Source organism: Schistosoma haematobium, chromosome ZW (assembly GCF_000699445.3).
Source record: "Schistosoma haematobium chromosome ZW, whole genome shotgun sequence".
In the NCBI taxonomy this organism is placed as follows: domain Eukaryota; kingdom Metazoa; phylum Platyhelminthes; class Trematoda; order Strigeidida; family Schistosomatidae; genus Schistosoma; species Schistosoma haematobium.
In genome coordinates, this window is record NC_067195.1 from 22736432 (window position 1) to 22880610 (window position 144179).

The window sequence follows — 144179 nt, forward strand, 5'->3', positions numbered from 1 at the left end:
CCGAACACGTTACATGTAGTATTATTAATCATCCTGATTTTCAGTTCTATAAGTTGTTTGGATACATGATTTTCTAATACTTTCGTTTTCACCTCATCTGAATTTCCTGCTATGAGTTTGCTCAGATCTATAATCCTCACAGTTTTTCACAGATGTTCAGATCTGTTCGTCGGCAAAACCCCGAGGCTTTATCTAGTTTAATTGGTGTTTTATTATACTTTTTTTCTCAGATTAAGATATTGTAATAGACTTCCGTCACAAATTTACATAGAAGCGATGATGCAGTGTAGACTTAATTAGTTGTAATCACAGTGAAGTGAGTTGAAATCATATGCCTCTTCTCTGGCAAAAAGTTTTAACATTGTCATCATATCACTTGATAAAATGATCTTAAGTATTTTAGAATAGCCACCCTAAGCAACAATAAAAACATTGTAGAAGCCTAAATCCTTAACTCCTTTCACATTCCAAACTACTTGTTCGTTATTAATTGATAATTCATTTTTCTATATTACGCTAATAATGTGAATATTTAAAGTTGTGGGCTACTGTTTAGTCTGAGTGAAGAGAACGAACTACAGCAAAATTCAATATTGATTTAATAAATGCTGTCCGTTTGCTTAATAATTTTATCAATTAATTTAAACTACTTTATAATTTGTGAGTAATACATTTATTTTAATTGTAATCTTCAGGACTACACATACAAAATTATTTGTGGTCGATGAATTAATAAATTATCATGATAATCATTTACAATTATTTGGATGAAAGGTAAAATAAAACATGATCAGAATATTTGTGATGAAGTCCTAAAGTAAAAGACTTTGCTACAACTTCAAACTGGTATGGTGCAATTAGATTATATGAATCTTACCATGGTTTATTTCTGCTATACGATCACATTACTTTGAGACATGAATTAGATGACTAGTGCATTACTAAATAGTCATTTGATAGCATGGTTGAATTATCCGAAATTTTTTATCGTCATTAGTATTGGATAATCTAGGGACTATCATTGTGACCCTCTAGTCGTTGTTAAAAAGCCTGTTTTACTTAGCTTATTAGTTAGACATCAGTATATGAGTCAAGTTACTCTCTCAACAGTCAAAAAGGTTTTATATTTAAAACTAAACACCTACCTAAAAACATTATCCAGTTTTTATTTAAACTAATTCAAGAATTGAAGATATTGTTAAACTGACTAAATTAAAACAGGGTTCCAATTTAGTCAAATTAAAATTATGAATACAAGTTTTTATTAGATCTTGAGATTTGTTAAGTATGGTTCACGGTGACTGTTAACTATGGACGCTCGAGATCATTCTTACATGAACGGAATCTAATGTGAACTTGCTTAGTCGACAAATGACCCGCACAACTCTCCAAAAACAATGCCGGAAGATGGAACTCAACAAGAAGGTAGCATTGCAGAAGGAGAATCAATATCTGACAAATAAAAATCGAAATAGGACAACTCTATTTATATATTAAGTAGATGTGACCTTGGGACGCATGGAAAAATTAACGAAACTAAAAGTGATAACAGCCAGTCAGAAATACGAAACATAAAAATTGTACTCGGGGTTATCACTACAAGAAAGAGCTAACATTTACAAAAAACGAGATAACTTGGAATCTTCTCAGTAGTCATAACAGGGGAATTTCGTTTCTAGTAATAAATTAATCAATGGCTGAAAGATATTCGATCAAACAAGTTTTGGAAACCCGATCGCAATAATATAGATCGGAATTTTAGTCTCTTTTAAGCTTTACTTAAACTGTCATACTTCCCAACTATTTATTAAGATCTAGGTCATAAGCTACAAGTGATTTTTAAACCAGAATATAAGGTTAATGAGTTTTACTTTTTTCTAATTTAAGAGTTATCGTTCTATCTCCTATAGCAATTTGAGTGAACGATTCGGGATTAAATATGCTTGTTAATAAGAGTTCGACTTATCTGGAGTGAGTTTTAATCAGTTCTCGTTGTTATATGTGTATCAGAGACTGACGCCTTAATATGACCATTTTAACAGGCGTGTCTAGCAGTGAAAACCAAAAGGCAGGTATATTCAAAAGATGAGTCCAGGATGGGACAAAACGCCAGCACTGTATTTCACTGAGAGTAACAATCCATTTATTCTAAGAAATTATGAATTCCGTTCAAAAATGTTTGTAACAGATAGGAAGCCATAAGAAGTCAATAAATCCATTTTGTTTTGTAGAAAGTTTTATATTCACAATTTGTTCAAAAATGATTGTTTGACCTTAAAATAAATCCCTTTGAAAATTAATCGGGAATGATCATTCGCGATTCATTTACATGCTGAGAAAAGATAATTTGATAAGGATTGCAAATATCCTTATATACTGACAAAGTGAATAAATTATACATTATATCACACTGCTATGTACTCTGGTTTTATTGAAATACATCCTTTCTCTGCTGGTAGATACTGAGAACAGATTAAGTTAAGGAAAGTCTGTCCGATAATATACCAATATCTGAATGATTCACAATATAGCACAAGAATACACCACCTTTATAAGATGGAAGTCACCTGGATAACATAAGAGAAAGTAGAGTTGTATTCAGAAGAAATACACTTAGCCTTATTGTTTACCCTGGGCAGCTACAGAATCATCTCACTTCTGATCTAACTGTCAGTCTAATTGTTAGTTATACATTATAAAATATTATTCCCAACCTCTTTGTATGCACACATTTATTCTGATATATTCTACGAAACATTTCTAATAAAGCAATCATCTTTCTTAATCTACAGTTATTATTATTATTATTACTTATAAAATTTACACTTTATGAATCCCACTAACATGGCTTTTCTCTTTTGGTGATAATTCACAATTTTACCCACTTATAAAACATGTTAAAGTTATCAATGTTGTATTTTCTAGGCATTTAAGATGTGACCAACGTAAAGTCCACCATTCTCAGTGTATATAACTATTTGAATCATTTTTTATATCTATTCCCCGATATTACGAGACCTCATTTATGGATTTCATTTGGCAACAGCTCAAAAGGATATCCAAGGACAGAGTAGGTTGAAGAATCCTGGTCGGCGGTCCATGCTTCACGAAGGGTAACAGGCATAAATAAATAAATAAGTAAATAACATTTATGAAATAATACTACAACCTGAAGATAAAGTTATTAATTGGGAATGAAACTGAGCAGTTACAATATGATTACACTATGGACACTGATAACTGACAAATAATAAGGCATAGATCATACAATTACTATTCTATCACAAATTTTGTTTCATCTAAATTGACATATATAAACAACGGAATAATTTTCAAATAAGGACAATTTAAGCAACCCTATAATTAACTTGATGTTCATGAAAATCTCACACTTTCACATTTTATAAGAAAAAAGAATAACAAGTGCAACCAATTTTAATTATATTTTATGACAAATTGTACACAAGATTACACTGTTATAATTAGTTTTCATGCATAGCCTCATTGACTATAATAAACAATAGAATAAAAAGGACAGTAAGCCTTACAAAGCGGTAAATTACAAATATGCAATATTCTAATGATTATTATTTATAGTTTCTTTTCATTGTAACAAAATATATTGAAAAATGAACTAGATAATAATGGTGATAGTGTGTTACTATAATAATAATAACACTAGTAATTATTAAGAAAAAAGAAGACTGAAAAGGTAAGAATATTGCATAAGAAAATATTCACCAAAAGTTTCAGTATTTCTATGAAAATGCAACCATTAAAACATCAGGCGCATATTATGAGAACACAGACTTAATGAAATCATATCCATGAAAGTATTTAGTTCTGATACACAGACAATGTGAATACCACTAATTTTTATTCATATTGGAAATTGATCAAAATTTTCTGGAATTGATGAAGGAATGGAAGCACTGAATTCTTGCCTTCAAGTATGAAGATTGGTCAGTTTAAGCTTGATCGTAATTGTATTGTTACTTCAATCCAAATATTTGGTCTTTCGCACATAGCCAACCAGGCTGATTTTTCAGCATTCATTGCATCCAACCATGGTTGATTATCTGAATATGACGGACAACGAAAAAAGCGTTATTATGAATGGCAACAGTACGAATGGTACATCACAGTTATTTATACAAAAAATACTAAAGATTTTAAATTCTGAGATCTACGTAATGACTCGGTAGTTATGATCAACTCGTGACGTGGACCATATTACAAAATTGTGCTTATCTTCTTAATCAAACAATAAAATAATTAATCATTTGACCAGTATTTTCATTGATGACACTTTGACTTGTCATATTACTCAAAATATTTATCATTTTCGTACCAATTTAATTGTTAATCTATGAATTCATTCATTATTTAGCTTACCATCAAAATATGGTGCTGACTGGTATTTAACTCAAGAGCAAGTTGTGTTCACTGAGTCTCTGAAGAATTTCGACAAATTAGAATCTTGTCGTTATGTGGCTGGATGATCATCACTCTTCATAAACGAACACTTGAAATTATTTTATTTCGTGATGTGTATACACACAAACTACTTACAAGTAGTTGAATGACGAACTAAAGTTTTAAGGTGTTTTTTGAAATTGGTTGTGAAAGGACCACAAAACATGTTTTTTATTAGCAGAAATTATTTATGGACTTTTAATGAGGTTAGTAAATATATGATAGTCAAAAAACATACGTGATCCACAGTTGATTCTACATCCTCCAAGAAAATCATTTGATGAGAACCGATCGTAATCCCAAACAGAAATTTCTATTCCAATTTCATTTAAAGAATTAAGGATAATGTCTCTGTATATAATAGCTTGGTTCCATTCTGGATTATTATTCTTTCTGACAACCTTTGTCTTCTGTTTCGAATGCTTTTCTTTACCGGGCAACATATATCTGGAAATCCGATATGACACGATCGTGTGTTAGAAGCAAAATTTCATAAGAAGTGTATTGTCGATTGGGCACATAAAACCAAAAGTTATTATTATGTATGAACTGAATGAACCAATTTAACATGAAATACGTAATTTAGTCGGTTATTCAATCGTCATAAAACTTAAAAAGAGAGTGTATTACTAACAGGAACCAACTTGTTTGAATGTCAACATTCTAAAATGATGGTTGACTTTGTAATTCAGATTTTAATTTATCCTCTTACAAGGTCTAAATAATTCCTTTGTTGAGCTAGTTAGCTTAAACCACTAAGTAATTTTTCCATTATAATTACAGATGTTGTTAACTAATATACTTGTTAGTAGATAATACTAGAATACTGGAAGGAGGTAAGTCTGTTTTAAATTCGTGCGTTTCTGTTAAGTACTGCTGTTTTCATCACATCACTCTATTCAAACATATTATATGTCCGAACCGAAAATACTAATAAACACAGAATTATTAATGGTCGAACAGATAACACAAATCTCTATAAATTGAATTCATATTCTGTCACTACTAAATATCAACCGAAAATATAAAAAAAACTTATTTTCCTTTAAGTCACCTTGAGTAGTGGATAAGGTGAAGCTTGATAAATGAAGTTCGATCCACTTTGAGGACTTGACGAAAATGGCATTGGTTACTATTCAGTGATGAATCACCTTACGATCATGAGGTACAAGTTAGAGCTTGAGAAACACAGTAGTAGCATCGTTGATATTAATACCGAGTGGGACAGGTTAGGATCCCATGAAGAGTACAGGCTACATTGATAATTGAGACACATCTTATTTTGTGATGCCAAATAACACAAAGCTTAGACTTAAGGCTTTCTGGTGATTCGCTCCAAACAACCAGCACCCATACCTCTACAGTATATAATACAAGATTGAACTGTAACTTGGAACCACTAAAAACAGGCTCTAAGATGTGCACACAAAATCCAGAAGTCAGAAGTAGAAGATGGAATGGCTTAGATCAGCTAGAATTAATTTGAATGTAATCAGGGGTGATATCGATAAAACATGTGTATACCCAATCATTTGGGAATGTTTATTTACCATCTTTTTTATTTATAATAATGTTACTATATTCCCTTTGTTTTCTCTATCACCATGTCGTTTGAGAGCATGCCAATGTGTTCAGATGTACTATGCAATCCCGAACATTGATCTTTTCTATGTGTATATCGCTATATTTGTTTGTACACTAGAAATAAGTTAGCTTTAGAAAAGTGATTATTATTAGGTCAGTAAATTGTATTATTCTTGTTAGTTCTCTGAATGACAAAACACTAAATATAAAAAACTACTCCAGAAAATTTCTTACGTGAACATACATTTTTACATAGGGATCAACATTATCCTTCTTTAGAGCCATCCCGTCAGTAGACGCACTGAGACCTCTGGCAGATTTGATCCATACATGAATTTCACCCCGATTACTACCTGTTTCACCTGGTACGAGTTTTATGGCTAAAACTATTTCACCTCGACTGATTTGTAAGTGTGATACTGTTGGAAGGAAGCGCTATAGGATTAAATTTTTTTTAGAAATAGTTGTATTAAACTGTCCGTAGGCAAAATTCTAAAAAAAAATACTAAGTTGAAATCAAATTGCAATGGAAAAATGCCTCTAACGTAAAATTTTCAAGTTGTTACTTTCATGACGGATTTTACAAAAAGAAGTTTATAACGGGGCTTTAAACATTTTTATTAATAACAATAATCGTAATTTATATAATCTAATTTCGTCTGTTAATAAAGAATGCCAACAATTTAGAATGTTATCATGAAATTTTCTTAAAAGATAATCCATGTGTTTTTTGTCTTAACTATGGTCGAAAACTTAATAATACCGTATAGAGATTATCGATTAGGACATTTTGTTGGTTGGTTATCGAACTGGAAGTCAATATCTGCTATTCTTTTAATAAGAATATTCAGTACTATTAGGTAGAGTATATTTCAAAAACCAATTTGAACAATGTTCGTTATAAAGTAAATATACCCAGAATGATGATGGTGATTGGATTTTACTGAGACTAGCCATTTTCATGATATACTTTGTTTTAAATAGTTTTTCCGCAGAGTATCATCGCTTTGCTTCACTTCACTTATATGACAGTTGTGACGAATTACAATCACTTAAGGAAAAATAACTATCTAAAATTTTTCTAAACTTTGAACGTATAAAGTAATTGTGGTATGACCGAAATTCAAAAGTCCTAGTTAAATTATCTTCATGATAACAATTTGGTAACACTATATGGTTTCAAGACATCATCAATATTGTTTCAGTAACAGGGATAAATGTGGTGGTGTAGTTATGTTGATTAAAATGAGCTGGTGTCAATCTAACCATTTTTATTTTAGGTTTTTAAACGACTTTATCGACTGTTTAATATCAGAATGCCATCTAAAACACTTGAAAAACTATAGTAATATTTATTCTACTAATATTTATATGACCCCAGACTATACTTCATCTTCCCTATTACTTTTTACTGATTCACAAGAAAACATCTCCGAACTGAAAAAGATATTTTAAATAGGAAGGGATTTGTGAATCGACATAGTTCATAGTATCACTACCTTAATTTTGCATTGAGGTTTTTTGTCCCAACGAAATAATTTTTCTAAGATTCATTTAGCATACCTGCCAACAACTGAAGAGATAGAAGACTATGCAAGGAAAAGGATTATATTAGCGTTTAAAGGCTTGATTGTCTAGTAAGTCGAAAGATCAAACTCCTAAATATATTGTATACTCAAAAGCTCTTATCTTTTAAAAAAATCTTTAAATATGTGAAGACCATTTAACGTTCTTATGGTTGTGAAATGGATTAATGGCGATACCCACCTCAATGTTTGTAGCTTAAATAAGTCTTCCATATACTAAGGACCTGATGTTATATTTCTCATTTCTTCAAGTTTGATAGAGGGCTGTGTTTTAATATTTAATGATACTAAGGTTTCAACATGTCTGAATTCGCTTGATTCATTAAAATGTTTACGGATTGACAACATTCTGAACCTGCTTCTTAAGAAATGCCCTGATCTTATGTGTCATCCATTAGTGAGCATCGTGACCAAATAGTGACCAATGAACTTTATTTTGAAGATTTGGAAGGAAACGAAGGTAATGCCAATACGGATGAATGTGTCTGGTGATAAGAATGTCAAGTTTTGGACTACTGCAATGACTTTTTTGTCAAAACGATAAGGAAAAGTTGAGACATACACTGCAGCTTATATTAAAGGAGTGTATTGATCTATACAAGGTTTCTTTCAAATCTAAAAGAAGCACCTGTAGTTGCCCAGTATCATAATATAATTTTCAGTTTGGAGAACAGTTATAAGACTGGAATTCTTCCTTTGGTTCTGTTCTAAAAGTACTACCGCTAACTTCAAATGCATAGGTAATAAATAAACATTTTCAGTGAAAAGACTTCGTTATCAATCGTCTTAGGAGGGACACCTTAGTAATATGAAGCTTTTAGTACTTTTTAAGTGCATCACAAGACAGATTTTTTTAAAGGTTATCGGAAAAGGATTTAAGACTGGGGAATTTCTTATAGTTTATGTCCCAAAGAATCATCATAATTAATCCATATCTTGTTGATGAATCGATCAATGAAACCTAAAATAAAATGAACTAAATAACTTACGTGTTCACCAAGTGTATACCAATGGGAGGCTTGGTCAAACTGATGGAAAGTCAGCGGTAAAAAAATCTCACCCAGAAATAAATTCAAACCCAATGCATTATGATGCCAAACAGATACTTGGAGTGTACGCAATGTTAGATCCTGTTTTAGTATATGATATTTAAATTCTTCATCATAAACTGGATTACATGTTGCTTTTTTGTACGATGTTTTTCGCTTGCTACCCTTAGTTCGATCTGGTAATAAGTAGCATTTCACATAGCTATTGTTTTGCATAATAATAAGAAGGAAGGAAGAGAGCAAATATGTAACAATAAAATTGAGTGCATATACTCCAGAAGATGATGCAAAATTTATTAAAAGAACTTTCTCGGTTTTCACGACATGATATTATAAAGGAAAGTATATGAACTATTCGAACAGAGTAATTTCGCCAAATCCATACTATTCGAACCAATTGTGCAATTCATAATCCCATGGATCTTGGGATAGATGACTTTAAGCAGATCTGAGAGGTTGACTTATCTTTATTCGTACAAAGGTGAAGGACACCGTGACGCATTATGCATTCGATAAACCTGCATGCTCAATATTGCTAATTAGAATAAGTGTACATACAGTTCTATAGCTAGGTTTCATGCTGTTTAGTACCTGTCACGAAGGCTAATCTACGATCTTGATAAAACTCAAGATCCCAGTGTGTTTCCTAACCGCGTCAGCCAGAGTTAGGTACTGACTCTACTACTGAGCTATTTCAGTCATCGATACACAGTGCATGTAATGGTAAGTCATGTGGACTAGTGATCAAAGTGCAACTTGGTTGATAGAATTCGACTTGCACTACAAATTGGACACACAGAACAAAAGTCTCTACTTAGTGATCAATCGGTTTCAAATTAATGTGCTGAATAAACACAAATATTAGGGAAATATAGCATGAAAAATTCCCGGTCATCAATTACTGTGAGAAAATTTAGACTTACGGATTGGTTATGTTGCGTTTTCTATCTGCTATCGCTAGGTTACGTGCTTGCTTGATACTGATTCTTAGTGTATTATATGCATCATCGTAAATCACAGCCATAAGCATTTCTCCAGATATCTGAATGCCATGCCCGTAACTTGATTCGCGTTCGCTGTATATACTTAGGGTGGATGCATGGCTGGCCTTATTTTAAGAAACAATATATTAAAGTCTTAGCAACATAGAAAATAAATATTATGAAATCTTTGAATAATAGCTTATCCATTTTCTCATTATTGGGATGAATGAGAATTAATTGGTTAAAGCCATATAATAAAAAATATCACCAAATAGTACAATGTAGAAATGTAAATTAATTCCAGAAGTCTGATGAGAGTAGTTTTTATGCTGAATATTAAAGGAAATTCAAGTTTTCTCTTTACAATAACTAATAACTTGAAGGATCACATCACGTGCTCGAATTGAACATGAAATATCATGAGATGGTTTTCGGTGATAAAGTCTAAAGATAGAGTAATTTAACCTTGTCAGGCAATTAAATGAAACAACGCTGGAGATTTGTTCACTCACTTTTAAATGTTTAGTTAAATGAATTAAGTTGTTATACCAGTTGGATCAGAGTTAACATTACATCTACTTACTGGTTAGTAGTAAAAACCAAACCACTAAACTCTTATCACCCAGTTAACAATAAGAAATTCACTTTACTAAAAAATGTACTTACTAACCACTTAATAATTTGAATGGAGTATGTGAAAACTGTACATTTATCTACATACAGAGAATAAATGCTATCTACTGATTTTCGTGCAACTAGATAAATCTATTTTATTCATGCTTAATTCAAAATGTTTATTTTCCTTTCTGTCGTTTTTTAAGAATTGATTTACATTGTTTCTTTCACAATAAGATATTATAGAAATATGAAATATATTTCAGAGTTAACGTCTAGATCTAACGATTTTGATATGTTCTTATCTGCAGAATAACAATATCTAAAACCAAATTCAACTACCGACTTAGTTGCATTTATCTTGTTAATGCTGAAGGCAGGAAGTGGAAAACCACAGTCGCTTTATTATAACTTTTCATTAAAAAAAATATTGTTTATACTTTACGGAAGATGTTGAATATTCAATATTTATCCGCCTCGTTTAGACATGAATAGCAGTGATCTACTAGAGTCTTTCCAACTTAAAAGTATCCAAGGGTAAAACTTGTGATAGAATACGTGTCCGTGAATCTGTAGTGCATCAGTTCTTCAATATCGATATATGTGGGATATCAAGCATAATCAGGCATTTTTCCGTTCAGTTAGTAGTTGAGTGCTGCATATAACATCATAATTTTCTCAGAGAATTCTATTTTAAGGTCTAAATCCCACGTTATTTGCTTTTTAATCTAGCAAGTTGAGATATGCTACAGTGACGTGTTCATAGAAGACATACAGATAACTTTAGATGGTTGAAATGAAATCCCCAGCGAACATCATGCTCTTATGTGTTTCACTCAACCACTAAATGAACAAAAAAAATGCTTGAAAATGGTGGATATTGCACTCTTATTGAATGTTGAAAACAGTATGAATAATCACACACTCGAAACTTTAGCGTAACAATAGAGAACACTTAACCGATTTAAACTGTAATTAGTCTACAAGTACTGGTCTCTTAGAAATACTTATTTAAAAAATCATTTTATTCAAATAAATAATAATATTGCTTCAGAGTTTAAGAAATAATTCAACTATAATAAAAACTAGATAATACACACAAATTAAGTACCATCATAAGAGTAAACTTCTTTGAAAATTTTTTTTACAGTACAACATATAAGAGCTACAGACTATCTATCACACAGCAATGATACATATTACAGTTACACACACACACATCAAAACCAGTAGCTCATTATCACTAATGCTGAATCCCATCACACAATACTTATGGTCCGAGGGGCTTATTTTCATTAAATTTTAAATTCCATTTGTAAAACTGAAATACATCTATAAAACAAAGAAAAGTGTTCATAACAACGGAAAAAAAATTAACATACAGTTTTATGAACAAACTAACGTCAAACACAGAAACATTTCAGACATATTGCAAAATAACTAATACAAACTACTGGTGAAAATATCTACCAAAAAAAAATCAGAACGAATAAAATCCTAGCAATTTGATTAGTTTTTATAATATAAAATGTGTTTATCATGTGCTCTTATAAAATTATAATTATCAATGCACAGCAATTTTCCCCAGGCATCACATCACGGAGCATGGTAATTAAAAATAAATTTTCCATAGAACCATGAATAATCAATTTGTACTAAGGTTTTTCCAGCATTAAATTAATGAAAAAAATATCTATGAGTGCTTTCTACACGCTTAGTGAATGACTATGATTAGCTATGCACCGTGGATACATTGAACATGAAAATAGTTTATCCAGTCTACACGCAAAACTTATAAGGTCTACTTTCGAAATTTTCGTAAAATTTAGTAGTGAGATCAATAAATATGATTGATCAGTCTTAATTTTTTTGAGCGTTCTCTAGAGAGGTCAGTCAGAAAGAGAAAACTATAGGTAAAAGAAATTCCAGAGATGACTTATCAAGACAACGTACATATCAAATCTCGTTCTATTAAAGAAAAGCTATGACTTCAACAAACAACAGTAATTTTTAAAGCATAAACAACCGTGCAACAAACAACAAGCAAGAATCGAACAAATCTCCACTGAAAAAAATTGCAAAGACAAACTGTTTGAAAATCCACCAAGTTTAAAAGTCGTACCGAAAAAAGCACACATGAATACAACGAAAACGTATTACACACACGGTATACAGTACAGGCGTATATATATATATATACCAATTTAGTTTACACAAACCACTTGTGTGACAAGGCAGACATGAAAATGGGTCATAAAATAATATTCTTGTTTACATGATTTTTATCTAGCCCGATGTGAAACAGCGACCTAAAACTCTGTGCTGGATTAAGACCCTTTTCACGAGCCTTATCGGCATCGGTTTCGTTTATCTTTGATAAAGGTGTAGCTTCATAATCATACATACGAATAATATCGAATTCATTCAGAGAACTGCTTTTTCGTCGGTCTTGAACATTTAAAACTTTAACTGAGTTAAATTTTGTGGGATTTTGTATGCTATCAGGATATACCTAAAACATACAGATTAAAGAAAGTCATAAAATAAAGGTTAGAATACGATCGTAACACATTGAAAATGAAAATAGATTAAAAGACATGAGGTTCAAGTGCATCATTTTGTGAAAAGATGAATCTTATGTCTTTGTAAACTTAGGTAGAGGGATAATTTCAATTTATTGGCCTGAATTCATTGAAATAAATTCACTAATTAGATAGAAAATTCAGGCATAAAAGAAGCGCATGACAAGGTGAGTTAAACAAATAAAAGGTCGATAAAATGCTCAAAATAATAAACCAGAAGTTATGTCAACAAGATGCAAACAATCTTTGCACTTTACTGATACAACGGAAAATGAAAACCTTTTTTAGATGAAGTTCCTCTAATTATCTATATTATTGTATCCTTTGAGAGAGTTTGGAAGCAGTACAACTTAAATTGGATCTAGACCGTGAAACCTATCTAAACTTATGAAATATAAGCATTTTTTTATTTGTTCATTTAATTTAAATTAAATACAGATCAACCAAGAAAATTATGGGACATATATGATAAGATTTCAAAATTACCTATTTAGGAAAATTACTAAGTACTGACAATTACACTAACATTCACATTTATATTAATCACTTTCTACGCCATTTATAAGTTTAAAAACTCCCAAAACTCATGTTATAAGTATGAGCAACTCATCATGAAACTATTAAAGATCTTACCAAAAATATAACTGGTAAATATTTGTTTAGCTAGATGATTGTATATGAAAACTAATTGTACTTCGTATAATTTTATTTCCAAATTATTTTAAAGACCCATCACTCAGCCATTTGATAACCGAATGAAACAGTAAAACATCCTACCAATTAGCTCAGTCATTCTGCACTTTTGTGTTTTAAATAGTGATGCTTAATTTAAATTTTTACGGCCTTAGTCTTTACCTGATATCTTTACAGAAACTTTTAATAGCCTGAGACCTCCTCTTTAGACCATAAATTACTAAGTTTTTTGAGCTTTCTAACTTTTGAGAAAAATTCTTCATCCCATTAAATCTTTCTAGTTCATTGTGATGTTCCATTTCAGAAAGGACTTTTATTAAGGCTGAGATACAAAGGGCACAGATAATGAATAAAAACAATTGGTACTATTGTGGTGTGTGCTACTTATGTCGACATAAGTAGTATATAACGCTAATCAGAAATTGAATGTCTAGCAGCAGAAGGTTGAGAAGATCGAGGAGGAAAGGACGGAGACAGAAAGCATTTGGTATGGAAATGCAGGGACAATGAAATCTGAGACAATCAATTAGCATTTTGAAAATGAAGTACTGGAGTATAGTTTTTCTATTTTATCAAGTAACCCTGGTAGTAACGGTTTCAGTAATGGTTATTGTTGTGATAGAAAGGATTAGGGATAGAAGAAAGAAGGGAAGTAAGATTTTGCGGTTTGGGGTCTAAGGAAGGACAAAGAATGAATGGATCTGCGTTATTCCGGAAGATTCTTAGTCATTTCACTCAGTCTTCAACTACTGGTTACGACAATAGCACAGACCCAAACGAGATAGTCTGTATCTACCTATACTCCTAGTCTTACAATCAGTGGTTTCATGGACAGATGCCACATCTTGGTTAATCTTCCTGTCATATCCATCTAGGGTTCGACCGTCATTAGTTCTGGTTAAGGGTCGAATAGTTATCGAAGCTAATGTTTTAAACTCTATAACAGTCAGTGAATTCTCCTGTGGTAGTCACAAGAGAACTTTTCTTCTTTTTTATAAACTGGGAAGATCAATGATCAAGACCAATGAAATAGAATTATGTTTAGTTCCCAAAGTTTAACTAAGATCTTGGTCAATCCAGCTGCTAAAATTGGACTATCATACTTAAAGATCTATGGATTTGTCCGGCTGGCCGCACACAGTCTTCTCAGAATGGTTTCGAATGGCATAACTCCGTACTTTTAAGGCCTTAGAGATGGAGATGGTAACCTGTTTAGCAAGGGGAAGTGTGACACATTTAGATTCAACCTTTCCTTATCTCCTTCTTTGGTTGTGTGATTACAGTATCCCTGCAGATGATGGTTGTTTGAAGGAGACACCTTCTTGCCATCATAATTCAGCAGTACGATTCGTCATTGAACCATTAAAAGGACTTTATTCATGCGGCTGGTTTATTTTAATAAACGAACATCATATCGATTCAACTACTGTTTTGTACTTGATGGACATGTAAAACCAGTAATTTTTTAAGCAAAACTATGTATATGTAGGTGAGTTTCCAACATGAGTATAGTTCAATGGTTGATTGGTCCTTTCCCTTCGCCTGTATATATTGGTATGTAGTCTACTAATTTAAGTGGCCTGATTTTAAGTGGTATTTCTTAGCTGTATGAGTAGTAAGTCTAAAAGGGTTAGAAGAATTCAACAATTTCCACCTGTCAGCTATACGCATTTGAGTTTTCTAATTCCGAGAAATCCCTGGTGTAGACTATCTAGTTGGGATACGTGTGATTATAGTAACCAAATGGTTAGAGATTTTGAATGACACAGAGTAAGTGCTTCGACTCTTTGTCTTCTAAGTTCTTTAATCCTTTTTAGTTCCTCGATTTATATCTCCTTTCGTTATATCTTCAGTGCTTGGTCTTTTTTATTACACTTAATACTGTTACTATCACTGCTTCTCTGGGATTTGGCTTAACAATTTCATCTCCATGTATTAATGGGCTATGGAAACTTGAAGAGATGTACTCAAGTATCAGATTCTATGTTGCGTTCAACTGACTGACTGACTGATGGTTCCTCAAACATATTCTCAATTTCAGGGAATTCACAGGAATATTCGGTCAAATCTCCAAGTCTCTCTTGACATAAACAAGAGGACATATTTATTTTTGGGAGCATCGGGAAACATTTCGGAAGAAGTGAATTCGTTCTTCGAAGGTAACAGAATAGAAACGAGACAACTGTAAATAGGGATAAACTTTTTAAGAACAACTTGAGTCGAGTTTTTAGCGAAAAACCTAAGCGAAATCAACATTTTTGTGGGATTAAACTATACGTGAAAGATAGAGTTAATGTATTTGCTATCATGGTAAGAAGAATAAAATGGGATTATGATGATTTGTTTGTACGTTTTATATATACGGACATACGGATTTCCCATTTAACTGTATTTTTCCATGCTTTTCTCTTTATTTATTACTCGTTAAATTAGATTCTTAACCTATAAAATTGTCGAAAAGCTCAAAAGCTTTTTCAAAACTTTTCTAGATCACTAAGTTGAATAAACAAATAGATTTACCAAATTACAAAGATAAAAAAGAAACATATTGGATGAGAAAAAAAAGCAAATGTTAGAAGATTCTGTCATAGAAAACATGCTTACTCATTGTATCAAGTCAAAACAAGTTTTAAGAATAAAGAAGTATATATTTTCTATATCAGATTGTGTTCAAATGAAAATACAAGTTGGAGAGACAAATATTTATATGCATATGAGTATAGCAGTTTACAATATTAAATAACATGTATCATGAATTTGACAAAAAGGTTCGTGATTTACACAAAGTTTACATGAAATTATGAGAAACGTTCAAACACAAGACTCATATTTATTCAGTATTTCATATTTCTCTGGGACTTTTGATGATTTAACTTCAACGATCAAACAACTACTTTGCATAGTGAAGTGTTTTGAAGTGAACTTATCAAATCGAATTCCACAAAGTGGAGAGGTGTGAGAATATACTAGCTTTTTGTGATACGTTAAATATTTTTAGTTCAAGGTGTGAATAGTCTTGTAGTTATATTGCTCTTTGATTTTAGACTTTTTAAGAGGAGAGATTTGAATAGATTCTCTTATGGATCAAAAACATAATGTGATGAATGAGATAGATATATTCAAGCATTCCTATTTAAGTTTAAATAGGTAGGTTGATTAAAAAGCGAAAATGACTAACTACCTAAATGAATGAATCACTTAAAAAGCGAAAACGTACATACTATAGTGCAGTCTACCTGTTATAACTTTAAAGTTTAAAAAGCGATATACATCTAACTAAAATCTATATGGATATAACAGTCAAAACTGTCTACTAATAAAGCCCTGTTCCAAATACCTTGATTACAGACAAAAAACCGGTAGCATTCAGTAATATGGCTCTCTAACTGAAAATCAATGATGATAAAGTGAAGACATGTAGAACAAAAGAGGAAATGAATACTATGTTCAAAATATGGGAATTACGGAGTGTTCAATGTAAACTACTTAGTTTTGTACATATCATTTTACATTTTCGTTTACCTAGTAAGTGAGAGTAGAATGAAGGCTTAAGATGAATCCGGATATGATTATACCAGCTATCCAACTTAATTGTTTCCAAATTAAGTAACAAAAGACTAGAAAACCATAACTTTGAATATTGATGATAATAATAATAGCCGTAATAATGTCACATCATCCTAGAATAGATGAATATATAAAACACAAACCAAATGATGATGGTAACTCAAACAAACCGTTTAGACCGTTTTTAAATTAGATTTAAATAATTAAAGGCCTATGAGCTTGAAAAAGATCATAATTAAAGGAATGGAATATTTTATGCTCATCAATATTTTGGATGAAATGAAATAAATTGATAAATGTCAAGTGAAAAAGAACTCATTTCAGTCCTTGATGAAAATTATTTTCATATCTAATAAAATCTTTATAAACTGTCTAAAGAAACATGTACGTTTATTCTGATTGAATTGTATTGTATAAACATTCTTTATTATTGTGAAAAAATAAACTCAAAATACTAAACTGTCATATATATAAAGTGTGTTTATTTTGACATTATGCGTAATACCTCCTTTATTGAGGTAGGATACAGCTGATGGGAAAGTGGTGGAATGAAATTATTTTATTTAATTCCATAGACCCTGTTCTAATTGGGTTGTTTGAGTTGATTAACGAAACAAAGCGTATCCTACATAATTGTTGGATTTGATCTAAACTTATCTAACGTTTAACTTTGTATATATTAAGATACTAATATTATAATTTATAAGCGTGTATTTTATAACGATAGTAAAAAATTCATCTTGCAAAGTCCAAGCTACTTTATCCCTTGATCTCGGTGTTTTACAATCAGGCGTTTTTTACGATAATTATCTGTTTCTAAACGTTCAATAAGCATAACAAGCTTAAATCTAAAGCCTATGTAGTACATTTTTTAACGGCACCTGCTATGAGGAAAATCTAATTACCTCAACAAAAATATATGTATTTATCAATAAAATATTCCAAATGTCAAGTTATTTGACTGAGATGAAGATAAGCGATAATAAATTACGCATTTTCAGACTATACATTCGTAATATACGTTGTAAATTAAATGTCCAGATCATCTGTACAATTCCTGAATGAAATAGAATATCTTTTAACAACTGTAAATAGTGTATTTGGTATTTCCGTTTGAATCCCAATCTACTCTGCAGAGCATTTGACTGTTCTTCACTTCGACAAATCATAAATAAATAAAAGGTTTGGTATTGTCAATCTTTTCAAATATAGGATGGATCTATCAATCATTCTGTTGAGACGGCTTCGAAAAGCACAATGGAGCCTCCAGCGGCTCTTAAGGAGCCAAAGTGACCCCATCCAATCAGAACCTGATAGGGCCTCCTATAATGCTAATGGTGCATGCTACGATTGTACGGTGACATAACTTGCCTCTTTGAGGATTGACTGGATAACGATAATGTCATCGCCAATAACTATAAATACCCATGTTTTTCTGGACATTTTTGATTCTTATCCAATAATCTCGTTCGAGTGCCATAGTTGTACATCCTATTCTGCCGTAATCAAGTAGAGGACGTAACACTGGCGACAAGATGTACCAATGATAATGCCAGTCACTCTTGAAGAAGTAGAATCTTTACTTGAACGTTAGGAAAAACGGCATGAATAGTTCCAAGTTCGTATCCTGGAAATCTTAACGCAACGAATTAATCTGAATCACAGAGGACTTACTGATGTTTCATGTGACTCACATACCAATTTCATCATAAATTCTATTCATGAATTTCATTACGATGGTTTGGGTAGTATCACATCCGAATCCTGATTCAAAAAATGTGAAAATTTGTCCAAGGTAGGCCAACAGACTTGGTGACACTTTCAAGGTCAGAATACTCCTAGGAAAATTTGGCACGGTTGAACACGAACGTGATTTCATCCTTCCAAATGACTTAAGAGATTCTTCTTCCGATGCAACAATTGACACCCTATCTCAAATCTTTGCTGAACAGTCATCTTTGTTTATTATCCGTTTTATGTGTCTCAAGATAACAAGAGTCGATGATGACGACTGGGTGAAACACGTAGATTTAGCGAACCGAAAATGAGAGCGGTTTAAACTACCAGCAATGACGGAAGATCAGTTTAAATATTTGTGTTTTGTATGATGTCTCCAATCTCCTGAGGACGCTGATATCAGAACCAGGATTTTGAGTAAAAGTGAACAATGCCCGAACTTAACGCCATAAGAAATAACCACAGAATGCCAGAGATTGGTAGACTTGAAACGCGATACTTTCATGGTTGAAAACAATGGCCGGCCACCACACGTCCATACTGTAAGCATGGAGTTATCATTCCGCCAAATCGCCAAACCGTCACTTTGAAGGAGAACTTTTGCAGAGCTTTCGTCGACGTGACTCACTGATGGTTGTCAACTCACGCGTTATGTTTTGTGATCGAATTGTTATTCCAGAATTACTGAGTCACAAGGTTTTCGAGCAATTTCACTCCGAGATCAATGAGATGAAATCATAGGCTCGAAGTTAAGCTTGTTGATTCTCAATGGACAGAAATATCGAAAACAAGTTCCGTAACTGTTCGTTATGTCTGCAAGTTGCTGAAAACCCTTCTAAATGAGAACCACAGCAGCGGCCTTAGCCTACTAGTCCCTGGGAGAGAATCCACGCAGATTTCACTGGTCTAGTACAAGGAAAATGCTTCTAAAAACGTTTTGTTATGATCAGTATTAACTAAGCCTCTCTCCACAGCTATAAACGGGGAATATTCATCAAATGTCTTTTTTATACTAAATCATGTAAGAAAGAATCAAGACATATGGTTTACTGGAAATCAGAATATAGTTTCGATGGTCGGATAAAAATTTGGGTCATACGAAACTGCTAACGGAGAAAGAATTAGCTATTAGCTTCGACTGCTATGGTACAAGAATATAAAAGATAACCACTAGACGAGAGGTACAAATTTGCTTGTAAAGTGAATTTCAACAGACGTTATAGGTCCATAGCTTTAATTATTTCCTACAGAAAACCGATAGCTGATTCAACATGAAACTCGACCTAATAACCTTCACTACTTAGTAAAAACGTGTGAGAGAGGTTGATCGAACTTCTTGACTAGTTTATTATTTCAGTTTTATTGTTCTTCGTACCAAACCTTTTTGCCGAAACTGGTTGAGTTAAGGCATTATTACCTTCAATTTTTCTGAGGTCATACGTATCGTAAACCAACGGATATCAATGAAATTCAGTGAATATAAGAATAATAGTTCAACTACCAAATAAACATCACTCTTCTTCAAATAGCGTGAATACTGATGGTAATTCATAATTTCTTTTCGGTCGAAAAACCGACTAAAATTTTTAATACTTCTAATATATTAAATATTATTGGTCAAATTTGAACTGTTTACTTACCCCACTGGCTACACTTAGATTTGTGCGGCTTTCAGCTTCAGAATCCAAATTTTTTTGGTGTGTTATAGGTATTTTACCAGGTGTCAAATCTGTATATGAGGAGTTGAGTTTTTTCTCCATTAACGATGCAGTGTCACTACCTAAAGATGGACTGTAGCATTCTGATGAACTGAATCCAGGATTCTGCTTATGAAGATTAGCTTCTTTAGACATATTTATTTGATTCAACTGTGGAGTAGATGACTGTAAGAAGAACACGGTTCTTAATTATTGTTAATATGCCAAAGTTCATTATATCATATAAATATAAACATAAAATGCAGAAAAAGTAAAAACTGTTACCGTCTGTCATGAAATAATATTTTTGTCTTTGCTTCTAAGCTGAAACACCTTTATATTCTATTGCTAAGTAATTACTTATATCTAGGAAAATAAGAGTTAGCAGATTGACGTTCACCTGTTCTGGAACTATAAAATCAGTTTAATTAGCAATTGATTTTTGTCACTATTTATGCATGCCTTGATCATCAATTTAATTGGTTTTTTATACTAACATAATGGGTGAAAATGAGTGAATAAATTAATTATAGATTATCTTCGTAACTTAGACTAGGGATTTTTGGAGTAACTGTCGGTCTCAGTCTTAGGTAAAGGAGGAGGGTTGAGCGTTGCGTTAGCAACTTCACTTCGTAAAAAATAACTAAAATACGCCAATCAGAATGAACCAGTTAATTCATTTGAACACCGCTCCGAGAGTTGAAGGATTTCTATATAGAAGAGCTATGATACCTCATGATGAAATCCGATATTCTTGGGAACCCACGAGGTCGATGTTCCTTCTGACGCTCAGAGCGAAAATTCATATAGGAACCTAGCAATGATGTAAGTGAATATTAAAAAGACCAGTTTTATAAGAGGTTGTGGTCTATCCTAGAGAAGTGCCCAGGAAGATATCTAACCATTCTTATACGAGATCTAAACACCAAGGTTGGAATGACTAACACTGGGTGTGAAGACATCATGTAGCGATATGGACTGGGAGAAAGGAATAAGAATAGCGAGAAACTGGCAAATCTATTTGCTTTACACAACATGGTTATATGTGGTGTCATTTTCCGATACAAGTACATACACGAAGCTTTATGGGTCTTACCGGAACAAACTACGGAGAACTAGATTTATCACATCTGTTTCAGTAAGTATTCAGGAGCTTCATGAAAAGCCTAAGAACAGGAAAAGGAGCTGATATCGCTTTAGATAGTCAACCATCGGGGGGTTGAAAATGTAACTACCAAAGCTTTGAACAATTGGACAACAGATACTACAAAACTTTGATGCAGCATCCCTTCGAAACGTTGACAAAATTAGCGGATGTAACATAACTCTCATCAACAAATTTCAAACCTTATTATGTCTAACAGGTGAAGACGAAACCACTATGGGAAGCAACTGGAAAGGGGTCAAAGAAATAAAAACTTTAAAATCCAAGGAGGCGCTCTGACAAGTACTAGCACAAAGAACATATCTCTATCGACAATGAGGATAGGGTTCAAGAAAGAAAAAACGAGAAGACGGCAGTCAACAATAACTGAGCATGAGCAGAGAAAGCCACGTCATGGGCCTAATTTACAGAGGCAAATAAACGGGTAAAATAAAAATCATTAGATCTGACGAGCGGAAATCTGTAAAACATCTGAAAACTACAGAACTAAAGGCTACAAGAAAAGGAAATAGCAATAATCAAGGAGCTTTCAGGAAAATAAAGTGAACCATAGCAACCAGTCAGGAACGAACAATTTAAACTAATCACTGAGGTTCAAGAGCAACGGAGAAGATGGGTAAGATACTTTAAAGAGCTTTTGAATAAACCAGCCCCACTAAAACCAATGGATATGAAAGCAGCACATACAGATCTACCCATTCATCATACCTCACCAAAAATAAATGAAAACAGCATAGCAATCTGGCGAATTAAGGGTGATAAACCAGAAAGCATACCAGCTGAAGTGCCGACTTCAGATACAGAAGTAGTTGCAAAGATATTACACGTTCTCTTTAGAAAGATCAAGGAGAAGGAATGAGTACTAACGAACTGAATAGAAGGATAACTAATCAGCGTACCAAAGAAGGGAGACTTCAGTAATTACGGTAAGTACAAAGGAATCATACTACTATCAGTATGAGGCAGTTTTCAACAGAGTATTAATAAACCGAATGAAGGATTCCGCAGATGTCCAACTTTGATATCAACAATCTGCATTTCGTAAGGACATATAATGTGCCGACCGAATCGCCACACTGTGGATTATTTCGAAACAGCCAATTGAATGGAACTCGCCACTGTAAATAATTTTGCGTATCTGTGTTTGATAAAAAATTCTTTAACCGATTCAATGTATTGGAATTCTACGGATATTTTTTAAAGTTGTGCTGCGTGGAAAACTCATATAAACCTTAAGAGGAACAACCACTATATTGTAGTTGGGATAGGGTCGTTTAGTTGATATCACTTGCGATGAAAATTGTCTTTAAATAGTTATTAACATCATTAGCAGTGTAGTGAACGTGAACATACAAGTGGGGACAATCAAATGTATTTGAACACAAAATTACAGAATCTCTTAGTAAAATCTGAGAACCATACAGTAAATACTTTGTTTACAAAATGTCAATTAATTATCTCAGACTTGATTGTTTCTTCGTCTCCACACAAATCATTCTCTATCCTCGATCTCTTTACTTCGATCTTCTTAACCTTGTGCTGCCAGGCATTTCACTTTCGATTAATGATACATACTACTTATATCTGTCGGCATCAGTAACACACACCACAGAAGGAGTAAGATTAGTGGGGAGATACTTAAGTTTTCTATTACTTGATAAAAAACAAAGCTACATACTGAATAGTGGACGGGATTTCTGGAGCATTCAGTCGGGTTTGATTGGTTACTTTTAACAATAACCAATATTTTAACTGAATATTATTCAGGAAATAAGAAATCAGTTAACAATGACTTATTACGACAAAATAACATGCAAAATCAGATCGACATATCTAAATGATTTCATACGTCTACAAAAGTATTCAATAAAAATAACACACATACGTGATGTCTATCAACCGTTGGATCAGTTTCATCGTCAATCCATGAATGAGTTCTTTGTGGAACATAACCACTATCAACCAGTGACTGGGAATTCTTCAAGTTTGAATGTTATAATACAAAAAGAGTGTATGGTCAGTTAGTCAAGTTACACTCATGTAATTATATTGGGAGTGATATGAGCAACAACTGCCAATCTAACCAGCTAAACATGAGTTACTAAAAGGAGAGTGTAATTTAATATCTAAATTAACTGAAAATATTTTTACCAGAATTTTTGAATCCACCCTTATTGTTTCGTTTTTACTATCATACTACTTAAATGTTTCACTTCTCTCTAAACTTTTAAATAATGTATTTATTTGTCTTCGATTATTTTTAGTAGTAGATTTTGCGCTATTTTGTGATGACTATCAAACTTGAACTACGCAAAAGTTATGAGGACAATTAAGATCGTATAGCGAATCTATCTAAAGACACTTAAGAATCGGAAGATGCATATGTTAACTTTTAAAAAAAAACGTAAATCCATCAACATGGTTTCTTATATCATTTGAAAAAGTGACTTATTGTGACAGCTAAATTTGAGTTCAGATGCAAAACATGTGTTTATGGAATACCATGCCATAGAAATTCACAAAATATTCTCTACAATTTAATCAAGAAAAAAAATCCTATACGATTATTCCATATTTTAAAGTTCAATATTCTTTTTTTAACCTAACAAATATATTCTATAAATTCTACCCAATATATTCTTTAATGATCCCCAACAAAATATCCAGTTTTATGATCGGAGCTGATGAACAGTAATTCTGAGGAATATCCTCAATAAAGATTGTTTGAATCCATTCAAAATTTAGTCGTTCTAAAGAACCACTAAACATTTACATCTAACGTGCATTCTGGGTACAGCTTCTAGTTTTACCGAATTTTCATTGTAAATTCTCATTGGAACCTGCTTATTTTAGGAATAGTTACTAAAGGAATACAAAATTCAAGATCACCAAAAGGTCACGTAAGTTCAACAGTACAGTTTGCTCAATAAAAGGTTATTTGATAAATTCCTCAATCTATTGTTAGTAGCCTTAAAAAGCGATTTCCAACACACAAGGAAGACTTTCTACCAAAGCTCCTTATATTTACTCATATTCCAATGCTATCCATACACTTTTGTTTTGAAGTGTAAACTTGATTTGAATGGGGTTTATTTACCTACGAATTCGTTCAACTCTTATAATCAATCGTTTGTATGACAAAGAGAGGTTTAAAGTTCTTAAAGGAACTAACCAATAAGATAACTCTTTTTATTATTAACTTATCACTGTGACCTTAAACGCAAAAATAAGTACAATAAGTAACGACATATATATAATTTAGAAAGTCTATCAATAACCTTAAGAAAATTATGACTTATTACTGTGTTATTAATTTAATTCGCTGATATAAAAGAATTATAACTATAGACCTATCTAGAACAAGTGACTAAACTTACATGAAGAGATTTCGATTGTTTGTCTAATGAATGAAAATAAAACACGATAAATAAACAATGTTATCAAAATTAATCCCAAAATTTCATTTATTCTAATTCCAGCATGAACGAAATAATAAAAATAAGCTTAAATTTTTAGTGTAAAACGCTAATCCATCCACCAAAAATATTTAAATTATCTAATATTGAATAGATTAAAAACAACAATTTGAGTTAAATAACATGAATTCGTCTTAGTTCTTTGCGCTCTCATCAGTCGTTAACAACCTGTAATATTTAAACAGGGACCTTAATCACTAATTGGGTTGAAATTACTTACAGAAATGGGTTTAGTTGAAAGACATTTTGAACATACATCAGTGCAACACATCAAGGATGGCGACAAAGTTAAGATACTAAATAAAACATTGCTAATGTATATCTCATGTGAAAAAAAAAATTTAATAGCAAAAGACCAAAGAGTTAGAAACGAGTGATTTTTTGGTGAATAGACGCTAACAATAAGTAAGCATAAAATAAGTAAAACTCATTTAGTTGAAATAAGATTACTAATCTAAAAGGTAGTCGAAATAAAAATGCATGACACAGTAATCAAGTTGAAGGAAGAAGTGAACAAGATTTTGTGATGTGATAAAAAAGTGTTTGCGTCAACAAGGCAAAGATTACCAACTACCTCCTTTTTAACACATAAATCAAGTTCCTGACGCCTGATAACTATAGCTTCAGCAAACTTCGAAAGATTGTAGCTTGGTTATTTGTTAATCACCTTGGCAGATTTTAAGGCATTGACCTGATGAACTGTGTCCAAGAGAAGTTTAGTAGTTGTTCTGTTCAAAGTAATTATTCCTCTTGTTCGAAGATGTTTTGAAAAATACTCAAAAAATCTAAGATATGACCTCCTTCACGTTTAGTGATTGTGGCTACTTTTGGAAATACGCGTAAATTCCCAGATATAGTTGTCAGTAACGTGAAAGGGTTGGCTGTCGACTTTTGACAGAATTATTGAAGATGTTTTATACAGGATTAATAATTCGACTGCACGGTGGATTCCAATTAATACGTTGTTAAGCCTCCTGTTCGTTTCCTCAGTGAAGCCATCACCTTTGAATTAAAGATGGACAAATATTGATTTTTTTACTGACTCTAGCAACATTTGACTTGTTATCTTTAGCTACTTTACATTTAACATAGAATTCCTGGGCGTAGCAGCAATCTCTTAAGTAGTTTGACAGTTCATCAAATGTTAATCCAGTTGATCAGTATTACCTATCCTTACCTGTCAGTAGTTATTTTCAGGATATGAAACTTAAAAGAAGACTGTAGTTACTACATCCATGTCTTTACATTGATTAGTGTGTAAATGTAAGATGTCAGTGTGAAATAGTCAAAATAACCGAATCCATTACTTGTAACCTGCAAACAAATAACAAACATCTTAGTTTCTGTGAGATCGGTTAAAGATATTTCACGTACTATGAGCAAATTAGGTAAATCCACAAATTACTGAGTGAATTAATTGAGTCCACTAGTTTGTCATTACATTCCAACTCAGTTATTAACATTACTTTAAGATTAGAGTATAATGGTATCACAACACCACATTTCAAGTAAAATAACACATAAAGGTGTAAAAAGCACAACATGATATGTTTTACTAGCGCGTATGTGTATTCCGTATTATTCACAAATACTAACCTATGACTGGATAAATAACAGCAAAAATAACCTATCTAACTTTATTATTAATACAGAACCAAATCAAACTCAGATATCGTTGGGCAGACAAAATGACGTGTAAAAAGTATAAATTCGACGCTAACCTGGTTTCGAACTAGACTGACGTTTTTCCTCTGTTGTGGTAGCTAAAATTAAACAGAAAGTAAATTTCGGTAAAATCTACATATTTGAATGATATAGAACACATAGGAATGATGATCAACATCTCAGGCAACACCCAACATCGAATAACTAACTGGATATTAGTGATATACTAAAACAAAGTCAAACATGTAGAAGGCTTTTAAGGCACCAAACACCACAAGCATTTAAAATTATGTCCTACATCCAACATGTTGATCCTGATGATTGACTTCAAGTTGCTCATCCACAGCATCTTCTGTAGCGTTGTTCTTCGAACAGTTGTCAAAAATTGAATAATCTCTATCACGATTGAGAAATTGGTTATCTTCAGATACTTTATTTGGCTCTTCATTAACTTCATCTTTAGGGTAAAATAGAGTCATAGATCTCGACTTATCATTTTTCCCAAAGTTATTTGTTTCGTTTGTATTCCCGAAAGAAAAAGTACCGGATAATCTACGATGCTGTTGAACTGGAGAGCAAGATAAATCATAACTGTATGTTTCATTTAAATAAAAGTGGAAAAAATTCATTCATTTTCTCACATTTCACTCTCTATGAACTTTGAAAAAAGTTTGAATCTGTTTCATGGTTCGTAATCTCGCTATATGTCCTATCATTCTTTTCATGGTAGTTCACCCTTGTATTACTGTCATCGTTACCATCTCAACTCAAAAAATCATTATATGAAACTGATAACAAGTGAAATTTAAACTATATATATATATATATATATATATATATATATATATATATATATATATATAATGCCTAGATGTTGCCCGAAGAGACTGATCAGTTGCAGTCCTTAATAACAGTAACGGGAAGATTTAAACCCTAAAGAAAAAATTTCTGTTGTACAAGTTAATGGCTATCTGAACTCAGTAATTCAGTAGATAACATATTGAGTGATTGAAGCGAAAAATCCTGGGTTAGAGTTTCAATATGAACACTAACGCTGGGATGCAAGTATACTCAACTAATGAATCCAAAATTGGACGAAATGCGCCTTTTGGATCCCACTCCTAGCCATTATTCAACTTGACTTCATTTATCACCGATTTAATTTTAAAAGAACCTAAGTGGACGGCTTATAAAAGATTATCTACCGAATACCTACTAATCATCTAGTTCTTATGTTGCTCTAGGTAATCCTTAGAGTCTCATGCCGATGTCTGATCACTAAGTCTAGCTGTTCGATTGTAACTTCATCAATAGAATTCATTTGTATACAAGGGCTAAACAACATGACACTGGTTAATACTCACCGACACATTAGTGGAATGGTTTTGAAATTCGGGCCTTAACTGTCCACAACAATCATTCCTTTGAAATCCAATTCCTGGGTAATATTTTTTTCAAAAACCTGGATTGTAAATGCCATTTACAGATTTCATAAAAACCACTTTTAGTAATTACAGTTATCATCAGTGATCAAATAAAAAGGCGATATTTTGATTTCAGTTTCAAGTTAACTATATGATCAGTGCCGAAATAGCCAGACAGTATTGAAAATTTGTGGTTTGAATCGATCAAACACTTAAAAATTTCACAACAATAGAAAATTATTCTGGTAGGTCGCATAATACTAGATGGCTTATAGTTACAAAATGAACAAACAATCGATTCTAGAAAACACTAAGTAATTTGTATTATCAATGTACTTTTCAATATATATGCAACTATTATTGATATGATTTCTGTTCGACAATACGGAGAAATGAAAAATACCCTATAAAAGAAATTTAATACTCTCAAACTGAAATTTTCAGATTTGTAGTAATTTAAATGTGATGCTCCGTTTGATGAACAAAAAATAGTGGGTCAACATAGCTTATGGGGCCTGGAAATCTATCTTATCTGCTTTTTTTCATGTGAAATGATGACAAATATTCGTAGCTCATGAGGAGGATTTCGGAGGTATTTAGTTCTCTGAGATCGATGGTTTAGTTTTGGAGCTTTCGTTGTCTTTCTAGAACACACAATTAGTACATGATTCAGAAAGTGACCTATTAGGATTTTTATAAACTTCACTAACAAATTGTATTGGTGATCTGGAATATGATTAGGTGTTGACTAGAAATGCGTTGTAGCAGCAAGTATTTAGCTGATAGGACACAACACCTAAATCTTTGCATCCACTAGTCATTTTCTGAAATGGGCAACCACATGCTATTACTCGTGAAGCTAGAAATTAGTCTCAGATATGTTTCAAGTAAAACTTCGATGAGAGTCTTACTTTATTAATTAAATCGATTCATTTATTCTTCTTATTCCTTATTTGCTTTTTCACCAACTTTTGTTCATACTTAACTCATAATTGACGAACGAAAGTTGTCATTTTATATAATTAAATCCTAATGGTAATCTTCCTCAGTGTTTCAATTAATTTCTATGATCAAATGAAGTAATAAGCAGACCATTTCTCTTTCGTCTATCACATATTTGATCCAATTAAGATAAATACCATATTTATGAATCACATAGGAGTAGTTAAATATACCCGATTCTTTTTCTAGAGGTTTTTGATGTGACTCATCGAACAACTGTCATTCCGCAAAATATCATTATTATTTTTTGTTATTATTAATAATTATCATTCATAATTACTTACGTAAATAATATAATTCTGTACTCAAATAACATAAATCTTAATTAATTTTTGCTATTTTATTCCCTAACTCATTTGACAGAGGATATTGATTATGATTGTTGTATACCTACTTAGATCTTAATTGAGCATAGCTTATTTTAATGATTAATCATAACACTAGATGCATATTCTAAAGGATTTACTTGTGCGTGAGACTGATTGTTTATTTGTACATATGCTATTAACTCGATACGTGCCAATACATATGATGGCTTTATAAATTATAATACATTTATTTTATGTTGTTCTGAATGAAAGAATGAGTGTGTTTACAAGCTGATAACTGTAACTATCAGTGTATAGACTGACATCATTTTGAAACAATAATGAGTAGTCAACATTGTTTAGAAGGCCAAATGAACAGGACATAGCAATTCCAGGTGAAAATTTGGCTTAATAATTTCTCAGAACTAATGTGAAGATATTTTTCGTTTTGAACTTTTCTCAGTCGAAAAAGAATACAGAAATGATGCGATTCATGTCTTGTTGTGGAATCGTACATCTTATTAGGAGGAATTCAATTTCACAATGGTAATTACTCGTCATAATAAATCTGGTTGTAAAGAATCGAAGCCGTAAACCTGAGACAAATAAGCTTTTGCTTCTTTTTAATTTATAATAATTATGTAAATGATGTCAGCTCCTGGTGGAACACATGTCTAAACTAACCAGATTACTGTAGTAAAAAAATACGACTAATTATCCATCTTCGGGTTTCGAAATTACTGATTGACCTTATAAAATCACTAGAAACCAGGATGAACTGAACAACAGTTTTGTTATACAACAGGTCTGCTCGTTATTGAGTGTCCATGACCTCACTGAAGATTAAATCTAAGACCTTCAAGCTTGTCAGAGAGTGCTTAACCTTAAGACCACTGAGTTAACATTAAATGGGTTCTAATTCTAACTTTAGTCAATTCTCTGTTGAGGAGTTTCATACTAAGACCAAACAGCTTCTCAGTGCTTCCTGGTTTGTAGTAGCTGTCGGAATAAGGTCAGTGCGTGATGCAGAACTACAAAGTTCGGGGATCTTCACGATTCCCTAAACTAAGAAGTTTACACCTTTTAGTCGGATGGTTTTTTCAGTTTATAGTATGAATTCATGAAATTCTATCTCGATCAGTTCAGAAAATAGAATTATTTCTGTCCAACAATCATGTATGTAGAATCAGGCAACTCTGTATTGTCGAGTTACCTGGAAAATTAATGAATCCTTCATCTTTTTTAATTTTCAGTGGTTTATTAACATGAATAATTTTTACGTCCTAGTACTAAATGTATCTAATCTAAAAACAGATCCAAGCTTGTTTTCGTTTTGCAGAGAATTAGAATACTAGGGTTAATTTTGGTGCAGGTTATTAACAGATGGACATTAGAACATTCTGTTATGTACGAGGATTCCTTACTACTAATAATCAATAAAGCCTAGAGAGGATCAACAATTAAAGTAATGACTTAACCAACAAAGTATCCATTTCTCTTGATCAAAAATAAAAGGTAAACTGGGTTATACTAGAAATAAGCTAAACATATTACCATGAAATTAGACAATATAGGATCTCATCTCAAATAAGTTTGTCGGTTAGAAAAAGCTTTCCAGTACTAATCAGTTTTGGTTTGTTGTTTAAGTTTTATTTAAATATGTGAAAAATATTACTTTCAAATAAACCAGATTTCTCTATTATTTTCATTTCGATACAAAAAATAAGTGGAACATTATTTTACTGAAAGATTATTCCATCCCAAACAGAATACTTTCTCTTGGGATAGCACTTTTATATTTCTATTGTTTCTTTCAGACAACTTTGAAGAAATAAAAATCACACTAATTTTTTCCAGATTATCATGTGCTGTTTTTACCAAATCATCAATCATCATTTTGAACTGAAACTGAAAATTCATTTGTTTTTATTTAGACAAACGCCAAATATTTTTTCGGCTTACACAAAGAACCATAAATAGTAGTAAAATAAAAATGTAAAATTAATTTTTAAAAAAAGCTTAATTGGCAGTCATGGAATTCTTTTAAACCTTTGAAACTTTATTATTGAAAGCTAGTAGTATAAAAATTTAAGCATTCGAATAGAAAAATGAGTTATAAATTTTATGTGGTAACAGACAGACAGAGAAAGAGAGAGGGAACACCACAGCTCTTGGGCGCCGTTCATTTTTCACTTAGAGACAGTTATCATTCTTTAAATATAAACTCAATACTACATGCATGAGAAATGACACGAAAAATCGTAAAACTTCAATGTGCAATCGTGAATTCTGATATATATGAATAAGCGTTTAGGACCAAAAATATCGTTGAAGTCTAACTAAATAATAGTGTTTATTGTAATTATTTCTACAGGTCACTAAACCTATGCAACTCCCTTTTATGTTAACGAAAAAAGAGTACTAATATTTGACGTACTGACTCACATGATGTGACAGTGCAAATCTAGAAAAGCTCTAGAGCAAGAGGATTTTAAAGTTTTGAGGCTGCTAGCATTGATCATTCTCATTTTAAAAACAGATGAGGTGTTCTGGTATTTTAAGAATACTACTAAATCCATTTTGTTCAGCTTCTACAAAATTAGTCATAGTTTTAGAAACTGATCTTTCTGTGTAGAAAAAAGTCCTGCCTCTGAACATACAAATAAGTCACTTAGCACAACGAATTGCAGGAAGTTAGTTTAGTGCAACTGAATGAACATCTTTTTTTAAATTTAGATCTTTCCCATGACCCTAATAATTAGTTTATGCAAGTATTTCACTATATCTGTCTATGAATGTTGTAAGTTAATTTTAAAATAGGATCTATACACGATAAATAAAGGTTGATAAATATAGACGTACTGTGTAAAATTTTTGATGTTTCTTGGCTGATAGATTTCAGCAGTTTATTGCAGGCTTCCGAACTACAAATGAATGGCAGCCTTAGCAATCCTAAAATACAACCGCTGAAATAATCATTTCTGATTTTTGAGTCTAAACATTCAGGCTATTTGACACTGTAATACAAAAAGATGTTTTCTATGCTAACTAGTCACTTATTTAGTCACATGTTCTACCTTACAACTAACGATACAGAAACATTAACACTCCATCTAAGTTCTCATCTTCTCTGGTTAATAGATTTTTCAACTGAGAATTGCGAAGACTAACTTCTAGAAGATGTTACTATATAATGTCGTAGTTCTAAAATTACCATCTAACAACAGATAATACAAACCCATTATTAATTATTTTATCAGACATCAACCCGATTCATATAAAATACCAAAATAATTTAAGATAGCGAACTTACTGTGAGTACAGTTTAAATTATTTCTAAAAGTTTGAATTCCCTAGCTTACTTTCAGAGAGGGAAATACATGACCACTTATAACCCAAGCAAGAACTATAAAAAAGTGATTTCCTTTAGATTCTCTGTCAACCATCATCATGGAAATAAACATGTAATAATCCGTTTGAAAACTCACTCAATTCTTGCACATTTGCTCCTCGACTACGAGGTGTGTTAGATCTCGCTTCACCTAAAAGAAGGTTAATTAGAATTCAAGCACCTGATATTGTGGCGAAACAAATATTAAAACCTTTAAAACTTACTAGGAAATAGTTTTGTAAAAACAGTTAGATAAGTAGAATCTTATTAAAGAGCTTAACAGTAAATTCTCCTGTACAGTAACTTGTGACAAACATATAGTGCTAGTTTATCGTATGTATGAACGTAATATCAGAAACATTTTAGGTATCTACATAACCGTTTTTGCATTTCGTATTTAGGATTTAGAATTTTGTAGCTTGAATATATTGTGTTACAAAATATGGGGCTTGAGACCTAGATTTTGCTAAGCATACAACTTCTATCTTGGCGATATTCGACCATATGTGTTGTAGCATTGTTCGAAGTAGATTACATTAGCATCAATACTGACTGCATACGATAAAATGGATAACTATATGCTTATAGTAACCAGGCTTATCTGATTTTCGCCATATAGGTTTTAATAAACGCCTCCTTCCAGTAGCAGATTTCTAGGAACACATCAAAATATCTTATTTTTGTAGACAGTAGAATAGATTTGTATCTAGTGCCAAAATAACTTGCTTATATGCAAAATATGAAATCTACAAGTAAACATGATTAGAACTCATTTAAAATTTAAACATTTGGAAGACTCCGATTTCACAGGCCAATCAAAGTGTGACAAAACTAAGATTAGGCTGTCAGGCTTATTTCTTGTTCATCCTATCATAGTTTGTATAATATTCACAAGACTTGGAGAATAAACTACTTTATCATGTGAATATTAAAAATGTTGAGATTTCTAGCTGAGATGCGCATAAATTGTGTTTTACGTTCATAAATTACAATGGAAAATCAGATTTTATCGTAAGTAAATCATTTATTCATTTGAATAGGCTAATAGCTTGATGTTGACTGGCCAACATCCATATGAAGTGGGTTTATTCTTTTTAGAAAACTCGCAGTCTACAGTATTTGTTATGCGATTGCGGTACTGAATTGATTATAGTCAACGTTTAATAACGTCAAATGTTAAAATAATTAACGCAAAGTGCTTGTTATCAGATGGAGACATTTGGACAATATATCCGTTTTACAAACAGTATTAGGATACAAAGAGTAAATGCTTAATTTAGAAATCAGAAATTTAAATAAAAATAACTTTTATCTCATATGGTAAACTTTAAAATGTTTGCGCTTACGTTGAATTCGTTGGATAGATGAACGTAGAGCTTCTGGACCACTAACACCTCGTACACGACCAGATGCTCGAGCTTGTTTCAGTTGTTCCGTGAACCATACTCCAAGTTTACATTTGTGCAGACTGTAAACAAAACGTTGAAAGTAATTATGTTTGATCTTGTTGAGTTGTAAATTCTCAAGCTTTTACAATATTTATCAGAGCTGATTGCAAAAGTAGTTTTATTTTTGGTAACCTGGACTGATGTAATATTATTACTGTTAAATAAACAAACTACAGTAGTTAACATTATTCTCCAGTGTTTTACGCAAATCCAGGAATATTTGTACAACAATATCATATTAATCGTCTTTAACTTAAAGGGGAAGCCATTTTAAACTCCTGGAGTTCTAGTGAGACGTGACCAGTGGAGTCCAATCCAAGTCGGGCGTGAGACAGTTATCCACCTCAAACAATGGGTGAAGGACTGTTCATGATCATGGATCGATTAGAGTTAGTTATTAATACCATTGGACTCCGGCCCAGTGGTCTACAGGTTAAGCGTTCGCGCGCAAGACAGAAGGTCCTGAGTGGGAATCCCGCGTGCATGACCGTGGATGCGCACTGCTGGGGAGTCCCACATTAGGACAAAACGGTCATCTAGTGCTTCCAGGTTTCTAATGGTGGTCTAGCTAGGATTGACTCGTGATTTCAACTGTGGAAAATAGGGTTCCGAAGAATTTTACTCATAAATTCTATTAGCAGAAAGAAAATATTTTAAATTTCATAAACAGTAGTACAATAGACTATTATTACAGAAAAACACCTTGACAGTAACGCACTTGGTAAACGCTGTTAAAACGATACAGCAGGACACTATTGGGACACTTTGTAACGAAAATGCAAAAAGGGATAAAGACATCAGAGACGAAGGAATACCTCTGAGAAATATTTTAGTGAAGCCGAACAGTTAGCATGTTCGAAACAAGCGTGAATAATGCCTGCGTTCGGAAAAAACATTAAAAACTGAAACAAGTTGTATTAGTTACTCGAAAATCTAATTTTTTGTTTTCTACCTTTCGTGAGTTTCTACTTATCTTTCATTAATGGCGACAACTACGCCATCCCCCATATAAAACAAAAATGGTGTTGAATGGAGTGTTTATATGACTGAGAGTTCTTAATTCCGAGTACGCATGTGAACATATGGGCGATAATCCCTCAGTCATGACTAAGTCAGTAATTATTACTATAGTTATTGAAAAGAATTCATTGTTATTGTTAACTAACCATTCTACATAAAATAATATTATAGTTTCGTTTGGGAAAATAAATAGGGGTAAACACCTGTTGGTTTAATCCATATTAGAATATCAACTTCAACTAATCCACAAAATTGGGCGACACATCCACCATCGTCTTCAGTGAGTTACTATCTCACAACAGACCTAGTTGAACTCCACTGGTCACTACTTCTCACTAGAACTCCAGGAAATACCTCTTGAAGCCAGTCACTAGTGAGCATATGTTGATTAATATCAGATGGGTTTTGTGGATATTATAGTAATTTCGATGGTTAAGATCATGAGTGAATCGAAGCTAGACCACCATGGAAAATTTGGCTCATGATCTCAACCATTAAAATTACTATAATATCCATAAAACCCCTTCTGACACTAATCAACATATGCTCACTAGTGACTGGCTTCGAGAGGTATTTCCTGGAGTTTATAGTGAGAAGCGGTGACCAGTGGAGTTCAACCAGGTCTGTTGTGAGATAGTAACTTACTGAAGACAATGGTGGATTAGTTGAAGTTAGACATTAACACCATTGGATCCCGGCCCAGTGATCTAGTGGTTCGCGCGCGAAACCAGTAGGTCCTGGGTTCGAATCTCGCAGGGAGCGAGTTCGTGGATGCGCACTGCTGAGGAGTCCCACAATAGGACGAAATGGCCGTCCAGTGCTTCCAGGTTTTCCATAGTGGTCTAGCTTCAACTGACTCATGATCTTAACCATTGAAATTACTATAATATCCACAAAACCCATCTATATTAGAATAGTCAAAAACATACGGAATAAATTCATATAATAATATTAACAATATAATTTTGTGGCGTTCTAATTTTCATAATAATTTTGAATACAAAACCCCAAAATTATTCAAATATGATCATATTTTTCAGTACTAAACTTTCATTTTGTTCAATATAAACCAAACATTATACATCAGTTAGATTTCACAAGTACATACATTTTAGGGAATACGTTAACAATCAAAAGGAGTACTAGACTACTATTCTGTCTTTGCTTGAGATTTTTTAAGTGAACATCCATGCTTTCAACATGGATTAAATCCGGGAAGCCGAAACATATAAACTATTTAAGTACTCTAGTGATTTAGAATTCCAAATTCAGTCGATCTGCATTTAATAACACCAGTGATTCCTATCACAGTTAATATCTAATTAGCTTCACTGATCGTGGTTTCGCTCTGCAACTTTTGATATACTCATCTTTAGGCCAGCGACTGGTGGGTGTATAACGAATAATCTGAATATAGGATTATTTGATTTAAATTGATTTAACAAATAGTGCTGTATAGTTACCAATATTAGCAATTCATTTGAATGTAGTTATATGCCTCAACAGACCACAAAAAGTGAAAGATTTCATTTATTATGATAGTGACTGGGAACTTAGATTTGGCATTACATTTAGTGTATATTAATCACCGGACTACGATACTTGGATCAATGTAATGCTAAGTGAAAGAGATTCATGATCAAACTGAAAAGTTACCTAGAAAGAAAATAAATCATAATGATCATATTTAAGTGACAGATAATGATTGGAAACCAAAAAAACATTAGAACAAACGAGAAAACCAATGTTCTCTTTTTATCTGATGTTTGGGGGTGGGGGTAATAGTTCAATATAATTCCATTGAATTTTTGGTTTCAGTTTAACTAATCTTATGATCATGGATCCAGTCACATGGAAGAGTCTTTTGGTTCATTTTTCGTTATTTTTAATCTCTATTAGGGCCGTTTCTTGTTTGAAGAGGTTAAATTTTATTCAAAACTTGAAATTCAAACCATTCTTTAATATCTTTAGAGAAGGAGACCAGATAGTATCATTTTTATCAATAAACAGTGTTAATGTCGGGACCGAATTCAAGAAACCGATCTCGGTTACTCAATGGCGTCGACTCACTACAAGTTTTGACTTAACATTTTGTGTTGAGATCAGATGGTTGGAAGCAAGAAGCTGTAAATCAAACATTTAGGTCTTAATCTAGCTTAAACTTATCAGGACGGTATATATGCAATCATGAATCTCACAAAGAACATCCCCTATGTAGAGACACTTTAGCTGGCACCTGTTAAGGTTTAATTGCGAAGCTTTTGTTTTCTTGGCAATATCATTAAAGCCTTATTAAGGTAAAGAAAACGCTATATTTCGTGATGCTTCATATCTGAGAATAATTATTTTAACAGATGCTTTCTAAATACCCATAAAATTTCATTCATTCTTACAGTTCAGAACAAACTGTATGTATTACCGTGCAACCCAGGAGTTATTTCTTTCTGTCCACTGAAACGATGTCAATTTTGATTGCTCACTAATTAGATCAGCGAAACACGAGTAAAGCATACCTTGCATGTACTAATTGAGTTTGTCTTACAAAACTTAGAAGTACCTTTAATAGTATAATTTATTAAACAATTATACCAATGTCCTGGTAACAAAACGAGACGAAGATGAGTTTGACAAAATGGAAAAACGAAGTGTCTTTCCTTTTTCATGTCTTTTGTGAGGTTAAAACGTGATTGCAGATTCATGGTAGTTGTTATTCTAGTTTAGTTCATAATTACACTTGTTTCAATAAGCATGAATTCACCTGGTTTATCGAGTTTTACAATTTAAAGATCATTATGAACTGGCATTAGCTAGAGGATTATTGTTTTAAAACTATCTTTTATTAAGATAAATTCTAGTAAACTATTCATCCGAAAAAAAACGTTTACATAATATTTTAGTGTTTTTCATAACTTAGTAATGCTTTCAATTCAAAATGCTTTAATGAATCTCCGTATCCATAAAAGCAGTCTACTAAAGTCAACTTATTTCTTGGAATTTCAAGGCCAAGTGACTTAATTAAGTTGACAGTACGGATGAAAATCAACGTAAACTGCATAAAAATATTAAAGTAATTGACTTGCTGAGTATATTTCATGTGACTAAGGCCTACTAGAAAATACTATCATTTGTTTTACCTTGAATTCCTTACTGGAATTTTTAAAAACACCCTTTTGTAAATGTAGAACCTATCATTTATTGTAGTCTGCATGACATATTTCTTTTTTTTCAATGATTTCATAAATTCCATTTCATCAGAATAGTCAAGAATGGTTTTTCAAACTTTTCTGTTGCATCAAGAGATCCCCAGAGAAGCTGAACTGAAACTGACACCCAAACTGATATTGAAAGTACTGGTGTGGTGTGCACTACTTATGCAGGGAGATATGAGTAGTATGTAGCAGGAATTGGAAGTAGATTGCTTAGCCGCAGAAGAGTGAAATAAAGAGAAGAAGGGAAACGAAGAGTAATCAAAATAACGACATGATCGGAATAATGATGATGCATGTAAAGGACAACTGAAGGAAGATATCTGAATGGTATATTCAATGTACGGTTTTCATAGTTTATAAAGATACTGTTTAACAGTGCTTAAATAAAAAGTTGTTTTCACCCACCAAGTTTTCGTTCACTACACTGGCTTTAACATATGGAATTTCGGAAGACATTCAAATAACCGATGAATATTGTAACGTCCAAAGACTTGGTAAGCTTCGACATAATCTTAAACAAAAATTAAAGTTATGACAGAAACTTTAGAGATATTTCCATCAGTAACTGAAAATTAAGGCTGGTTTTGTTTTCAAGTGGAACTTCATCAACCATATTCAACAAGCTATAAGGTTAACTAAGTAGGTTGTACCTGGTTCACTATGCAAGTGTATATACTTGAAGGCAAGTATGCAGATACTGTAGATTTATAAAAAATCTTGTGACAATTTATGGACAAGAATATGAACAGTCGCATTCCAGCTGACACATTACGACGGTAATAGACTGTCTCTATTAATATTATAGTCTTTTCAAACTGTCCTACATCGAAAAGTTACGAATATCGAAAGAGTCTGATCATAGTTTGGATCACAAGATAATGCAACCTAGATACCTACCGGAAATCTGGAAACAGTAAATCATCGGTGTTTACTGAGCTAAAACATTTCGAATCCGCATAGAAATAAAAACATCCAGGGACAAGTATTTTCAAAACAAATCAAATACCAATTATCAACAATTTTAAACTCAATCACCATACTAGTATATCTATAAGCAATCAGATCAACAAGACAGCATTTGATATCATGACATTTGCAACTAAAGATGAAGAGAATCACACGGTTTATAAGGGCCGATTTAAAAATTGATTTATTGCCAAGTGGTGACTAATGTTCTGTTTGTCTACTCATGTAGTACTGAACTAATTTTATCCAACAACTTGTAATGTAGTCACGAGTCTATCTTACTAGAAATAGGCTGTACTATACTTTGATGATAGGTGATGGAGGAAATCGACGGGAAACCCTAAAACTAGGTCTCATGACATCTGGAAATCATCAACAGAGTGCATCTTTAGTCTCAAAGGAGCTGAGGCTCTTAGCGGGATTCTAAAGTATTCGATCAGAACTAAAAGATTGGGCAAACATGAGAATGGTCATTAATCAGTGGCAAATCAGTTGTAAATATCTCAGTCCTACAGGAGGCCAATCGCAGCCCGAACATATCAGTCATAATGCCTCAGAGTGCGAAGCTGGATGACCCGAGCTTGAATCCCATAGGAACCATCAGCCCCCCAAGACTGCAGATACCCCTTGCTGACAGATGTCAGGTTGCACAAAACCTAGGTGCAGAGTCTCTTGCCAACTACTTCCAATCATTTAATATGAGTGATTTAAAATTTAACTAAATCAGTTTACTGAGAGGCTAATTTATCAACCATCATCTATAATAATCCATGATCAAATTTATTCTTTACCACTCATTGTCAAGTTAAAACACGCCATAATATACACACATTGTTTTGTCGTCAGGGTGTATTATACTTCATATTAAATGACTGTAAATTTATGTAGGTTACGAACATGCTAATTACTAATGTTTATTCTAGTTTTAAGAATTACTGTTCATTTATTCAGTTAATGTTAAGTGTAATTTCTATGAGCCATACTTCGCCGAAATAGCTTATTACTACAAACATATATAGTGACTTTATTTATGTATATATTTAAAATTATATTAGTTAAAATGAGTCAGAAGAGTGACGTTGGTTTGAGCGAATCAATAAATATTCAGTCCTGATTAACCAATAATTTAAATCGGAGTTAGAAACTGAATTCATAAGCTAATGTTGTCAGAGGTGTGGATAACTTGGTACTGACACAAAGTCCTATGCAATTGACGTTGTGTGAAAACCATCTATTTCAGAGAACTAAACTTTGTTAAACGTTTGTTAGCTCGTATCTGTTCTATAAAAGTCATTTCAGTGGATTCTATTCCCACATTGTTTGCTGACACTCGAACTGGGTGGAAAAACCGAGCATAAGATCTCGATCCGGCCTCGTGAACTGAAAGGAAGCTGTACAAGACTGCCAGCAGTAGATCCATCACCGCCTTTCGGGTGGGGTCGACAAGTGGCTTGAGACAGTATCATGGGTGTTCCAGAGTAGGGTTTAGTGACGATTCTGTTGTAGTTTGCTATTACATTATATTCTTCCAAAAAGTAAGTTAAAAATTCTTGACTACAATCTACCTTAATTGAACTGTACTATTTTTGCTCATTTATTATTGATTGTACAACATTTTTTCTTCTACTGGTTCAGAAGATTATGATTATACATTATATAGCGCAGTATACCAAAAACTTGTATGCTATAAGTAAACAAAAACAACAGAGTTTCTGCAATCATGGAAACTTTTTCAAGTGAGGAAACAACTCACTGAAACAAATGAATCAAGAGGGAATTGTTGGGAGCAATGACTGAATTATTAAGGTGTCGAATATTAGTTTTTGTTTATAATCATAAAAATGGCTATAAGTGAATTTAAGCAGCAAATTGCTATGATATTGTCCAAAGAAATGGTCATAATGGAAGTTTATTAACTGCATTTTCAAGACCCAATAAACTTAGCCCATACAATCTTTTGATTTATCCAGTAGACATAAAAGCAACCTTTTAATGCGTAAATTTCAGCATTCTGCCTTCCCTAAAATAAAATAATCACTTAATGTCACTGTTATACTAAAGCGATAAATACTAGCGAACATCTGTTTCATTGTAGCAATATTATTGGTTAGACAGTAATCGGATTTTCAATTTTATCAAACTGACTTAAGCCAACAGAACTAACTGATGATTATCACCTTATGGATGACGTTCAAATCATTTTAACTAGATTAGAATACGAGAAAAACCAGTTAAACCAATGGTTTTCAATTAGGATGACTCACTAAAATCTGATAACATAATCATCGTCATTTTGTAAAATATAGATAAATGGGAGCTAATCTAAACAACAAATCATTTATTGATTACTTATTTGTCGTAGGGGGAATCCGGTAACACGTGAATCCAACGAAAATACAGTTAAGAAAACATACTCATTTAGGATAATGAATGGAAAAAAGCACCTAAATATATGATCAAGTGAATAGACCCAGGGTGGATGATTAGTATAAAAAGCTTGTTTATTAAAGTGATTTTCCCTAATACATCAGCTCGTAACAATGCGGAAGGCGGCAGATATAACCCTTTTGAGTACAATCTAACGAAAATTCTTGATTAAACTTTGAATTATATTTCTATAACTTTTCCAACTACAGTTCCTGCTATTTTCTTTTAATAAAATCCTTAATCGATAAGGTTTTAAAGCTGCATGTTGTCTTTCATAACCTCTCGCAATTTAAAAAAAATGATGCTTTCTACCGATCTTATCGATCAGTTTCTATATTTTTTCTTGCTGTTATCACGAAAAATAGTACAACTGTGTGTAGATAACTAAAGGTTATTTTCAAGTTGGTATATGCAGAGGACAAGACTTTTAATTAATTATCATTTTAATTACGTACAATAAAAAGCGCAAGACTAGTATCAATCCGTCCTCACTGTAGGCATAAATAGATAAATGCATAATACTTGTAAAAAATACTATCCCTTATGAGTAACATATGGTACACTGAGTCAGTTTTTATCAAGACTGATTTACAACAAAATCAACTGATTACTAAGATAACTAAAAACATTGAAAGTAATAGTTTTAGTCAATAATTCGAGTGCTACTCTGCTGTTTCTTTTTCACATTAACCAGATTTTACTTATTGTGGATAAATTAATCAATCAACTAAGTTCACTGAGTTGAGTTCACAATTACTCCGTAGTTGTGTGTTTGAAAAAAAGGGTCAATGAACAATAAAATATGCATAAACAATACAATATACAACGATTATTGCATAATTAGGTGATGATGGTTTGATCAAAATATCTTATTAATTATCAATCACTTTTAAATTGAATGTTCACTAGATTTGTTAAATTATTGGTGTTCAACAAAATTATTTATATTCTTGGTGCAAGACCATAACTAGGGTTTTAAGTATGACTATGAAATTTTATGTTATGTATGAAAAAAAGAGAATGCATCCATCAACAATTCTCTACGCAAGATACTCAGTGTCTGTTGGCCGGGTGCTGTCACCAACAACCTTCTATGGTAGAGAACGAACCAACTCCCGCCTGAAGAGGAAATTAATAAAAGACGCTGGAAGTGGATAGGAAACGTATTGCGGAAGACATCAGACTGCATCACGTGTCAAGCCTTACCTTGGAATCTTGACGGCAACAGAAAAAGAGGCAGAGTGAGGAACACATTGCGTCGGGAATTCATAGGAGACATCAAAATAACGAATAACAATAGGAAACAACTGGAAAGGAAAACCCAGGACAGAGTTTGTTAGAGAATCCTGATGGGCGGCCTATGGTTGTCCACGAAAGTTAACAGGCAGGAGATGAAAAATGAACTTCCCTATCAAATACAAAGTTGATTTGTTCCACCCCACTAATATTAGAAGCAAACCAGTAGAGCTATTCAAAGAGCAATTAAATAAATAGCTATGACAAAATATTACGAACATACAGTTAGAATTTTAGTTTTAGTTTATTGAAATAGTTCTGTCTTTGGGGCAGGCTAGCTTATATGTAAGAACAACTACTTAGTATGAATTAACTAAACTCCTCTAAAAAATCATATGGTTATCTTGATGTCAAAATATGTTCTGACTAAAGCTTGAATCTTGAGGATAACCTAAAGTGCGAATTCATTCAGTGAACAACAAGCGACTGACATAATATTCACTTCAATGACGTAATGACAGCAAGTTATATGGTCTTAATAGAACTTTCAATATAAACCAAGGTAGGCTAAATATAAACAAGTTACACCTATATGATCCTCGCTAGTATATTTCTGATCCACTGAAGTTAGTAAAACGTTTTACGAAAATTGGATTATACCAGTCACTATGTGAATTAATTCCAGAAATCAAAAGTTAATCACTAGAAGTTAGTGTTTGAAGCGAAAGTATTGATATCAATCATTTAAAACCGGAAGAAACAATCTCGATAGCATATGTTCAGAAAGAACCTTAGGACAAATAATTTAATACATAATTAAGTTTTAGACAGAATATGTACTAATTATAAAGTAAGTTTAAGTAAGCTACAGAAGTGAGAAGGAGATTTCTACTAACCAACTAAATACGACGTTGATAGGCATGTCAGGAAATCATAGACACTAATGACTGACGGATTCACTTTCTGCGTAAAAGTTGCAAAAGTTCAGAATCAACGCGGAATTGAAAACTAGGTGATATTGAGAAGTTTATGACTCGCATTATGTTATCAAGTGTAGATGGTGGTAAAAACCAGAGGGAATTGTAAGGTAAAACTACAGATAACCACTATTACGATATTTGATGTTCAAGTAATATCACTGAAGAGGAAACAATTAAATAAGGCAAATAAAACAAAAGCGTGATTTTAAAGGATATTAACATGCTGAATTAGCAAAACCGTAGTCCAATTCTTCTCGCAAAATAGATCATCTATGATTTTAACATCACTTTCTTTGGAAATAAATCTTTATTAATTACTCACATTTTCATTTTGTAGTCAGTAATTGTAACCCATTTTCTTCTTTTCTTTTCTCAGCACTACTACTACGGCTACTAATAATAACCATAACAATAATGATAATGTATTTATTCAGTATTATATATTTAGTACAAAATTAAATTTTCCGCATATTCAACTCCATCCAAAGATGGAGTTAGAAAAATGAGACAGTATGCGTTGTACTTAAGATTCCTTTAGGAATCTATAGTAAAAGGTAAAAGATTTATCCCCAGGTGAAGCGATACTAGAGTGCGACCTACAGCAACATGATGTTATGCCAACTCAGAATATGATATTTATAGAATTAGTTGACATAAACACTTCTAGAAATTATATGAATTGAAAACTTCCCTGATTGAAAAAAAAAACAATCTCATTTAGCCAATCACATTATCTATCAATAAAACAAATAAATTTTGAAATTTAATGCTTTATCTATCTAAACTAACTTGGAGTAATCTAGCTGGTAATGATAATCGTGTTTAATTCATAATTATGATAGATTTCTGATGATGGATAGATGTTTGAATAAGATCATTCATCAAGTGAATTATTCAATCTTTTAGATTACAATTAATGAGTTATTAAACTCTTATTATTCTATACGTAAATTGTGTGGATTTATATTTTTCAGTGATATTGTGTTCACCTATATAACTTTTGCTGTCACTTAAGACATTATGATCTACATAAAAATCCATATGATACTATTAGTGTTGTTAACAATAAAAAAGAAGACTTGGCAATGGAATTCATTTTGTAGCAAGGAATATTGATTCTAAATTACGGTGTGAAACAAGTATTTGACAGTGAATTGTGTTTATTCAAATGTCATCATTCTTATATACAGATTGATAAAAGTCATTTGGCTAATCAATAAGAAAGAATAAATGTAAAGTATTAGATGAAAATAACTTTCTCTTGAAAATGAGATATGTTAACAAATTCATTTGCACTTAGTATGATTTGCACAATCTATGAGACAAACAGTTATACCGTAACCATGAATGGTAAAAGATGATAGACAGAAAATTCGCAATTTAAGCGTAGTGGATCAGTCGGATAAAGTTGACTGGAGCATTAGATGATATGAGATTAGATTTTACAAGAAGTATAATTTTTCACATGGTGACAAACCCGCCTGTTCGATGACAGTAACATGATCTTTCAAAAAATCAGAAGAATGTTTATTCACTGTAAAACATAAAATAACTCCACCTGGAGTCCCTCCGGGGGCTACTGCCGGTCCCAAGCCCGGATAAAGGAGGAGGGTTGGGCATGGGGTTAGTGTCCCCATCCTGTAGAAAACTAACTCGCTAAAAAACGCTAACCAGAAAAAATAATTCAAGCCTTTCAAACTCTGCCCTGGGAGTCAGAAGGTCTTCATTTAGAAGACAACATCAAATACCATACACCTTTTTTAGTCTAGTAACCACTATGTTACTTAGGCATTGCATAGAAAATCGTAGCAGGAATTCAACTACTGTCATTTTGATTGTTTCATCGTAACTCCTTAATTCTTTTGTGTTAACTGGAAATTTAGCACTAAGTAGAACTAAAACAATTCCTCCATACGTACTTATTCAAAAGTTATTACGGTGTAAATGCAGTAACTTAATTTCAATTGTTATTAAACAGAAAACTGAGTGATATTACACAAGTGTAACCATCTACAACAAGCAGAACATAAATATAAGACAAGGTCCAATAAAAAACAATCGTTCATCGGATTTAATTTCAGTCAACTAATATAAAATAATGAGAAGTTGGTAGCTTACGTTTCGAATCGACAAAATTTACACATCACGACATTTGTATTAGGTAGTTTTTCTGTGCACATACGACAGAAATCCCCATGACAATTGACACATCGAATAGCCGGTTGTAAAAGTGGTACAAATAGAGTATTACAATTGTTACATCGACCTTCACCGATAGATTCTGAATTTTTTATACGAGCTTTTTGTTTATCAATCATTTCTTGGCGTAACTGTCTAAAATTAGAAAAGAAAAAATAGAGAAATGGTACATTCTGCAAAAATAATTTCAAAACATTTGGATAAATTCTTTACTAGGATGTAAAGTTTTTTCATCTATCTTAACTGTATAAGATTTCGGGAGCATATAACAAACATTTTATTCTGGTTTTTGATAGCCTATACATAAATGTAAATAATCACGAAGCATACATTCAGGAAAGCTGATTAAGTCCAACTCTTCAGTTGAAGCTCCCTAAATGAATCCCTAAATTATATAACTGATCAATGTTTTTACTACTCTTATAATTTCCCCTAATTGAAAAAAAAAATTCATTGTCTAAAAATTTTTTAGATTTACTTAATGTGCGGTAAAATGAGACTACTTCGACCAAAACGGAATACAGTGTGAATGTTGTCGACGACCGATTCTTTCAGAGAATGAAAATAACCAAAGATTCCAGGGTTTTTTATTTATTTGATATTATAGATTGCATTGGAATGATAGTACCCAGCAAATAAATTAATACTAATTATTGATCAATTTAAGTACCCTGAGCGTGAATGTTATCAATATAAATGATCATATAAATCATCCATATTAACTAGCTTTAAAAAAATAACCACAAAATATAACTATAAATTTCTCTCGAATGGTTTTTTGGTCGGTCCTAATTATTCGAGTTTTAATCGTAGGTGGATAAAACGTTTTGATCCAATAATTAGATAAGCTGAATACGTCATTTAAAACTTTGAACGTTCGTAACATACTCGATAGGGTTGTGGCCCCCTAAGAAAACCACCTGCTTCGGTTTAGGCACCCGGGCAGTATACCAGCCCTCACACATATCGAATGAGATTTGTGTGGCGCATATGTATCTGGTGCCCCCTTGTACCAATATCTATGTGTTAAAATAAATAAATATAATAAATAAATAACATACTCGATATCGAGAAAGAATAAATGATAATCAAATGTCTAATGTGTTTAATGTACACCAATCTTCAACTGTCTAATTGAATAACACTTTAATAAGATATTCTAACACATTAGAATGAGAGTCTTTAAATTAAACTTTAACTATTTCAAGAAGTATGCCAGTATATCGTTTGTGCTACACACTTATTTAATAAATAGTCTCACCTGTTTAAAGAATGAGATAACTACGTATAACTTACTAAATTAGTTACAATTTAATGAACTGAAGTATCTACGTTGGATTAAACAATGACCACAACACAACACAAGTCGATACAAACTGTGAGTACACTTTAATTGCAATTAAGTAGTATGATTCCATACCGGTTAGTGAGAGTGATATCTTTCAAAACACTGAATGACTAAAGTAATAAACTACTGGTATCGAAAGAACTAGATTTACCAGACGACTAGTATAGCATACAAGTCTAATTACCCAATAGTTTACCATTAAATAATAATATCTCGTTTTATAAAATATATCATCAACTATGGAGCTTTTGTCCTTTCAGAAAAACCCACTATTTTAAAATACATGATTCATATAGAATTCACTGTGTACACTACCGAGACTTTTAGTTTTTAGCATGAAAAAATGCCTGGTCTGCTTTTGCATAACTACAACTTGCGTGGGGTGTTCTAAAAGAAGTCATTTAATGTTGAAGAATGTTAACTATGATATTCAGTTACCTAAATATATAGTAGCGTTTAAACGTGATCGACTGGGTCCGAACATATCTAAGGACTGGATAATATTACAATAATTGCTTCACAGTAGTCATTAGTTTTAAATTAATTTGAGAATCATTGTGAACAGGCACAAAACTCTAATTCACAGCGTTTTCTAACCACCTGTAAAACCAATAGTGATTTTACGCAAACCAAATTATGACTTCAAGTTCGGTCTAGCTTATATGTGTCATTAAAAAAACAAATTAACAGTATCAAGTAATCCTCAACTCATTTTATTTATCAGAATGAGGGTTTATGGAAATTGTGATAATTTTTATAATAGTTGAATTCATGAGTCGATTTAAGCTAGACCACCCTGCATAACCTGGAAGCACTGGACGGCCGTTTTGTCCTAGTAGGGGACTCCTCAGCAGTGTGCATCCGCGATCCCGCACGAGGAATTCGAACCCAAGACCTTCGGTCTCGTGCGTGGACACTTAACACCTAGACCACTGAGCCGGCACCCAACGGTGTTAATGTCTAACTTCAACCAATCCACGACATTGCGCGACCGTTCACCATTGTCTTCAGTGAGTAAGTGCATCACAACAGATACGGTTGAACTCCACTAGTTATAGCTATTCACTAGCATTTGAGCACGAGACCGAAGGTCCTGTGTTTGAATCCCGTGTGCGGGATCAGGAATGCACACTGCCAAGGAGTCCCATGTTTAGACGAATCGGCCATTGAGTGCTTCCAGGTTATTTAGCGTGGTCTATCTGAAACCGACTCATGAATTCATATTATTTACTTTACAAAAAATGATGGTTGTGGCTGTAAGCGACTTATTCTGTATTTCTTATTTTTCTCCGTTAACAATCTTTGCTAGAAATAAGGTAGTGATTGTCTGTCGTCAATAGTGATTATTCTATGTACTATTTTATTTATTTATTTATTTACAGTTTACTAAATGACAGCATCTCCAATGTATACCTAGAGTGATATATATATATATATATATATATATATATATATATATATATATATATATATATAAACATGAAAACAATGTAAAAATCAATGTGCTGTAGTCATATGACTTTATAGATTATCTTGCCAAAAGCAGATGGTTGATCTATACAGAATTCACACTCATCCAAATACACAGAAATATACAATAGATAGAAATGACACTGTATTCTGTAATCACAATAGCTTTATTCTCATAACAAAAAAATATTGTTCGCTAAGGCTGAGTGGATAATATGATATAGAAAATTTGACTATAATATAAATTCTACTAACTCAAACGTATAATAAGCGATCATGTCAAAGATTACGAAGAACCTATGATTTAAACTACCCTAAGGTTAAGATTAGTTGAGTATCACATACCATTAAGTTGAACTCAATAAAAATAATATATTCGTAATATCCCAATTAGTAGAAAAATTAAGTTTTCAGATTTTCTGACGTCTTTTGACTCAGTAAAAGCCAATTCTTCAGAGAATAGTTAAACAAATTAAATTACCCAAGTTTAAAAAGCAATAATATTTGGTACCATCGACCAAAAATAAGTATGACCAAGTTAATGTCAATGCAGTCAAGGTGATTTATGTAAAGCATGTCTGTATATTTATATGTGTATGTATGTATGATAAAACTCCGCCTGGAGTCACTCCGGGGGCTACTGCCGGTCCCAAGCCCGGATAAAGGAGGAGGGTTGAGCATGGGGTTAGCGTCCCCATCCCGTAGAAAAATAACTTGCTAAAAAACGCTAACCAGAAAAAATTATTCAAACCTTTTAAACTCTGCCCTGGGAGTCAGAAGGTCTTCTTTTAGAAGAACTATGACGCCTCATAATGAAACCCGAATTCCTTCGGAAGTTACGAGGCCGATACCCCTTCTCACAACCAGAACAACCATTTATTCAGGTACATGGAATGTTCGTACAATGTGGGACATCGGGAGAGCCTTCCAAATTGCTGCAGAAATGAGAAGATACAACCTAGAGGGGCTTGGGATCAGTGAAACACATTGGACGCAAGTTGGACAACAACGACTAACTTCAGGAGAGCTCCAGATATACTCCGGCCATGAAGAAGAAAACGCCCCACATACACAAGGAGTTGCATTGATGCTGACCAAACAAGCACAAAATGCACTTATAGGATGGGAATCTCATGGACCAAGGATCATCAAAGCCTCGTTCAAAACAAAGGAAGAGGGCATTACAACGAACATCACACAATGCTGTGCGCCTACCAACGACTACAACGAAGACGCTAAAGATCAATTCTACAATAGGCTGCAGTAAATCATCGAGAAGTGCCCAACAAAGGACCTGACCATTCTGATGGGAGATTTCAATGCCAAAGTTGGAACGGACAACACTGGATATGAAGACATCATGGAACAACACGGACTGGGAGAAAGGAACGAAAATGGTGAGAGATTTGCAAACCTATGTGGCTTCAATAAACTGGTCATAGGCTGAACTATACTCCCACACAAACGCACACACAAAACCACATGGACTTCACCGGACCACACAACACAAAACCAAATCGACCATCAACAAAAAGTTCAGGAGGATGATGGAAGACGTGAGAACCAAGAGAGGAGCTGATATAGCATCAGATCATCACTTGCTGGTCGCCAAGATGAAATTGAAACTCAAGAAACACTGGACAACGGGGCGGACAATATCGCAAAAGTTAAATACGGCTTTTCTTCGGGACACTGACAAACTCAACAAATTCAAGGTAGTCCTCAGCAATAAGTTCCAGGCCTTTCATGATCTACTCAATGGAGAAGGAACTACTATGGAGAGCAATTGGAAGGGGATCAAAGAGGCAATCACTTCAACATTTCATGAGGTCCTGGGCCACAAGAAGCACCATCACAAGGAATGGATCACTGTTGATACACTGGATAAGATTCAAGAAAGGAGGAACAAGAAAGCAATAATCAATACCAGACGAACAAGGGCAGAAAAAGCCAAGGCACAAGCTGAATACACAGAAGTAAACAAACAGATGAAGAGGAGCATCAGAACCGACAAACGTAAATATGTGGAAGATTTAGCATTGACGGCGGAAAAGGCTGCAAGAGAAGGAAACATGAGACAACTGTATGACACGACAAAGAAACTCTCTGGAAATCGCCGCAAACCAGAAAGACCAGTGAAATGCAAGGAAGGCGAGGTAATCACCAACATTGAAGAGCAACGAAACAGGTGGGTAGAACACTTCAAAGAACTCTTGAATCGACCGGCCCCATTGAATCCACCCAACATCGAAGCAGCACACACGGACCTCCCAATCGATGTTGGCCCACCAACAATTGAAGAAATCAGCATGGCCATCAGGCAAATCAAGAGTGGCAAAGCAGCAGGACCAGACAACATTCCAGCAGAGGCACTGAAAGCAGACGTGGCGGTAACTGCAAGGATACTCCACATTCTCTTCAATAAGATTTGGGATGAGGAACAAGTACCAACAAACTGGAAAGAAGGACTTCTGATCAAAATACCAAAGAAAGGCGATCTCAGCAACTGTGATAACTACAGTGGCATCACTCTTCTCTCAATACCGGGAAAAGTCTTCAACAGGGTATTGTTAAACAGGATGAAGGACTGAGTAGACGCCCAACTTCATGACCAACAGGCAGGATTCCGTAAGGATAGATCGTGTACAGACCAAATCGCAACTCTACGGATCATTGTGGAACAATCAATTGAATGGAATTCATCACTCTACATCAACTTCATTGACTACGAAAAGCATTTGATAGCGTGGACAGAACAACACTATGGAAGCTTCTTCGACACTACGGCGTACCTCAGAAGATAGTCAATATCATACAGAATTCATATGATGGATTACACTGCAAAATCGTGCATGGAGGACAGTTGACAGAGTCGTTCGAAATAAAGACCGGTGTCAGGCAAAGTTGCTTACTCTCACCCTTTCTCTTTCTCCTGGTGATCGACTGGATCATGAAGACGTCAACGTCTGAAGGGAAACATGGGATACAATGGACATCTAGGATGCAGTTGAACGATCTAGACTTCGCAGATGATCTGGCCCTTCTATCCCAAAAGCAACAACAAATGCAGAAGAAAACGACCAGTGTAGCAGCAGCCTCAGCAGCAGTAGGTCTCAATATACACAAAGGGAAAAGCAGGATTCTCCGATACAACACAGAATGCACCAATCCAATCAAAATTGACGGAGATGATTTGGAAGATGTAAAAACCTTTACATATTTGAGCAGCATTATTGATGAACACGGTGGATCTGATGCAGATGTGAAGGTGCGGATCGGCAAAGCAAGAGCAACATATTTAGAACTGAGCAAAATCTGGAACTCAAAGTAACTGTCAACCAACACAAAGGTCAGGATTTTCAATACAAATGTCAAGACAGTTCTACTGTATGGGGTGGAGACCTGGAGGACTACGAAAGCCATCATCCAGAAAATACAGGTGTTTATCAACAGTTGTCTACGCAATAGTCTTCGGATCTGTTGGCCAGACACTATTAGCGACAAACTACTGTGGGAGAGAACAAACCAGATCCCAGCGGAGGAAGAAATCAGGAAGAAGCGCAGGAAGTGGATAGGAAACACATTGAGGAAAGCACCCAACTGCGTCACAAGACAAGCTCTCACATGGAATCCTCAAGGCCAAAGTAAAAGAGGAAGACCAAAGAACACATTACGCCGGGAAATGGAAATAGACATGAGAAAAATGAACAAGAATTGAATGGAACTAGAAAAGAAGGCTCAGGACAGAGTGGGTTGGAGAATTCTGGTCGGCGGCCTATGCTCCAATAGGAGTAACAGGCGTAAGTAAGTAAGTATGTATGTATGTATGATAAAGGAAGAAAAACGACATTTATGGTGCCAAAAGATAGAGTTGAATTTGTATGTGCGATAACGGTGTGAAGTTTGAATAGGATTAGACATAATAGCTCGGATAGATAATCCAAGCCGGATGGATATTGAGACTTCCTTTTCTATTGAGGACAGTAGGATTAAGCAATATATGCAAAGCCTCAGCTACTCGCCTTTCTTTTTATTAATAAAACCGTTCTGTAATATTTTGACGTTTTTGATGTCGACTTGATGGTTGTTGAAAATACCATGAACTGATATCGCCGATTTCATTTGGAGTCTTCCCAGTTCTACGGGATTATTAGGCAGTTTCTTTGTGTACCTTCTAAAGAGTTTCAGGATTGAAAAATTCTTGCCCTAATGGATGTGCTGGATCAAAGTCGATATAAAGATTTCAGTGCGCTGGTCTTCAGTAGATGGTTAGATTTATAGTCACACTTAGATTTCTTTTAATTAAGCAATCTAAAAATGGTAGCTCACCGTTTTCATTTTCATTCCTGTACGTAAATTTAATGTGAGATAAGAGTGTATTGGTCAGTTTGGAAAAAATATTGAGTGAGTCTTTTTTATGACAACAAAAACACCATCCATATATAAGTTGAATTCGTGGTTTAATGTCACTAGAGAAAATATTTGATTCTACATGTGAAATAAACAGGTTAGCTAAAATCGGGGACACGGGGGATCTCATTGCTACTCCGTTTGTTTGCTTGTATAATATCCCGTCAAAAACAAATAAGGTTCAATTTAAGCACAGTTTTAGGGATTTCATGATTAGACTAATGCTTAAAGGACATCTGTTAGATCAAGTATTGTCATCCCCTAGTAAACTGCTAATAAAGTCTAATCATTTATCATTAAGAATACTAGTATATAATGATACAACATCATAGCTTACCATGGTTTCATCCTTTCTGATAATTAATTTCGGTATTTTTTTTATTTAATGCCATAGGAATCTTTAACTATACTATGTAACTTGTATTGAAGTGGCTTTAATAAGCTACTCAGATATTTAGATAATGCATATGTTGGCATGTTTGTCAAGTCTACTATAGGTCTTAGTGGAATGTATAGCCTATACATTTTAGGTAAACCATAAAAACGTGGAGCAGACCATAACAAGACACCAATGACTGGTTTTAGTTCTTTCAAAAGTTGACTTGTCTCTGATTTGACTTTATTTTTAACTATTTGAAGATTTTTTGGATCAATCTTTTGAAGTGGTCCTGTAGAAAAATTTTCAAAAGCATTAATATCACAATCCCTTTTATACTTGACTATTGTTGTGTCGCACTTTTTAGCCCTTATAATTACAATAGTTCTACCTGTATGAAGTAAATGTATAGCCTTCAGTTCTTGTTTTGAAATGTTAGGTGTAAGGTATTTGTTTATTCAAAATATGGGATGTTTTTACGTGGTAAATGAGAATCCTACTTTCCGGTAGTTGTTCGATTAATGGTTCTATAGCTGGAACAATTTCAAGAGTACTAAGCAGTTTTCTGTGTAAATTGAAATTTAACCCATTCTCTAGTAGGGCGATTTCATGGTTGGTTAAATTTCTGAGAAATTATGATCGATTCTTATATCATTAGAACTAGGTTTTATTATTGACGTTTTCTTTCCTTTCTTTCTTTCCTTCTTTCCTTGATCTCTTCATACTTTTCGATTTGTCGGCATTTCGATGAATTCTTTTTATAGAAGTTAGAAATGGTGGTTTGTAGGAATTAGAGGTTTTATTAGATCATCTAGATTTTTTATATGTTCATGATATCTTTTGTATTTATTTAAAATGATCAAGTCGAACTTTGGTAATGACACCTATCACGTTGAACTGCTTATTTGGATAGTTATATGGATCAAATGCTTAGTAAATTATTGTTTTTCCGTAAGGTTGGAATCTTTAATAGGTTAAATAAATCGAAAATTACTTTACAAAGTAATAAAAATCTAATCACCAACATCTAGTCAGGTTATATGGCTGAAAGATTAAACTCCTTAGACTTATATCACTCGCCTTTAACACAGATCCCGTTAAGATCAGAGTCAAACATCACGCGACCAATTTACTCTGGATATAATGAGCATTTATATATATACATATATATATATATATATATCAAATCACTGACAAATTCTACTTATCTCGCCAAGATCGATTGATCACCTAGCTAAACATTTTTAAAGGTTTATCTGAATTCCTAGATGTGGTAAGAAAAGTACGAATTTAACGAATAAAGCTACATTATCATTAGGTATAAAATAGTTATTCACAAAGGTTCCACTGACATAAACCATCAAACTTATATGCAAACAACCGTAAGAAAGGAACATAACGATATCAATTTCAACAGAGAAACTGAATAGGTATCTACCCAAACACACGATTAATATCCACTTTGTAACTACTATCCGATGCAAAATGGATACCCTATTAATTCTACAAAAAATTATGTACCTCAGTTTAAAAGCAAGACACAAACTGTCACAGTCAAAAAGAAGACTCTACTCTTAAGTATGTTTCGAAGGTGATATAGCAAGTCATATAACATTATGATGATCTAATAAATTTATTAAAATAACTATCATGAAGATTTGTACTCCTTCCTATTAGATATTCCTGTTCCGAATAATACATTCGTATTTATAATTTTGCAGTTAACTTTTACTAGTAATTATTGTTATTATTATAATTATAATCACGGTAACCAAAACAAAACGATTCTTATTTTGTATTGATTTTTTATGTATAATTTTAACCTATTGATTAAAACTCATCACCAGGCATAAAAGTTTTTTATCTCTTCTTGTATGACTTTTTTCTAAATTTACTAATAATGCATTTTGTTCGTATTTAAGACACGGTCGGTGCGGAATTCTATATTTTCAATTTATGGTAATGACTAGCTAGCTTACTTATGTTATGCACTCAGAACAACCTCAACTAGACTGTAGCCATCACAATACTGTATTTCGTAGACTAACTAACATGTACAAACACATCTATTATATCCTTGTATTTTGTTAGACATCAGTTTAGAGAATTTATTTCTTAAGTTAAAAGTTAACGATAAGAAAGTCATACTGATAACAGAATGAACACACTTACTTGAAGTTGAAAGGACTACATTTTAAAAACGTCGAAGGAGGAATCATCCAATTATACCAATAAGTATCACATTCAGTAGTGATTTATTAATTACGTAATCAAATAAATCACCATTAGTTTGGACAATCTCCAGTTTCAAGCTGAATGGATTATTCAGTCCTAGTGATGAAATCTATCACTTAAATACTTCATTTCTGCTTTAGTTAATCTGTTTATGAATTAACATACTTGCATTTTACCTACCCTAGATGACTTACCCAATAATTATGACATATTAACTGTGACTTGAGAATAGAAAAGTTGCAGAAGAAACAATTTTTTGTTACAAACTTTTGATGTATAAAAGATTGTATGTAATAGAATTTTAGACAGTAAATACACCGTATATATATATATATATATATATATATATATATATATATATATATATATAACTTACTAGAAAAGAAATTTCCGTAATTCATTGGTCACAAGAATAATAATTTCCATCATTACCGTAATTAGTGCTGCTATCTTAAATCATAAAATGTATATTTCCTACCGAATGACATAATTTTTTAGTATATCACTTTCATACAATAATTAATGTAAAATGCAACAACAAAAACATGGAACTAAAATACTTATAGAATCAAACGTTCTCATATGCTTGGATGAATATCGATATTTTCAGGTGTATATAAAGGAAGGAAAACATAATTTTAGTAAGCGCATTTGACGTGTGTGCGCTCAACCTATTGAAATATTCAATTGTAATTCAGTTAGAAAAGTTAATTCTACTTGCTAATCTTACAAAATCTTTGATATACAACAGATCATTATAATCACTAACCGATCCCTCCTAATCCAAACCAAGTATGTTGAATAAGGTTAATTACCTAAATTTTATCGAATTAAATATCTATGCAATTGAAAAGTAAATTATTAACCAGTATCCAATAATTAAACGAAAATTGTAAATCACATCAGTTGTCGGTACTTAATCATTGTATATCTGTAAAAGTGATCTAGTCCTTCAACCCTTACCTAAATTCAAACATCCAATATGGTTGTCTAAACTTACAATATTAATGAGAAGTAAATCAGGCTCGAATATCACTAGCCAGTTGCGTGCATCGACCTATAACAATTTGAATTTATTGTTTAACAAAATTTTACCCCCAAAGGTACAATTATTTCTGTTGAAAAATATCCACTTATTGAAAATATTTAGTCCGAGTTTACTCGTTTTAATTTCAGTTTACAATTAATACACTAGAAACCTATGGAGTCATCAAATAAAATAAAAATAGTTCAGCGAATAAAGTTTCATTTTCGAAGACATCATTTATTAAACTGTGTGATCATATTTATGGTTATTTTACGCATAATAGCTTGTAATAAGATAGAAAATTGTTGTGTCATTAAAAAAGACACCACAAGTTAATCGAACATTTTAAATATCCTATAAACTTGGATAAAAGTCAAACGTTAATAAGAGATCGGAAAGATACATTCACGAATGTAAAAATATAAAATAGAGACGAATGCATACTGAAAACAATCTAAAACTTAGATGAGATTTTACTACCTTAAGTTCCTATGACTTTATTAAGAAATCCAAATATATTGTTGTCTAATAACTCCTTATATTGATATGAAAATTAACAATAGTAATGGTAGTAATATTGGTAGTACAGAAGTATTAATGTTTACTTTTAAACGCGATCATCTTCGGCATAATGAAGCCAGTTACACAGCTGCAAGTAATAATAAATTTAGCCATCGGTTGGGATTACCGACCTTTAAATATCTTATGCATATTAATGAGTTAAATAACTAGTGAAGCAAAATAGAACTAGTCAAAGTTAGGAATGTGAATCATTTGGTCCCGATTCCTTAGTCTAAATGTTTAGGAGCATGCTATGAGACCAAGAAATCCTGAGTTCGGTCTTCAGTTTGCGAATGCACACTAATGAGGATTCCTTTAATGGGCTGAAAGTTTTCAAACACTGCCTAATTTTTTAATGGTTGCCTAACTATAGCCAGTCCGTTATGTGAGCCATAAATGTAAAAATAGTTGAATAAACGAAAAAGTTGGACGATAACTTCGAAAAAACTTTATCCCGTAAAACTTTTTATCAACATATGAACAAACCAGGGGTGTGCGTTTGTTATTTTGATTTCAGGGAGTCTAAAATATAAATGAATTCAGTGGTCGGTGTGTTTTGTCCAATACTTAAGCTGACAAATATGCTAACTTTGAGATTCACTGAATGCTATTGAACAGCAAAAGAATTATTTTACAGAATTAGCGCTAATAAAAAAAGTATTTTCAAACTAACCATGTACTAACTTTATTTCTGAACTTTTTATTTGAAAATTAATACCCAACTGATTGAGTCATACTTTATTTTACTGCTGCAATTATCTTATCAACTTAAAAGTGATACTGACAAATTAACCTCTATAATTTTCATTTTTAGTTGCAACACTCTTTCATGGTGTTTTATAGCAGAATAAGACAGACTCTATTGACTTTTTACATTCCTTAACGTAACCTAACATCTTACTCAATATCCTTTTAATTGACAACTGGACTAAATTTCTATCTCCCAAAATAATAACGTTTCCTGATAACCTTTAGTAAAACCGTAAGGTGATAATACACAGACATTTATTCATTTTAATTTATACGAGACACTATTTAATGATAAGCAATTTTCGAATTATTGAGATGTTCAGTAAAGTTAGAAGAAAACGTGGGTTTTATCAGAACTCAAATAAACGATGTCCAAAATACCGCCTAATTGTTACAGAATAGGAATAGAAAAATCTCATAGATTTACTTCATTTTGTAAATTATATATATTTTCTTTCTTTAACAAAAATAAAAGGCAAATCGAGTAGTGTATCAAAACCGGGATAGATAATGGGTAATTGATTGATGTATGTCATTTAGTGAAAGAGCTAAATTGTATAAAAATGTACAATAAATCAATATTGTGACAGTAATATATTCAAACTTTAGAAAGTGAAACACTGTGAAAGCAGTTCATGAAGCGTGTGCCTACTTTGACATCGTTTTTTGGTTAACTACTAGTTTTTTTCATTATCTTCCATTTGCCTTTACAAATACTCAGTTTCCTTAAATCTCTTCATATGGATTATTAATAGGCTGCTATCCTTTTCGATACACAGATCTGTTCATTAAGAAATAATCTTAATGATCTCTTCAAAGGCGCTTTGACCAAGACTTAATATCTCTTAGATAACTAATATAAATTTTAGACAATAAAATAAACATAAAACGGTTGGATTAGAGTAAGTGCTTGATTCCACTGTCATGCCTAATTATATTTGATAAGGTCTGTTCTTCGAAATAATTTCGAATTTAGCTGTCACTTCTACATAAGGTCGAAATCTAATAGTTTTTGAATATTACGAACCTCGTGAATAAACAGGTCGAACTAACAGCTAAAATAAAATGATTAGCTCAAAGATGAATTTATTTTAACTAGAAAAACACCTTGATAGTATGACAAGTGATCGAGGATCATTAATAAACATCATATTTTGTTGGCGATAAATGGTAAATAAAATGAATTTTATTTGTCAACCTAGATAATTGGTTGAATATGTTGTTGTTATATTTAACGCGATTAACAACACTTCATCTATGAAAAGTGGGGATTTCATGGATTTAAAATAGTTCCCAACGTGAATCATATAAACTGGAATTGTACCAATAATTAAAATTTAAATCTGTTGACAATCTAGAATGATTTATCATCTATCGGCTTCTGCGTTTATTATTCTGAAATATGAACCTTTCGACATAACAGAAGAAAACTACACCAAATGTATGATAAAATTTATCTTCAAGAAATAATGGAAAATGTCAAGGAGATTATTACATGATGGTCAGCGAATTGTTACGGTCATTGTGCTGCTAGAAATATGAAATAAAATTAGATAAACTAAATAAAAAATGCCTTCAGCCTAAAACCATGGATATCACAGAAAGTTTACACGAATAGACAGGGAACCAATCAATTCGTTAAATATTTTACATCAATATGTAAAACCATTTTTATCTTGAGGAATAAATAAACGTAAAATGTAGAATGGATACATCACCAAGACTGGTTTAGTGATAATAAAGCTGATAAAAACCAAGGAATTTTAGAAAAGTATACCTACCTCACACGTTTGTCTTCAATTTGCCGAAATTTATCGAAGCGTGAAAGCACTTCTTCCAAATGATTTTGTTCTTCAACAGTAAGATTAGCATTCGCAAGTGTTGTTCCTTTCCTAGGGTATGATTTGACGCTCTTTGTACTACTAATGCTATGACTATCTTGAAAAAACGCGCTACCAGTCTTGCTTCTAATAGTATGCGCCGGAGAGTTTGATCTTGAGCGGAAGTTGTCATTAGTAGACTCAAAAGAGCGCGACAAGGTAGGATTATTTATGTTAGAATATGACATTCGAAATGGTAGTTAACAACAATAGTTACAAATGCTTGTAATTATCAATGTTTAAAAACATGTCAGTATAATATTAAGGATAGAGTGGTGCTGAAAATACACATAACTTTAGTGTCTACCAGTAACCAATCAGATAAAAAGCTGTTAAACTAGCAAGATTTTTTAAGTAATAGTGAAAAACTTTGACGCCCAAATGAACTAAAAATGAAGAAGAAAATACGTGTTTACAAAAAAGCAGATAGTTTCACACACGTTGTTTTGTTTTACTGAACTGCTGAGTTATCAAGGTCATTGAAACCACCTTTTAAATACAGTATACGTTTACGTGCCCATTGACGCGAAATTGATTTATTATCGTATAAGATTATTTGGACCAACCCTCTTGCCAAAACCCAGAAGCAGAATATTGAGTCAAGATTTTCCAGAGAAGTGGTTTTAGAAATACTGTCTAAATAAGTTTATTTGAACACGAGATTCGTATAATTTCAGTTGTAGTTAGGGTGAAATAATAAGAAAGAATTAGTTATCTTGATATTCAGTCACTTGTTAAATTTACTACTTAATCTATCACTCATAAGTGTAGTTAGGTTGAAGTTGACTATCGCATTTTGGACTTGCTCAAAAGACTCAGCTTCTTTGTCACGAAATACGGTAACTGCATATTCACCATGTTTTTGAATTTATTTTCAGTGCACCACCTTTAAACATTCGGAATTCAGGGTAGTTATAAAACTGGAGGCCAGTGGGTACAGATTCACCACAATATAATGAAGTTCGATGTTAAATATTTTATTAAGATGGTTATGTAAAACAACAGAAACTGTATATTTTTTGGTGCTGTACTAAAAATGATCGGCAATCTATGAGTTCTAAAACAACACCTAAAGAAACAGTTCTTCTGATCAAGCAGATTTTCAAGATTATGTTTTTTGGTATGTCTTTGTAATAAATAAACCTGTTCTGTTCATAGATTGACAATAATACTAAGATTAGTAGTACGACTGAAACATAGTGTGTACAGCGCCAAAAGGGTTGGTCTATGACAAACATCTCAAGTCTGCCACTTTGAATAGGCGCACGTATCATCAGGATGATAGAGAATGTATTTGTCCATATTTTCTTATCTTATTTCTAATATAAAATCAGTTTGATGACGAACTCTTTGATCAACGAATTTTATAAAAAGTGTCGGACGACGAGTAGTAATTTGTTGCCTAATGTGTGAGACCTTGCATGTGAAAACTTTATTATCTGTCTTTGCCAGAAAATACAAGCTCTTCACTAGTTATAACATTCATTTATTAATCCATGGGGAATACTGAAGCATCATTTTGAAATACTTTGCAATTCAAATAACCCTACCAGCGCCTCATGAACAAAATTAAACGTTCTTCAAGCCTCTCTAATAGCTCATTATTTACTATCAGACAAGTAAGTCTTCGACTATCAACTTATTTTAGCCTCATGCACATGAAATAGAGAGGAAAACGGTTTGTCATAACCAAACCTACCAAAATTATCGTCCTCTATATAGACGTATATTGAAAAAAGTTTTGAGACATCTTGACAAGCCACCGAACGCAACGGTGAAATCCAGTGCGTACATTTAATTCACTGAACAGACAATCTTATCCAAACAAGCATCTTGAAGAATTTAAAATTACCATTGTGTGCTATTGAAATCAATATGTAAATAAAAGGCCAACAAGTAGACGCCTAATTTCAAATGAACACGAAACCCAATTATCTGATACTGTGAGAACTAAACACCTGGTTATCAGTCGACCAGATAAATGTGTTGCTTTAATTCTAATCGTCTAGAACACATCGCAAAACTTTTCTCGTGCTATCAGATAGCCAAGTTTTCTAAAGACAGTACTCAAAATATACGACTAAACATACTGAATAAAGCCTGACAAATGTTCCGTAAAAGATGACAGATGTTTCAGTCATTAGTCACGATCTCTTTAAACAACTTAAACCATTTCCATCGGTTATCCCGAGCCAAAGTGAAACAGTTGGTACACTAATTTTTAAAGCTGGCTTCCATTGGGCAGAAAAAGGAAACTGACTCACTTTAATTCAGAAGAACTGATACTGACGACACAATCTTCGTCAAACTAATGCAGTTCTAGCAGATAATTAACAATAGTGGTTATCCACGTAGATTTAGTTTACGAAAATGAGAGGACGAAAACCGAGTGTCCGGCGCTTTAACCGGATCCCAAACCAATGGTGCACATGGGCTCCAGTATACTGCAGGAACAAATGGTGTATGAACCAATCGCTGGCCACTGGCTACTGTGGGACTGCATCTCCTCACAATGCTCCACTGCCTTGTGGTTCAGACCTTTAGGTCAAAGGTTTGGGGTGTGGCCCCCTAAGAAAATCACCTGCTTCTGTCTGGGCACCCGGGCAGTATCACAGCCCACACACAAATATAATGGAATGTCGATATTTATGGAAAATACTTGTCTTGCTTCCATTAACAATCAAACGATTTGCATTATTATTATTATTACTATTATTGTTATTATTATTATTTACGTCATTTATTCACTCTCTTTTATTCCCACTCTGTGTATCCTTATTTTTCGACTTATACAGCAGCTCGCCTATGGTGGAAACTTGGTTCTGTCCAAACGTTCTCGAGTCACTGCTCGGTTGAAAATTGTATGCTACCACCAAATACGAATACTGAAGCAGTTTTTCTGAAACGACATGCACCATTCAAACTGGCTGCCTTCAACGTTCCCACACTTATGCAGGTCGGACAACAGATAGGGCTAACTATGGTCTTTGGGAAGTCTTAATATTGACGTTTGTTGTCTATCCGAGACCCGTATTCAAGAATTTGGTGAAGTACTGCAAATTCGCTCTCCGTCTGTCGCTTCAAAAAGCTTGTTTTACGTGCATTTATCGGGGGACCCTGTGGCATCTTCGTCTGGTCTTGCTGGCGTTAGTGTCGGACTAAGCGCCAGAGCTGAGGCAGAACTAATCGACTGGACCCCCATTAACAGTCGGTTATGTGCTGTTAGATTAGAAAGTTCCATCAAAGTGAGAAGAAATCGGCGTGAGAAACGATGTCTTTTCGTCATCTCCGCCTATGCTCCGACAGATTGCAGCCCGGATGCAATCAAGGATGAGATTTACCACCAGTTATCTGTTCTTCTCCAGAAAGTGTGCTCGACAGATATTGTAGTACTAACCGAAGACTTGAATGCTCAGGTCGGGCGTCTAGGCACAAAAGAGAGTCGTTTAGGTGGCCGATGGGAACTCGTTGGTCGCAGGACAGATAACGGGGACCGTCTACTGCAACTGTGCACAGACAACAACCTGTTTCTGGCTAGCACTAACTTTCGGCATAGTCATCGCCGATGTGCCACCTGGCGTCCTCCCTCTGCATCTCAAGCCTGGACTCAGATTGATCACATCGCGATCAGCTACCGCTGGCGTGGTTGTGTACAAGACTGCCTCTCATTTTGGAGTACCTATCCGGACTCTGATCATGTCCTGGCCTCTGCCAATCTCACCTTACTTTTCAGTGGACAACGAAGTGACCGTCACCAACGGATTGATGTTAGCAAGTTGGTCGCAACCTCTGTTGCAAGTAAGTATGGAACCGAGCTAGCTGCTAGGCTAGCTACCATTCCACCGGAAAGTATAGATGAGGATTGGTTGCATCTTCACGACGCCTACAAAATGGCGAGTAAAGCCGCTTGCGGCATCGCAAAACGTCCTGTTTATAAGCACTGGGTTTCTTCAGGTTCCTTACAACTCATCAAAGCCCGTCGATCTACTCCGGGTAACCGTGAGTTTGATCACAAACGAAGGTTGTTACGTAGCGAAATTGGGCAAAGCTTGCGTAAGGACCGAGAAGCCTGGAAGCAGCAGCTGCATGTGGTAACTACTGGAAGCTCTTCCAACTCATCTGAGCCACTGGCAGCAAGAAGTCTGGTGTCAGCGAAACTATCTGTGAGAATGACGGGATACCAACCACTAACATCCGTCGACGTCTTGGACGATGGGCAGAATTCTTCGAAGGGCAGTTCAACTGGCCTGCTGCTCCGGCAACATCGATCAGACTGCCCTGCCCTCTATGGCCAGTGACGACTGATCCACCAAATAAGGCGGAAGCCCACAAGGAACTCCAACGCTTGAAGAGCTAAAAATCACCGGGTCCAGATGACTTACCTCCGGCTCTTTTTAAAGATGGTGGTGACTTTCTGGCTAAGGAACTGACTGTGTTGTTTGCAAGGGTCTGGGATCTAGAGAGCGTACCAACGTCATGGGATGAGTTGATAGTTGTCCCTATCTTTAAAAAGGGTTCACGTCGTTCCTGTAACAACTATCGGGGGATAGGTCTACTTCCGATTGCGTCCAAGCTATTGGCTTACGTCATACTTCGTAGGTTGTTCAAAACCCGAGAAAAATTGACTCGCAAGGAGCGGGCTGGTTTTCGTTCTTATCGAGGATGTATTGATCATATCTTCAGCCTCCGCCAAATGTTAGAACACCGTCATACTTAACACCGGCCAATAATCGTTGTGTTTCTTTACATCAGGGCTGCCTTCGACTCGTTGGACAGGGCTGTTCTCTAGGATTGTCTAGTGAAGAAGAGTGTGCCTGAGAAGTTTATTAATATCCTAAAGGCCCTATATGCAAACACCTCAGGCAGAGTGAGAAAGACTTCTCGACCTTGAGTACGCGGATGATATTGTCTTACTGTGCGATAATGCCCAAGTCATGCAATCCGCACTTAACCAGTTGGCAATCAGTGTCTGTAGGTACGGCATGTGCATCGCACCTTCGAAGTGCAAAGTACTTCTAAATGACTGGCAGGATTCTAATCCTGTACTCACCCTGGATGGTGAGCAGATAGAAGTAGTCAAGAAGTTCGTGTATCTGGGTAGCTGAATGAGTGCTGGTGGGGTGTGAGTGATGAGATCAATGCACGTATGGTGAAAGCCAGAGCGGCTTATGCCAATTTGGGCCATCTCTGGAGCCTTCGTGATGTTAGTCTGGTTGTAAAAGTTCGAATCTACAACGCGTCGGTGAGAGCAGTTTTGCTCTATGCTTGTGAAACCTGGCCTCTCCGAGTTGAGGATGTTACACGACTCTCTGTGTTTGATCGCTGTCTCCGAAGGATTGCTGACATCCAGCGGCAACACCATGTTAGTAATGCAGAGGTTCGGCATCGTGTGTCACCATCTGGAAACATCGACTTCAGTGACTTGGAAATATTCTACGAATGTTGTCCCAGAGAATTACACGTCGTGCATTATCTGCCGACGCTGGGACTAGTTGGAAAAAGTAGAGATGTGGTCAGTGTATGACATGGTGCCATGGTATGAAAGAAAGCTGCAAAGGGCTGGCCTCTGTCGGTCCTTCACAACTCGCTGGCTGGGGTCCTAGAGATGGTGCAACACAGTTGCTAGAGACGTTGTCAGATATGGCTCAGAATAGAAGCCAGTGGCTATCCTGCTGTAACTTCATTTTACTTTCTTCATAAAAAATGGTTGTATCTCCCTTAACTGAAAGAATTTTTTTTGGTTGTACCTTTCCGTATCACCCATTATTATTATTATTACACTTCCTTACACTAATCTGTTCGTTGTTGTTCCTTTTTTTTAGCTCCTTACCTTCTTTTCTCTTCGAATTCTCATTGTTTTGTGTGGCACATATATATTTGGTGCCCTCTTGTACCAATATTTGTGTTCGAAAAAATAAATACGTAGACTTACTAAGAGAAATCTTAAGATGAAATAGTAATATGAAAAAAACGCCTGCAGTGAGATAGATATTCTTCAAAAGGATTGAATTTAAGAAAGATACTGAAAAAGGTATTCTAAAAAATAGATTTTCGAGATTCTTGTGAGGAACACCCTACCCGCTTGAACTTTGTGTTATATTCTGGAGTCAGTCTTTGATTTGATATTTTATAGAGAGGTACTGCAAATCATTTGGCCTAATCACTCTTATAAAGGAGGTTAATTCAGTTACACAAAGTGAAGCCTTTTGAGGCAGGTCTCCAAAAAATGACTGCCCAAGTGTTAAATTATTAGCCAAGACAATTAATAACTTAATTCTGAAATACTTCGCAGATTCTGTTCACGTTTCTTCTCCAAAATTGTTCTTTGGAGTCATTTATAAAGTCAAAAGATGTCGTTGAAAAAGATGTCCTAGAAAGTTATGTACGCCAGAGGACTTAGTAACTCATTTATTCCAGCCTAGTCTGTATACAAAAGCAGCATGTCTAATATCTCATCTCACAGAGATTATAACACTACTCCTACCTTCAATAATCTATCACACGTTCTTTTGTTTTTATATAATCAACAACGACTTATTGTCACAAAAACTGAGTACGCTATTCTCAATATTCACCAAGTGAGCTCTCATTTCTCTTTTATAAATGTCTTCAACTCAGCAGCTTTTGATATTTCTAAATAATTTAACGTAATTTCACTACATATTTAAAGTTTTTCATATACTTCTCGTTGGCAACTATTTTCCATATTTAATTTCTTTAAGCCACGATTATGCAATTTTCAGATACCGGAAAACACATTTAACCATCTTTTAGATGGTTCAATATTCGTCTGTTTTATTATAGATTTATACGTACTGATTAACTATAAGTGCGGTGCTTGGGCTTTATCAAATAACTTCACTTGAAAAGACAGGAATTTTTCCTCGCAGAATCGTCTTTTTTAATGGAACGATTGGTTTATTTCGTTATAAGTGATAAACCTTAGACCAAAGAGCTGGAAGTGTGTAAGAAGGAAGCCTCTGTTACTGAAAGTATTGATTATTGATCAAGTGTGCTGTGTGAAAAAACGTCTCCCAGGTTGTTTCAGTTATATACATATATATGAACCTAAGTGCTTATATTTGTATGAAAGTCTTTAATACTCCACTGAAATTTTGTGGATGAAATCTGTAGGGAATTTTATTTCCATAGAGTATAAGGTCTGATCTATTGGAAGTACGGCGAAACCTAGTAAACCAGTTAACAATCTTTTTGTTGAGGAAGCTGTATTCGAACACAGTTTTGACAAAGACTAAAAAGCATGCATTTTGACTTATTACACACCACAAGACTTAGTAAAAGATTGTGGAATAAACTGATTTGTAGGTAGTAAGCAACGCAGTGAACAGTAGAACAACTGAATAAAAACTACACTGCATTATACAGCGCCGTATTTGTGATTGGTATTTCAAAAGCCTATTTCTGCGTTGGTACTGATGAATAGAATCTTTATGTCATTGTGAAACGAGTATTTAAAAATTTAGGAGCTTTGGAACTATCCTACAGATTATTAATAAATATATTTCCGTGGTATCCAAATGAACAGCCAGTTGCATTTCTGACTCACTGGGATACCACGAAAATATATTTATTATTAAGTTTCTGATCAATTCCTATTCTACTTGAAACGGAGTCCTACTTCGGCATTGTCACACACAAACTCACATCCTACAGATTATTATTTATATTCTTCTTGTATAATAAGGTAACTGCATTGGTGTATCCCCATATTCTACTTATTATAAGCTTCGAATGGACCTATTAGATACTTTCACACATTTTACTACTCCTTAGTCATTGCTAAGTAACTACTTACTGTCTGCTTTACCCCCTGCTAATTATAACATGATTGTGTACAAAGTGTGATTTCTTGCTTGGTGTGCTAAGCGGTCTAAAAATTCGTGTGTATAATCTAATGAATATATGAGATGGCTGCTATGCTGTGTGATTAAATATAATAAAAGCTCAACTCTAGACTCAAGTATAGGAATAGATTAAAATTTGCAGATAGGCCACCAGGTGTAGTGTGGATTAGGCTTGCTCAACGTTTTCTGTCTTCGTCAGAATGCATCATCGTTGACAGTTAAGGACGCTACGCTACTGTTGGAATAGCAGAGGAGGGTTAGAAAGATCACAACCGAAATTCTGAGTGGCGAATGCAGCATGTTATATCAACTTACATCTGAAGACACGTTTTCTCGTGGCATGGCTGATATATTTAGGAATATAATAATTACCACATCCAACATCTAACCATGGACATGAGTGCTCCACATCAATCGTATTTTCACCATTGAAAAACAGCACGAACCAGGAACTAAAAATTCATTGTACTGGACATTTATTGACCGCATGATCGACATGACCATTCAGTGCTTAATCGGAGCACGCAACAGAAGAAACTGACTAAGTTTCACAGCTCGCCGTGAATTTATTGACTAAATACTATACTTCATAAATGAAAAAAACATATCTTTGGTCTACATTTCTATGGATTGATCCACTAATTGGTCGGAGAAGCGATGATAAGTACAGGCTACCTGATGTAGATCCGTACGATAACCCCAATCAGGGTAGAGTGGCATGGCTCAAAACCTGCCACAATGAATTTCATGGACTCACTAGTTATCATCGCTAATTCCTGGACTTCAGTGTTATTGCTTAATACTTATTCATTAGACCCATCCTCTCTTCTCGAACCGTATAATTTAATTTTCTTATCGACCAGTGGTACTACTATTATTTGTCATTTCTCGTATTAGATTCATCTCATGTGTAATGGTTGCTGGGGCTAAATTATATATATCCTACGTTGGTTATGAATGACTGAGCAAAGGATGAGTGTACTGAAAAGCACTCAGCTTAGTTTTATTCTATGGCTATAAAACATTGTCTTTAAAGGCAAGATATAGGTGTGGGCTACTAGTATTTAGTTATGGGTGTCTTTGCTTAGTAGACCTAAGATCACATGTAGAGAAGTACGCGAAAACCCCAAATTCGTTGTGAATCTTTGTCGATTAGGTTGGTTGAGACATGCATTACGAATTTTTAGACAGCGCCTAAACCGAGTTTTTGGACTAGGTGAGCTAGAAAGCTAAGGTCGATCAGGCTAAGGTGCGGAACTAACTAGTGACGTCAGTATCGGAGTGGTCCGTGTGGTCGGAGAGGTTTATACCTCTAGCTGGACTCAGATTGATGATTATAACCGATGCTTAGAGATGGGTGATATGGATCGAAATTCAGATGCATTATTTCCCTCTCTCCAGAACGTACGCATTAACACCATCTTATACTTCTTAATGAGTTAATCCATTGGTGCTTCTCGAACCATTTCTCTATATTTGATATTTTTAAAATTATAGACAGTATTATCACTTTAAATTCATCGTTCTGGCTAAATACAAGAGACCCACCTTTTTTGAATGATTACAAATATATGTGAACTATGCACTTTGAGTGGTTAGGAATACCTAGATAATCTGTAGAATGTCAAACTAGTAATACGTGGAAAAATCTCCTTTGGGACAGTTGAAACACAAATTAACATAGAAGCGAATTGTATGCAAAAGTAGTATACTTTCGAGTATCGCTTCTAAAATACAAATGAGTAAAATTAAGCTATGTACCAGTAAATATAGAAATTATTGAGTCATAGATCAACTTCAACAACGCAACAACAGAATGAATCCATTGATAAAGAAAAAAACACTATAAATCACGTTAGTATTATGCAACCTTCATTTGTAATTGAAATGGTATGTTCAAACTGAGCTGTCAAAGCTTTGTCACTAGTGACCACTGTCCATCCATCTTCCAAGATAACAGGAACTGCGAAACTTGTGTTCCGTTTGAATTTTACCCCAGACTTGTTGAGAGGAAGAGAAATACATGGTTCAACGGTGAACGTATGTCCAGGTAGCATACGTGCCAGTGGTTGGGAAGCTAACTCATGGATTGAATGTACTACTTTTGGTGGTCCATGCAAAAATGGGCCGATTCCATGTCCACATACGCCTACCACAACCCGGCACTGAAATGCATCGGCGCATTTCGTGACTGCTTCCGCAATAGATGTATAGAGAGCATTTGGGCCGCAAACACTGATACCAGCATCACGGCACTTTTGAGCAACAGTGCACAAGTAGACAGCAGTTTTTATCCGTGCACCAGCTTCCAGATCACAATAATCAGAGTAACTATCCACACCAACTACAAAGGTGTGACAAGCATCACCATGGACATAACCATTATAAACTGATATATCCACCGACATAATGTCACCCAATTTTAGTATTTGCGATTCTTCTGGGATTCCATGACAAACAACTTCATTTACCGACGTGCAGACCGACCTGTGTTAGAGAAAACACATTACATTAAACAACTAGTGTAGCCGTATTTTGTTAAATAACCGATAAAATACAGACTCAGATATAACTGAAACCTTTACTAGTATCAGGTAGTTTCTCATGTGAAAAACATTTGAATAAGCTATCTCTTGAGACAGAAACCCTTTTTCGTCAATATATTACTTTTCTACTTTCAATATACAAAATAATTAAAACCCACATCAAGTAATATGAATATTTATGCTGACAAGTTACAAATCTATTGCTCTAGTAAACTATTTATGAAAACTAGCTGTTAGAAAGCGGAGTTCGAAATTTGGCTGAGAATGGAAAGTAAAAATTACAAACAACAAACTTACTTTGGGAAACCTTTATATCCTAACGGCGATGGGTAGACTGACTTACTCAGACACTGATTAAATACGAAATCATCAATATCCTGAGTAGACAAACCCGGTCTGATAAACTTTTCAAGATCATTAAATATCTGGCGGATTACTGAACCTGCTCGTTTACATTCACTGATATTACGTTCACTCTGCACAGCTATTGTAGATAGCGTCAGGTCAACCTTATTTGTGATGTATGGGGGCAGTGGGATATTGGATGGAATGTCACGGCCATAAATATGGAGGAAACGACCGTGGATTTTCAGTAGACCACGAGGGAGAACCATCTACATGGAATCAAATTTACATTTACGAGACAAATACTTACTAGGGGTTTAATTACACACTAAAAACACATCAATACGACCACAGGTAGTTTTAAACTCCGGAGTGTGATTAACATGCTAAAATACATGGAATTGCGAAAAATGAGGATGGAAGGAAGTAAGAGCGGTCCCGAATACTATAATCAGAACATATCGACGACCTTGAACAAGTTATCAGCTAATCAGAAAAGTGTTCAAGACCGAAACAATTTATTATAAAAATGATAATTAGACTGGATTGGACAAGACGTTTGGTCATAATTAACCACCCCATACATGTTCAACATGTGTTATAAAATGACTTTTTAAATCCCTCACAGGATCTTCAGTAAACTCCGCCTGGAGTCACTCCGGGGGCTACTGCCGGTCCCAAGCCCGGATAAAGGAGGAGGGTTGAGCATGGGGTTAGCGTCCCCATCCCGTAGAAAAATAACTTGCTAAAAAACGCTAACCAGAAAAAATTATTCAAACCTTTTAAACTCTGCCCTGGGAGTCAGAAGGTCTTCTTTTAGAAGAACTATGACGCCTCATAATGAAACCCGAATTCCTTCGGAAGTTACGAGGCCGATACCCCTTCTCACAACCAGAACAACCATTTATTCAGGTACATGGAATGTTCGTACAATGTGGGACATCGGGAGAGCCTTCCAAATTGCTGCAGAAATGAGAAGATACAACCTAGAGGGGCTTGGGATCAGTGAAACACATTGGACGCAAGTTGGACAACAACGACTAACTTCAGGAGAGCTCCAGATATACTCCGGCCATGAAGAAGAAAACGCCCCACATACACAAGGAGTTACATTGATGCTGACCAAACAAGCACAAAATGCACTTATAGGATGGGAATCTCATGGACCAAGGATCATCAAAGCCTCGTTCAAAACAAAGGAAGAGGGCATTACAACGAACATCACACAATGCTGTGCGCCTACCAACGACTACAACGAAGACGCTAAAGATCAATTCTACAATAGGCTGCAGTAAATCATCGAGAAGTGCCCAACAAAGGACCTGACCATTCTGATGGGAGATTTCAATGCCAAAGTTGGAACGGACAACACTGGATATGAAGACATCATGGAACAACACGGACTGGGAGAAAGGAACGAAAATGGTGAGAGATTTGCAAACCTATGTGGCTTCAATAAACTGGTCATAGGCTGAACTATACTCCCACACAAACGCACACACAAAACCACATGGACTTCACCGGACCACACAACACAAAACCAAATCGACCATCAACAAAAAGTTCAGGAGGATGATGGAAGACGTGAGAACCAAGAGAGGAGCTGATATAGCATCAGATCATCACTTGCTGGTCGCCAAGATGAAATTGAAACTCAAGAAACACTGGACAACGGGGCGGACAATATCGCAAAAGTTAAATACGGCTTTTCTTCGGGACACTGACAAACTCAACAAATTCAAGGTAGTCCTCAGCAATAAGTTCCAGGCCTTTCATGATCTACTCAATGGAGAAGGAACTACTATGGAGAGCAATTGGAAGGGGATCAAAGAGGCAATCACTTCAACATTTCATGAGGTCCTGGGCCACAAGAAGCACCATCACAAGGAATGGATCACTGTTGATACACTGGATAAGATTCAAGAAAGGAGGAACAAGAAAGCAATAATCAATACCAGACGAACAAGGGCAGAAAAAGCCAAGGCACAAGCTGAATACACAGAAGTAAACAAACAGATGAAGAGGAGCATCAGAACCGACAAACGTAAATATGTGGAAGATTTAGCATTGACGGCGGAAAAGGCTGCAAGAGAAGGAAACATGAGACAACTGTATGACACGACAAAGAAACTCTCTGGAAATCGCCGCAAACCAGAAAGACCAGTGAAATGCAAGGAAGGCGAGGTAATCACCAACATTGAAGAGCAACGAAACAGGTGGGTAGAACACTTCAAAGAACTCTTGAATCGACCGGCCCCATTGAATCCACCCAACATCGAAGCAGCACACACGGACCTCCCAATCGATGTTGGCCCACCAACAATTGAAGAAATCAGCATGGCCATCAGGCAAATCAAGAGTGGCAAAGCAGCAGGACCAGACAACATTCCAGCAGAGGCACTGAAAGCAGACGTGGCGGTAACTGCAAGGATACTCCACATTCTCTTCAATAAGATTTGGGATGAGGAACAAGTACCAACAAACTGGAAAGAAGGACTTCTGATCAAAATACCAAAGAAAGGCGATCTCAGCAACTGTGATAACTACAGTGGCATCACTCTTCTCTCAATACCGGGAAAAGTCTTCAACAGGGTATTGTTAAACAGGATGAAGGACTGAGTAGACGCCCAACTTCATGACCAACAGGCAGGATTCCGTAAGGATAGATCGTGTACAGACCAAATCGCAACTCTACGGATCATTGTGGAACAATCAATTGAATGGAATTCATCACTCTACATCAACTTCATTGACTACGAAAAAGCATTTGATAGCGTGGACAGAACAACACTATGGAAGCTTCTTCGACACTACGGCGTACCTCAGAAGATAGTCAATATCATACAGAATTCATATGATGGATTACACTGCAAAATCGTGCATGGAGGACAGTTGACAGAGTCGTTCGAAATAAAGACCGGTGTCAGGCAAAGTTGCTTACTCTCACCCTTTCTCTTTCTCCTGGTGATCGACTGGATCATGAAGACGTCAACGTCTGAAGGGAAACATGGGATACAATGGACATCTAGGATGCAGTTGAACGATCTAGACTTCGCAGATGATCTGGCCCTTCTATCCCAAAAGCAACAACAAATGCAGAAGAAAACGACCAGTGTAGCAGCAGCCTCAGCAGCAGTAGGTCTCAATATACACAAAGGGAAAAGCAAGATTCTCCGATACAACACAGCATGCACCAATCCAATCAAAATTGACGGAGACGATTTGGAAGATGTAAAAACCTTTACATATTTGAGCAGCATTATTGATGAACACGGTGGATCTGATGCAGATGTGAAGGTGCGGATCGGCAAAGCAAGAGCAACATATTTAGAACTGAGCAAAATCTGGAACTCAAAGTAACTGTCAACCAACACAAAGGTCAGGATTTTCAATACAAATGTCAAGACAGTTCTACTGTATGGGGTGGAGACCTGGAGAACTACGAAAGCCATCATCCAGAAAATACAGGTGTTTATCAACAGTTGTCTACGCAATAGTCTTCGGATCTGTTGGCCAGACACTATTAGCGACAAACTACTGTGGGAGAGAACAAACCAGATCCCAGCGGAGGAAGAAATCAGGAAGAAGCGCAGGAAGTGGATAGGAAACACATTGAGGAAATCACCCAACTGCGTCACAAGACAAGCTCTCACATGGAATCCTCAAGGCCAAAGTAAAAGAGGAAGACTAAAGAACACATTACGCCGGGAAATGGAAATAGACATGAGAAAAATGAACAAGAATTGAATGGAACTAGAAAAGAAGGCTCAGGACAGAGTGGGTTGGAGAATTCTGGTCGGCGGCCTATGCTCCAATAGGAGTAACAGGCGTAAGTTAGTAATATTCAGTAAGTGAAATGTATTTTAAGTCGATGAGAACATAAGCCATAAGAATGGGAAAGCTAGCTGTTAATAGCCCATACGTCTTAGCATTAGGAAATTCTAAGTATCGCCTATCCTTCACACTGATAAGCCTCGAGGTGATCTGGTAGACTAAGAAATATGAAATTAATTTAATTCTTGTAACGTTTAATATGTAGATTATTTGGCAGATTATGATAATTATCTGTGTTTTTGTATTTTTGTGTTGCAACTTCGTGTCTTATCTTCATAATGTCGGATCGCAATTCTTGGCTCATTCAAATCAAGACGATGGCGTCCTGAAGCTCTCACTTCATGTCATGCTAGTCTCAAAAACATCGAAGCCTGGTTCGACTATGCAGAAGCTGACATTCGTGAGCATGACATAAATGATTCACATGCACGGCTTCTCATAGTAGTACCGAGACAACCATGGGAGTTAGCCAGATACGTTACATCTGAGTTGCATATTTATTGTGTTTCGGACCCGCCAATACCTCAAAAAGACTTCCTTAAAGGAGGTTACATAGTTGTTCGACAAAATGCTAGCACACCCTTCCATAATCTAGAGCTAGGACATAATTCAGTAGCAGGGAAGTCGTTTGTCTTGGAGTAAGCGACTGACCAACAAACCCTCGACGAAAGCCTTGATAGTCATCTTATCCCACTTATCCTTCCAAATCAGGTTCAAAACCTCCATGTTTTGTTTTAAAACAACTGACTTATCCGTGAACGGAAATCGGGAGACTGAAAAAAGTACATCTTCACGGCATTTTTCGTTAAGGAAATACACTAACGGTAATTAAACATGTTTAACTTCAAAATGGTTCAAATTGTTGCAGACGAAATAAAAGAAGCTTTCGCTTAACGGGCTCCTGTGTCTGGTAGCAATGGATCACAAACACCTCCAGGCAGGAACCGAGGTATACCAACCATAAAAGAAGAAAAAGAAATTGGTAAATCATAGTAAGATACTATCCTTAGTCAAGCTTCCTCTTAAAGGACTCCTGAAAAATCGATTAGAATAGCTCAGCTGGCAGTAGATTCCAGCATTTGACAACTTTTAAGGAATAGAAGTTGGATACTCTCCAGAGTGACCTTATCCTTTTGGAGTGAGGGGGAAATACTATGTTTCCGTACTCTAAAAGGGGACGAATCAAACTGTTGAAGGTTATGTGGAAATTCCTTCTGTCAAACTGGCCAAAAATGCGCCTCAATGTTACCAGTGCACGGTTTGCTCGAAAGGCATTTTTATCATACTTAGCGTGAGACTTCAAGTCGTCGCCTTAGTCGTAGCTGTAATCTGCAACATGTTTCAGATGGACCACTTTACACTGAATTGTTAAAGTTAAGTCCGGTGCCATCTCCCCAGCTTTGAAGTCTAGTCAGATGATCCTGAATTGCCAGTGTATTCTCTTGGTTGCGTGTCTCTCTCCAAGGTTCCACATCATCAGCGAAAAGTAGTAAGTCCGTTGATATAAATCAAGAAAAGAAATCCTAGCACTGAACCCTCGGGGACATTCCATAGCCTGAGAGAAAGTGGAGTTATACATGACTATAAAATGTCGACCGTTTTAGATATGAAGTTAGCCAATCAATTAGAGGTGATTTGATGCCCAATTGTTTGAGCTTATTACTAAGACATATATGGTTGACTGTAACGACGGAACTGCCAGTATTCAGTTTGAACGCAGGACTGACAGACCACGTTCTTCTGTATAGCTTACAAAGCGTTTTTGAGACATCGTATTAAATTATATCAAAACACAAACTCCGTGCTCAATTTAGACGATTCTCAAACGGTACAGCCTGTGCTATACAGCCAGACGTTTCTCTGACACAAAGTAGCGCGCTGAGAATCAATACAAATATTCTTAATAAGATGGGATCAAATATCTATCTGCAGGGATTGCAGCAATTCTCCCAAGCAGACAGTCAGAAGGTTAACAGTCACAAACTGAACCACGCCGTGACCTTGAGCTTAGTCAAACACGACCTTACCGTCAATGGTCCGGCAACATGCAATAGAAAATTAGGTAACAAAATATAAGTCATTAATCAAGATCACATAATAAAAGCTCAGACGAAGATGATGGAGAACAAAAGGTGCAGTTAATAGAGGTCTGAACGAAGGTTAAAATATACGACAGGGAGAAGAAACAAACAAATGACAGCACTGTCCATCAAAAAAACTGCAGAGGGATTTTCATCTTTCTCTTTCCGTTACATTGACCCCATCAAAAACTTTTGAAAAATCAAGGTAAGTGATGTCAACCTTCTCCTTGTGATCAAGAATAGTTGTCTATCTGTCCACCGCAGTCAGCAGATTGGTTATACAAGAATGACCTTTCCTGAAATCACGCTGTTGAGATGAAAAGAAGTTTCAGGATAATAAATCATCGTGTATACCGTCGCATATCAGAGACTCCATAATTTTTGAAGGTATAGAGAGAAGAGCCAACTGTCAGTAGCTTGAAGGTTCTCTGCGTCGTCCCCCATGGAGAATTGGTGTGATGTGAGCCAGCTTCCAAATTTCCAGCAATGTGCCTCAGCTTGGTGACTGTGAGAACATCACGCTAAACGGTATTGCCAGGATTGAAGCTGCTTCTCCCAATATAAAAGAATGAACCATATCAGGACCAAGAGAAGTGGTTTTTATTAAGTGCTACGTTTTCCGGTGCACCAATTCAGCTCTCAGGTTCACTTCATAAAGTCCTGTGCAGTTGCAGATGAAGCTTTCATCAATATAGTTAATATGGGTCGGCCAAAATGTCCGAGAGTACTGTTCAGCCAAAAGTTTAGTGGAGTCATGGTAATTATTGGTCGGGCTATTAGGACCTAGCAGTCGAGAATCTCCAGTTTTGGTCTGTCAAGGAGGCTGCATAACGGAATAGGCTTTTTTCATTGAAGACAGATTTACCTATAAGCTTTATCTGGTACTGAAGCGTGTCTCCTCTTATTGCCTTTGTGCACATGTCACTTATATGTTTGCATTGCCTGTACGCACCGTTGTTATCAGTTCGTTTTTATTCTGCCCAACAGTGCCTTTTGCGGCCTGGCAAACGGAGAGTATGGTTCTTGATGACTGTAGGTTGCCTGGAGATTTTGGGAACTATTTGAGGAACAGACTACTTTGTTGCACGTAAGATCGTATGCAGCAAGAAATCTCAATGAGCATCTACATGTTTAGGGAGGATTTCCTATTCCACCTGTTGTATGTTGCCCTGTAAAGCTCACACATTCAACCGTTTGAAATTTCAGTGCCTGTTGTTGGTGGGATGTCTTAGCTCAGTTTTGCTGATAAAAATAAAGGCTATGACGGCGTGATCGCTTTTCTTCTGAGGAACTAGGACTGAAAAGCTGATTAGGAATTCTTCATGTGTAAACACACAGACTAAGCGCGACGGCGTATGATTGTTTCTCCAACGAGTTGTCAACTTCACATTTCTGAATAGTCGCAGATCCTCAATGAGATTGGAGAACTGAGCTTCGGTAGAGTTTTCACCTCGAATATATTTATGTTCCGCGAAATTGAATTTAGGAAGATTGACGTCCCCGAGAATCAGGATATGAGGGAGTCCGAGACGAGTAGAACGATTGTCATACTCGTTGTCAGCAGTGGGCTTCCTGTAGATGACCACAACCAGACAGACGGGCAGACAATCTTACTGAGCACCATACGGATTCATCAAGATTGATATACTCTTGATTGTGCATTTGATGTACCTTCAGGCAGGATTGTAAATATAAGGCTATTCCACCCCAATTCCTGTTTTTCTATCATTGCAAAATAAAGACATCTCGGATATTGCCAGCTATTGATCCGTAAACGTGGAAGATATCCAAGTTTCAGATATTTCTATCAGATGAGCATTATTAGCTTCACTGAGTTCACGTACCTTATTCATTTTGTTCTGTAAACTCGCGGCGTTCATGTAGAAGCAATTTATGCTTTCAATTTGAAACGACTGAACTTCTCTTTTCTGTTTGTCCGTATGAGTCTCATGTGGATGGACAGACAGACTATCTATGAAAGGGTTTCCAAGTTGGTAGACTCTATCCTTTCCATACTTTTTTATGATCAAGACAGTCCACATGTTGAATAATCACCTCAAACTTGCCTTTGTGCTTGATTCTGGAGTCATGTGGCCTGTGCGGATGCATAAGGATTCTAGTTGGCAACCAACGTCTTTTGGCATGAAATGCTTACAGAGTTGCAGCCACCATATGGGAGGATGGAAAAATCACCTTCATTAGCTGGGGTCTAGGATCTCCGTCCTTCTTGGTTAGTCTCATCACTTGCTGAGTCAATAAGTCTTCGAGCTTCGAGAATTGCTTGATGAATATCCATTCCTTAATATCAGAGTTTGTGTCACCAGGGTTCGTGTTTTCCGTTACACCATGCACAATGACACTTCGTCCGCGAAAAAATTTCTCGCGAAACTCCTTAGGGATGTTCCGGATGAGATCGCGCTCAGAATACGAAGTTTTAGGCAGTATACTTACATTCCCATCCGATTTCAGTAAGTCACTAGCTAGTAGGATATCCCTTACGTCTGTGGCATTAGTGAATGTTACACAAAGTAGCCTTGGGTGATTTTGATGCTTAGAGTCATTTCGTCGAGTGAGCCGTGTGACCGTCAAAGGCTCTATTTTTCGAAGCTCAAGTTCCTTGTTTAACTCTTACCAGAGCGTCCTGATTTTCTAAATCCTTGTACAGAGCGCTCTTTAGGTCTGATATGACCTCTCTGGTCTCTTACCAATAACCGGAAATGTCCACTTTGCCTCTGAGATATTGGGATATTTAAATACTTCCAGGGATACGAACTTGGCATTCACATTGCTGATAGATAATTGCAATAACAAATCTGAGAACCATAATTATGCGTAGGCTAAACAACATTGTATTTGGTTTAGCCATATCGATTAACTGCCCTCCCTGTATTTGCTTCAGCTGCAGCATACACACCTTCAGTTTCTTCTCGACAAAGAAACTGTGGATAATTTACCGGATCCATACGACGTTGCGAACTAGGATGGTTGAAGTTAGCGTCACAGCTCTAAGAATCTTTTAAAATCAATTGTCGTGAAGCATGTGCTCATCATTGTTTCTCTTCTTCTAAACATTCGTCTAGTGCGCTCCCTTAAATTATCTCACATTTTGCTCCTAAATGTATTTACTAGTATATACAGTAATAGCGTTGCCACTAGTAACTATGTCACGACTACAAGATCGACTAGAACAGGCACAGGTTTAAATCTGGAGTTTAACGACAAGTTGAAGATGACTGTTTCTAGTGACAGGGTTATAAGAAAGCTTAATATGACACCAGATAAATAACCTCAGAGTCACTCAACTCAAACACCAAAACTGAATTCAACTAAGTAATAAGGATCACACAACTACCTGGGTCTCTACAATGGAAGACCAGTAAGCAAAAAAGGTAGGAGAAAGAGGCATCCTAAGTCACCACTGATCCTAGAAACTGGGTACAAACAATACGAAATGGCAGTCGCACCTCTTGCTCGTCGTGGGTTAAAACCAACTACTCAGCACTTAAATATAATTTCTACAGGGGCTAGTGTTACATCGGAATTATGGATATATTCTGTACCTATTTATAGACTGTTACTATATATATTCTTATTGTATGACTGTAAAGTAATTAGATTATATGTGTTTATATGTCTTTTATCACAAGCTTTCAACGCATTGACTACAACAATGCGGTTTATTATTCTCAACTACTTCTCAATCTTTTAGTCACTGTCTCTCACACTCGCTGCTGCTTTAGACCTGATCTTGTGTAATTGTTATCTTTTTATTTTGTGGTGTGATGCGGTCTAGTTCACTTGTATATAAACCATGTATGTCTGAAATATATGATTCATACAATGGAGGATGAGATTGCGTCCTGGACTCAACGGATAGGGCTAGACTAGAAGGAACAATAAGGTTTAAGAGTTTACGTAAGACTACTAGTTCTGGTTGATATTCCATTGATTTAGCACAAAAACAAGGTCTCATAAGTCGGTGCGCTTATTGGAGATTTGCCACGTGATGAGAGACGGTTGCAAAAGTCATAACAGCTAGGCTTACTGCCGCTGCGATACAGCAGTTCCTAGGCAGTACTACGGGTTTACGTTAAATCTACGTTGTCGGTGGTTCTGGGACTTTCGTTCGAAATGTAGACAAAACATCAGCAGAATTAGTGAGAAGGAAACGCGGGACCCCGTAGGGAGTAACCGTATCAACCTCTACCGGTACATGAAAATCGTCAAGCAAATGCTCAACAAAACACGAAACTACGGAATTCACAACCCAAGCCCAAACACCAGTGAATTTAACGAACGTAGTATCTGTTGACAGTAAGGAGCAGTAGGTGAGTGGTGGAAAACTAAATGACAAAAGCATAGTCCCCGAAACGCTACACGATGGGGACCGAAGATGTCACACTAAAACCTACGACTTTATTTATTGTCCTAGTGTCGAAGAATAGCTTATTAGAAGGTAGAGCAGATGTAATAAAGAGAAGTAGAAGGAATAATGTACAGTGATGGGAAAGGGTATCTCATTCAAGCTTTGTTGATTGTGTAAGAGCCAGAACGTAGGAAATTTAAGTGGCATCCCAGAGACCATTGGTTGAGCAATCCTTTCAATTTTAAGTTAGACACGAAAAAAAGTGAGGGAGTCAAGAGATGCCGAGAGATTACCAGCAAACATCCACGAACGAACTAACATGGTAATCCACGGAGTGTCTGACCTAACATGTTTTATTTGGGATGAAGCCCACGACACACAATATGCAACAGTGGTGTTGGCCATCACGTAGTAAAGGCATTTCCACCACCGTGATAACCAGCGTGTCCAGGCTACATCAAACTTTACACCGCACAACCATCAAGTCTCTGCCTATGAAGGCTACGAACTTCAGAAGGTGAAAGGAATAAATCAGGACTCCATAGGCCTTGTACAACTCGACAAAACTAACTCTCCTCTCACACCAGATGCAGAAGCCAAACTTAACCGGCAAAGAAATAGCGAAAAACCTCATCAAAACACACGTCGGTGTATGTTGACCCTGATCAGTAACCCACGGTATAGAAGACAAAGATCACTGACCTGCTAATGGGACACGTCTTAAGCAATAATTTGCTTAAGACCGAGAACAGATGTTTCTGGAGAGCAGCACAAGGCAAAAAAAGATCACCAAGTGGCTCCATAGCAAAGTAAGAGGACCAAGAAGTAAACTATGACAAATCAGAAACATGCGCTTTCAGTTAGATTTAAAGATTATAGTCCCAGCTGAAACTTGGCAGCCATCCGATATTGTAAATGGGGAAGTGAAATTACAGAGCACGACACTTTTCAGATACAGCAGGTTACACAAAACAGGAAATGGAGTGACGATATACATTAAGAGTCACTTCAAAGCCGCGACACCAAACAGTAACGAATAAACGGCAGCAGCAAGATCATTTTGGTGAACAGGACAAAGTATGAGATTAGTGGAGCAAACTGGACTCCACAGGTTCTAACACCCTAAAAGATGGGACAATATAGGTGATAGTAAACCAATGACACCCAGAGTGTGACTGGATACTACTAGCTGTTTATTTTAACATGCCATGCCTAGATCTCAACAAGTGGGCTACAACCCATACAAGGTGGTTCCATAAGTAGCTTATCATACCCACCACGAGTTCAGGATTGGCTGAATATGTTCGTGACGACATGGGATGGCATTGGGACGGATGACCCTCAAACTTACAGTATTTACCGACAAATGCTCAGCTTCTGATTGGGGATATCCACGTCCACTAACCATTTGGCAGTGGCGACGATGGTACAGTCGTGATTACCGTGGTCACAAAGGAAACGACTCAGAGGGACGAGAAAGTTTTCTATACTAGCTATACAATGGCAGGTTACTAGACGATGAGGAGGCATGTTAAGAACGCCCCAAGACAAAGTTGGTGAACGCCAACTATTAATGAACACCTGGCGATAGTACGAGATATCATCCTGAATCTGATCCAGCAAAATGTCCCAGGATAAAGAAAAATTCGGTAAGCAGGGACCCTGCGAAAGGCAAGGCGCGAAACACTTGCTACAGGCCAAATGGAGAACACGGCGCAAGTGGCAGGTCTCCCTGAAGGATTCGATCCATAACTCTTACTTGGCTTTGAGAAAAAGACGCGAAAACAGTCTCTGACGACAGATATTTTTAGGTAAGCAAATGCAAGCCTACTTGCCCACTTACTCATACTACCGATCGTGGAGGAGCATAAACTGCCCACTAGCACTCTCCATAGAACTCCGTCTTCGGAACTCTTTTCCGCTTTCCATTCGTCTTTTTCATGTCTGCTTCCAATATTCGACGTGGTGTTTTCTTTGGAGCTTCCTGTTTTCCGTTACCCTTCAGGATTTTAAGTTAGCACTTGCTTCGTGAGGTAGTTTGACGACTTCTGCAATGCATGTTCCATACACCTTCAACTGCTTTTCCTAATTTTCTCTTCAGCTGGGATCTGGTTTTTACATTGAGCACTTTACGTAGACAGTTGTTTACAAATACCAATACTTTTTTATAATGGTAGTGGTAGTTCTCCATACATTAAAACTGTCTCGACGTTCGTGTTGAAGATCCTGACTTTGATATTGGCTTACAGACAGTTGTCCTGAGTTCCATTTTTTCTTAAAATGTAGGAACGCTGTCCTTGCTTTGCCATTTCTAGCCTTTACCCCTGCCACGGACCATCCACGATCATTGATGATGCTGCTGACTAGGTACGTGGAACTCCCGACCACTTCCAGAGTTTATACATCGTGTGACTGAGTTGGGGTTTCCCGTGTTGTATTTAGGGATGCTGTTTTTTTTCACTATGTTGAGGCCTACTGATGCAGATACTGCTGCTAAACTGGCCGTTTTTTTCGTGTGTATGGTATAGAAAGGATAGGTCACCATCGAAGTCCAAATATTTTGTGGGTTCTGAGATGTCTCTTGTATACCGCACAGCTCCTGAGACATGTCAGTCTCCGTAACCTAGACAACCACCAGAAGAAGGGGGAGAGTAAGCAGACTTGTCTGAAGGCGGTCCTTCCTTGGAGTCCATCTGTCAGCTGTCCTCCATGCACTACGCCGTATTGTAGCACGTCGTATGAATTCCATATGACGTTGACGATTTTCTCAGTTACACCATAGTGTCAAACAAGGTTCCATAATGTAATCCTATCCACACTGTCAAACGCTTTCTCATAGTCAAGTAAGTTCATGTATAGTGACGAGTTCCATCCAACTGGTTGTTTAACAATGACCCGTAGTGTCAAGATTCGGTTTGTGCACAACAAATCCTGACGGAATCCAGCCTACTGATTTCGAAGTTAAGTGTCTACTGAATCTTTCATCCAGTTCATCAATACTTTGTTGAAAACCTTTCCTTGTACTGATAGCAATGTGATGCTTTCTCTAGTCCTCACATTTGTACAGATCTCCTTTCTTTGCCATCTTGATGAAGTATCTTTAATTCCAGTTTGCCAATGACACATACTCTTCCTCCCAAATCTTTCTGAATAGAATGTGGAGCACGTCTGCATTTACTTCTATGTCTGGCTTCAGCTGGTATATTGTCAGGTCCTGCTGTCTTCACACTTCTGATTAGTCTGATGGACATCCTGATTTCTCCGATCGTTGATGTAGTGACAATTGCAGGGAGGTCTGTATAAGCTGCTTCGATGTCCGGTGGATTCAATGGAGCTGGCCAATTCAAGATTTTCTCAGTGATCTACCTATCTGTTCTTCTGTTTTTGAATCCGATGACTGGTTTGATTTGTTTGTCCTTGACAGGCCTTTCGTCTACCATATTTTCCTGCGAGTGTTTTTGTAATATCAAGTAATTATCTCATATTTTTTCTCTTGCAACTTTTCCGCTGTCTTTGCTAGCTTTTCCATGAATTTCTGTTTATCAGCTCTAATGCTCCTCTTGACTTGCTTGTTTGCCTCTGTGTAGGCTGTATCGAACCTTTGTAATGCTGCTTGTCCAGTTGTTCAGTGCTTCTTTATCTTCATTTTCATGTTGGTAACCACCAGTTGGTGGTGATCTGAAGCCATGTCATCGCCTCTTCTGGTTGTCACGTCTTATATTGACCTTACGATCGTCTAACCAGTGTAAATATTGCCGACCCAACTCTCTATACTGTGATCCGTTGAGACACATGTGGCTTTGTGTTTTTTTGTGGAGAATATAGCGTCGCCCACAATCATTTTTTTAAGTGCACACAAAGTTTCAAATACCTGTGCATTTTCGTTCCTTTCTCCTAGTTGTCACATTATATCTTCATGTCCGGTGTTGTCCATTCCAACTTAGGCGATTAGGTCTCCCATCAGGATTTTGAGATCCTTTCGTCGGTCTTTCGCTACGTTCGATTGCAGCCTCTCATAGAACTGATGTTTACTGTCGTTGCTGTAACTGGTGGGTGCATAACACTGAATAACATTCATTGTGATTTCCTCTCTCTCTTTGTTTTGAATGATGGTTTGATAATTCTGGATCCACAAGACTCTCATCCTATAATTGCTATAAGTGCTTTCTTGAACAGCATCAGCGCTAATCCCTGAGTGCACGGAGCATTTCCTACTTCGTGGCAGGAGTACAGCATCTCTCCCGTACCTAGTTTCTGCTGTCTAGATTGGGTCCAATGGGCTTCACTGATTCCAAGAACCTACCAACTCTAGTGCCACTTGAGGGTCTGGATAATATCCAACTAATTGTCATTGTACAGTATTAAATGGACTCAATCTCTATGCTCGAGAAAGTCACCAAGACGTGACATCCGACCTATAATCCTAAAACAGAGCGCCGAAGCCATTAGAACACCAGTGTGTGACCAGTTCGGGTACTCACTATATTCGTACTAACTTCCACGAACATGGAAGCAGATCAATATCTCTTTAGTCTTCAAAGGTATTGGTAGAATAAATACAGCCTGTTAAAGATCAATCGCAATACTTCTAATACTGCACATGGTAATGGAAGGACTGGCCAACTGAAAGATAAGGGAATACATGAATAACCACATTCTCCATGAAGCCAAACAAGGGAAGGCAGGTCCAGTGCGTCTAACCTACTCATATAATGTGACAGCTGGGACCATATCGTTTCACACAATATCATTCTATCTCGCAAAAGTATATGTCACAGTACCTCATCTACTTTTCATTGCGAAGGTTTCTAAGATAGGTTTTACTGACTCAACTTTATCCTGGCTCCGAAACTACCTCAAGGATAGTGTTTCGTAAATATAGTCCACTAATGTTAGAAAAAATTAGCTTGACGGCACTGCCCTATGAAGATGACACAAAGATAGGAAGGTACATAATAAGCGGAAATGATACATCTGAGCTTTACATGGACCTTACAATTATAAAAAGATGGGAAGACAATTGTTTAACACGTAACCTGTCGAAATGTCATGTCATGAGCATCCTGCCTGATTTGACACAAGGCACTCGCATCCTCCACGAGAATCCGCCTCTGATTGTTTTCTCACAGCGCGATCCTGAGCTTGTACTGACGGAGAGCTTGAACACCAACACAAACTACGTAGGGGATGCGGTAAATGCAAACGCACGTCTCTAATTTATGTATACATAACTTGGCGCATCTACACCAGAACTGTTCTTAACACCGTCTAAGACGTACGTACGACATCACCTTGAGGTCCACAATGTATGTGCCTCCATCTCTTCAGAGTCGATATAAATCGCTCAGACCAATTACAAAGACGAGGAATCAAATGGGTGATAGGTTTAAAATGTAAATCGTACGAGGAGGGACTCCAACATCTAGGCTCATTGTCATCAAGCTACAGGAAGATAAAAGGTTATCAGATAATGGCATACAACATAAGTACGCCAAGATACCGAAACGCGAGCATATTACGAGAACACCATCTCTACGTCCCTCAAGGTAACCCTCGAGAGACTGCGCATCAATGGGCGAACATCCAGGTACGCTTCCGATTTTTCCTATTACAAGTTGACCTCTGGGCTGAAGTGACCACAGCCCTATCAATGGATAGCTTTAAGTTGGGAATTGATAAACACCTACTCAACCATGGATTGCCATGACCCTCTTGAGCAAGCTGTGTCTGATACGTGTCTCGCAAGTTACCACTTTCGTCAATACCGCAATTCTTATTTATTTTTTTTAACACAAAGATATTGGTATAAGGAGGTACCAAATACATATGCGCCACACAAATCTCATTTGGTCTGTGTGAGGGCTGTGATACTGCCCGGGTGCCCAAACCTAAGCAGATGGTTTTCTTAGGGGTCACACCCGGAGCCTTCGACCTAAAGGTCTGATACACAAGGCAGTAGAGCAATGTCGACAGGTGCAGTTCAATGGTAGCCGGTGACCAACAATAGGTTCATACTACATTTGTTCCTTCAAGATACTGGAGCCCATGTGCACCATTGGTTTGAAACCAGGGTTCCCCAACTCCTGTAGGTGGACTCACTGTGACTACAGGCCCGGTTGAAGCGCCGGGCATTCGCTTTCGTCCTTTCGATTTCGTAAACACCCCCGCCACGAGAAGGCAATGAGTAGGACTTCCCTGGCAGAGGCTATATACGCGTGGCCATGTGAGAGCAATTCGAGAGGGAGAGCGGACTCTCCCCACTCTCGGCCGTACCAGGGCATTTAGGGGCATACCGCAAGTCTATAAGTCATTTCTATCTTTCTTATTGTCAGAGCCGTTTCCCACTTATTATTTTAATTCCGTCTTACACATTATCAATTAATTAAATTATTTGCCATCTATGATACAATCCTTTTTCCTTAACACTTGAATTATCACGTTATAATTTTTACACTACAATTAACCAACCTCCTGCCACGTAATTTGATTAAGTCCTGTACTTTCAGACTCGTCGCTGGATAGTCATTCATTGCCACGGATATGAGTCGTTACATGGAAGAAGTAGTTCAGTTGTTTTTACTTGCATGTGGTTAGATTTACTAGCAAACGCGATGATATTTAATTTCGGATCTCATGACAGACGCCGATAACACCACCCTAAATAATCTAAAAAACAAAGTCAACATAAAGATGGTTCAATTAAAAAGCTATTTATATTTATACATTTTTAAGAGGTTAGAGAAACGTCGAACAATTTGAGTTATTGATGAACATATCGATGTGTAAATATGGTGTGAAAATATTAACATACTTGAAACAAGAATATTAGTTATTAATGCTGTCTCGACTACAGCGAAGTTTGGAAATGACTGAAACATAGATAAATGTTTGTTGATCATTCATGACAATTTCCAAAAGTGAGTAGCATATGAATAGATTTCATACTGGGATCAATTGACAGTTTGTGTTCCGAGTTTGGTCGAAGTAAAGGGAAACATTGTTATTGCGTTGAACTGTAATAACCACATAACGATGCAATAAGTATGATTGATTATGTAAATTCTATGATCAATAATATTAAGTATTGTTGACAGAGAAAAATAAATCAACTGGTTATGTTCCAATTACTAACATGTGAAAAATTTTCGATCATAATGAACGGTTGATGGTTTTGATACCGAGGTAACCTTTATTTAGATTTGGGACAATAAATTTTAACTTGGTATGACAAGAAGAGAAAACTAACTGGTTGAGAAATGAATCTTAGCTGAACGTATCATAATGAAATGACTTTTTCAAATGTTATCCATATGATAATAGTGCAAAACAATAAAAATCCAAAAACGAAAATATTAAAAAGTGGCAAAGTTTCTATGGAATACTAACTTTGTAACGTAGACATCTCAATAATGTGAATCAGATAAAAAATTACGACATTATGTTACCAGAACAACTGCATTTTAACTACCGAACTTAAAAATGTCGTGGCTTTATAAACCAATGAAAGCATTAGTTTTTATCAGCGTTATGCAATGCTTTTATTTTCATAAGAAACGTCCAAGTCCTAAAATCGGAGTGTATTTAAAACATAACAGTAAAATGATTTCATGATAGAAAGTAGAAAACAAACAGTATAAGATGGAAGTAGTCTGTTACTTTGAACAACACTACTTTACATCTCAACATACTGCATGAGATGATGAGTCACCTAGGATAGTGGTCACAATGAAACTTGATTTACAGAATTCGATCGACACTAAAGAGATACTTAACATACAGGACACTCGTCAGTAATAAAATAAAATACGACGAAGCATGAGAAAGAACATAAATAGAACAGAAGTCTAACATTTGAGGTAAATAAAGTTAATTTTAAGTGATAATCACACTTCACAAATGTAAATTATTACCTTATTATACGAACTGTTACGTTTTAGGTTTGACTTTGCCACATCAGAATCAACTGACGTTTTCACGTAGTCTGGACTGTGTGAATGAACTTCATTAACATTTCTCTCAAGATATCTATCATGTGTAATTGAATCATTGGTATCTGGAGAGCTTGTTAGAAAAAGACATTCTTTGTTTGGTGGTTGATTTCTGTCACGTGATTGTAGCTGCTCATTTATGATAGCTAAAGTTTCTGCACGCCTCTGGTGTAGTTTTTCCCGTAAGCCAGCTAATTCTGCAGCGTAAGTAGCTGCATCTATTTCATCGATACGGCAATTAGTCTAAAGGCATAAAATATGTTATGAAATAATAATTTGGACGTTTTAAGTGTTTAGGGTTTCAGTGATTGATAAGTATCCTATCCATTTAGAGATTGTTGCATAGTTTCAACCCCTCCTATTTCATTTATTATCCCAAAATTCGCGGGAACATGGAAGATTTAACAAACTACAACTATTTTACTGTCTACAATCGAATAAAGAGGAATAACACTAGCGTTGAAACAAACATCTTCACGTAATTATACTTTTGTCCTATGAGATAAGCACCCCTATCTTATATGAGACTAATGTTTCGAACTTGTAGTACTAAGTTCAAGTTTAGCATCCTAAAACAATACCTAAGTAATTCAACATATAAATGCCCTCCATGAATATATTTTGTTGAGTGTAACGTAACTTAGTAACCATGTACAGATTCATCTATCAGAATTTTAGATACCTGACTATTTCAATCTAAGAAGATTGAGTAAGATTCGAAGACATGATACTACAGAAGGTTGAAAGCTTTGATAACTAATCAACAGCTACAACATGGTTAAACGTTGTCACAGTAAAAGCTTAGGAAGCCTTTGTATAAGATCAGTAGGACAACAGATCGTGATCTTTGATGACCATTATTCAAAAACATGATTGAAAGTATTTTTCAATAAATTTTCATTTGTTATTTGAAAAATCAACAAAATAGAATATTTAGAGACAAAAATACGGTGATATTTGTACATTTTTAATTTGTTTTGGCGACTAAAATATACAATTCGATATTTTAAGAAAATAAAACTAATGTTGCAAAAACAAAGGAGCCTAAGCATTTATGAGAAATTAATAGTTGCGGAACTACTGATTTCTATCACATCTATTTACCATAAAATGTATTGAGAAAACTTCAACGCATGATAATTCAACATCGTGTAGCCACAGAATAAAAAGTGGATGCCAAATCAATTGATGACGTAGTGAAACTTCATCAGTTGGCTGGGACACGTGTTACGTATACCCAACCACCGACTGCCCCGACGTGCGATGTTCAATGGTGTAGGAGTAGGTTGGAAGAACGCTAGGGGTGGCCAGACCACAACATGGCACAAATCCATGAAGTCACTGACAAGTGGATTAAGCTATGTTGGTAGGTGTAGACTACCTGGTTGGGATCCGCGAGATGATAGCAACCAATGGTTAGAGACCCCGAATTACATGGCTCAGAATTGTCTGCAATGGCGCAGGTGCATACACTCTTTGTGGTATCCCAAATTTTGATCTCCTTATTCTTCCTTGTCTCTGTTTTTTTCTCTTCCCAAATTTATTTCACTGTATTATACTCTTTAAATAATATCTCCAAACACTAATTTTCCTGATTACTGCTTATACTCTTATTACCTCTACCACTACGGGATCTGAATCGACCACTGCATCTCTGTGCTAATGTGGTGTGGCAACTCGAACTGATGTACGTACGTACGAAGTTTTACGTTGTTACTGACTGACTGAATCAAATACTGTACTGCTCCCAAGATTTTAAATGTATAGTAAAGAACATTCGACCATAAATGAATTTATGATTAGGACCATAAATAGTGCATTTTCTCAGTAATTTTAATTTTCGTATCCCCAAAAGTAAATGTTTAGATACTACTATCTTTCCTACATTATATCCATTCACTTACAAACTTATATTCTCATTATGCTTAATATAATCACAGTAATTATATTTACTTGAAAGAGTATGCAGCGTCTGTTATTGAAATAAATTACTACCGGCTTACCAATCGAGTTAACTCTTGCTCTAACTTGTTTAATTCACATTGGCGACGTCGAATATCGAGTTGTCTAAAATGACAACGAGATTCTTCAGCTAAGCTTAATTCATGTAATTTCACTTCGCGAATCAATGCACTTAATCTGTAAAGTAATGAAAATAGCAACTAAATGCTGAAAATTTGGTTAGTAATAAAAGTTATTTAGTTCTTAAACAGAAGTCCAACTAGCAGGAGCTGTTCTTGATCATAACAAAAGCCTTTTATCATAATGGATTTAAACTGGTTTTATTTCTTATTATGTACGCAGCCCGGTCTGATGAGTTTTTCCACATAAAAATAGTCCACAAAACGCTAAAAATGATTCAGCGACAATCCCTAACATTTTCTGACTGATAATAATTATAAGTGCTTTTTGTAGAAAACTGGCGATCATCCTAAAACATCTTCGACGAGGACCTATCTCAAGCTTCAACAGGTGCTTAACTTGGTTTCCCATGATATACATTCTTGGTACTTTCATCATACTTAACTAATAGACATTTTCTTGTTGCAAGGTTTCTGCATCAAGTGAGACTCAGACATAAATATGCCAGCAACAGAGCATAGGGTCAATGTGTGTAATATAGGAGATATGATAACCATTTACTGACCTTTATAAATGGTGACAGGATAGTTCAGATGAAAAAAATAACCATTCAATACAGTCAGATCAAAAGAGAACGGTTGCAGAATTATTATTCACATAGTAGCCGAGTAAAACACGGTAGATGATACATAGAATTTAGACAATTGTTGATGTTTATTGAGCTTATTTAGTGCACTGCTGAACTTGGTTGTTCCGTTTAGAATTAGGCTCCAAATGAATTCTTCATTCAAAACTAATATTGGGGATGCTAGACACCCAGAAATAACTTGATAAACATCTCATTTATGTAGTTTTGTTTTGGAAATCTTAATTTTTCGTTTTTGCGCCAAAAGCACCAATTTTTACCTTTAGATTGTATTTCCTACTTGAAAAAACCTTAAATGTCATTGGTTCGTTGACTCTTTTAATATGCTACTTTATGAGATTTCCAAAGGACATTATTATGCTATAAATATACACCCTTGGGTTGTTTGTTGTTGTCCGCACTTCTGGCTGTATGTGGTAATATACCTTTTCTCTCATCTGAACCCCACCTCCCTCTAGTTAGCAGGACTGGGACATTTCGGAATAGTTTAGCTTGTTTTGCTGTTGTGTCGTTGATCCTTCGTTCTGTTCGCCGATTTTAGGTGATCTTGTAACCTTAAAACATAGCAATTCGGTGACGAGGCCGGTGCAAAAATGGATCATTCAGAAGTGGAGTTATTGTTGTAGCAGCGACGGAATGTTAACAGAAACGAAAATTACGCCTACCACACAACCGGGCACTTCTAATTCTGCTACTGCGCTGTCAGTATTGCCGAATTTCATTACGATCCCGAAGCCAATGTTACTTTTGATATGTGCTTCTGGCACTATGAGAACTTAGCTAAATTTGATTTTGCCAACCAAGATGATGTTTGGAAGATTCGATTGCTACTTCAAAACTTGCGTCCAAGTGAGCTAGACAGGCACCGTATTTTGATTTTGCTTATAAACCCATGTAACCGTCCATTCTCGGACACTATCCAGCCGTTGAGCTAAGTTTGGAGATAACTCCTCAATGTTTAACACACATCATCGATGCTTAAAGCTGGTCATGAACGAAGACGCTGATTTCCTTAGGTATGTGGGCATCGTCAAGCGCCAGTGCGGACGCTTCTGGCTGAAGTCACTGACTAAAGACCAGTTTAAAGCCCTCATCCTCATCTGTAGTTTCCAATCACAAAAGTTCATTAGCGTTAAAACACGGTTGCTTCGCCAATTGGACCAAGATCCCAAACCGACTCTCAAGGATATTGCAAACGAATATCAATGTTTAATTAATCTGTAACACGACACTACAGTGGTCCGGTGTGGTGATTCCGATCGTTGGGAAGTTCACACAGTCCAAAAACTATCCAACACAGACAAATTCGCCCCTGTTTTTCCTAATCCATCTCGTCCGAGTTGATTACAATGGACGAAAACTAATCCTCCTGCTCCCTGTTGGCACTCTATAGTACATAGCATTATGTACGAACCTGTGCGTTTAAACAATATCGTTTCAGGAAATGTAAATCCATTGATCACAAAGACTAATTTTAATAAAAGAAGAATCTAAATCCGTCTGAAAGTACTAAAAAGCCTGTTTCCAGATCCTGCACAAATTCGTTGAACCTATTAGAGTCCTGTCACATCTCAACCCCAGGTGAGAGAAAATTTATTACCCTTAATATCAATGAGAATCCATTTAGATTGCAAATAGATACTGAGTCAGACACTACCATTCTCTCACGGAAATTTCAGATTAAAATGAGCAGCCCGCATATGGTACCGACAACACAGGGGCCACGTTTGTTGGGACAACTAGATTGTAGTGTCTTCCCGTGAATCAACGTCTACTGGGGTATGTTACATAACGCCAGCTGGCCTAAATTTACTTGGTTTAGATTGGTCCGACTAGTTGAAGCTAACTGACGTCCCATTAAGTACTATAAGCCATCTGGTAAGACAACTCCGTGAACTTGAAGTATATACGACGAAGTTAATGGTGGGGTTTCCAACCATTTTCCAGCCGTTGTTGGGTCGATGCTCTGCTATGAAAGCAACCCTTCGGTTGAAACCTGGGACTAAACCCGTTTCCCGTCCGAGGAGACCAGTACCATATGTGGCATTATCAAAAGTTGATGAAAAACTCAATCGCCTCCAACTACAAGGAGTTATCACGTCCGTTTCTTATTCTGCTTGGATAGCACTTATCGTAGTTGTCAAGAAAGCTTATGGCACAATACGCATATGCGCAGATTTCGCCGCAAGCTTTAATGAAGCCCTAGAGCAACACCATTATCTACTACAGATTCCCGTAGATTTGTTCACTACGGTGGGAAGTTCTTTGCAAAGCTGGACCCTGCTGATGCCTATTTACAAATGGAACTGGATGAAGAATCAGGAGAAATGGTAACCATTAAAACTTATTGTGGTTTGTTTCAATATAATCGTCTACCATTTGAAGTTAAGACCGCCCCATCTATTATCTATTATCCAGTAGCTGATAAATACCATCCTATTGCGTGTCTCGGGGGGTCGCAACTTATCTCGACGACACCTTAATTGTTGCCACGTCGCCAGAACAGCTACTAGAACGCATAATGGCTATACTACAACGAATCAGTGATAATGATTTCTGACTACGTCCAGGGACGTGCCAGATTTTCTTAAAGTCAGTAAAGTACTTGGGTTTCATTTTTGACGCAGCAGGCTGCAGACCAGATCCTGAAAACATTCGAGCTATATGGCTGATGCCTACTCCCATTAATGTTTCTGCCCTACGATCATCTTTGGGACTAGTTAGTTACTACTCGTTTTTTGTTCCGTCAGTGCATGACATCCGCGCCCCTCCGAATTGTCTTCTGAATAAGAATACCACTTGGAACTGGACGAAAGAATACGAAACTACTTTTTGAAAGCTGAAGACGATCATTAGCTCGGAATTATAATTAACGCACCATGATCCGCCCATGCCAATCACCATAGCTGCGGATGCTTCAGCTTTTGGACTTAGTGCTTTTATCCCACATCAATTTCCGGAGGCGGCAAAAAGGGCTATCATGCATGCAACCCACACATTAACTCCGTCAGAAAAATATAACCAGATAAGAAAAGAGTCTTCCCCCTTGTCTTTGCAGTGCGCTGTTTCCACAAGTGCTTGTATGGTTGAAGATTTATTCTTCTAAAATACCACAAGCCTCTTCTTATAATTTGCGGTCTAAAATCTGGCATTCCAACCCATTCTGCAAATCGTCTCCAGTGTTGGGTCTTGGTAGACAGACGCATAGCAACTAAGTATCTGCAAGGATATAAACAAAAGGTCTGACAGATGTATTTAATAAAACAGGCTGACATTTAAAGTTAGACTAAATGACACATAACCTTTTCCGTTGTTCACGTAGCTTATTTTCTTCTTCAGCTAATAACGTCCTTCGATGGTCCTCAGCATCTAAAAGTAACTGCTGCTGGCGATACCTGGAAAAAAAATAAAGAACAGTGAATTTCAAGGCTGAAACTGTTGGTAAAGTTACGAAATCATGCGTGACTTTATAAAAGGCACCAACGGTTCGCGATTACACGACATTACTCGGGGTAAAAATAAAATACTACCGCAACAATTATACGACTAGCTTTTTGTGATTTCCGAACGATCATCAATCTTGTTAGTATCCAGTTGAAGTACAAATTGATTATGTGGGGTTATTACGACAAATCTACACTACAAATGAATAGTTAACATAAACCCATGAAAATGATTACATTAACAAATTAGAAGAAATTATGCGCGATACATAAATTATTGTACCATATGTTTCTATCATGTAAAATACTCAATTAAAAAAAACCTAGCATTGCCTAGATAATATTCTAAGTGATTTATCATCCGATCTGTTTTATTCTCATGAATATTTTGAGAGAACTTCTATGAAAATAATGTTAACTAATTGGTTGACATGGCGCCACGATTTTCAATGTTCAAAAATATGAACGATTGGGTGATTTCTCTAATACGAGAACGACTGGGTGGATAGGTACAGAACAAAACTGACGAATAAAATCGCACAACAATAAAAAAGGCAGAAGACGGGACTTACGAGCCAGATATAATGTTTCAAGAAGAAATAAATAAATGAGTAGCATTACAATATACATATATGGCATAGTAGCCAATAGGAGTATGTGTGGATTATTTGATATTCTCATATTGAAACGGTCATCATAATACTGAAGTATGAAAGGTTACAACAATCATTGTCGTTGTAGCAACACCAACAAACCACCATAATGATTTGGGTCAACACCAACACAATAGACTAACAACTCATACGTACCAATTTATACAGTAATATACTTTATTATCATTTCGAAGTTATATTATTAAAACAAATTGTTGACATACATTGAAATTGAAATCTCAGTCAAAGGTGTATAAAAACAGCAATAAAGTACTTATTTACTGTATGAAACTCAGTATTATCAGGTTTTAACCGCTTTGTTAGTGAAATAGAACATAACATATACAAAGTGAACACATGAAATACTTGCTTAGGTATTTGTTAGCGGGACATAGACTGGATTAAAGCATACTCAATGCACGATTGCTTTGGTGCACGCCGATTGGCTAGTTCTTACCCAATCAGCATTAGCCAATACTTAATGAACACTAGAAATCTCATGTGAAAAACTATAAATATACTAACGTTTTCCCTATTGTGCTTCTTACTTCCATCTAACCTTGTTATTTGGAATATAATCTCTTTTCCTGTTCAACCGTGCTCTGATTTGGGGGACTTGTCGAGTGAATTGGTGTCCGAGAATACTAAGCAATAGGAATAGCTGGGTTGTAAAAAAGAGAGAATTATAACAGTATTACCATAGTTTATTTAAATAAAAACTAACCAATTGTGTTCTTCATTCGTCATTAATTGAGCTCGACGTTGCATATCTTCGATCGTAGCTCTAAATAAATGATAAATTTAAAAACACTTTCAAAATAATTTTTAAACGTGTCTAGAAAACTGAACTAACTAATCTATATGAAGACCGCGTCAGTTTGAAAATAGATTTCGTCACGAAATGACATAAGTTAGCGAAACACTGAAAAAAGAGGCTATTGGACAACTGTTCTCATTACTATGGATTCTGAAACTAGATAAAACAGATGTTTAATATGTCCTGGTTTTCTGAGGTTTTCCAGCTGAATTTAGTTTCTGATAAAGAATGCCTCAAAATTAGTAGTATTTGGAAATGATTTCAAGGGTTATACATCAGGTTATCTTAATTGTTATTATTATTGTGATTGTTGTCGGTTGTTGGTGTCGAAATATACTCACGTTATAGTTAGGCCAGTCACGTGTTCTTGATCTGAGTTGTGTTGAAGTCCTATAGAATAGACACTGAGAGGGTATCTAGTATATACATTCGTCTAAGGTAAATTAACGTCCAATTGTGTAGTGAGAAAACTGATTAGACTTTAAAACAATCTCTCTATCAAGGGATAGATTTCGATCAAGTGGCTACATATCAACTTTATACAGTAAAGCTTAAACCACGAGACCCGACTGTACATAACGTTTTGAACGTTTAATATTGTAAACGTTCAGACTAAATTTAAATAATAATTATTTCTGACCAATACATTTTCGATAACCAATAAGTTGAGAATATTTATATTCCTCTTCCTAATTGTAAATTTATATCACATTTCTAATTACTTCTTTTATGGCATCAATAGGAATCATTTATGAATATAAACACTTGCAATTTCTCAGTTGGATATGTAGAAACTAGTAGACATTGAAAGTAGTTCTCTCACATTCTAAAATGAAGCCTACTTAAACACAAATATAAAACTACTAATCTGCAACTGACTTAAAAAAGCATCAGGATTAATATTATGTAATGAGGCATTAGTAATAATGTCAGCTTCCCAATTAACTGAGTTCTATGCAAATAATGATCTAAAACTCCAAGTTGTTTCTTTAATTCATGTAAAGGAATAATTATAAATCTATAGCATAATTTGGATTCTAGTATCAACAAACTATCCACAAAATTGTGTTTGCTGTATTTGGACAAACAAACAAAATTACTTATTAATCCTGTGTTGAACAAGTTAACCAGCATACACATAGATATCGTAAAATCTCGAATTAGTGGTGAACGCAACAATAATATTTCTCCATTTTTATTTTCTATTCAAGTTGTTGCATTCCATAAACTAAGAAGGAATTTTTCTTTCGGAAAATGAAAAACCAGTATGGACATTTATACAAAAGATGAAAGTTTGTTCAGATTATCGCAGAAAAAATATGGTGCATCAAAATTGAGCAAAACATTTATTCACTGTGTTTCGTTGTTTTTCCCAGTATACTTAGTAAAGTATCTTAAACTACCTAAAATTATTGTTCGCTTTCAATACTGAAACTGTTCATTTCAATTACAACGAAATGTTACAAGTGAAGAAACTGGTTAAAATAATGACACTTAAAAATTCAAGTTAATAAACAATGAGGGCAACATATAGGTTAAAAGATGTTGTATTTATTACTTTAAACGCATTCTATAGGGTAGTCATTTATCATTAGTGATGTTCGATGAGTTTCATACTGATTAATTCTTGATCAAAAAAGAGTTAAAAATATTTCATTATTATTACTAAAACAAGAAAATTCCAATGAGATCAAGTATCAACTTACGTACTTAAAGCAAGGAAAACTACTCAGAAATGAACTGAAAGTTAGAAGAAAACAGTAATCTGCCAGAAAAACGGCCACCATAGCATAGGACGTTGAACCCGAGTGTAATAATTTCATTTGCCACACCTTATGAGATTGTTCATAAGGCAAAGTGGACAGGAACGAAAAGTAATCATAATGAATGAGAAAAGCATAAGAGAGAAGAAACAAAAAACAAAGGACAAAATATGCAACATTTAAGTATGAAGAACCAAATGAAATAGACTGCTTCAAGATACAATGAAACATACTTTTGCCTGAGATATTCTTTTTCTTCCTCTCGTATACGTTCACGTTCTTGTATATGATAATTTACAATGAATTTAGGATAACGAGTGATTATTGGATAGTATGGACTTGTCAGTGGTTGAAAAGATAGGCAAGTATTTTCTTTGTTTTTATTTTGAGTATCCGTTTGTATAAGCGAATACAATAATTTTTCTGGATGTATATCTGAAGGTATTGAAGTAAGTAATTGATGAGCACGCTCAATAATATTTGATATTGGTAAAGTACTTTGACTATGGTAGTATGCCTGTTGACAAACGAAAAAGTGACTTTTGTAAAAGCGCACAAAAATTAGACAAGTACGATTTAGAAAAACCCTTGTACCATGATGACAAGGATATTTTGTATGATGATGATTTTGAGAATTAATTTGACGGAAATTCTGTCAAATAAATAAATAAGCTATATTTCGTATTTTAGCAGTTTCAGAAACAAATGTAACAAAAAATTTCAATATACACATTCGGACAGTAAAATTGCATGTGATGAGACAAGCACAATAACCTTTAAAGCACAAGACTGAAATCTCGTAGTCTGGATTTTGAACTTTGTTAAATTTGTGATAAAGCCTAATCGACTCACTCAATATGAGTGACGTGTAAATTGACTAATTTATATACATATCAAACAGATTCTGCTTATTTCATCATTTGTATTAGTTGTTTGGATCTTTTAATTGATGTTTAGGACTGCAATTGATCAGTCTGTTTTTGAATGTGTGCATCATGTGCGGATTGCCTTAAGTTACAAGTATTACACGCAGATACTGATCAATTTCAGTCTTAAACATCAGTGTGAAGATTCAAACAACCAACACAAATGAATTGAGCTTCATGCCATTGCACAAGCCAGTTGTAATCTGAACTCAGTAGCAAAGTGGATAGATAACGCGATGGTGTTTGAAGTGAACGGTACTGATTTCGAGTTCTGGAGTGAACGTCAACTCTGGGATCCAGGTGTATCAAGTTGACGAGTCCTAAGTAGGCCAAACGAAGGTCCTGTACTCCACTGCTAGCCACTATCCATTTCTGCTTGTATTTGCATGCACATTTACTGAACAGAAATAGCATTTGGAATATGTCGATAATTTTATACATTACATAGTAATACCAACAGGAAAATATTTACTTCAAATGTATCAGTATTCTGAACCATAAGAAGTGGTCCTCGAGCGCAGATAGAATAGCTTGCAACCGCAGCAAGTAATAGACTAGGTGAATAACATATTAATGAATCCCAGAGACAAAACCATTCATCTTCATTAAATACTTCACTTAGACCAGTTTGCAGAAGCGGCCAAGCATAAATCTGAAGCGATTAAAAAAAATCCAAGTCACAATTTAGTAAGATGGGGGATAAAAAATAACAAAAAAAAACAACGTTCAAACACAAAATAAAATGATTAACTGAGATTAGCCGCAACTGGCACATACGCTTACCTCGGTCGTAATGTTATATTGCACAAAATGACGATACAATTCTGGATCCGCGTAAGCGATAATATTTTCAATCATGCAAAGAATATTAATTGGGGGGTTTGGGAAAAATTCGAACCAAGTACCGCACCAATTGACTGTGCGCAAAAACATATAAGTGAAAACAAAACATAACGTGAATCTCTATGTAATTTTGTTGTTAACCATTCATGCGTCAAGATCGTTTACTCACACGAGAAAGTATGCATAAATATATCTCTGCACCAAAACACCTATTTCCTGTGTACAAATAATTTGGGGTTATATCATTCCAATTCACTTGACATAAACTACACCCTAGACACATTCTATTATAACCAACCAACCACGTCATACCCATATCATAACATTCTCTACTGGTTTCAAGGTTAAACAGTTCATGTCAATCGAAACACCTTCCAGGACGATGTAAATAAACAACATTTCCTAATAAACGTGAAATTTGTAAAATTAAATGACAATAAAGGTTCCATTCATAAGTTATCACTGTTCAGAGCAAGCGTTATGATATTTTCACTGTGAACCAGGAGGACAGTGAATAACTGTAGCATTATTTTAGTAACGTTAACAGTTTAATGAAAAATTGGCTAAAATTCGTTAGGTACATCCACTAATCGCTCTCCTGAATTTGAAACTCAATGGTTCACTTCCACAACTTTCATCAGCAAAGTAGACAACGCAACTGGTCGAAACATTTTTCTAAAACAGTTACTATATTTTGTTATAAACGGATGGCTAATACACTGTTATGATGAAATTACACTGAGTTTACTTTGACCAGTTCCATTTTTCAACTAGTAATTTCACTTTAAAATTTTCCATTCATTGATGTGTAAACCCAGTTTGATAACAAAATGTTTTGATCACCACCTGAGCTGGCTATCGTATATTAGACTATCATCAATAAAGTGAAGTTTACGTGATATTCGATAAATGGACGCAACTGATAGAAAACTGAAGGTAAACATTTTGTATATTTTCAAACTATTTAGCAAAAATAACTATGGGAATAAGTCATATGAATTGTGAGATAAATACGAGTTACTGGTTTTCTTTATTTTATGGATACATTTATGATTGACGACGTATTATGTAGATGTTGAAAATACCGTTTGACCATACATTTTGAAAAGAGTGTAAAACGATTTTGATACGCAACTATAAAGTAGACGGTTTCTTAGTTACATATTTTATGCACAACATCCACCTTTATAATTCAGTAACTATAGAACACTTACTCAGTACTGTAGCTGCAACTTCAAATGCATGCAACAGATTATTCTGATGTAATTTTAGAAAAGGAAAAACAAACAACGGTAACCAATCTGTTTCACCAAACAATGGACACCAATAAGCCAATGCTGAACAAGTTCTTTTGTTATTGTGATTTGATTTTTTCCAAAAATACAACAAAGAATTCGAGAGAAAAACAATTTTATAACAGTTAGATTGGACAGAATAAGTGATTGCAAACACCTTAGCGCCAGTTGTATATCACCAATGAGTATTTGCTACAGAAACATTTTTGTATAGTGAGGCATCAAGACTTTAAAGACTATAGTGGAGACCAGATTATTTTGTCATTGTACTTATCAGAGTTATGATATATTATTCGAATACATAGTCTCGATATAATAGCATGGTTTGTCATACTTTGTTTAGGTAACACAGTGACTTGAATTGACAAGGAATACTACAAATGGCAGTGACCAGCAAACGGATCAGTAAGTCGAGGAGTGATTATTACCAGTTAGTAATATCGAAGTCATCCATCATAACAATGAGAAATTTAACAGTAAACTTTATCAACTATACAGGTTTGTACAAGTAACTCTCTTCCTCTCTCTGTGTTAACCTTCATGCAACCATAAACCAATATACCTAGTTTTCAACCGCATTCAATAGACGTGTACTAGTTTGTGCTCTCCTATGCTGTTTCTTATCAAAACCAAACAACTTCCAACATCCTAACAATTCAGATTTTAATGGACAGGAACAACAGTTCTTTAACCACGTAGTAATGACATATTACTGGAGTAACCATTAGATAGAATTTCGAATTATGTTTGTAGAAATTTGACAACAAACAAACATTTGGCGATTCAGTAAATGTATGGAAGTGAAACTGTTTTATTTGTCATAGCTATCACTGATCATATATCATATAACTGACATAAGGAATGGAATGTTTCAGAAGGGTATATTAAATGTTTTTTACCACATAACGATTTCCCTTTTGGAAAATAAGGAAACTCCCAATTATACTTATGAATAACTAGCTAATCACCCAAAGTGAGCATTTGTAATTGGGAATCTAAATACTAACATTCACGATTTTATTTTATAGACAATCCTGAATTTATATGCTATAATTTTAAACGATATGTTTTGTCTTAAAGCTGGTCATTTTCTGGATGATTAATTTGGATATAAAACCGTAGAAACAGAAAAGAATTCATTGAAAAGAATATTCTTCCGTCATATGTTATTATTTTAATTTAGACGTAGTTGAATTTTGTCTATAATTTATAAAATTCTGATTTCACATCATTTCGATTATACAAATAGGAACAATATTTGAACCTGAATCTGAATTTCAAGCAATTTATGATCCACTTTTTTTAAACAGCTATCTGTATATGATGTACGCTGAACATCAAGACAATCAAATATTTGAGGTTTATTTGTTAAGCAAAATTACAACCAATTACGAATTCACCAAAACTACTGTAGAACCAAAGGTCAATACGAATTTTACTTGAAATATAAATCTTGCATTATCAATACATGTACAAACACATCAACAGATTGTAACTGGAGAGATGCTAGTTTTAATACATAGTGGACACTGATCCGTGTGTTGTGTAGAAAAACTAACAAACATATAAGTAGATGTTTTCATTCTCAGTTTGATAACAATAAATGAATTGTAAGTGTAAAATACTAAGTGAAAAGTACACTACATAAAAAATAAAGCTAAAAAATCAACCTGACCAAAATCAAGATGTAACAAATTTCTATAAATTTCATGACATACTTACAAGTTAGAATTAAGTAATCATAGGTAAGATAAATTTATAAAAGCGATCCCGGAAGACCATTTAAATCAATGAGTTAACATTATGAGATTTACTTGCTTTAAAAATATCTAACTTGAGCTTAATATATAACTAACACCATAAGGTATGGATGGAAGCTATGGTTACAACGCTGAAAAATTTAGTTCATTACCATTACTAAAATCTAAAAAATGTCATACTTGGTACGCAACCGAAAGAGAGTCGATTAAAAAAGCATATCCATCAGAAGAAACAAACTGTCAGTGACACTTACATCTATAGATGAAAGCTAAGATTAATTGTCGATTAACGATTGTTTCATAAAATCAGTGTCAAATAATCGTAAAGAGATGAGCACTCGATAAGTCAAATGGTCAATGAAAATAACGCAGATGATAAAGTATTTCTTACTTTTGCAGGGCTTTCAACAATCTTTGACTCCGCATAGGATATCGCGTAGATAATAAATCATAAGCTGGATGAATACCTTTCTTCTGTAGAATGCTAAAAGCTTGGGTATTACATGGGATTTGCAAAACGGAACGCCAAATGAATAACCTGTTATTAAAATATAATAGGTATAGAACGATATATCAATATATCGTGAATTTGAAGTGCTTCTAGAATAGTGCACTCGTCAGAAATCTACGATGAGATATAATACCAAGAAATGAAATAGAATGAAGGGTATTGATAATCAAAAAAGAATTTAATTTGTTTAAAGCATTTTCATAATGTGATATACTCTCTGTATACACAAGTTATTGCTTTACAGACAATCTTGTGAATACTTCTCCAATACATTCGTTTGTAGTAGTTTTACGAAAAAATAAAAACAAGAATATATTCATAATCCTAATGAGAAAAGGTATATATATAGTTATTTGTTTTAGAGAATATTTCACTTGTATCATATTTAGCATCAGAATAACAAAATTAAAAGTGCACTTTACAACAATATCCATAGAGATTTGTTAGCATTTTATTCTACTGAGGTTAAACAAAGATCTCTCACTATAATACTGTTTATAGCGCATGACTACAGTGTGCATAAGATACTTCAATAGTTAAAATCACAGAATGAAGTGTTGTTAAACAACTTGAAAATAAATAGAGGGATGTAACAAATCACACAGTAGACATATTTCCCATGTAAGTGAACGTTGATCCTGTCATTTAACCAAAATCATAGACCGAAAGTATTTTTCAGTTTAGTTCGTTAACTGTAAACTAATTAAGATCAATTGAAAACAATAATTCAGTACCAGTCTCTGTATTTCATGATCAATCACCTAATGAAGAGTTGTGTGACATTCTAAACTATGCAAAGTGAGAAAACATCTGAAATCATTCCATTTCTTATTTCCAAACCCTGTAAAATGTAACCTAGTTCAATACGTGGATGAAAACTCCATGTCCAACATTATCAAAGTTCGGAACAAGATATTAGAAATACTATATTATTCGCGTAATGTAGGCATATCATGGCATCTGTAGGGAGGGAATCCAATGGAAATTCGAATGTAAACTGTTACCTCTTCCATTATCACATCTATAAAACAGTGAAACAAAAATAATAGCAAAAAAGCTTGTCGAATACTACCCGTTACCGTCACCATAAAATATCCTTATCTAAGCTGTTATAAGAAAGTATTAGCCTTTCAGTAATAATGGTTTTTGAGAGACTCCTGAAAACCATGTAGTATCAAAAAACCTCCAGTTCAATGGAGCCAAGTGCATTCACTAACAAACAGACAACTATATTTAAGTCTTTTAGCAAACATTATTGAGTTCTAAGGCATACAGAAGGGTATATAATTAGTGAACAATCGTTTATCACGCATAAAATCAACCCAAGTTTCTTATATTTGATGTTCCAGAACTTCAGTAAGGTATTAAATGATAATATGCTTTAACATACTGAAGACTGTGTTAGTTAGTTTAATTCTAAAGTTATCGCAAGAGTATTCTAACACTTTCTTACAAAAAAGAGTCATCAACAATTAAGATGGGTTTAAGGAGACTATTCTTTATTTTACTAACATTAGCCGATACCTTACTTAATTACACTAGAAGTTCCTGGCCACTATATCTAAAGACTTTCAGTACCAGATAGTTATATACTAACTTGTTGCTTCCTTCCAGGTTGGTCACATAAATTTGGATTTTGAGACGTATTTGTGGGTCAACGGCAATATTGTATTCCAGATGTGATCGAGTTGTAGACGGAAGATTAGCCGTAAGCCAATTAAACGGTTCCTCGAACTGTGTTGCCTAAGGTGTCAATCACCGATCTCATCAAGGACGAACTCTTAAGAGACAATCCCTTCCAATAAATCATAACGAAATAGAATGTCACTTAACTGCGGTGATTTCTTCATTCCTATTACTTCTGCTTTCTATTCACTTTATATGATCGACAACTAGATAGATTATTGACATGAAAGTGGGCAGCTTTTTTTCTGTATTCCATTTTAGTCTTTCCATTATTCAAGTGACTTTAAAGAACAGGCCTAACATACAGAACAGACCAATTTTTTCACCGTTATAGGTAACGGTGAACAACTCCATGTCTTTTAGTATCCTTAAAAAATACTAGCTTAAATAACATTCGTGGTGTTACACGAAAGAAAAAGTAGCAAAGTAACATAGCATTAGAACGGAAACAGAAATTTCGATGCATAAAACAACACACTTAAGTTTGAGTAAATTGATCTACAATATTTGGTTAAATATGCCGTAGCTGCAATCCAAACGTCGTTTTTATGACAATAACTGCATCGTCCTATCATTTCACAAATGGATTGATACCAAGCTCCACAACACTGAACCAAGGACTTTCAGATTTCCCAACCAGTACCAGTGACAATATTTTCCGATTTCAATCAATCGCACACACAACAACAAATGCAGAAGAAAACGACCAGTGTAGCAGCAGCCTCAGCAGCAGTAGGTCTCAATATACACAAAGGGAAAAGCAAGATTCTCCGATACAACACAGCATGCACCAATCCAATCAAAATTGACGGAGACGATTTGGAAGATGTAAAAACCTTTACATATTTGAGCAGCATTATTGATGAACACGGTGGATCTGATGCAGATGTGAAGGCACGGATCGGCAAATCAAGAGCAGCATATTTACAACTGAGCAACATCTGGAACTCAAAGTAACTGTCAACCAACACAAAGGTCAGGATTTTCAATACAAATGTCAAGACAGTTCTACTGTATGGGGTGGAGACCTGGAGAACTACGAAAGCCATCGTCCAGAAAATACAGGTGTTTATCAACAGTTGTCTACGCAATAGTCTTCGGATCTGTTGGCCAGACACTATTAGCGACAAACTACTGTGGGAGAGAACAAACCAGATCCCAGCGGAGGAAGAAATCAGGAAGAAGCGCTGGAAGTGGATAGGAAACACATTGAGGAAATCACCCAACTGCGTCACAAGACAAGCTCTCACATGGAATCCTCAAGGCCAAAGGAAAAGAGGAAGACCAAAGAACACATTACGTCGAGAAACGGAGACAGACATGAGAAAAATGAACAAAAATTGGATAGAACTAAAAAGGAAGGCTCAGGACAGGGTGGGTTAGAGAATGCTGGTCGGCGGCCTATGCTCCATTGGAAGTAACAGGCGAAAGTAAGTAAGTATTATTTTAGTATCGAATTTCACTCGGATGGATTATTTAAAGCGCTCTATTTTTGACATTGTTTACTTCGTAAAATTAAAGTCTTTCTGATTAATCTCTGTATGAGGATTCTATCAATAATCTTAAAACACAGTCAAAAGAAACTAGATTTTATCTGATCAACATTTGAAATAATGTAAAATTTAAAATAAGTTAGATTACCGATATTTATTTGGAAATTTCCCAAATTCTCTAAGTAATAAACGTAAACGTTTGCGATCCAAAAAACCATTGGTCTAAGAACAGTGACAGATAGAAACGAATATAAATAAATTAGACCATTTTGGCAAATAATGTAAAAATATAATTTCTACAGCAAAGCAATGAGTGAATTTACTATAAGCTGTTGGGTAGCCCGGAGTAGTTATTAAAATTTGAAGTTGTTTACAGATAACTTCTTAGTGTCAATCTCTACACATGTGCATTTTCACTTCTGTTTTAAAAGTTTTGATTATTTTTATCATTAAGACTGATAACTTTCAACATAAATAACTGTAATAAACTATTTACTCTACACAACAATCACTTTACTAAAATATGTATGATATCCTTCTCCTGGGATGTTATGGTAACCTTCTGGTGTAAACAGCTGTTTACACCAGGTTACCATAACCAGTTGATGATGCAAACAGTTTTAAAAATTAATTTCTTGAAGTACAGAACAGATTAAACAATTTTTAAATACTCCTGAAGTGTTGAAGCCTTCGTCAATATTTCCCATAGCCTAGTGAAAAAATAGATGGTGTATTTATCGAAGCGTGCTAAGTCACACTAATGAAAAACACAAAAGAATTATGACAGGATAATTTGAAACCAACTGCATATAAGAACAATAAATAAGACTGTTGTTTGACATTTGCGAATTCTCAATGAAAGGTGTGATTATATATTAGGATGATCAAACCTCGTACGTTCCGCGTATATTTAAACGCGCAATGACCCAGAGTATAGTGAAAGCTACAAGCTGCAAATATCTTTAAAATTATCTGGGGGAAGGAAAATGTAAATAGATCAGCACATATTCACTCACAAAAATGAGAGTTTTTCTGGTCAGGCTAAATGCTTGACGGTTTAGAATAATAATCTGCTTAATCTAATGCTGTCAGCACCATTCTAGTTCCTACTTCCGGTTTAATTGAAATTAAGTAAACAAAATATAGAAAATATGAACATTTCTAAAGTACCGTTTTAAAGCTATCCAAGAAATGCTTGTACCACATGATGTACCAACTCCACTCGCCTACTTGACACTTATTGATTACCATTAAGAGATGACTACCACTTAATTATTTTCTCGTAAAGAATACTAGGTGGGACTGAATGAAGTAGTGTCAACCAGCTTTGGAGGCCTAAAAGCACCACTGGTATCTAGTCTTCTCTTAACATATTACGATCTGAAGACGTCACTAATCGTTGCAGCAGATGCGTCTACAAACAGGGTGGGGACCGCCATTTTACACGAATTTCCTAATACAGAGGAAAAGGTGGAAATGTACGCATCCAGAACACGGACACCAGAGGGTAAAAGCTATCGGCAAATAGTGAATATTTGCGGAACATCATTCTCACAAGATATACTGCAGAAAGCTCACATTATTGACTGACTACAAGACCATGCTAGCATTCTGAGGATCGACCAAAGTGATGAGCGATAACACTACTAAGATACGATTCCAACACCCAGTAAATGACGGAGAGATTTTTGTCAGCCAGATGTCCTATTTCACCTAAAAGGAGGGTATCTCACTACGAAAGGGGAATCTATTATTGCGACGATTTCTACTACAATGAAAATCTTAACAGTGATGATGAGCGATGATTGTGAAAATTGATGAAGCTTTTCTTCAGTACCCTTTTGCTGCTAATACATCTTCAACCACTAGCTCTAAGTTACTGCATCGCATCTATTAACCACTCGAAATGTTGTTGCCAAAGACCAACAGTTTACGAATATCAACCATAACAGTGCATTGATTTAGTCAGGGTAAAAAGGTGGTCTCGAAGTTCATGAAGTACATTGTGAATCGTCTCATGGTCTGAAGTTGTCATAACTCACCTCTCCACAACACCTTTGGAAAAGGTCACTAAAAAAAGAGAAGACCAAAACTCTACAATCTACAGGCTAGCGTTGTAGTGCACAATGTTTGAAGGGACCAAATGTGATGTGGTGATAAAATCAGTAAACATGTCAGCAGATACCACCCCAGTATCTTACAAATACATCACAGACGATGTTAATGATCACCTTGTCAATTGACCTCTCAGCCGTCTGTCAACTGATGTCGAGATGCCGTGTATAAATGGCTCAAATCCACTCAGTCATTGCTTTGTCCACAAGGAAAGACTACCTGTGATTTGAATATTGATAGAGAACCAAGAAACTACCCAACTTATTATTTTCAATATTTAAGAGGAGGTGGACTTCAAATCGAAACTGGTATTATGAGACAGATAATTTTAATTCAAAAAGTGGCGATGCTAGGAAGACCAGGTTATTCAATTCTTGTTAACAAATGATAGTTTATACGAACAGTGATAACCGCGACGTTTTCTCAGTTTATATCCCTACGATGACATTTGCCGTTAATTGACTAGTTGTTCTTACTTTTAGTTTGCTAACTACACTGTGTCTTAGGGTCAGTATTGGTCTATGTATACAAAAAGTTATCGCATTATCAAACTTATTTCTGAGTTCTTCACTTCATATTGTCTTCTATTGTGTTGCGGACTATCAGTGAAGTTTTGTGTTTCGGTTGTCCGATCAACCGAGTTTATGTTGATCCAGTTTCGTACTGGAAGAATATTTAATTATTCATAATCAGGAATTACAGTAAGGTACAGGAAAACTCAGCATAAACAACAATGAAATACATACACAAACATTTTATAGAACGTCGCCTAAAGTTCACGCTAAACTATGTACAATGGCCAACGCATCTATGGAACCAGATAGAAAGCATTCATATAAGGGATTCTCAATTTGTTTAAAACATTAAGTTCAGATATTTACTGAGCAAACTCTACAAAATTTTAAAATACTAAACTGGCTTGTTTCCTGTGTTGAAATATTCCAGATGTATCAAGACTGTTAACGACCAACTTGAGTGATCAAGATATACACAACGTAGACTTATTCACAAGTCACTATGCAAAATAATGTCAAACACACAGACAGGACGATGACTGTGTCCATAATGAGGTTATATAGCCAGTCGGTTTATGAAGGGAAACTGTGGAATTTCGAGATATGCAGAACATCACAAACGAAGGATACTTTAATGAAAAATAGACCACTAATTACCTGGTGTAGACAGAACAGTAACACCAACGATTACAAATTTGAAAAGAACTTACAGGATCTTTTTTGTGTAATGGACCTGGATTTGTTGTACATATATGTTTATTATAACTTGTAGACATTTTAAAAGTTGGAAAGTCGTTTCTCGTATTGTTTTCTGTGTGCTTGAGAGAAGACTTCTCATTTGAAATCTCATTTTTCACTTTAATTACAGGTATTGATGACTGAAATGGATGACAACAAACAGGATTAGCAAATTTATTTACACGAAATGCGTGGAGATACTACCAAGCAACATTCGAAATTATACACCTCAAAGCAGCATTTACAGAGGAATAGATGCCATTATATTTGTTAAGTAAATTTATTAAGTTTATGTTATAACGCTTCGTTTTACCTCGTCTAATGTTATAACAGTTCGCTTTCCACGTTTACACGTATGGGACGTTAATTTACCGTAAACGATTATCTACACTAGATCCCTTCCAGTGTCTATTCTACAGGACGTCAACATAACTCAGACCAAGAACATGTAATTAGCCTGACCACGACGTAAATATACTTCCACAACGAAAAACGACACAATCCGCAACAATGAATAATCAATAATAAGTGAGTCACAGTAATAAGGATAAGAGAATGTATAACTTATCTGACACCTGTCAGACTATCTACATGTCTGACTAAGCAGACAACCAACCATTATCATTCTCGCCCACACATCAGTTTATGAAGATTTTTTAATTTCAAAAAACATTCCATCAAGGATTAAGAGTAGCAGAAAGATGACTGAAAATCAAGGTGCGTTAGATATAAGTTGTGTCCTAGTTGGATATAATCTCGTGATGTTTCTAGTGTGTTGGATAACCATATGCTCACTAATAACTTCTATCGAGAAAAACGTTGAAAGTTCTAGTAAAACATTGCTATACGCAGACAGATAAATAAGCACACGCGTATATGAATGGGTAAAAAGACAAAAAGGCAGAGAGCGGTAGAAGAATAATTGCGGGTGTAAACAGCCAGACAGATACACATAAGATTAGCCCCACCGAGTAGAAAGCAACATGATTAGGATTCACGTAGCTCAGATCCCTATAACATCCCTTATTTAACAGTCTCAAATTCGTATTGAAAAAATAAGCTTGAAAATCGACATGTTGCGAGGAGAAATTCATGCAGTACTTAAATAAATAATTTTCAAAGAATAACCTAGTAGTTTAAAAGCTTGACGTCTTTTGATCAACTGATACACTGGGATAGTGCCACCCCCAGAAAAACGAAAAAAATATATAGACTTTAACATTAGGGTTTATCATGGTATTTGTATGAATACAATATAATTTTTATCTCTAACTTTGAAATAAGCCTCATCAGCAAGTTTCACTGTATTTATACATTAAAAACATACAAATAGTAAAACCTGACAATAAACCACGAATGGATAACTTACACTATTGAGGAAGCTTATTACTATTGAAAGATCATTTATGTGTAATAAGCCATGATCATCAAGAATAGCCAATAGTGAATGACAATTGAAAGATTTATTCCGTTCTTTTCCCTGGCAATCAGAGAGATCTAAAATACTGTAAGCCGGTAAACTAAATGATGATAAGAGTGGGTCTTCTAATGAGCCACATCCAAATGTAAACAAGCATTTCCAATAGATAGGAGTTGAGTTCTTTGACAGTTGATGCTTTGGCAAATTTTCTGTGCAAGCTAATGATTTTCTAGAATTTTCGCAGGTTCGTATCAAAAGACGTAAACGTTTATCAGTGCCAAGTAATAGTAGTAGACCAGATAACTAAAGTAAAATTGAAGTTGATGAACAACAAAAGATGCAGTTTTGTCAAAAAAAATTCAACCAGCTTCAAGAACTATATAAAATGATATTATTTACTACTAAGTGCTCATGCAGGTCGGTCATAATCTACATAAAATAATGGTAACATCACTAACCGCAACAATAAGTGACGTAGTTTCAAATTTCTTAGAATAAAATTTAGGTCCCTTAAGTTGTAGATATATCATGAATGCCAACCAATCGACTGCTCAATCTATATATATAGGTTTTCAGTTTCCTAAAAAGGATCACGAATATAAGGTTATATGCCGTTGACATGTCGTTTAGTGTTAACAAGCTTATCTTGGTTTACAATTCTTATCAAAATAACAACGGAATTTGGAATATAAGCAAAAATTTTATAACAATCAAATAACAATTACCTCATCACATATCATAGAATCATGGTAAAATTGGTTAAAATCAATCAAACAAGATTTAGGGATCCATTCAATTCGACGAACTGATTTAATTGGTTCAGGAAGTTTAATTAACTCTCGTAAAAACCGATTATTTGAATTGGAATAATCTACATCTGGACTGTCTTGACTTAAACAGTTTACATATCCTTTTAAATCCCATAAGTAGACAAATGGTGAACGACCAGCTGCAAATAAATAATGACCTTTGCTAGAAAAAAAGTAATAATAAAAGACGAAACACATAGCTGAATAATTGAAAATTCAAAAAACGAATAAAAATATTGAGATTTAGATTTTAAGATGGTAGTTGTAGGTAGTCAACAGGAAACCCTGAACCTAGGTTTCGCGCTACTTGGCACTCATCAGCAAGGCGTACTTGTAATCTTGGGAGAACTGATACTCCCTGACGGATTCGATCCCGTGTCACCCAGCTTCACAGTCAAGGACGCTACCACTGAGCTATACGGGCCGCGATTGATTACTGGGTGGTGATCGATAGGATTCAATCTGAACTAAGAAAGACCTGACACTGATCGCCACGCAGTGATCAATCAATTGTAACTTTAGATTTTATTAGTTTATCTGAATTAGTAGCTGTTATTATTAGACAGATAACACCTAACCACTGAATCATGTGGCACAAACAACTGAATTTTGTCTCCAGGCTTATGCGAAGTACTCAGTTGACAAACAACAATCGTAACTTCATCTAGTGAGTAATTTATTTAGTTATTTATTTGAACACATAAATGTTAGTACAAAGGGTCATCAGATATATATGCGCCACACAATAATAATGAGAATGGGAAGAGATAAAGAATGTAAGGTGCGTACGAGAAAAAAGGGGAACAATAAAGAACAGAAATTAGTGTATGATAGTGAAATAATAATAATGGGAAAGGAGGTTCAGTTAGCAAAGGTATAACCAGAAAGAATTCTTCCAGTTAAAGAAGTTACGTCCATTTTTTATGAAGAAAGTAAAATAAAGTTACAGCAGGATCGCAATTGGCTTCTATTCTGAGCCATATCTGATAATGTCTCTAGCCACTATGTTGCACCATCTCTAGGAATTCAACCAGGGAGTCGTGAAGAACCAACAGAAGCCAGTCCTGCACAGCTTTCTTTCATACCACGATATCATGTCATACACTGACCACCTCTTTACTTTTTTCAACCAGTTCTAGAGTCGCAGCTTACATATCAACTTCGGTTTTAATAATGATCAACTATTACTGAAATGTTAGAAAAAAATAGATGTTGGCTGGATGGGTCACAGACAGATATGAATACAGGTTCAGAAAAAAATCAGCTGTGTGTCTAGTTACATGTTTACTGTGATCATGAATAATTCCCATTTTGTGGCCGTTATTATTATTTATATTTTTATTTGCGCACAATAAAAATACTATGCTTAACTTAAGGATTTTCGATTTCCTTAAGTTAAGATTGCTTGTACTGCAAATAAAAATCTACAAGTTTACTTATCTGAAGGATGGATTTTAATATCTACAATAATTTTCCCGTTACTCTTTAGATGACGGCTCAGATGAAAAATACTCGACATACAACCTTGATAAAGAGAGGTTTTATATATATAAAGCTTAAATCCATATAGACAGCACTATTCAAAACTTCTGTACACTAACAAAATTAAAAATACTCAAACCTGGTAAATGTAATTGTTCTATACAGTTGATTCGGATAATCACTGTTACTAAGCCTTAACAAACACTGAAGAGAATCTGTACTCCAAACATAAATGGATCCATCTTGAAAACAGGATACAATTTGCTCACCACGAGGTGGAATGAAAGTTACCTAAAATGTAAACGAAGCAACAACTATGAAAATTACTTTATAAGAATTTCAGCCTAAATTTGAACGAATAGGTTCACAAAAGTTGGGAGCCGAGTTAGTGTAGTATTACCTTTAAAACGTCGGGACTAGACTGACAAGCGAAAAGTTGGATTTACTTAAAATTCAATCGCTGAGACTTTTACACATATAATTTTCCCCTTCAATGTATAAAAATGACTGTTTGTTATTAATAGCATAGTGTTAGCTTCAGTTCATTTATGCAATTTTAGAAACATAAAATCCATCAATGGACGCTCACACTTTTTCACAGACTAATGGTACACCTTGAGTTAGTTCAATGAAGAAATACTATGTAGTTTTGGGCAGAACAATATATATCTGACTAAAAATTAAAAATATTGGTGGACAATAAAATCAAACCAAACCATCTATTTCATGGATTTTACGATACTAAGACCATGACACATGGTAAAGTGTACTTATAAACAGCGTAAAACTGCTATTTGGTTTCGAATAAAATGCGATCATACAAAAAAGTGAATTTTACTTTTTCTAATGGCTGGACATAAGATGACGACCAATGTATCTACAGGACATAACTAAACTTTTATAAAGAACCTGAATGTACAACTATAAAACTATAACAATCCCGTTCATTTCTAACATTATAATGGGAACGTCGGAGAAATCGACTTTTTATGTGAAGCATAAAATCGAGAGTTTGTTTAAAAATTAAGACCATTTCAAGATATACGGAGAGAACATATATATAAATGGGGATCGGAAGTCCTGAAAAATTCAGTTATAGATATTAAAAATTATAATTTAGCAACTCCACTACAATTAAATAATCTGGACGTTTGGAAATAACAAGACAAGTCTATCGATTACAACATAACTTTTGAAATAGTGAAATAAACTCACTGATACCATGTTCACTTTTTGGCCAATATGTAACCTGCAACGACATGTGCTAGTGTCGAGATCCCATAATATTGTTTCACTTAGGGCAGTAGATAATCCATAACGACCAGAAACTGGTTGAACTGATATATAAGAGATTCTGTACGTGTGACCACTCAAAGAATTAATCTCTTTTCCGGACTCTAAAGATAAAATATAATGGTAATAAATGGACAGACTTCGCTTTTCGCTTCATTGGTGTTCAAAGTAACAATATCTGGTCTCTGTCGGTACACGAGTTCATCGATATTACTTTCTTTTTATATACTGATTAAATATTCTGATAGTGGTTAGAAGCCAAATTCAAGACACAAGTTTTATTTTACTGAAGGTTAGTCAGCTGATTGTAAAAACGTAGTACCGACCAGTATACACTCCATAGCCTTGTCCAAAAAGCTACTGAGATAAGATATCTAACACGTTTTAGCTAATGCGATACACTATTTTTGCTCAAATCGTTTAGAAAATACTGCTACTCGTATTCAGTACTGAACTGATCGAACTACACCGGAATATGGGTTCTTTGAAGGCATGTCACGATATTATGCAACTTTAATTCGAAAATATATCATTCCTGAAAGATATATTTATACTTAATATTGAAAGCTGCACAATTTTACACTTTATATAATGAGGAATAGTAAAGCTTAACGGAATCATGTGCATAAAACATAACATAAAGTTGTGAAACTCAGATAGTTAGGACTTGACAAAAAAATTTGAATTGTTTGTAATGATTAACCACCAAGTCATATCATTTTCAGTCGAAATTATGACTATTTTCTGGGGCATAGATTCATTGTTTTTGGATAATATGGGAATATAGGACAACGGTACTACACTTCTGAATGAGCAAATATCGTACGTTGATATGATTTTCAGCCAAAAAATATCCTGATATTGAAGAGAAACAAAGCAACAAGTTAGCAACACATCTTCCACAGGAAAACCAGAAAATGGCGAAAATATTACCGTCGTCTAAGATTCTGATGCTGTTATCATTCAAACCCAGAAGGACATATCCACGTGGTTCGCATAAACATATATATGTAATACCACGATTCAACGAAGCTATTAATTGATACCTAAAGATATTTGCTGTCAAACGGGTACGATGAATGAGGCTTACCAGTTCTTCGCAAAGTCCAAGCAGTATAAATCACCTGAATTTAATGCAAAGTATAATTTATAGCCGCCCGGAGAAAAATGATAAGCAGATATCTGATTTGATATTGTGGATCTACCGTTACCAGTTGAATCGGATTTCGAAGAGCATACTGAAAGAATTTCACTAAAACATGCGAAATAAAAAAAGGTATTATCCTGCATGAAATCAGCGAATTAAAGCAAAGTCTCTAGATGAAATGACTTTTTATAAGTTTATATAACAAAACCTAACAAGAAAACAACAATGCGCATTAAAATTTATAAGTTATATATTCCTATGAAACTTATTTAATGATACAACTGGAATACAGATTCCTGCAACGCCACTGAAATATCGATATATACTGATCATGCATTTTATGATATATAGGCTACAAGCTGATTCAGTAAATACCTACTAGGGTCAAAAAAAACAAGACAGTGTGAACGACAAAATATAAATTCAATCGACTAAAACGTCCAACTACTTTATTTGTACTAACCAAGATACTCATGCAATCACTAGTGAAAATACTGTATCTCATCCGTTACATGGAGGACATTAATGTAAAACTCTGATCGATATCTGACCCAATGTTTCAGTAACTAAATCAATCCTCTGCTGATGACAAGCAGTTAACTAGTGTTACTTTTTACCAGATTCTATTTGATATGACAATTATCGAATTTCATACGAAATCGAGACCTATTAAAAAAACAACGGACGCCTAGAAGTTTTCGATAGAAAGAGTTTTTCGGATTTGAATTCAGGTTGATAACTTACCCTCTTGGATTATTTGCAGGATTGTTCCTAAACAAAACCCCACTTTTCTCTCGTAGAATGAACAGACCGCGCATTTAGGCTTGTTTGAATAATCACGCGTTGAAAGCGTACACACAAAAAGTGTGAAAAAACAAGATAAAACAATCGATATTATTAGTGAGTTTGGTTGCTTATTCTCTGAAGGAAGGCCTCACACTAAGTCACGAAACGTCAGAAAATCGAATTTTCTACTCATTGGGATATTACAAATATAGTATTTATTTAAATCGAAATTATTGTTATGTGATAGCGGTCAAGGTCAACATTGAACCATTAAAATGAAAACAAAACTTCTGTATAAAAATGCATTTTTCGATATTTTATTTGAATAATCAAAGTTTTGCTCAAATTCACTAGAATTAAAATGGTTCAAATGGTTCATATCGTTCTGGACGGAATAGAAGCTTTCGCTTAACTGGATTCTATATTTAGCAAAAGCGGATCACCGGTGCCTCCGGACAAGAACTCAGGTATATTAACGATAAAAGGAAGATAAAAGGGAATTAGTAAATTATAGTTAGATGCTGTTCTTAGTCCTTAAGAATATGTCACGTTTTCTCTTAATGGACTCCTGGGAAGTCTCTTGAACTAGACCAACCGGCGGCGAATTACAACATTTGACCACTCTCAAGGGTAGAAGGTGAGCATCCATTCCTTTCTTCTGTATTGTGATTCTAGTTCTTGGATGTTACCCCTAGGGTTCATATTTAGACTGGGATTATGTTGGCGTTTGAGGGGATGCACAGAAGTGTTTAGGATGCTTTAGGCCTTTAGAAAGTCGACTTTAAGACGCCTGTACTCTAATGGGTAAGGGTTCAGTAGTTGAAGAAGCTCTTCATAAGACTTGAATTTAAGTCGCCAAACGGATTTCGTGGCTCGCCGTTGGTTACGTTCCAGAATGTCTTCATCCTTTTGGATTGAGAGATGAACTGCTATGTCTCCGTACTCTAAATGGGTATGAATAAAACTGTTGAAGATTATGTGAAATGTTCTTCCCTTGAACTGGCCAAAAATGCTCTTCAACGTTTCACATTTAGCGTAGGACTTCAGACTTTAGATGTTGAACTGAACATCTTTCAAAGGTTAACAAAATTTTTCCCAATCCATTTTAAGAAGTTTCTGGCACATGGTAATATGCACATAGAAATAGGAAAACCTCTTGCATAAACTGTGTAGCCTGAAGATAAACTGAGAAACTCAGACATGTGTCTGTTGAAAAACCACTCAAAGTTCATCAGTGATATTAAAACGTGTAAACTGCATATTATATTATTCCACATTGTGAACCATCTAGGAAGGACATAAGCCACTAGAAAGCCAGAGTTTTTAGTTCTTACAGAATACGAGAATTCATAATTTTCGTAAGTCCACAAATAAATGACCGTTCACTGACATATGATATAGTGGAAGGCGTTTGAAATTTATAGATATGTATCTATACTGTTAGTTGATGAAGATTTGTGTCAGCAAGTGTAGGAAGCAATTTCCTACAGATTCAACTCTAAGCTAATCTCTAGACTGTCGAATACAGAGTCTTGGTTCAGCCAAAGTAAGAACAAGTAAGCAATTTGGCTGGATAAACGTTATCTGTTTCTAAAACGTAAATTAACACTGTTAGTGTACAAAACAAAAGTACGGTCTATAAACACAGGGAAAGACGGAGACATAGACAACGTACCGAACAGTAACTAGAGAGTAGGAAAAATGAGTCATAATAAACATCGAATTGTGATTGGCGAATAAATAGAACACAGTCATACAGAGTCAGGAAAAGTTAGTGTAGTGGTGGGCGTTTCACTTCACTATTGGTGGGTTCGTTTGTCGATCACATTTTACAGCAAGACTGTGAGTAAGAAGGAGCATTCGGGCATTTGCAATTAACCGTCACTCGATGGTCATATACAAATTTTTAAACACCAGAGTTTGTCAGAGGCGGTTTTGTTGATATTATAGTAACTTTAATAGTTGAGATCATGGATCGATTGAAGCTAGACCGCCATGGAAAACCTGAAAGCACCAACTATACTTCGTTGTACGTTTCTACCATTCTATACTAACTCATTAACGGATGTTTTGGATGTTCAAATTATATTTGGTTACATTCTTATTCGCTGATGCGTCTGCAACTCTTCTAGTCTACTCTGTTACATCCCGTCGTACAGTTTACATTGCTTCACACTTCGTTGTACGTCTCGACTAATTCATATATAGTTCATAATAAGTGTCTCTTACATTCGAAGTATGTATTAATTTTATTTTTGCTATACTTAGGCTAAAGTGTTTTGTTTATAGTTTACACTATTTCATAATATTTTGTGTTTATATTGAGTTTTCCAAAATATTGTCACCTACCTGTCATGTGGACTTTGTTTCTATTTATCTAAAAAGTTATGGATTTGCTTACCATATGTGTGGGAGGTTTACCTGACGTTGGACGACTCGTTTTAATTGGGAATTATCCGTATAATTGTGATTTTTGGCTCAAACATTTTCGCACGAAGGAATCTTTCCAATAGTGAATTATCGTCATACGACGATATGTTACGCAAAGAATTCCAGTTTACATTCAAGATGGAAAGATTACAGATAAAGTATTTACCATGATAATAGGATACAGTGGTTAGGGAGACAGGGGGGCTAACTTTCGTACATAGCAACATGAATGTCATTAGTACTACTACAAATAATATATAGAACGTACAAGCCATTTTTGGGAGCATGGTCAGTAGTTTGTAACACGGACTGACAGATGAGATGCTGTTAAAGTTAGTAAAAAGAGAAAGTCAGCGAAAACCTATGCTAGAATACTCATATGAATGTGCCAACAACTTGATAAGCGAGTTTTTATGTTGGTACTGTATTATAATCTAAGGCACTGAGTAAGAATTTGAAAGTAAATAGTTGGACAGTAACACATATGGTAAAAAGATGACAACTGATAAGAAATAAATAAGAAGTGACCCACGTAGACATGCCTGATAATAGTTCGAACGGACAGTTTTTTGAGTGTTTCTGATTTTCTACCCGAATAGTCTCTAGTTACATTAAGTTTGATTGAGTTGTTGTGCAAGATATTAATAAAGCCTACAATTTGCTGCATCACCAATCGTAAGACATCATGTTGTGAGAATCGAAAGAAAACTCAAGAGAAATGCTTATTCAAAAGTCATAAAGATGGAGAACGATGTGTATAGCATAAGAAAAATGGATAGGGCACAGTTTGTTTACCGCGAATTGTGGACTACGGATTGCCGAAACCATTAAACGGTTAAATATTTATGTTTAGTTGTGGTTGGCAAGTCGTTTCTCCACATTGCTATATTCAGGCTACTATTCGTGGTTGAATATCGTTCTCATGTAGTACGCCGCGTAATCATTTGCATCTTTAACCATAACTTGATGGAGTCAAACTATCTAGCAACTGGAAAACAGACCTAATAAGGGATTCACACTAATTAGCGAATGATTTTATTTGCCACAGAATTTAAGCATCAAAAACCATGACCATCATTGGACGGATATGTTCAACCACTGACATTGGTAATAATCCCACAAACGTTCGTGAATTATCCTGCGAAACAACACACTACAAAATGTTGTGTAACACCTATTAATCAGTTTATTTGCCAGGTCAAAAGTCCTATTACGCTGAAACAGTAAACGCTCAGTTCAGCATTATCGTCAGCAATTTTCAATGATTCTTTTTGACATAATTTACTGCAATGGGCTCTCACTTTGACATGTGTATGATGCTGTATGTTGCGATTTACTATACAGATGAACACACTGGCAATTCAAGAATTGGATCACCACTTTAGTGTTTATCCTCTGTATCAACACAATATACAATGAATCTCTTAAACTTTATCAAGACATGGCATACCATATAGCCGTAATAGGTCGTTTACATGAATGGCCTCTATTCATCATTGCGTTACAAACACTAATCATTTCATATACTATATCTATGTTCATCGTTTTTATCCAGACCATAATTTTAATGGGTGGCATTTTAAAGAAACTCAAAAGGATAGGGAAGTTGTTAATAATAATAATATATATTTCTGCACGTGCAGGTACATGCCATTTTTAAAGGCCTGGTCTACAAATTACAACATTTGTTGGTGCACAGCACGCTCTCCAACTTACTAAGTTTATAGTTGTTATAAAGTAGACTCGTAGAACGATTGCTGTAAACCATGAACCTGAGAAGATGAGTACGTCAAGTTTGTTCCAGACGTCAGAAGTTCAATAGCTGTGCCCTAAGAGCAAGATTCTGAAGAAGAAAAGAAAGAGAAATAGAAGAGCAGCAAGGCACTTGGATATGAACGCAAGACACTGCTTAACATTTTGTAGTAGAACAGACAGAGGTATAATAAATTAGATAAAATTCATATTATCTCTTGTTAGAGTGAAATGAAGTCAGAGACTCCATATAAGAGAATGTAGTAATAAGGGACAATGATTTGTGGTGTTTAACAAGTTGGAGCAAGCACACATGAAGGGGGGAATTCAAAATTGGTGCAAGGAAAATGGTTTATTAGAAGGGAGTGTGTATATAGAGGGTGAAGTGTTAAGAATACTAATAACTATACATTTTATTGTCTAATTTTTCCCTTCTTTTCTCTTTTGTCCATCCAATGCCAACCACACAATCCTAGTGTAAAAGTCCAAGTTGGCATGATATAGGTTGCCTTAGTAGAATAGCTAATCCAGCATAAAATTGGAAACATGAATCTGAGTGGTGAGTGTAGGAAGACAATCTATATCACAAATTGATTGAATTATTCTCAATCATGAAGAGCCTGATACGTACAAAATGTTCTGTCCCACAAACACTGGTGGACGGAAGCCATCTCCCTCACCATCAATGCTTGCTGATCGGTAACTCCACCCCTCCTTTTGTGATGTTGGGCTCATTTAAGCTTATTTTTGGATATATGTCATACCTCACACAATCCTCTGCGTTTCACATCCTGTCCGGCGCTTTGACCGGATCCGAAACAAATGGTGCACATGGGCTCCAGTATCCTGAAGGAACTAATGGCGTATGAACCAATCGTTGGTCACCGGATACCATGAGACTGTATCTCCTCACGATGCTCCACTGCTTTGTGGGTCAGACCTTTAGGTCAAAGGCTCGGGGTGTGGCCACCTAAGAAAATCACCTGCTTCTGTCTGGGCACCCGGGCAGTATCACAGCCCACACACAAATATGATGGAATGTCGATATTTATGGAAAATACTTGTCTTGCTTCGATTACCAATTAAACAATTCGCATTATCATTATTATTATTACTATTGTTGTTATTATTATGGATAGGGCTGGCTATGGTCGTTGGAAAGTCTGAGTATCGACGTTTGTTGTCTAACCGTGACCCGTATTCAAGACTCTGGTGAAGTACTACAAATTCGCTCTCCATCTGTCGCTTCAAAAAGCTTGTTTTACGTGCGTTTATTCGAGGACCCTGTGGCATCTTCGTCTGGTCTTGCAGCTGCATCTGATAACTACCGGAAGCTCTTCCAACTCATCTGAGCCACTGGCAGCAAGAAGTCTGGTGTCAGCGAAACTATCTGTGAGAATGACTGGATACCAACCACTAACATCCGTCGACGTCTTGGACGATGAGCAGAATTCTTCGAAGGGCAGTTCAACTGGCCTGCTGCTCCGGCAACATCGATCAGACTGCCCTGCCCTCTATGGCCAGTGACGACTTATCCACCAAATAAGGCGGAAGCCCACAAGGAACTCCAACGCTTGAAGAGCTAAAAATCACCGGGTCCAGATGACTTACCTCCGGCTCTTTTTAAAGATGGTGGTGACTTTCTGGCTAAGGAACTGACTGTGTTGTTTGCAAGGGTCTGGGATCTAGAGAGCGTACCAACGTCATGGGATGAGTTGATAGTTGTCCCTATCTTTAAAAAGGGTTCACGTCGTTCCTGTAACAACTATCGGGGGATAGGTCTACTTCCGATTGCGTCCAAGCTATTGGCTTACGTCATACTTCGTAGGTTGTTCAAAACCCGAGAAAAATTGACTCGCAAGGAGCGGGCTGGTTTTCGTTCTTATCGAGGATGTATTGATCATATCTTCAGCCTCCGCCAAATGTTAGAACACCGTCATACTTAACACCGGCCAATAATCGTTGTGTTTCTTTACATCAGGGCTGCCTTCGACTCGTTGGACAGGGCTGTTCTCTAGGATTGTCTAGTGAAGAAGAGTGTGCCTGAGAAGTTTATTAATATCCTAAAGGCCCTATATGCAAACACCTCAGGCAGAGTGAGAAAGACTTCTCGACCTTGAGTACGCGGATGATATTGTCTTACTGTGCGATAATGCCCAAGTCATGCAATCCGCACTTAACCAGTTGGCAATCAGTGTCTGTAGGTACGGCATGTGCATCGCACCTTCGAAGTGCAAAGTACTTCTAAATGACTGGCAGGATTCTAATCCTGTACTCACCCTGGATGGTGAGCAGATAGAAGTAGTCAAGAAGTTCGTGTATCTGGGTAGCTGAATGAGTGCTGGTGGGGTGTGAGTGATGAGATCAATGCACGTATGGTGAAAGCCAGAGCGGCTTATGCCAATTTGGGCCATCTCTGGAGCCTTCGTGATGTTAGTCTGGTTGTAAAAGTTCGAATCTAAAACGCGTCGGTGAGAGCAGTTTTGCTCTATGCTTGTGAAACCTGGCCTCTCCGAGTTATTATTATTATTATTATTATTATTATTATTCACAAACATCTTATGGGTACATAAGTGTTGTGAAGAATCCATTTCGGGTTTCTTCAAAAAATGCAGTAATACACAATTTTCAATAATGTCAGCATTATACTTGCCATTTTAAAAAAAATTAGAGTAATTATAGTAGAATATTAATAATAATAAATCGGGTCTGTGCAGTTGAGAAGAATATTGAATTGAGTTTAAAGAAGGAAATGGAGAAAGTAAGGGAATAGAAATAAAGGAGACGTGAAATACGCAAACAGTCTAATAGGCGTGTTTATGAACACAGAACAAGAATAAACGACTATGTGTGTATCGTTAAATTAGTAACAAAAAAAATTAAGAAAAAACAACTTATAGTTGAAGTAAGATATGACGCTAGAATAAATGTTTGTGCAGTTATAGTTTGGAGTGATGCTATGAAAGTTACAATTAAATGAAAAGGATAATAAAATATCAATATGTATGAGTCATATATGCATAGTGAAGATAAAACGGGTCTGAGAATTTAATTTAAGTGTAACACAAGTTATTGTTTAAATTACAAACTTCGTAATCTTAAGAATAATATTTATTTAGAGGGAAAGAAGAGAGAAAAGAAGTGAACACTTAGTGAAAAGTTTTGATCCATGATAAGAATAATAATTGTGTAATGAATATCAACCTCAGAAGGAAACCAGCAATTGAAAAAATAAAATAAAAATCCGTTAAAGCACTCGGATGAATACATTTAGATTTATGTAATAGTATACAGAGTGAAACCGGATATTAGTATAAATATTTGTGCAATAATAATTAAGATTGATGCTATGAAAGTCAAAATTGATTTCAAAGGACAATTTGGAGTTAAATATGTTTAGAAGGATAAGAAGATATAAAAAGAATATCTAATGTGTCGGGGAACTAATAATGATATTAATAACGGAAATAATGATAAACACGAACATAAGCAGATTTCATATATTAAGATAAATAGAAATAAAATAAAATAGACGTGGAAGGATTTAAAGGTTTTATTTTGCTTTTCAAGCAATTAAATGGATGACGGACCTTGTTTGTATAAATCATTATTGAATACATTGATATTCAATAGATGACATAATCCACTTTCGGAAAGAAAATCGTCAAGGACACTTTTGAACCGGGTTGTAGTTTCACTGCAACGGAGGTTCACTGGCAGTCTGTTCCACATGGTTGAGTAGCGAATAAGGAAAAAATTCTGACGTAAGTTTGTGTGAGTTCTTGGAATCGCTAGAATATTCTCCTTATTGCGTAGATTGTGGGATGATATCATAAGGTATGAAGGGGTGGATACCGAAGAGTAGGAAATACCGTTGATAAGCCGGTAGATAAAGACAAGATTTAATTTGATACGTCTGATTCAAAGAGGTTCTAAGTTGAGTTGTTGACATCTTTAGTAATAGTCTTTGTTATCGGAATACCCCAGAACAGCTTTGGTGAACTTTCTTTGAACACCTTCAATTCTAATCAGGTCATTATGTCTACAATTACTGTAAACTAAAATACCATATTCAAGAATGGGTAAGATACATTTTCTGTGTAGTAGCAATCTCGATTCGATATTATTGAAGTTTATCACTATCAATCCGATGAGCTTTCTAGCTTTGGATACTTGAGATATAATGTGTTCAGAAAAGTCCAGACTATTGCTATATCTTAAACCCAGGTCACGAACAGTGTTGAGAGGTTTGAGTGTATGTGTGTGTACAGTCAGATTTAAGTTAAGGCAGCGACCAATGTGAATAAATCCACTTTTGTCAACATTAAGTGGCATATTCCACGAAACAGTCCATTCGTACAACTTGTTTATTTCCTCTTGGATTACCGCTGAAATATAGCTTTCTTTCGTGGGAGAAGAGAATGAATAAACTACTTTCAGGTCATCAGCAAAAAGGAAAGGCTTACCATACTGAAAGAGGGAACACACATCATTGATAAAAAGGAGAAAGAGTAATGGACCAACCACACTTCCTTGTATAACCCCACTGGTTACATTCACAGGTTTAGAGTAGCAAGATCCAAAGCGAACGATTTGGCTACGTTCTTCTAAAAAAGATTTGGGCCAAGATAAAAGGGGATTCTGTATGCCAAATGAAGAGAGTTTTAAAAGGAGAAGTTTGTGTGAGACACTGTCGAAAGCCTTACTAAAGTCGAAGTAAAGAACTATCACTGACTGACCAACATCTCTTCTCTGGGTAATTTGATCAAAAAACTCCAGGTGTGATGTGAAACATGAGCGTTTAGTCGTACACCCGTGTTGGGATGGGCTGATCAGACTAGCCGAAAGTAAAAATGATAGTAGCTGTTTGTGGATGATTTTTTCCATGGTTCTTGAGAGCACGGATGTCAAATTAATTGGCCTATAGTTAATAATATCACTACGTGGTCCTGTTTTGAATCTAGGGGTGATAAGGGATGTTTTCCATACAGATGGATAGGTCCCATATTCCATAGATAGATTGAAAAGTTTCAAACAAAATAGTGGAAATTCTCTACTTCCATATTTCACAAATGATGAAGGTATCCCGTCAGGTCCACCATCATAAGACTTTTTCAGGGCAGCTATGGTTTGCTTGATGTTGGAGGGTGTAAAATCAATTTTCGACAGATGTCTGGATGTCAGCATTGGAAATGTAATGATGGAGTTTTCAGTCCCAGTTTTGTAACACCGCGAGAAGTGCTTGCTGAATTGTTCGCATATAGTATTCGGGTCGTTAACAATGCTTCCGTTAACTATGAAGAATTTAGTCGTGCCAAAAGAATTTGACTTTACACGGGATTTAAAAAGTCGAAGTATTGATAATTCTGGGCTTTTACTACGTAGAGCTTTATTTTCTATATTCATGAAATACGTTTAGATGAAGCACTTCTGTCGATTAATTTAAGTATACTCTGAAGTGCATATACATCATTCTGCTCATAGTAGCGGCATTTTAATTTCCTAAGCTTTCTTTTAAAAGTATTTTGGCCCCTATTAACACTATAAGCCACACGGCCAATAACTGGAGCAGTGCAGTCAAGACAATATATCAGGTTGTGGTATAGATTGGAAAGCGCAATGTCAACATTATTTGTGGTAAAATAAGTTTCCCATGGTAAATATTGAATGAGAGTTTCAGTCCGTTTCCATGTTTGTTGATCAAAATGTCTGCTTTGGTACATCAATGAAGCTTTAGAGTTTAATTGTATGGCGTTTAAAGAGTGAATAATACTCAATACAATTATATGGTCACTCATAAAAAACTCATGACTGGTATGCACTGAGATAGAGTCTATGTTGAGTGTGAACATTAAATCAATTGTATTATTCCCCCTGGTTGGTTTTCGGACCTGTTGAACCCATCCACAAATTTCTAATGTTTCAACTAGCTTGTTATATCGACCTGGTACCGGAGTCAAGCCCCATGTAATTTTTGGCAGATTAAAATCACCACCGATGATTTTAAAAGTATGCGGTTGGTGCGAAGCAATGGAAAATATGTTTGTTAGTAATCTGTCAAACTTAGTATCCGCATGGGGTGGTCTATATATGCATCCCACCAGTAAATAATTTTGGGATCCACAGTTTACAGTAACCCAAGTGGAGTCGTCTATAGCATCAAGGGATTTATCCTCAAATTTGCACGCTTGAATGTCTGAACGGACATAGATAATTGTACCGCCTCCTATTCCATAACATCTATCGGTTGTAAAGAAAACGTAGTTATCTACATTCAAGTAGTGATCGGATATAGATGAATTACACCACGTTTCCGTAATAAGTACAATGGTTGGGTTTACAAGGAATAAAAGAGTTTTAAGATGAATAATTTTATTAGACAGAGAGCGGGCATTGAACGAAAGAATAAGAAACTCAGAGTCATCATAGTGAAGCAGGTTAGAGTATAAATCGCAATTGGTAGTTCCATGAATACTCATAGGATTAGCTAAGGTAAGAGTCGTGTTGCGAGGGGAAATAGATTCAACCACTTTGTCATCATGTGAAATATGTTTACCGTTGCCGGCAGGAAAGCCGGCGGAATTACAAAAAAAGTTTTCTCATTGTTATTGAATATAACATCTGATAAGGGCATACTGTACAAATTGGGAGCCGGACCAAGAAGGCTATCAGGTCTATGGTTGTGACCAAGTGGCCAATTACAATTGGGATAACTATTTATACCTGACGTATGGGTAACGTGTTTAAGACATTTATTTCCAAGGTTTGTGGTTGATTTCGGCCTCTTCATAAGTTGGAGAGGATTGTGTACTGTTAAACATACTTGCGATGGTTTGCGAGGTTCGAATATACCAACGTTAAGTGCGTGGTCAGTTATATGAATGTTATGATTAGTTTTCCTGTTATCCGTTGCACAGTTACTGTAACTGAGTGTTGCACTAACAGCGGTTTGGATTGTGTTATCCCATTCTTCATCAGCACATTTACTTCGGGTTGAATCTAAGTCAACATTTTTAAGAGGATGGACACCACCTACATCGGGATTACTTTCTTCTGGGTTTTGAACTTTATGAGATTCAGAAGAGTTTTTCGGTGGCGGCAAAGTTGTTAAGCTAGACGTCCTCTTAGAATCGGACTTGACTTTACAACCATTAGGATTATGATGCGTTTAAGAGTTTGACGCTGATGGTCTGTAGTTATTTCTTCCTGCTTTTCGCTGGCATGGTGTTTTATCCGGAAGAGTCTTAATATCCTTGAAAATCTGTTTTTGTCTCAATGAATTGGAGGAATTTAAAAATTCACTAGCGTCTACAGATGAGTTGAGTTTGAACAAAATCGGTGAGTGCATACCAGGATGACTTCTTTTTAATCTTGTGCATACACATGGTACGTGTGTCATATTGCTGGCTCTAAGCAGACTAGATTTGATATTTTTAAGGGCATGTGTATCTGGTATATTAAACACAATTGCATTGCTAGATCGTCTTATTCTTTCAAATACCTCTGATGCAACACGATCTAGGAAAATATTTATGTCATTCATTTGATCTGGAGTCTCTGTGAGGTTGGGGTTGATGAGATATTTAAGCGGATTGAAAATGTTCATGTCTACTTGCAACTTTTTTTATAGAATTCATATGGTTGCAGTTGCGATTATCATCACTGTTTACCATCAGAGTTTTCAACATGTCTGGAATGGAGACAACTGGTAAAAGCTTGTCTGCTTCCGGATGAACGCAGTGGCTCGTCTCGTTGAAACCGTTGGAAATCGTGTCAGTAGTGCTGTTAAATTGTGTCGTTTTCCTACGTTTGGCTGAACGCCTAGGAGCAGGGGTCTTCATTTTCTTTTGTGGCATGATAAGAAAGTGACGTATAGCAAGTGGATTCAACAGAATGTTGGAAATGGGGGTGAAAAAAACAATTCCGAGGGCTCAAGTTAGTCTAAAAATCAAAATCTATGTTTTAACCAAGAGTGAATGTATCGTGAGGATTAGTGGTGTTAAAAACAAAAGATGACAATGGCAAGAAGATAGTAGTGGAGATGAAGTATTTATTTCAGTATCTGTGTGGAGGCAAAATAGAATATAAAGGAGTAAGTTCTATAAATTTTAACATATATGACACGAAAGATAGCCTTATATAGTAAAGTAATTTAGAAATTTCGATAATTAGTATCAAACAATCAAAAAAGTACGGTACGTGATACATATATAAACTGAAAGTCCGTATTAGTAAAAATTGGGAGGTGCAGAGATAAGTAGTTTAGAAGATTATTACCGTCTTAGATTATTATGTAGCTTCTTGAACAAATATATGAAACAGCTTTTTGGAAAAAAACACTCAAAAAAAACAAACTATGACAGACTCACCGAATTGGACAGGTAATTTCGGAAATGAAATAATTTATAGTATCCAAATACGATTTAAATGATAGTTCATAAAATAGTGAATACAGTCCTTTAACATACACGGTTATATATATTTCTTGATATTGGGTAGAGGATGTTGAGGATGCTACACGACTCTCTGTGTTTGATCGCTGTCTCCGAAGGATTGCTGACATCCAGTGGCAACACCATGTTAGTAATGCAGAGGTTCAGCATCGTATGTTCGGACCGGGTGACGATAATCCGATTGGTGTCACCATCTTGAAACACCGACTTCGGTGGCTTGGAAATATTCTACGAATGTTGTCCCAGAGAATTACACGTCGTGCATTATCTGCCGACGCTGGGACTGGTTGGAAAAAGTAGAAGGGTGGTCAGTGTATGACATGGTGTCGGGGTATGAAAGAAAGTTGCAAAGAGGTAGGTTCTTGTGGTCCTTCACGACTCGCTGGCTGGGGTCCTAGAGATAGTGCAACACAGTGGCTAGAGACGTTATCAGATATGGCTCAGAATAGAAGCCAGTGGCTATCCTGCTGTAACTTCATTTTACTTTCTTCATAAAAAAAAGGTTGCTTCTTCCTTAAATGAAAGATTTCTTCTGATTGTACTTTTCTATTTCCCCGATTACTATTACACTACCTTACACTAATTTGTTCGTTATTGTTCTGTTTTTCCTTTTACGCCCCTTACCTTCTTTTTTTCTTCGAATTCTCATTGTTTTGTGTGGCACATATATATTTGGTGCCCTCTTGTACCAATATTTATGTGTTCAAATAAATAACTAAATAATAAATTTCCATAAGTACCATTTTACAAGCTTATCAGCAGTTACAAGTTACGGACTGTGGGTAAGGCAGTGCTTTAATTGACTATAGTATAAAGTATAGTTTGCCAATTAGAGTATAAGCATTAAGAAGGGTATAATGCTGGATAGCTGTTTATTGAAGCAGGCGGAGAAGTACAAGGTACATGAGTTGTAAATAAGGTAACGAGTGGAGAAATAATATTAATTGCTAGTCAACATAGTGTATGGAAGAGTAAAAAGCTAATAAAGAATAAACAGTAAGAAACACACTAACTTGGAGCTGATGTTATTTTTTGTTGTCCTAACTAGTTGATGGGTAACAGGCTAGATAGATGCAAGACCACTGGCAGTAGGCAGTCGATAGTGCGGTTCTCTTGACTTTTTAGGGTTGTAGTGAGTGTCCCTTAGAGACCGAGTTTAGTTGAATAGTATCGATAGCTCTAGTGAGTTACCTGTTTACTTCAAGTGAAGAAATAGGGTGGAAAAAGTAACTAATACAACTGCAGAGTAGGAAAAATAGAGCAAACTGAACTCGAAGTCCATTTTGGTCTAGACATGAAGAGAGCCTATGATGTCTGAGTGGGGTGCAGATGTGTTCGTAAGTGTTAGATCAGTACAAGTGAGGGCTTGATCAAGCAGTTTTACAAACATATGTAATTCATCTGCCATGCGAGTTTCGGAGGGAAGACTGTTACATATCAATGTATACTTAATGAGGAAGAAGTTTTCCCGAGTTTTCGGTCTGTATTTCTCAACTCCGACGGTAGATACTTTGTTTCGAAGTTCCTATTCATGTGAATCTCGGACAAGAGCTATCTTACATGTTGAATAAGTAAGGTCTTTGAGTCGTTTGAAGTAGAGAATCAAATTAGACTTAGGCCTTCTCTTCCAAAAAGGTTCTGTTCTTAAGATTTAGCATCGGGAATTGTAGTCAGTGACTGAGTCAGTCTTAAGTACTTTGCGGGTGAAGTATCGTTGTATTCCTTCCACCTTTAGTATATCAGATAGGCGTAGGTTGGAAAATAAGAACGAGCAGTATTCAACGATATGTCTTACACAAACTTTATAAAGAAGGATTTTAGATTCATTTTGATAGAAATTACGGAGAATGAAGCCAAGCGATTTCCGCATTTTAGATGCTTTGGCTAAGATGTGTTCAGAGAAATTAAGACTGTGTGAGTAATGTACCCCTAGGTCTGTTACTGATGCCAGTCTGGGCAGGGTGTCATGGTTAAGTGTTGGTTTTATTTTGATAAACGTGTCTCCTATACATAACCAGCCGCATTGCTCTGTGTTGAGCTCTGACCTCCAGCGTTTGCATCAGTCGTCTACCATGTTGAGTTCGTGCTGAATTGTTTGCATAGTACTGCGTAAATCGCAAATGTCAGTTTTATAGATGACTTTTAAGTCATCGGCATTGAGGTAGGTCTTACCTGTGCTAAAACACTTGCATATATTGTTGATGTAGATTATAAAGAGCAATGGACCCAAGACACTACCCTGCACAACACCACTGGTTATTGGTGGAGGTGTAGATGTTGTAGAGTTAATCTTGGTTATCTGATATCTGTTCGTAAGAAAAGACTTGATCCATTGCAAAAGGGGATTTATAATTCCAACTGACTTAAGTCTGTTGATTAGAAGATTAGGAGGTACTTTATCAAAGGCCTTCTTAATATCGAAATAGCATGTTTTGAGTTAGGGGTGTCGGAGTATTGGTGGGTTTTTACAGAGAGTTTGGTATTATTTCGTACAGCGGTGTCTGAGCGTCTGTAGCTGTTAGCTCAATTCCTGGGAGGATCATTTTCAGGCTTTTTATCGGGGCCGCTAGGGCAATACTTGGACACTATTGAGGCATAAGTGGATTGGCATTTCGGGGTAGCTGAGTGATTGGGCTGATGGTGAGTGGTTGCAGCTGCTTTATGTGCGGTCTTGTTCTTAGGAATAATAGCAGCATCCGACGTGCCTCCGTTTTTTAGAGGGGCAGTGTATGGTGTTTTAGGATTAGCGCAATGACAAGAGCTGTAGCTGCCGCGGCTAAGTAGTCTGGGTTGATCAATTTGTGTTCCATTGCAGATTCGACGCTGGATAGCAGTCCTGTCATGAATGATTCTAATCTTTTTAAATGTTAGAATACGCCTCAGTAATGACTGACTATTGAGGAGGTGATTAGCTTCAGTGTTACTACCAAACTGAAATAGAATGGGACAAGAGGCTTTAGTGTGTGCTTTACGTAATCTTCTTGTTACGCACCAAGATTGCGACAATCCACATTCTTGTAGTAGAGTATTTTTAGCAATCTTTACGTTCGCGCTATCAGGCATATTATACACAATGACATTCTGCATACACTGGAGTCTTTTCAACACTTCAGTTGATATGTGGCCAATTACTTTTTCAGAGTTTTTTATAATTTCCAGATCGGGATTTTCTGGAACACTGATTAAATATTTGTACCGTAATAAGTCTTGGATAGTTTGGGTGAGGCTAAGTTCTGTTTGGCTGCTTTTAGATCTACCAGTGGTGAGATTATTGGAGTTTATATCAAAGTTTTTAAGGTCGATATGGTTACATACAGACCTGTTGCAGGTGTCTACCGGGTGGTCACTTTGTGCATACTTAGTTGGGGGATGGGGTATATGTCTGGGTGAAAGTCGAGATCTACATCATCGGGCTGGCTATTGTAGGCAGGCTAACATGTACTTCGTGGGCCGCTACTCAAGATGGCCGATTGCAAAATTGTTGGGTGTGTGGGGTCAGCCGCACTGTCTAAATACTGCCCACAACATGTGATGCTTTTGTTTGGACTGACAAATGATGTCGACTCTAACGGTATGTGACTGCTCTTATTTATATCTACAAGCGAGATACAAGGTAGTAATATGTCTTGTCCACGTTAAGGGTGCACGTTTAGTGTAACTGATGGAAGATCAGAGTAGGATGCAGACTGATCAGTGTGTTTGTAAGGTTTCGAATCATTCGTTTTAGTGACTGATTTAGATCTTTTGCAGGTGCTATAGGCATCAGGAGAGATGTTATGTTTTTTAGATAGCCTGGATATTATTGGAAGTAATGTAAATATAAAATTTAATTAATTGGAATGCGACAGTTATAATTTAACGTAATAGATGTGTGAAGTTCTATGGTAGGATCAGATCCAGTATTAGTTAAGAGTAAATATATTAATGTAAATTAGTGAAAAGAGATAATAATAATAATTTATACTCATTTAATAGTTTGTTACATGATGCATGCCAGTTTACAGGCAGGATCGAATTGATACAAATGATACAATATCCACTGTAGTAAATTAATTAGCTGGGTTGATAATTTATAAGATATGAATGTAGATGGTTTTAATCAGTACCACAGTCAGCGCGTCATGAAAGTTGCGTTGCAAATGTGCAACTGATGGTCGAGGATAGGTCCATTGAAGGTGGGAGCTTCTAAATGTCGCAACCTTATGTCCCTTTGGAATGTCTAAGGCTTTGAGGATGGTGCAGGATGAAATCTTTCGTTCCATATCACAAGGGGGCTGAAAGAGGGGGCAAGTAAAAGAAAGAACGAGAGGCAGAGTAGCCAATATTCATGAAGGAATGTTTAAGGTATGATTACTCAGTCTAATTTTCTTTTATTAAGGTATTTGTTAAGAAAGAGCATTTTGATAGGTTAAAGAAAATAAGTGTTAACAAGGTGTGAGTGGACTTACAACTGACAAATGGAGGCGATTCGGAAAGGAGCTGAGAGTATGGGATTATGTGTGGTTGTAAAATAAAATATAGTGCTAGAATCAGTATTGTGATATACAATTAGCTATCTTCCTTTTATTATCTAAGCTATTAGAGCCTCTTTCGTTTTTTTTGTATTATTATTTTCAGGTATTATAGGGTCTTGAGTAGGCTTCGTATATTAACGAATTGTCTGGTTTGCTTGTAATAGGATTTCTGGATAGGAAGTGAAACCAATTCGACATTCGTAACACGATTTAAAGAGGTGTTTTGCGTGATGAAACAGCATCAATACCATAAGTTCGTGACATCCCACTAAACCATAAGGAGCCGTAATTAAACAAATCGTTATGCCCTACAGACATGGGTGGATTGAATTTGTCTCCCCACCATCATGTTTGCTGGTCAGTAACGCCACCCTCCCTCCTTTTGTGATGTTAGGCTCTCTTACGTTTGTGGTAAGTATGAATACTGCTTTAATCAAAGCCCATAGTTGGAATACACTGTCTCTACTAGGTCCATGTTACAAGCAAATCAGATAGTTGAAAAGTCTGTTTTATGGGTTAGATGTCCATATAGTATATCACACTGCTATGAAAATAACTAATGGTTTAAAGAAGTAAGGGCTAATAGCAAGTCAAAAGATATGAGAGGGTATAAAATTGTAGAAAAGAAGAAAGATTTTAGGGTAAGAAAAACAAAACATTGAGAAACTCGCAAGACTTTGTGGCCAAATTTTGAGCTTTGTATGATCGGCCTTAGTAGATCAGTATCCATAAGATTGAGCTACCTGTCTACTTGCAGTAGAAGAGGCATGACTTTTAGGAAGAATAATGTACATTTAACTTGTAGAGATTTGGGAACTGAAAGCTAGGGTTAGGAGCATAAGGCCATGATTAAGAAACAATGGATAATAGGAAAGGATAAGCCATATGTTCTGTGATTTGGTTATATTCATATTAGTAACAGTCGAACTTGTTCTTTCTAAATACTAGGCGGTCCGTACTAAAGTGCCTCATCGGTGGGCGGGAGTTCAAGGGAATGTTGAAGCTCCTTGGAGTCTAGAAATAGGGTTATTAGCTTTTTGAATCTGGTAAACGTATCACAGTTACGGATATGCATTGGCATCCTGTTCCACAATAAACTATACCGTACTGTAAAAAACTTACAACGCATTTGTTTTTGGTGTTTTACGGTAAGTAGTGTATATGCGTTGTTTCTAAGTCTATAGGCTGGTTCGTAAGTGATAGTCGGGCAGGAGAGCTCATATATCGCTTTGTAGAGAAATATTAAATTGTTCTTTAGCCTACGGTGCCATAAAGGTTCTAAAGATAGATGCGTATATCTATCTGTGTAATCGAGATTCGAGTTACATCCTAGTAGTTGACGTGTGAAACGTCTTTGAACATCTACTATTATATTGTCTGTGATATTCATATTAGAGAAGACAAAAGAGCAGTATTCAAGGGAGGGTCGTACACATATTTTGTAGAGAGTGAGTTTACCCTCTGTTGTGAAAAAGTTTATCATTATAAAACCAATTAGCTGTCTAGATTTAGAAATAGTAGAGGAGGCATGTTCTTCAAAGTTCAGGCTTCCTGTGTAATTATTTCCAACATCGTGTACTGATTCGAGTGTTTGGACTCTACTTTTATTTAAGTGAAGCTGCGGTTTATAGGTATGCTTTCCAAAGTGCATTATCCCGCACTTGTTGAGGTTAAATGGTAATTGCCATTTTCACTCCATATGGTTAAGTTACTGAGGTCCTTTTTTATCTGGGATACACTTTCGCTTAGTGTCTCAGGCTTATAGCTGTATACTATTTTGAGATAATCAGCATATAAGTATAGTTTCCCTAATTTTATGGTGTTACATATATCGTTTATATACATAAGAAATAGAAGTGGACCTAATACGCTTCCCTGGATGACTCCACTGGTGATTGGTCTAGGTGACGAGAGATAGTCGTTGTACTTTACCATCTGTTTACGTTCCGTTAAGAACGAAGCAAACCATGAGTACAGTGGGTTGTTTATTCCAAAGGACTTTAGTTTGGCGAGTAGCCTTTTGTGTGGGACCTTATCAAAGGCTTTCTTAAAGTCTAGGAATAGGACTGATACAAGGAGTCCGCTGTCTCGTTTCAGAGTTATATCATTCAGGTAGTCTACTAGGCATGTATCGCATGATCTGGAGCTAAGAAATCCATGCTGAGAGGTCGAGATGAGATTACTAGTTAGTAGATGTTGGACTACAGCCGCCTTAACTACTTTTTCCATCACTCTGGATACCACTGAAGTTATGTTTACGGGCCGGTAATTTTCAACGTTTGCCTCAGGTCTTGTTTTTAATTTTGGGAGTGATATGTGTAGTTTTCCAGGCATTAGGGAAACACGATGAGGAGAGTGATGTCGCGAATAGTTTAAGAAGCAAAACACACATATCATCACCACGTTTTAGCATGCTAGATGGAATACCATCTGGTCCATCAGTGTAGGAGTGTTTCAATGTACTGATTGCCTTGGAGATATTTTGTACATTGAATTCTACATTAGTAACTTCACAGGGAGTTACTGGGATTGGTTCTGAATCATTAAATGGTATTTCGTTAGTTAGTGAGAAACAAAAATGTTCACTAGATAATTCTGTGACAAGTTTGGGATCTTCGTATACTTGTTTGCCTTTAATGAATATACTCCCTCTTGATTTAGAGCGTTTAAGTTTATTTTGGAGTAGTATGGTGAGTGCAGAGGGGTTATTATTAAGTTCAACTGCACGTTTTTCCTGAGTGATTGCCTTTTGTTTACTTATTGTCCCTGTTCGGACAAGTATTTCTGTCATCGTTATTAAAGAGGAAAAGTCATTTAAGTTGTGGAATCGAGTACAATGTCTTTGAAGACGTCTTCTTGTACTGACCGGTATATAGCGATCTTTGGAGAACGTAGGTTTACAGTATTCTAAAGGTGCGATGTTGTTGATGATACTTTTGATGTTGTGATAAAATATATTGGTTAATGTGTCGGTATTGTTTGAGGTAAAGAAAGTTCTCCAATCAGTGCTTCTTAGGTAATTGTGGAAGTTATTCCAATCAACTTTGCGATAGTTTCTACGAAGTGTTACGGTTTTACTTCTATCGGTTGTAGTTTTTACATTAAGGCTGCATATGACAATGTTATGATCACTACCTGGGAAATTTTTTCCAATATACAAAGTATTGGGGATGAGGCCACTGGTAAAGACTAAGTCTAAGATGTTTTGATGTCTGGTAGGGCTATCGACATACTGAGTCCACTGTCCAAGCTCTAGACATTCAATAAATGATTCATAACGTCTCGGCACTTTGACTGGCAGCCAAGAAATTTCGGGCATATTGAAGTCACCACAGATTAGCTTGCCTGTGAATGAGAGGGATGATGCTAGTGTGAATACCTCCGATAATACTGCTATTTCATCTATTGATGCGTTAGGTTGACGATAAACACAGCCGAGCAGTAAGGTAACGAAATTCGACGGCTTTAATACAATCCACACCGAATCCTTCAGTTTGTTTAGTTCAGGCATATCACATAGCAGTGAGTTTAGGCTAGAGTGAGCGTAAATAAGGCGTCCTCCGCCTCGTCCATTCAATCTATCGCTTCTATATAGAAAATAATTATCAAGAGATATACTTTGGTCGGAAATAATACTGTTAGTCCATGCTTCAGATATCATAATAAGTGATGGTTGATATATGGATACAAACAGGGCTAAATCCGTCTTTTTGTTGCAGATCGATCGAGCGTTGATAAGACACATTAAGCAAGTGGCTTATAAGTTAAAATGGGTGAGGGTATCTCGGATAAAGTCGTCGTAACCCTCGCGGGTGTGAGATGAGTTTGATGTGTGGGATTGGATGTTCTTCATTAGCTCGGTATTTTGATAGCTAGACTTAGTGGGAGATGTATCAAATGAGCTAGTGAAGTTGATTGGGGAGTTTACCCAGGAGGAAAGGGTGCGAGTACTCTCTGATGGAAACTGTAGGGAGGAAACAAATTTATGGTTTGCATGTGGTTTGAAATAACCTGGGCTATATGCTTCAACAGAAGTGTCATCAGAGGTCTTATTCCAAAAAAAATATTGTACGGGTTATTTACAAAATAGTCTTGATGGTTAAACTCGTAGCCTCTGTTATGGCTATTTACGTTAGCGTGAGAGGGGTCTGCTACGCGTAACTGGGAGGAGTTGCGACTGTTGTTATACATGGGAGCCGTTGTTACGTGATGGGTCGGTACTAAAGGGCGTGAAAAGTTTTCTTTCTGAGAGTAATTACAGTTGCGATCCTGGGAAATATAGGTAGGGTGTGGAGTGAGAAACCTATTATTACCATTCTTATTTATGGTTTTAGGCTTCAGGGGGTGGCCAGTTCTCTGGTAGTTTTCGTTAGTCTGAGTGTAAGAAGGCTTGCTACACTGAAGCCCACCACCCATTTTGCAACTTAGAGGTGGGGAGAACCTGTTCACTGTTCTTGGGATACCTATAGAGCAGTTGGGTTCAATCTTACGTGTTTCCCTATTCAGTATCATGAGTTTTGTCTTCCCACCCTCTATTTTCAGAGCTGGAGTCTTTCGTTGTCTCTGTGAGATGAACTTAGGTTCATTCAAGTCTACTTGTGGAATATCTTTGGGAGGACAAATTTTCAAGTGTATAGGTTTAGTTGGATGTGTGTTGTTACACGACTCACATTTTAGTACATTACTGAACGAACAGCTGGGATTAGTCATGTCGTTATGGTTTTTGGTGTCAGTTGGGGTTCGTATCTTATCCAAAGGTTTCTGATTTGTAGACTCATCTAGATCAACAGAGTGATCAGCCGTATGTGGAGTGGTGTCATGCCTACTGTTCGTGTGTTTTAAACTATTTGCTGTGTTGCAAACTGTCTCTGGCTGATTATTAACTGTAACACTCCCATTCAGTTCTATCGCTTCAAGTCTTCTTACACGACGTTGACAGGGCGTAATGTCTGGAGTGACTTTTATATTCTTGTATGGAATTAGTGAGACAATATTTTTGCTCGAATCGATAAACTGATTAGCATCGTTACAACAGCCAAACATAAACAAAAGGGGGCAAGTCGATCTGTCTAATTTTTTTTCTAAGGCGGATGACTTTGCAGTTAACGTTCGGCACATCGCATGCTCTAAGGCAAATATCCCTTAACTTAGATGGGTGTGGGGGGTCGGGGAGGTTATACACAACTGCATTGAAGGAGGACATTACTCTCTTCGTCACTTCTTCAGCCACAAACTCCAAAATACGCTCAGCTTTAGTGAGTTGCTCAAGATTTCTGTCTGTGTCAAGGCCCCATATATGCTCAAGTTTGCCGTTAATTTCGGATAGAGAGTTTTGTAGCTGTCGGATGTTATTACTATATCTATCAGTATTTTGGTGTGTATGAGGTGGACCATTGGACTCTAGTTTTTGAAATCTTAGATTTAGGCCTTGGTAGCACATACTGTCTAGTAGACTGTGCTGACTTTTCGATGCACGTAGGTATAGTGTCTTGTATGTCAACCAGTCTTACCGTTAGCATACTGCACGTAGAGATAGAAGGGCTGCGACATAGAGAATCTGGTGATGATAGAGACATTTGTGTACAATACACATATTTTTCAGTAGTTAAAGGTTCGACATTGTCAAGCACTGAGTCGTCAGTTGTAGGGGTTACAGATTTGGACCTTTCATTTGGCTTAGAAGTTGGTGAAATTTCACTTACTGGAGTTATTGGACATGATATGAAAAAAATTGAGCACAGTGCTCGTTAAATTAAATATAATATCTGAGTATTAGTTGTTATTAAGTATTAACCTGGTTAATACTAAAATTAGAGACTATGAGTATATAATAAATTGCAGATCTATTTACGACTTAAGTCCTCAATAGGTACAATACGAACTGGTAATTGTCCGTCGAATAAAAATAAGTTTTTTCCTTATTCTTCGGGGTAAGATGTACCCGATGTACAGGATAGGATGATAATCACAGTATAATACACCCTACAAAAGAGCAAGTCGAAGAATTCCTAGACCACGTGAAAAAATGTTACCACTTTCAAAGTTCGCGCTAGCTAGAGAGCGTGAAAACTGGCAAAATTAATGTATGACGTTGAGTCCCAAAATGTGTCAAGTTGATATAACCCTATCAGTGACGAATTATTTATCGCTATAAATGTTAAAGGGAAAAACTAATAGGAAAATAAAATAATACCATGTGAAAAAAGTTACAACCGTCAAAAACACGCACAAGAAGTTTAACTACTGCAGGACAGAAAATATGCGGAATATAGCATTCCTATTACATTTTTGGGAGCTTTTCTTCCGTGGAGTTCTAGTTACCTAGGCAACTACAATACAACTTTAAACAAAAACTTACCCTTCAGAATGAAGGAAAAGGTTTTCTTGGATTATGCGAAAACAAGGTAGACAATGTCATTTGGGTGACTGAAATAGAATATCAACACACCTAAGTGCATAATTTCAGTACATTTTTGAAACACCTACATACTAATATTACTTGTCTAACCACAACCACTCAGTTTGAGAGGTTTCGTGCTAGCTTTGGAACGAAATCTCGGACATATATGCATTTTGAAACAAAATCCTAAAACGTTTGAGGACTTTATGTTGAAAAATACACATCTATCAGCTTATATTCATGCATAATATACCCCATATGTCCAAACCATGGATTAATAGCCCAGCTCGTTTTCCACAAACATCGATTCAGATCATTATGATAGAATTTAGCTCCGTAACTTCCCAATTTGTGTCGAAACTACACAAAACTTGATTGCAAATCGCTGAAAGCACCATTTTTAGCCAATAATCCTCATTGTATTTTGTGTAGTACAATTTTACATGTAACATGAAAAACACATATTATCCAGGTACTATCACAGTATTTAGGGACATTGAACGCTTTTAATCAACATGTCTACTTTGTACATTTTGCCAAAGGAAAAATGAATGTTACTTTTTACTTCAATATCAACGGAAACTTGGGCGACATGTCAATTTAGGCGTCTTCAACTGGCTTATACTTAGTTCAATTAGTTATAGGCTGAGTAAAGTGATAAAACTTAGGTCTCGGACAGTTTTAAGGCAGTTTAAAAAGTTTTAAGACATATGCTTAATTCTGTGTGCACTTCCATTACAATGATCTTTTAATACAGATTTCAAGAAATTTATGGGCAGAAATTGGTTAAATTCCGGTCTTGAAAATTTCATGTTCGACCTTTGACGTAGGCGTTAAGTCATGTATCTGGGTCAATAGGTTCTCAAACTGAACATCACTATTCAAATAATCTACATGTCTACGACTATCACAAAACTAAGAACCTAGTGATAAAACGTCTGTGGAGTCCTATCGTGATAAACGGAGGTAAAGTTAAAAACACACCTATTACAGTCGTCTGGAAAATCCGGTTTGAATGTCTGGTTGTCTAGTCTTTGGTATCCAGGGAAAATATATCCATCCTCTATGTTTGCGTTGGCTTACGAATGGACCGCCGGATACCCAAACTGAATATTACAAACCTCTAACCCGCCTCCCATATTTTTTGGTTGCATCTATTTTAAACTTCACATACGCCTGTAGCGTGGAGTCGAGTCGAAATTGACTATGAACACCACTACAAGGAGACGCGTACCAAACAACTCAGAAGGCGAAGATTGAATATAACCAGATTTATTCTTTGGCGGTCTCGTGGTATCGAACGAATACCGAGATCGTGAGAAAGGGAGTACAAGTGGAATCAGCGAGCAAGAGTACGAACGTACGAAGTCACAATCCGCGGAAAAGTAATGGAGATTGATGGTAGCACAGTTAAACAAACGAGCACAGTAAAACAGTCACTGGTACAACTGGTTATAATAATTTTTTTCATTAAACCAATCGTGTTCTCGTGATAAAAGTAAAGCACTAGACGTCTATCCCAATTCACATTAATTATTTATCGTAATTACCATGACGACACCACTCTTATTATATATTTTATTCGCACAGCGATATTATAATTACCATCATTATTGTTATTATTATTATTATCATTATTACCTCAATTAACAAGATTAAATTTCCCTACTATGCATTTCATTCACACGAATCTCTTCATTTTCATTTTTCCTATGTTACTATTATACTGATTGTGTCTTGACACTTTTCTTTAAATAATTCTGACCTTGATGAAATGAACTTTCTGATTTGCAAATGACATAATTTTGAAGTAAATGTGTCGTAACAGATGCGAACGTTCTCAATGCTGAACATATAACATTGTCGAATTCATTAACGGAAGCTTTATTTTGGTCTTTGTAAAATATTTCAAAAATGAAGGACTTTTAAATCTAGAGCCTGATGATGAAGTTATTGAATTTAATCGCTCACTCAAATATTCTTCATTCTTGTACATTCTATGGGGATCTTTGAACTGCTGAAATTTATTAGCAATACATAATTTCCTTGGCTATCGTTTACATAAATGGATAACGCAATATAACTAGTCGGAATCGATGCAGAATAAAATGGAGCTAGATAGTTTTCGCAATACATTTCTCCTTCAGTTTTCTAGACAACGGTTTCTAGATGGTCTTCGGCATCATGATCAAACGTCACCGAAAACGCACATACAGTACGTACGAATCTATCCCGTGCCTTTGATATATCGTAAAGATTTGTGGTTCCTATATCCACGGCCTGTTATAGCTGAAGGGTGCTAATAAGGATAAGTCATATGTAAACTCGGCGAATTTAATTGAAAAATTGTGCGTGAACTCCGACATTTTTGGTGATAAACAGCACCAGACCTGCTCTGCATTATTTCTTGATCTCCAGTTGATCGTCACAACCCAGCTTACATAAGGACCGTTGTCTTTATCATTGTACATTCTAGTTCTACTTCCACTAATCATATACTTCTCATATTTCTATGATGAAAATATCTTTTAAAATATGTAGTGTCAGTTATTATGGCAAGCCCATATACCTTATTCTAACTTCCGGACATCCTATTTTATTCATTTTACTTGAGCCATATTTTGACCTTGTCAATTATTCGCTTATTAGCCTTGACTGTTTTCACATGAGCGTATATGTGTGTACACTTCATGTCCCATGACTCATTGTATGTCTGTAGCTTATTTTGTCTGACTATAAATATGGAATAACGCTTAATTAAAATGGAGTTGGCTTCCCAGCCATCTTCCCTACGTGTCATTGTGCTTGGCTCTGTTTCATTCACTTCATAATCAAAATAT

General features: G+C 35.6%; 3 protein-coding genes across 8 annotated transcripts; all 3 read right to left on the reverse strand.

Annotated features, from left to right (window-relative positions):
• Positions 1 to 3424: 3424 nt before the first annotated feature.
• SYTL4_1 (Synaptotagmin-like protein 4) lies at positions 3425 to 60843 on the reverse strand. Of its 4 annotated transcripts, XM_051210727.1 has the most exons (15): positions 60444 to 60843; positions 46405 to 46620; positions 34347 to 34468; positions 33098 to 33151; positions 27174 to 27443; positions 26932 to 26973; positions 25112 to 25134; positions 23620 to 23712; positions 20513 to 20755; positions 12569 to 12805; positions 9619 to 9803; positions 8636 to 8897; positions 6305 to 6495; positions 4715 to 4923; positions 3425 to 4079 (listed from the first exon to the last, which is right to left on the reverse strand). In XM_051210727.1, exons 1-15 carry the CDS (start codon positions 60728 to 60730, stop codon positions 3964 to 3966), a joined length of 2550 nt encoding a protein of 849 aa, XP_051070742.1. In that variant the 5' UTR covers positions 60731 to 60843; the 3' UTR covers positions 3425 to 3963. The 4 variants fall into 4 exon arrangements, with proteins under 4 accessions (XP_051070742.1, XP_051070741.1, XP_012797611.2 ...); XM_051210726.1 differs by lacking the exon at positions 12569 to 12805; XM_012942157.2 differs by lacking the exon at positions 27174 to 27443 and having other exon boundaries at positions 3430 to 4079.
• Positions 60844 to 67903: 7060 nt separating this feature from the next.
• WDR67_2 (TBC1 domain member 31) lies at positions 67904 to 73953 on the reverse strand. Its single transcript, XM_051210728.1, has 3 exons — positions 71609 to 73953; positions 71251 to 71567; positions 67904 to 70894 (listed from the first exon to the last, which is right to left on the reverse strand). The coding sequence occupies exons 2-3, from the start codon at positions 71565 to 71567 to the stop codon at positions 70258 to 70260; spliced, it is 954 nt and encodes a 317-aa protein (XP_051070744.1). The 5' UTR covers positions 71609 to 73953; the 3' UTR covers positions 67904 to 70257.
• Positions 73954 to 88035: 14082 nt separating this feature from the next.
• WDR67_3 (TBC1 domain member 31) lies at positions 88036 to 117883 on the reverse strand. Of its 3 annotated transcripts, none has more exons than XM_051210730.1 (19): positions 117749 to 117883; positions 116948 to 117109; positions 116791 to 116903; positions 115780 to 115961; positions 114704 to 114855; positions 112999 to 113245; positions 112223 to 112576; positions 110826 to 110993; positions 107634 to 107707; positions 104187 to 104333; positions 101955 to 102088; positions 100681 to 100814; positions 100370 to 100549; positions 99205 to 99488; positions 97116 to 97175; positions 95598 to 95690; positions 91571 to 91706; positions 89490 to 89810; positions 88036 to 88592 (listed from the first exon to the last, which is right to left on the reverse strand). In XM_051210730.1, exons 1-19 carry the CDS (start codon positions 117820 to 117822, stop codon positions 88530 to 88532), a joined length of 3078 nt encoding a protein of 1025 aa, XP_051070746.1. In that variant the 5' UTR covers positions 117823 to 117883; the 3' UTR covers positions 88036 to 88529. The 3 variants fall into 3 exon arrangements, with proteins under 3 accessions (XP_051070746.1, XP_051070747.1, XP_051070745.1); XM_051210731.1 differs by adding an exon at positions 98919 to 99040 and having other exon boundaries at positions 91571 to 95690; XM_051210729.1 differs by having other exon boundaries at positions 91571 to 95690.
• Between the last annotated feature and the right edge of the window lie 26296 nt (positions 117884 to 144179).

Excerpts from the sequence above, each read along its gene's own strand:
- WDR67_3 (XM_051210730.1), bottom strand. The coding sequence starts at position 117,822 with ATGCGCGGTCTGTTCATTCTACGAGAGAAAAGTGGGGTTTTGTTTAGG. Across the intron at positions 110,994-112,222 it reads TAATAAGCTTCCTCAATAGT|TCATCAATACCTGTAATTAA; the intron begins GTAAGTTATCCA and ends CATCCATTTCAG. Across the intron at positions 97,176-99,204 it reads AAAGAATATCTCAGGCAAAA|AGCTACGATCGAAGATATGC; the intron begins GTATGTTTCATT and ends TCATTTATTTAG.
- WDR67_2 (XM_051210728.1), bottom strand. The coding sequence starts at position 71,567 with ATGGTTCTCCCTCGTGGTCTACTGAAAATCCACGGTCGTTTCCTCCAT. Across the intron at positions 70,895-71,250 it reads GGATATAAAGGTTTCCCAAA|GTCGGTCTGCACGTCGGTAA; the intron begins GTAAGTTTGTTG and ends TCTCTAACACAG.
- SYTL4_1 (XM_051210727.1), bottom strand. The coding sequence starts at position 60,730 with ATGTCATATTCTAACATAAATAATCCTACCTTGTCGCGCTCTTTTGAG. Across the intron at positions 12,806-20,512 it reads ATCTAAGTGTAGCCAGTGGG|GTATATCCTGATAGCATACA; the intron begins GTAAGTAAACAG and ends TGTATGTTTTAG. Across the intron at positions 6,496-8,635 it reads GGTATACACTTGGTGAACAC|CGCTTCCTTCCAACAGTATC; the intron begins GTAAGTTATTTA and ends TTAATCCTATAG.